This window comes from Saccostrea echinata, unplaced genomic scaffold (genome assembly GCF_033153115.1).
Source record: "Saccostrea echinata isolate AGI-Se365-2 ecotype Australia unplaced genomic scaffold, CSIRO_AGI_Sech_v1 ptg000034l, whole genome shotgun sequence".
Classification (NCBI taxonomy): Eukaryota; Metazoa; Mollusca; class Bivalvia; order Ostreida; family Ostreidae; genus Saccostrea; species Saccostrea echinata.
The window spans coordinates 4,449,205-4,593,383 of NW_026889783.1; the positions used below are offsets into that span (position 1 = coordinate 4,449,205).

Genomic DNA, 144,179 nt, shown 5'->3' on the forward strand with positions numbered 1-144,179 from the left:
TGTTCAGATAGTGGTTCAGGTTAGCCCAAAATATTGCATTTAAATATCTATAAATTTTTACTAGTATGAATATAATTTTATTCACATAAAAAGGGTATTTATCCCATGATGGTATAAATTCACCTGATCAAAATTTCCTCATACGCTCAATTACATCCGAGCTAATCATATTCTCCCGGAAGTCAAATACCGGATGTTGAAAATAACCATAACAACCTGTATACATTTTCTTTTTGAAATGCACAGTGCCCGAAGAAAAAGTTTTTTAAACAAGAATATAGTTGATATTTGCTTTAATTGAATGCTTTGGACGGAATGTCTTTACATATCATTCATCAATAATTTTGATTTTAGTTGTCAGCTTATGAAGTTGTTTAAACAAAAAGCTGTCAACACTGTGTCGGTAACTTCACAGTGAAATTTATTTTCTCCTGAACTGATATTTAAAGGCGGCAAAAATATACGGGTAAGATTTGTGAAATTTGTTATTTTACAGACTGTTTACACTTAATTAAAACTGCAGAGTAGGCTAATTACTAGAATTTGAAATGTAACTCTATCTTACGAGGAAATTCGAACTAATAAGTATTTACACCAAGTCTGAAGGATTCTGTGAGTTAACAGCTGGTGGAATGTAAAATAAGTTTGCTCGATCGGAAATGGATTGTTACGTCAGAGACCATGACTTCTTTCTTTTATTTGCCTGAGGATGGAACCCCCACCCCCATATGCATATGTGGTATTGTGATGCACTCATCTTCCTACTAGTTAACCCTTTTGCTAAATAGGTAGAAACTGGACTGATATGCCAGGGATGCCAGGTTTAATCGTAAGAAGAGGCACAAATCTGTCCTTACTTCATTTGGTGTTGTAGGCGTACTGTGTCCTGGAAGAGAGGTGGAGGACCTGCCAGTGGCTATAAAAGCACATGGGTTATACATGCCTTTGAGGGGGAAGACATTTTAAGATAGGAGAATATAATAGGCCATATATATCAGCCTGGATAACCCAGTGGCTAGAGCATCTGTTAGTAATGCATGAGTACTGCATGAGTCCTGCATTTGATTCCATGTCCAGCCATAAATTTTCCTCTCTCCTGTTCATTTGGCACGTTTATTGGGACCCAGGTTTATTTTTTTTCTGGCAGGTGAAAGTGATCATCCTTTGTACTTTATCCCACAGGTGTTGGCACTCTGTAAGAGATGAGGACATATCTTTTTATGAAGAGGGATATAAGTCCTGTCCTCAGGCACTTATGCGTCATTCCACAATTGAGACCTTATAACAACTCCATTTATAGCAGGAATATTAAGGTGTTATATGACAAAATACCATTTATTAAAATCATCAGGAGTAATTAACCTAAACATTGAGAGTAAATCTTAAAGTGTTTTTCAATGCACAGTTTTTTTTTTCCTTTTTAGCTGAAAAGAAAGTGAATCAAAATGAGTCGGTTATACGATACAGTGGAGCCAGCTGTTATAGATGAGGAAATGCTCAAGAAAGCTGTTGAAGAACAGGGACCAAAAGAAGAAGCAGGGAAGATTGCAAAACAAGAGGGAATTGACTTTGGAGATGTACTATCTCTGCGACTTGATTTTTTAAGTAAGCTTTTTTTTTTTCCAATTCATTTGAACACTGTTGAAACTATTAAAGTATATTAAAATCATTTTTTGATTAATGATGACTGTTGAATTAATTATTAATTAACTCATTCTGATTTTCATTTACAGATATTCTGAAAATTGATAATCTGTGGGAATTCACAAAGCTTACCAAATTACAGTTGGACAATAATATTATTGAAAAAATTGAAGGATTAGAGAGTTTGGTCAACTTAGTTTGGTTGGGTAAGTTATATGCCCATGATGATTTTTGGAATTCCAGTTTAGCATAAATAACAAACAAGAACATACATCAAATGATTTTTTTTCACCAAAAAGGAGCATATCATGAATTATTACAAATAAATATGATGTATTTCAGATTTGTCCTTCAACAACATAGAATGCATTGATAACCTGGAAACACTGACCAAACTGGAGGACCTGACCCTGTATAGTAACAGAATCTCCACGATAGACAACATGGACACCCTCCTAAACCTCCACGTCCTCTCCCTCGGCAGAAACCAACTCACAGATTTAGAAAATGTAAGCATAAGTATACTACATGGTTACATCTAAGACTTAATTTTCATGTTGATGTACAAACAATTTATTCACATTAAATTTTTGGAATTACTTTTACAGTTGAGGTATCTAAGAAGATTCAAAAACCTGAAGACACTGAATTTATCAGACAATCCTTTCTGCAAACAAGAGGAATACAAACAATATGTGATTGCATTTTTATCAAATCTGGAATTTTTGGATTACAGACTTATTGATCAGCAGTCAGTAAGTAGAATGTTTGGTAGACTTTTCAAACTCTGTTGCTCATAAAAATGATGAAGTCCTCAGAATATTACAGTAAGAAATGAAACACAAGGGGGATGCTGATAATTGCACTCACTCTCACAATGCTGATTTGCATTAATTTCTTATTCAGTCAATCTAGCTGTGCAGAAAGCATTTTAAATCACCATGTGCTTTTCAAACTAATATATATAGTTTTTTAAGAAAAAAACATTAGTTTTTCTCTTAAGATTATAATACCCAAGTTAAGGAAATGTACCATGTATAAAAATGACATAATTTGTAATGAATCACAGAGGGATGCTGCAATAGAAAAATACCAGGTCTCTAGAGATGAGATGCTTCATAATGAAAGACAGGCAGAAATGAAAAAAGAGGAGGAGGTTAAAAGACTACAGGAGCTGGAGAAACACAAGGTAGGAATGTGACCCTTCAGACTGGTGATAGCTGATTTTTCTTGATTCAATACTCATTCCAAGGTCAAACATATACAATTTTTAGCAGTCATATGTTCTGGTATGATTGTAGAATGCCTATGTAGAGCTGATGAATGGACCAGATCTATTTGAACAAATGTATGCCGAGGACAAGGAGGGACAGAAACTGAATGAGATGCCAGGCCTGGAGGATCAACTTCATAGATATCCTTTGTCATATTATATATATACTGAGAAAATTGACCATTTTGTTAAAGATGTTTGCTTGATTGAGTGATCCACTTCACAAGCTTTTATGTATTATATCTCTAAAAGTCTTTAATTGTGAAGTCTACAACACAACTCACGTATTTAAAATGACATTTGTTGACCTTAACATGTTTTACCTTCAAAGAGAAGTTTATGCAGTACTGTATGCAGATCTTTGAGTTTGGTATTGCTGAGCATGAGAAGCGGGAGGAAGAAGTGAAGAGTTTCTGGGAATGCGTGGAGGAGGCCAAACAGGACAACAAGAGGCTTGGGATGAAATACAACGTGGAATTCACTGAGATGAAGAAGAAGGTAGGCATCACTTCACATATATTATAGCACTGGTTAGGAAAATATTCAAATGTGTTAATGGAAAAGTAACCAGGCATGGTTAATATTTCAGATCCTGGCAAAGATTTATGTTTAACTTACTGAGAACTACATTTTCCATTTTGTTTCAGCTCTTGCAGGAGATGTCTCAGATGAGTGATCCAAAGATGTTAGAACAGTGTGTCAAAGATTACAACGACAGAATACAGGAACTCTGGGACAAGCTGATGGGATTAGAGCTACAGCTTGTTGACCAGTTAGAGGTATCAGACAAAATTTACAGGCTTGTTTACAGCTTGTAGACCAGTTAGAGGTATCAGACAAAATTTACAGGCTTGTTTACAGCTTGTAGACCAGTTAGAGGTATCAGACAAAATTTACAGGCCACCTACTGCATGTAGAACAGTTAGAGGTATCAGACAAAATTCACTGGCCACCTACAGCTTGTAGACCAGTTAGAGGTATCAGACAAAATTTACAGGCCACCTATACAGCATGTAGACAAGTTAGAGGTATCAGTCAAAATTTACAGACCATCAGTCTATGTATAATAAATTGGGTTAACTTTATACTGTACACCAACTTTTATACATGTACTAGAAATTTCTGTGAGATTTGTGAACCACTCAAGGTCATGGATATTTATTGCACAGTAAAGTCTTCAAAAGGTTTAAGAAACAAGCAACCTCAATCATGAATATTATTTGTTGTGAACCAGTTTTCAAATGGCAATTGATGAATTTAAAAATTTGCTTATAATTTGGTTTACAATATATGAAAGTCTCAAAACATTGCATATAATTTAAGAATAATTTTACTTTGCATTTCAGGAAGTAATTAAAGAATTTGAGAGAAACATGCAGGACATGGTAGGCTCATTTGTAGAGAATGTCCAAGCTCTTCTCTCTCAGTGCCGGGACCTGGAAAACAATCACCATGAAAAAATGATGGAAATTGCCATTGTCACTCTGGAAAAAGTCATCAAAAATGAACTGGATGATGAAATATCTGATGATTTAAAAATGGTACTTTCATACTCCTTTTTTAAATTAAAATATTTTCCCATGCTCTGTAGATTTCACTGAAGTAAATGCAAGAGTTATTGCCCTTTAAAAGCAGCACCTTGCTTTCTCAAGAAAAGCTAGTGTACCGAGTCATTGATTCATCTGATTATTTAGTCTATATGTACTGAATTATTGATTCGTCTGTTTATTTAATATTTAGTGTATATGTAGTGACTCATCTATTTATTAAGTATATATGTACTAAGTCTTTTATCTGTTTTTTAAGTGTATATCTGTTTATTTAGTGTATATGTACCGAGTCGTTTATCTGTTCATTAAGTGTATATGTACTGAGTCATTTATCTGTTTATTAAGTGTACATGTACCGAGACATTTATCTGTTTATTAAGTGTATATGTACTGAGTCATTTATCTGTTCATTAAGTGTATATGTACTGAGTCATTTATCTGTTTATTAAGTGTACATGTACTGAGTTGTTTATCTGTTTATTTTAGTTACTCGTGGACAAAGACACCATTATCAATGCTGTATCCTCCTCACATGATGTTCATCTGCTGAAAATTGACAATAAGGAGGATGACATGGTAACTCGCATCAACCAGTGGCTCAAGAACATGATTGAGCAGATTCACCAGGATGAGGAAATTACCCGTAATAGAATGCGTGTGTCAGAAATTAACAATCTTATTGATCACCTGCGGGAGGAAATGGACAATCTGGAGGTGATGCAAAACTAGGGAGTTTGATTCTAAAACATGTCAGAGAGCCTGAATTGAATGCCTTGTGATTGGAAAAAGATATCTTTTAGTTAATGGACTATATTATCAGACCTTTGAACTTCAGTTTACAAGTTCTTGAGGACTACATTAAATTGCTTTTGTGTAGCCTTTAACTGTTCTGTAAAAAAGGTACAAATGAGATGTGTGAAAAACTTATTAATTTCTGAAAATCTGTGATAAGGAAAAGTTATAAATAAATCAGTGATATCTTTAACTGTAAAGATGTTTAATGACAAATAAATACTACATACCATAATCTACTGAAAAATACTATATACCATAATCTACTGACAGAAAAATATCATACCATAATCTATTGACAGAAAAATACCATACCATAATATACACAGAGTTCAGCATTCTTCCGTGCTGTGTGTTTAGGTGTATTGAAACATGTTTTTATTTCCAAAAACCTCTATTCCCCCCCCCCCCCCCCCCCCAAAAAAATATTCACACACAAACAAAAAAAGTAATAAATTTTAGAAAAGTTTGCATGTCAGTATGGTTTTGAAAGAAAAAAGAAACTGTTTGACAAAGATGTATGATGGAAAAAAATAAGACTTTATCTCACATTTCATAAAATTTATTATTAGAATATATATAACAAAATGTCCCACTATGTTTGGTCACTGTAAGTTGTTTTATGAGTAGTTGCCATGTCATTGCTACACCAGTGTACAAAGAGTGCTGCGGCAGCTACAAGACACTGGAGCTGATAAATATCAGCATCATGATGCCACTCCACATTACCCCAAGTCTTTGTCTGCAAGATAACAAAATATGTACAATACCATAAAACAGGTTACTTTAGCAACCAGCATATTAAAAGATTTAACCCTAAAGCTGGGCACAGGATTTATTTTTTGTGATTTTAGGGATAACTCTTTTAATTTACTCAAACAATATTGCGTTTCAATTTTAGCAGTGCCAAGATCATTGCTAATATTAATGCTAAAATTCATTGAGATGTAAGTACATGTATACCAGTACCTATGTCAGGTTAATGTTTTTTTCCCTGTTTGCTTATTTGTTTTTTGAACCCTAATTTCCAAAAACAAACAAAAATATTTTTCTACCAAGAAATGTGGTATCTTGAACCTAATTATATGTAAAACTTTTAACCTAACCCAATGGTCCATGATTTGATCAAAGTTGAATCTACCTTACATGGGAATAACTGCATACCAATAGTCATTTCTGATTTTTTTTTCTTATATACTCGGACTCCCATGTCAAATTTTGACCCCCTTCCCGATTTTGGCCTCTAGCCCTGAGGCAATGTTTGAACAAACTTGAATCATTGCTGGCATATTAATATTACTTATTGAAACCCTTCTATTCTTTTTAATTTTTTTTTATATTCCATCGTTAAACTTTGTCTCCCTATTTTAACTTCACCCAACACTTGGGGCCATGATTTAGACAAACTTGAATTAAAAAGCTGGAATTTTGAATTGTTTTGCTTTTGTAAGCCCTAGGGGTTATGAACTGAAATAAATGTAAGTAAGGAAGCTTCAACATGCATGTACAGTGATGTGTTTTGTCTTCTCTGGAAAAGTGGTAATATTGAGAATTTTTTTTTTACTGTCCCTGTTTTCCAAATTCCTCAGTTACTAGTATCTCCCCTTGAAAAGGAGTAGCTGTTTCATTTGAATCAGTTTGAATTGGTTTCACCCTTGGATGCTTTGTAGCAAGATTGGTTGAAATTGGCCCAGTTGTTCTTAAGAAGAAATAAAAAATGTGAACAGTTTACAGATGACAGACTGATGGATAAAAAAATCAGAGATTTGGCTCATGTAAGCTTTAAAAAACATTTATTTTGACCAAAACTTCAAAAAAAATAATGCATTGGTTAACTAGAAGTTACCTGGTACACTGTTTCAAGTCTGGCAAGCTGCACGGCTTTTTCCACAGTTAAAAGTTTATCTGTTAATCCTAACATAAGTATGATAGACTTGAGGTTTTCCACTCCATATTGAAAACCTGGAAAAAAGAGCAAGAAAATTAAGAACATGACCTTTGAATATACACCACAGGACCAAGGATATTTTTACTTGTCTTCTTTCATAAATTAATCTTACAGTATTTTAGTACACATGTACAATGTATTCCATATGAAAAATCCAAAAAATAATGTAGAATTTACGTTTTATCAAAAATCATACCCGCAGTATCTAGTTTATTCTTACCACAGACTAGAATGAAAACTTAGGTACATACATATACCGTGCTGGATTAATAATTATATCATAATGTTTTGAAATTAAAACCAACACCTTGAAAGGCAATTTTTCTTAATTAATTTCCTGATAATGATTTTATATGAGATGGGTGTAAACAAGTACACTGTAATTAATCCTCGTATTTATTTTAAATTGAGCCCTTAAAAAAATATACAAACTGATTATTGTCAGATAAAGTCATTTTAATAGATGTACTCTTCACCATTTTTAGATAGTTTGAAGCTGAACATGATTCGTAAAAGCAATGTGTCCGCCATTTTTGTTCGGATTCTCGCTATATCTGAGGACCCCTATATAAAGGGCCTGACTTGGACACTGTTCAGTATAATCAGTGGACACCGGTGTAGACAGACGTATTCTATACAGCACTCGGTAGCGACAAAAATAACTGTAATACCTCGTCTAATGCAGTACAAAAGAAACTTACAATTATAGTTGTACAGGTCAGTGCAGTATACAAACGAACACAGATACACGTAACTACAATAAAATGTAAACAAAGGTAAAACAAGATAACCAGCACAAACACGGGTCGCCATTCCACGCCGATACCCGTGACAATAAAGCAGTCAGGTGTAACGAATGCGAAGAGTATACCCTGGTGTTGATGTATCGTAGATATAATATCGAAAATGGCGTATGCCTATTTACGAGTCGTGTTCAGCTTTAAGAAGAATTTCTCTTGTTTTAAAACATGTGCTTGATTCTATATCCGATTGAATTGCAAGATAGGATTTTATTACCAAGGTACAATACTGAGAGATCAGAGAACCCTCTCGATATACAACAATAGGTATTCACATGTTACAGAATTTCTGTTACTATTCCTCTTAAAGTATCATCAAACGTTTGATTTAGAGGGTATATCTTTTCATCTAAAGCAATCAATTTAAATGAAAAAAAAACTTTTCCAATTTAATATGCCAGAATTATCTCTCTTTGGTGTATCCTGGAAAAAAAAAAGAAATGAATTTTCAATCATAAATTCATATTCGAATATCAACTCATTGAATAAATATTCGAATATTCATTGACTTTCCGTGACATAACACTGACAGTGTCGTTTAGTATCTCTGGTAAACTACTGACCTACTAATGCCCAGTCATTCAATGAGTTGACTTTCCGTGAGATAATGTTGACCGTGTCGTTCGGTATCTCTGGTGGCATCAATGATGTGGTAGACTCAAGCTCCACCTGGTAGCTGTCAGAATCAAAAGAATTAATACTTCAAGTATACGGTAAATGAGACTTTTCATATGAGGTTACAAGACTGCAGGTGTAGATATGTATAATGATGAGTATTGCAAAGATAATATTATATAATGTCCATAATCATAGTAGATTGTATGTTTATATACAGAATTTTAAAAAGGCCATTTGAAATACTGATATGCATCAAAACTATTAACTGCAAGAATGGGTAATCATTAAATATACATTAACATAGCTTAATATGACACTTGTTTAGGATGTGTTCACTTAGTAGAAATCAATTCTGAAATATTCTCATGAGAAGTTATTAAAAATGATAACTGTTACACAATACCTGGACCTCAGCCACTCCATCACTGGGTCCCACTCTCTCCTCTGTAATTCTAAAAACTCGGGGGGTTCTGTTGTTCTGTATCTGGTTAAAAATAATTATTATAACTCCTTGACATGTCTGTATATGATGATAAATTTGGTTCTATCAAGGATAAATCTACTTGAAAGTAATTTAGTACATGGTATTCCCAAACATTAGATTAACAACATTGACTTTCTGTTTTTGTACATACAATATTGTGTCTGTCTCTAGAAAGTGAAGTCCCCCTCTAATGATGTCCTCTCGTGTTCTGTGCATGGGGTTGTCCAGTACAGTGTTGCTAAGGGTAGTCTGTAATGATAACAAATTGCAACAAAAGAAAAATCCAAAACCATCAGAGGTGCAGCAGTAATATTTTCTGTTTCAGAGGAGTTAAGTGCCAGTAGGGATAATACATTATCAAGGTTATGCATAGGAAAGCCCTACTATTTAAAAAAAAATCCCATAAACTATAGTCAACTCACATGTATTCACTTTGATTAAAATTAGATCCATTAATTTGCTCATGTAAAATATTTTCTTGTCAATGAGTGGATCAAAGGATTTGATTTTAATCTGACACATATTTTTTACCACTCTTCCTCAGTGATCCCCCCTTCAAAAAAAGAACATTCTTTTCCTCATGAAAAAAGAATGTAGGAAAATGGCATGTTAGGTCAATTCATCTGTATGAGTCCTGAGATACATTATTCCAAAGCATACCTTTGCATGAAATTTTATTACTATCTCCACAATCAAGCTGGGGAAATGCTATCTCTCCTCTCTCTCACACTTCACTCATATTTATTTTTTTTACCAAGTGCATAGATTGTCGCTTGATTGTGTCTTTCTGTGAGTTCCATTCAGTTGCAATTGCTAGGGCCAAGGGTTCACTGGGAACTTGAAATAGGTTTCCTGATGGGGTGCGTAATTTCCTTTGATCCAAATTTACCTCAAACCAACCTAAAAATAAAAAACAAACTTGAATGCCAAAAAGAGTAAAAATTTTCCAGATTTTACAATGACTTCAGAAAAACTCAGTGAAAATTTGGATAATAAATATGAGTATATGTTTTTGGATGAATACACAGAGAATCTTTTTTAAATAAATTGTACATGAAGTAAAATTATTGAATATTCATATATTTAGAATGTCTAGAAACAGGAAAATCATAGTGCTCTCTACACATAAATTTTCAATACCTTGATTCTGTACAATGGTGGCATTCTTAAAGAATTTCTTCAATTCTAAAATAAATCATTTTCATCATTATACAAATGATGCATAAAATAAAGCATAAAATGAGAAAAATGCATACTGGTAATTCTAAAATGACAGATTCCTTCAAAAATGAAGAAGTAATTATGAGAGAACAAAGTTTACACTTTTATACCAGAGCATAATTATTATGACATTACAAGGATAGGTTTAATTTAAAGAAATTTTACCAGTATTTTGATTCATTTAAAAATTTTAATCCCTTCACATTTCTTGTGAGCAGTTTATATCTTAGTCTCAACATTCAGATAAAATGGACCAAATGAGTAGAGATTAGTAAAGGTTAATTACGTCATTATTAAAGGTTTGGTCAGGTCATTCAGATTTCTGTCAAGTACCTTGACTGGTAATGTTGATTTGGACAAATTCCCATTTTGCTATACGGAAGTGAAGTTTGGGGTATTGAGTCGGTCATAAAAAATTCAGGCTCGGCATCTTATGAAAAGTTTCATATTAAATTTTTGAGGGAAATTTTAGTAGTTCATTGCAAAACTTCAAATAATGTTTGCTATTCTGAACTCGGAAGACTCCCAGTCAGATCAAAAATTATTATGTTTGCTATCAAATACCTTGATCATTTAATTTCATTTGAACATACATTGGCACATGATATTTTTATCAAAACTAAAGAAAATAACGCATGGTCTATGTATTTAAGGACTTGTCTTAATAACTTAGGGTTTTCTTATTTAACAAATTTTAATATGTCATTGAAACCAGTGCTTAGCATTGTTAAGCAACGTATTCATGATCAAATATTACAAGAACAAAATGCAAGTATTATGAACTCCTCAAAACTATCATTCTATCGAAACTTCTGTTTTAATAATAAATGTGCACATTATGTTGATAAACTAGAGTCACTGCATGATAGATCATTTTTAGCAAAAATTAGGTTAAGTGCACATAATTTAGAAATTGAAAAAGGTAGATATGTTGAAATTAATAAAAATGATAGGTTGTGTAAAGTTTGTCAAAACCTTGATATTGAGGATGAAAAACATTTCATTTTGCTCTGTCCGAAATATGAAGCACAGAGAAAAATATTCAAAACAAAATTATCTACTTTCCCTAATTTCAACCAAACAATCCATAATAATGACAATTTGTTAAAATCATTGATGAAAACCAGGTGTAAAAGGGTTCTTAAAATACTATCTTCATTTTTATGTCTGATATCTGATATTAGAAAAAATATTCTAGCTATAAATGAGTAACTACATTGTTATGAATCACCTAGTATCTGATGAGTACACTTCATTATTTCCTACACCAATTGTTTGTATTCTAGTTGTGTTCTACTGTATTATTATACTTATTAATGTGTTCTGTATGGGCCTTTACCAATTACTGTAATTGTGTTTGTGCCAATAAAATATTTGTATTTGTATTTGTACACTATTGCACAATAGACAACAATTATTTCATTTTTCACTCAGAACTCCCTTCACTGATGTTAATTCATAAATGGTATTTTCATAGCTTAGAGTCACTAAGAATGCTGGACAACTCGCCCCCAAGACAGGTCGCCCCCAAGACAACTCGCCCCCTATTCAGGACAACTCGCCCCAAATTCAGGACAACTCGCCCCCATTTAAGACAACTCGCCCCCAGTTTAAGAAACCAACACATATTAAATATATTATATAGATATTTGAATTTAAAAATGTTCCTATCAGTCAAGTTATGAAAATAATGCTTATGTTTTAAACCAAATATATAATAATTATTCCAGAATCAGTTTATTCTGTTTGATCATTTGGTGTTTTTTTGGGGGGTGGGGGAATGCTGGACAACTCGCCCCCAAGACAGGTCACCCCCAAGACAACTCGCCCCCTATTCAGGAACAACTCGCCCCCAATTCAGGACAACTCGCCCCCATTTAAGATAACTCGCCCCCAGTTTAAGAAACCAACACATATTAAATATATTATATAGATATTTGAATTTAAAAATGTTCCTAGAAAGTTAAAACAAACAACTGAAGATAAAATTTCTCAATTTTATTGAAAATAAAACACAACAAAAATAATTTAAACACTAATATCTATTGTCGGTACTGAGCACTTTTTTTGATATATCTTCACTAAATTCACACATTTGTTTACATTTTCATCACAAATAAAACTATATATGTAATTTTCAGAGCTTGTATGCTTTAATTCTTCATCACATTGAAGCTGCTTCGGAGCTTGGATATGGCACGCCAATTTTTTTAAACAACTAATTATACATAATTTTCGGAGCTTGCATGTTCTAATTTATAGTCGTCACTTTGAAGTATATATCAAAATTATTTGTGAGCTTGGGGGTTTCATTAAAACTTTTGTCTCATGTTTTCATTTAATTAGTAATAATCATTATCATAAGTTTCTTAAAGCCATCAGTTAAACGTTAATTTCGTCATTAAATAATTAAGATGTTTTAACACTGAGGATAATGTGCTCTTTTAAAATAGACATATTTTATAAATATGAATTCAAAAAATATGATAAATCAAAATGCATTTATTAACTCTATTTCACAAGAATAAAATTTAAGAAAGCATGGATATTATGATTAAATCTTTTATGCATACATTGTGTTTTTATACAAAATTATGATGTAAATGCATAAAAAAAAATAACCTAGCTATTACAATCGTAAATACATGTATTGATTATAATTTAAAATTTGCATAAAAAATATACACTATTGAATAACAGTTATTTTTTTCCCTTGCAATTCACAAGAAAAAATAATGGGGCGAGCTGTCTTTAAAAGTGTTGGGGGCGAGTTGTCCTGATTACGGTAGGGGGTGGGGTGGGGGGTTTAAATTTACAGGTCCCCACGGAAGTCACATGAGGTGGAAAAATAGTATATCCTAAATACTTCCGAATTGTATGGATATTGAACCCTCTTGTAGTTTTCGTTTTTTTTAATACATAAAAATGCGTTACTATATCTTTATCTATCAACTAAAAATAAAGTTTCAACCGAATAAGTAATTGGGTGTGAAAGACTTTTTTTTGAGTGTTGGTAAAATGGGTAGGCAAACCCGGGCCGGGGCAAATTAAAAACCGGGGTCATTCGAGATTTTTTAATTTTCTTTGCTAATATTCCAACAATTAATTTGAAATTTTCAGATTATGTTTCTTAAAGGTTCTTGAGTATTAATTGTCAATATCACCTTGAAATACACTGATTTTGGATTTTCTAGGCGATTGTTTATTTCCTAGTTGGTAAAATGGGTAGGCAAAATCAAGACGACATTTTACGGTATTTTTAACTTATGGGTCAATAAGTCAATATTCTTGTGTGTTCTTCCGGTAATGAACACGGCATATTAACTATCACTAATGAGTTTTACATCGCAAACTGCTATAACTATGCAAAATTTACGCATTTTCAGAAAAAAAAACGGGTCATTAAAACTGGATCCGATCACCCGGGGCAAACCCGAAAATTCCGAAATAATGATAGCGAATTGTTCATATTGGAGGACCTTAGTGACATTGCCCAGCTCTAACCTCATGGAGGTATCCTCACATTAATATTCATATAATTATGTGAACTTTCCTCAAATGATTTTTTATATCAATAAAAATGAAATAAAAGATGTCAACAAATAATTTGGATTAAGTTCTTTTTTTTTCAAGGACAAATAGTAATGTAACCGGTACAATTATTCCGGAATATTCAGATTTGTCCCGGGTGATTGGATTCGGTTTTAATGACCCGGTTTTTCTTAAAATGTGTAATTTTACGCAGCAATAACAATTACCAATGAAGAATTACTAATTTATAGTTAATATATAATCTTAAACATCACAATGATTCATAACTTTATTGACTTTTCGTCAAATATGTCAGAAAACGTAAAATGTTGACTTTGGTAACTGACTACCCATTTTACCAACTTGGAAATCAACAATCGCCAAGGAAATCTAAAATACTGAGTATTTCAAGGCAATTTTCATACCGAACACAAATAAACCTATAACAAACATAATCCGAAAATTTCAGCCGGATTCATAAAGTATTACGGCAGAAAATTAAAAAATCTCGAATAGCCCCGGTTTTTAATTTGCCCCGGCCCGGGTTTGCCTACCTATTTTACCAACACTCCTTTTTTTTTCAATGATAGGTACAAATACCATCTCACCTCCTGATTTGTAATTCCGTAATAAAATCAATTTATTTGCCTTTGATTTGTGAAAACTCGATAATATTTTATGAAATGGTTTACATGTTTTCATGGGCGCAGCCATCTTTAATCGAATTCCGAACATGATAAATGAAAACATTTTTCATTGGCTGTAGCTTTAATTTTTCAGCCAATCAACTTCACTGTTGTATTTTATCCAACTTCCGGTTGAATGGCTTCGGCTTTGGGGAGAGGATCGTAATAATAACTGGAGCCAAACGGTGTAAAAATGCCGGTAAAGCTTGATCCCCCACCTCCTGCCAATTCTAAACAACCAGGTGTTACAACCACTCTCCTGTATAACGGATCCAGATTCCAGGGGCACCAGAAAAGCAAAGGAAACTGTTATGATGTCGAAGTTATTTTGCAGGTAAAACTAAAACCAGGGACCTGACTACATGATAATAAATATTTAAATTAATATGTTGATGTATTCTCAGCGAGATTCGTCGAGCATATCATTTTGGACAGAGGTCTCTTCTGAATCTCAGACCAGTGCCACACAAAGTGACTTGGGAAATCTTGCCCGGACTTCAACCGCTTGTTTCGATCAATACAGGCTAAAATGAATTCCTTGCCCGCTTCAACTTTTCGCTTTGGACATCCTTTTAACTCCCTATCACAGGTGGGGCAAATGGCCCCACTGTTCGTAAAATGATGGGTCCATTTTGAAATTTAAGCGGCCGAGGGGAAATATATTGGGGCCATTCTAAAATAAATCATAGTATGATGCTATAGGATAATCCATATATCTCTGACAATAAAATTTAGGAAAATTATAAAGAAAAATGCGATATGAATTGACAAGTCATATGACATTGACTAGTACAAATGATTTTTCCGTCAATCGTCATCTAGATTCTAACCAACTAGTATTTAGAAAAATTGTATTTAAACCAAAAGCACCATTTTTTAACGATGCCGATTTAGAGATCACGGGACAGACTAAAAAAAGTGGACTTCGTTGAAAAGGTTTTTCATTGTAAGGTATATAAATTTTCCATGTGCGTGACTTTCGTAAAGCTGTGGTCACCATCGAAAACGACTTGACACTTACGAATTGAACAACATGAAAAAAAACTGTTTCTTTGCCAGTGGATGTCAATATGCCGAATGATGGTTCCGATTTTATTATATAATATATCGCAGATTCCATCTAACTTCGATGAAGAATACGGATAGCTCGGACTGCAATAAACTTACAAAGTAATAAAACATGCAAACCCGCATTTTGCGGGGTGCGCCGCATGGCTCTGCGCACCATTATTTCATTGCGCCATTTTTCGACAGTATGCGCATATGGCGCATGGCGCGGCCCCTTCCCAGGCCCTGTAAAAGGTTTAAATCCAACCAAAGTCAAGTATTTATTTTTTTTCATAGCAGTGACATATTCATTTAAACCTCTGTCGTTGAAGAGTTCCAGCAATAGTCTGCTTCAAATACTTCATTCTACAATGATTTCCTATAGAAATGAACCATAGTACAAAGTGAATGAAGCAGACTATTGCTGGAACTCTTCGGCGAAAAGTTGAAACAGGCAGGGAATTCATTTCATCCCGTATTGATTGAAACAAGTTGTCGAATCCAGGCAAAATTTCCTGGGTCACTTTTTGTGGCAATGGTCTGAGATTTGCAAGAGACCTCCAGGGCTCTCACACCACTTTTTGGGACTGGGGCCAGGGCCGTTCAAATTGGGAATTTTTCGTCATTTTGGGGAAAATTGGGAAAACCTGGTTCCTTATCGAAGCCGAACCATTTTATGAATATACCTTGGAATGCACTTATTTATGCAGTCCAACACAGAACTAGTATGTTTCACTTTCACTTGTTGCCGATTAAGTTTCATTGATTAAGACTTTTTTAAAAAAATATTTTGCTATAAAAAATTTGGAAATTTACACTTTGCTTTTGGGAAAAAAGGTACCTTTTTTTGGATTGGGAATGGGGCCGCAATTATATAGAATCGAGAGCCCTGACCTCTGTCGAAAATTTGTAAGTCTTGACGAATCTCCAGGGGTTGAAATATTCCTGGAAAACCCACTAGCCCAGGGGCTTCTGATCAGTAAAAAATTACGAACCCAAATCTGTAACTAGCCCAACAATTTTTTTATGCAAAATGAAAAAAGTTTCAAATGCTTTGGTGACAGAAACAAATTAAACTAGCTCTCAGTCAAAAGAAACCAATCTACATAGAAAAGCAAAAGTAAACTGACAATTTCTTTTCTGTTCTGCTAGTCTGACGGACCATCGTTACATTTGAATTAGCAAGCCAGAGTCTTAAAATGATTAACCGCGGGTGTCAGGCTACAGTATATTTCAACCCCTGATCTCGTTGAGATTAATGTTAATGGTGTCACATTGGTGTGACTGTTGGGGCGAGCACAGTTGTGTAGTACTGTGACAGGGTGAAATTTGTAATTATTTTTATCAATTTTATGATGAATTAATTTATTATTTTCATTATTTACGAAATTATTTGCAAAACAAGAGTTCAATGAATTTGAATATATTTATTATAGTTAGGGCTGAAACGATACGCCCCCTCCACGATACGGTACGTATTGCGATACTTGTGTCACAATTCAATTTTTTCAATACGATACATTTAAAAAAAGAAACAAATCATAAGGTTAAAGAAAACATGTATTCCGATTTCAAAAGGCAAGTAAAAGATGGTGATACAATAAAGAGCACTACTTGTGCTTCTGTAGATTAAAAGAGCACTTTGTTCGTGTCAATACTAGCAGTGGCAGCCTGCTCTGAAACTTTCTCCGCCACAATTTTCTCCCTCGTATGTGTCAAACTATTAAAATGAGGTTGAACCCGATCTATTTCAAGGAGTAACCAAACCTGATTATAAAAAAATGTACCGAACCGAAAATCGAGATAGTGAATCGAACATTGAACCGAGCAGTAATATTGTAACACTATCGATATTTCGGTGAATCATTTCAGTCCTAATTATAGTACTGTTAGTTACTTTCCAAATAACTAGGCCTGAGTATCGCAAGCTACCTAACAATACGATACATATAACAATATGGTTATGCGATACAACATGTATCATGATACAGCTGTCAACAATTGAATTAACCGTTATCTTAACATATTATTTTTTGCTAACCTCCACAGTTATAGAAAATATAAAAAGAATATCTTAATACCCCTGACCAAAGTTAATAAAAGGTGGATTTATAGTCTTGACATTGTATTTTTTCTTTGCTACCTTTTTTTCAGCCATTTTAAAACATTAAAATTTGTTAGGTTGTATGTAGAAGTTTTTAAGGTAGTATGGGATACCTCCACGTTATGACGTATTTCCGTTTGAAGTATTGTTTTGATTTGCATGAGTGCTTATTTTCGGGTCAAAATTTGTAGATACACCGTTGAAAAGAACACTCTGAAGCCTATTTCAATGCAAGTTCTCACAAGTCGGCATTTTAAGCAAAAACAGACAAAAAAAATCGCAACTATATAAATTTACTTATAATTGTACAACGGACATTTAAAAAAGCAAACCCCTGTAAAAGGTAGTTTCAACATTGCTGCTTTTGAACACTTTTAAGCAAAAGCTGTATTTCAATTGTTTGCGTAACTGTACAGCACCTTGTGTGCGGTGAGGCATGGGTAAGTGCGATTACTTCACATTGTGCTGAATTATCACCAATCAATTATCACGTTAACCAGAGCTGGACTTTTTTGTTATTTAATTCAAGAAGTAACTATTTGGTCACAAATCAGCTAGCTGTTGTATATAGTCCCAAAACGTTCAGATGAATGCAATTGCTCTGAACAAGACACGTCCTGGAAAGCGATTGTCCATGCATTGTTTTCAAAACCGCTCAAAGTTGAAAACTACAAAGTGCGATTTTTTTATGGTTGGGAAAAAATGCTCATCATTTCTAAAATAGCACCCAGGTTTTTTCAACCCTTGGAAAATAAAGAAGGATAACTCTTCCGCTCGGATCTTTTAATTCAAAAAATTTTAAATGCATTTTATATTTTCCATTTGTATATATATATATTCAATTTGTTTATTTCACTTTGCTAACATATCAAGATACATTCTTATTGTAGACTTTCATGAAATGTTATCCGTCTGTTTTCAAGAAATAAAGTTTTCCCAGTTTTTTACGCTTATTTTTTGTTGAAAATTAAAAAAATACTAAGACATATTTCTTGTCATATTTGTTTTTATAAACACTTTATATTAGCAAACGCCTGCCTATAATATTAAGCTTATGAAAAAAGAATTATGCAAGAAAAAAAATCGTTTTTGTATTTCTCATTAAAATAATAAAAAAATTATTAAAATTACACTTTAATATACTGAAAGGTGGGGGTATTTCAAATCCTTCTAATTTGGGTACATAAATATGTAGGAGAAGTTTCGTTTGGTATCCCATACCACCTTAAGCATTTTAAGTAAAAAAAAAAAATCTTTGACATTGTGTATTTCATTTGTATGTGTCAAATAACCAGAAAGAGAAAATTGTATGCAATTGTATAGTACCTTTTAAAAAGGAAAATTATTAATAGTAAGTTTGTTCATTTCATTAAATAATTTTTTTTATAATCTCAACTCTGGATCTATTTAAGGTTCAATTAAGCAGGGAGAATACCCCCCCCCTTTCAATCTCTGTATCATGATGTATGATTTAAAGAAAAATGGTCGGTCTGGTAAGTAAATGCTAGGTCTGGTAAAGTATGTATTTTTACCTGACCGTATGTCCTGTAAAAATTTCAGACTTTGGCATAAACTGATTGTGGAGGGAATTTTTCTATTGCGTTATGAAGTTCCTGTGCTGCGGTCTTTGTTGAAAGTGTCAGTCAGTATTTTTGAAATTTTTGTGCTTTGGAACTCTCTACAACTCAAGTGAGGGTCATATTCTCACCTGAACAACTTTGAATACATCAATTGATCAATCCAAATAAATGATGTTAACTTTATACTTGAAGTCGTTCCTACTAGTCTAGACCACCCAAAGACTTTCTTTATACCGCAGTGTAGTCCAGAGTTCTTGAAATCTTTTTTCCGCTGTCAGTCATTTGGACTGACTGCAATGTGAAGTTTGTCAGTCCAGACAGATTTCTATGAGTCAAAAAAAAAAAAAATCAATAAAAAGATGAAAACTGTATTTGAATTTTATAATCAATACATTTTGCACCCTGCATCAATACACACTGTACATTTCATGCCGATTTGATTGTCATATAACAATTTTTATTGAATTTTTGTGGGGGTCGATTTTCTTCATAAGTTCAATTTTCTCACCTGGCTTAGCCTCGTCAACAAACTTGTTTTAACAGTTTATCAATCATAGTTTGGCACTTGTGTTCATCGAAGAAGCCATTATGAGATACAGAAAAGCGTTTAACAGAATACAATCAGTCGGTTATAGGGAATTTGTACGAAATTTAGTCAGATTTTCGCAAGTTGCTCTGTCAACATCTACTGGTCATTTGGACTGACACAGAACCTCAAGTAATCAGTCCTTGGTTGTTTTTATTGGTCTTGCCGACAGGACCGAAAGATTTCAAGAACTCTGGTAGTCAGAAAATTGCAGAATCGCTCTGAAACGATTTTGGACAAGTCAAATGAAGATGCAGTGAAAATAACCATCAAATCAATCACAACAAATCTTTCTTAGTTTGTGGATACCTTTCTCCTAAAAAAATAATCCATATAATAGAAGAATTCAATACTTCTTCTCAACGTTTTAACTTGCTTCAAATTTACACGCTATGTTGAAATTTTGAACTCTCCCATTTGTTCAAAGTAGATGCACTGAGTGAGAGTTATCACCCATGTTTGTTTTGCTACATTGCCAATACATGGAATGCATTCTATTGTTAAACTGGGTCTGTAGGACATTATCATTTTAACGATAGAATAATCATTTAATTTCTATAAAATAATTGATTCTGATTGGATAAAAAATTCTTTTGATAACTGCATCAATAGAATCTGGAGTTCACTTGCACTTGACAGTCGGAACTACTTTGGCTAACTTGACACGTATATTTCAGCTTCCATATTACTTTGTGAAAGAAAAATGAAATAATTTTACTCTCTTTTCCTGAATTTCAAAATTTGTCCGTTACGTTCCTGAGTTATTTTCTACTTTCGTTTCTTTTCGAATTATCGCCCTTTGCTAAACAAATCAAGATCGTCTGCAAATGACAACAATGCAGTTGCGGGAAAAAAGGAAAGAAATCATCATACATATGTTATTTGTTTGTCTTTGAGATAACTGGTATGAACAATAGAACTGTGAAGAAATGTTTTTATGCTACCAAAGCGGGGAAATGCCGTCAATCTGATAATTCTTAGGAAACGAATGCATGAGAAAAACGACGCTGAGCGAGGACGGGTATTCTTTCAAAGTTAAACAGTCGGCAACAGACTCTTCCGGATTTTGAAGCATGTTGTTTTATACATGGACATATTGTGATACGTATATATATGTTCGATTTGAAATTCAGATGATTCCAGAAGAGATGCGCATATGAAACCGAAAATTTCTGTGAACTAGAAAGAGTTCTTAAGGTTATATTTGAGTAGCTTCCCTTTACATTTATGAATCTAAAGATATCAGCTTACTGGAGGAACATAGCAAAAATTAATAACACAACAAGTAAGTTTTTGTGTTAAAACTGTTTTTTTGTTAGAAAAAGTTAGTAATGACACGACAATATTTGAAAATGTTGTTTGTTCGTAATACTCTGCGTCTGAAAATTTAGGCAACTAAGCTAGGCCTATATGTTGGACAGTCATTCGATCGTTCTAAAGTTAAATCTCATCATTGAAAGATAAATATCAAATGATAGGAAATAAATCTTATAATTTTTTCTTTCGTCGATGTATCATAGAAAGCTTGGACGTAAAATTTCATCAATCCAATGCGCGTAGATCTGTACATTCAGTCATTTTGAATTTCAGCAGCGTTGTTGTGATGTATTCCTACGCACCGTCTTCGATGCTTAAATTAAATATTAAAGTGAAAGAAAGTTTCATTTTATTATTTTTAAATCATAATTAAATGATAAGAAATGAAAGTAATATTTTTTTCTTTGACCGAAGTATCAAACAAAAATTTGGACGGAAAACGTCATCAATGCGCGTAGCGCATTGATGAAAACGTTTTCAGTCCAAATTTTTGTTTGATACTTCGGTCAAAGAAAAAAATATTACATTCATTTCTTAATTCTGTCAAGTGTATTATTGGATACCTTTATTCATTCTAACTTAGATCCACCTCTTAAAACCACACAAGACATTTGGACCATCTAGATTGTAATGTCACATGACGTCGTATGTTAGATAGTATACACCTATTTACTGGCTATGAGGACAATAGCAAGTTTATCGTTCCCCAAGACAGCAACTATTTCCCGAGGCGCAGCCGAGGGAAATAGTTGCTGTCGAGGGGAAAGATAAACTTGCTATTGTCCGAATAGTCAGTAAATAAGTGTTCTATTATACCGAAGCAGTCTTTACTTGTGTTACATCACAATCTGTATAAAACCAGAAGAGTTCCGAGATGAAAAGCGAGGGAAACAGAATGCTGCCGGTGAATAGTTTAATGACTATTTCACCATGGGCAAATAGCACAAAAACTATTCCACGGTAGGGGCTGTTTGGAAAAAATAGCATGTTTATTCGTAATATTTTTATATAGAGAAAATTCACAGAGGTATAATAAAACATTTTATTATACCTCTACTGTTATTACTCTATATAAAATTGATACCATAAAACTGTCTATTTCCGCGAGAAGATACTATTTCCCTCATCGGAGGACTACTCCCTGAAAAATCGGAGCTACTCCCTGGGACTACTCCCTCATGAATATTTATTAATAATTTTAACCAATTAAAATGAACAGTGGGCGGAGCGTTCAAGGAATCTCGAGTCTGTGACATAATGTTATTAGCAATATGTAACTATGACGTCAAAACATTTCGACATTCGATGTCAAAATCATACTGGAATTCTAGCAAAATGAAGACAACGATAATCCTTCAAAGTGTCAGTGAAATTATTATATATTTTTTAATAATTTTATTTTCCTCGGTATCGATGCATTAGTTATCTTACAATATTTTTAATCACATGCATTTGTGATTATTTAAATGCCTCTATATTTTTTTTCAAAAATGTCTGAGTCTCTAGTTTAATAAATCTCCCATGATTGTTTCGGTATAATAAAACAGTTATGAAATGGGTATGAGGGAAATATCAAATTTATGGTTCCCCTCGGCAGGAAACTATTTCCCTCGGTGGCTTCGTCGCCTCGGGAAATAGTTTCCTCCCTTGGGGAATCATAAATTTGCTATTTCCCTCATACCCATTCCATAACTGTATACTATTTGAAATGATATTGTCCTATGGACCTGTTTCAATGACAGAATATGTTCTGTATATTGGCAATGTAGCAAAATGAACACTGGTGATAACTCGAAATCAGTGAATTTACTATGAACAATCCAGAGAGTTCCGAATGTCAACATGGTGTTTAAATTCGAAGGGAGAAGAAACTTATATGAATGTGTCGAACCCCATATTTCACTTTGTCCAAGCATTTTTGTAATGTGAGCGTGCTTTGTGCAGCTTGCTGTTCTGGCTATAAATGAATGACCTGATTTATTCTTTTCTTCAACTTGATTTTTGCAGAATATTCTGTAAACATATCATGTTTGACGGTGTATTCTATTTAGCGCCTTTGGTGGAAAACATTTCTGCTTAATCAAGACCATCACTACATGTTATAATATGTATATTTACCCGGTATATACTTATTTCTAGCATGATTAGAAAGCACTAAATCAAATCTTTGTTATTTTCTTGTCAAATCAATTTCAGCTAAAGTACATGCTTAATATTGTACATTTACAGTATAAGCAGGGACCTAAAATACTAACAAATACTACTACTTTATACTAAATTTATAGTTAGTATATACAGTAGTTGACCATAAATGAGTTTGCAAAATGGCGCTGTCGTTGATGTAAACAAACTTTGTCGGCTCAATAAAAACATGGTTTTTGTGATGATAATACGAATGATGCCATTTTATGAACTCATTCATGACCAGTTTGATATGAGGAAGTGGTGAAGATTGTCATTTGAAAAAAAAAACACAATTTTTTTTCAGAATGTAGATTTAGAAAATTCATATCTGTGTGGATACCTGAAGATTAAAGGTTTAACAGAGGAGTACCCAACACTGACAACATTTTTTGATGGTGAAATTATCAGCAAAAAACATCCATTTCTGACGAGAAAATGGGAGGCTGACGAAGATGTCGATAGAAAGCACTGGGTACACATGTACTTGTTATGAATTACTGAATGATCAGTACACATGTACTTGTTAATGAATGAACAGTACACATGTACTTGTTAATGAATTGTTGAATGAACAGACATACAAATGTACTTGTAAATGAATGATCATACAGATGTACTTGTTTATGATTTATGAATTATTTAGGACACCAAAAATATTATACATGTACAGTAGATAATCAATAAGTAAATTGTAATGAGTGAATATTAAGAACAAAATTTCGTCCTCTTTAAATTTTTTTTTTGTCTGTAAAGTGTCTACAAATTATACCGTGATATAGTAAGACATATTGCATTTTATAAATGAATTTTATTTGTTTTTTTTTTCTTTTCTAGGGAAAGTTTTTGTCCTTTTTCCAGTTTGCTAAAACCTTTAATTCTGACAGCTTTGACTATGATAACCTGACTAATGCAGACTTTGTGTTTATGAGGTGGAAGGTAAGAGGACAGCGTATTGGTTTCTGACCAAACAATATAAACACATAGCGATCACTTTGGTTCACTGCCTTTTTGTAAGAAGAAACATTGTTTCAAAAAGACAGGAACTCATCAAATCATTGTTTGGAATATGCATCAATATTAGATGCAGGAAGGGATCTAAAAGATTAATTAGGGCCCCGCAAGGATTTGCAGGTGCCCTATAGTAATCACTCTGTCTGTCTGTCCGTCTGTCTGTCTGTCCGTGTGTCATTCTTCCGTCCACAAATTTTCTATTTTTTTCTAATAACTTTTTTTAGGGTTGACCAATTAAGTTCAAATTTGGTATGTTGGTTGAATAGGCAGTAAGACATATTTTCATGCTAAGTTTGGTTCTCCATGTCATCCGGTTTGGAGCTGGGGTGGTGGGGTATATTCCTTAACTTTATATAAGAATGAATGGGCAAAGAGAGATAACTGCTGAGAATGTTCCTATTGTAAACTATGAAAGGCTGCAATGAGTCTCTTGGGATTAATTAACTTTACTCTTGAAGAAAATCCAAAGCATTTATCTTCATCTGCCACATTGAGATTAATTAACACCTCTGTCTGCAAATGAAGTTTGTTTTGAAGTTAAGGTCAATTCTGAATGATGTTTACATTCTCTGAAATGTGGATTTAAATAATGTTCATACTTTATTTTGTTAAAATACACAATGAGTTATGATTTTATTGAATTCTAAAAACAAGATATAGATAAAGATATCGTTTTTTTTAATTAGGTATTTTTTTTTCTTTTTTTCTGCCTTATGTAAATTCAAGAATACTAATTATTTTAACAGGTATTCAGATAATAACCTCATTCTATCATTGCTGAAAAAGTTCTTATTGTAAACTTAGAAGAAAAGGTTGAGAGAGCAGTATAATTAATCTTGTGGGTTTGATTATCTTGCTGGTTTGCAGAATATTTTAGAGGGTTATCTTTCTGTCACTTTACGATTAATTAACACATTTGTCTGCAACTGATATTTGTTTTGAAGTTAAGGTCAAGCCTGGGTGATATTTGCATTCACTGAAGGCTTGCATTTTAGAAAACACATGCTTCATTCATTTTTAAATATACATTTAATTGAGTTATTATAGATATGATGTTTTTTACTGCCTTATGTAAATACAAGGATACTATTTACAGATTGTTGGATATTTTGCAGTTGCTGTTACTTTATAATTCTTTGTATATTTTGAAATTTTTTGGAATCAAGTAAAATTCTCATCCCCTAATCTGCACCCTTATATTTCTACCCCTCGGCGGGGCCCTTGCTTACTGGTCAGATTTCTAGTTGAATTCAAGGTCAAATTTTAAGACAATAAAACGGCAAGATAATCTCACAATTCTTGAATCTCGCTAGTTTGTAAATATACAATTCACTTCTTAAAGACAAGGCATGAGAAATACATATATAATTTTTAAAAACCTAAAATAATTATTTTAACAATTTGTTTACCTTTAGGAACATTTTCTTGTACCAGATCATACAATAAAGAACATAAATGGTGCATCATTTGCTGGGTTTTACTACATCTGCTTCCAGAAATCCACCACCACCATTGAAGGTTATTACTACCACAGAACCTCAGAATGGTGAGGCTCACTTTACACTCTAGTCTTTATTTGATTGATAACAAAGTGAAAGTTAAAAGAAATGTGGTAGAACTTAAACAAATGAGAATGTTTTGAATTTTTTTTTAGAGACTCTTCATTTACAATGTTAAATAAGTCAACATTTTGTAAGTCATCAATCCTTTTCAGAGTGAACCAAAAAGTAATCAGAAATGTAAGAAAATAATATGTTTAATTTTCAGGTTTCAGTCCCTGAATTTGTCGCATGTTCCAGATCACAGTATACCTGTCTACCAGTTCCGGTAGCAGAATTTAACATACAGTTTACCAGTCAACTAGTTCAGGTAGCAGGACTTTACACGTTGTTTACCAGTCTACCAGTTCAGATAACAGGACTTTACACACAGTATACCTGTCTACCAGTTCTGATAACGGGACTTTCAAATAGTATATCTGTCTACCAGTTCAGATAGCAGGACTTTACACATAGTATACCTGTCTACCAGTTCAGATAGCAATACTTTACACACAGTATACCTGTCTATAAGTTCAAGTAACAGGACTTTACACATTGTATACCTGTCTACCAGTTCAGATAACAGGACTTGGTACACATAGTATACCTGTCTACCAGTTCAGATAGCAGGACTTTACACACAGTATACCTGTCTACCAGTTCAGATGCAATACTTTACACACAGTATATCTGTCTACCAGTTCAGATAGCAGGACTTTACACACAGTATACCTGTCTACCAGTTCATATAGCAGGACTTTATACACAGTATACCTGTCTACCAGTTCAGATAGCAGGACTTTACACACAGTATACCTGTCTACCAGTTCAGATAGCAGGACTTTACACTCAGTACACCTGTCTACCAGTTCATATAGCAAGACTTTACACACAGTATACCTGTCTACCAGTTCAGATAGCAGGACTTTACATGCAGAATACATAGAAGGACTTTACACATAGTATACCTGTCTATCTGTTCACGTAGCAATACTTTACACACAGTATACCCATCTACCAGTTCAGATAGTAGGACTTTACACACAGTATACCTGTCTACCAGTTCAGATAGTAGGACTTTTCACACAGTATACCTGTCTACCAGTTCAGATACCTGTCTACCAGTTCAGATAGCAGGACTTTACACACATTATACCTGTCTACCAGTTCTGGTAGCAGGACTTTACACACAGTATACCTGTCTACCAGTTCAGATAGCAGGACTTTACATGCAGAATACATAGAAGGACTTTGCACATAGTATACCTGTCTATCTGTTCACATAGCAATACTTTACACACAGTATACCCATCTACCAGTTCAGATAGTAGGACTTTACACACAGTATACCTGTCTACCAGTTCAGATAGCAGGACTTTTCACACAGTATACCTGTCTACCAGTTCAGATAGGAGGACTTTACACACAGTATACCCGTCTACCAGTTCTGGTAGCAGGACTTTACACTCAGTATACCTAGCAGGACTTTACACAAAGTATACCTAGCAGGACTTTCCACTCAGTATCCCTCGCAGGACTTTACACTGGGTATACCTGTCTACCTGTTCAGATAGCAGGAATTTACACTCAGTATACCTAGCAGGACTTTACACTCAGTATACCAGTCTGTCTGTTCAGGTAGCAGGACTTTACATATGGTATAGCAGTCTACCAGTTTAGATAACAGGACTTTACAGGGCCTGCTCTTATTTCATTTCAAGATATTTTTGAATGTGTGATAAACTTTAAGGGTCCTCCACAACCCATGACTTTTGGTGTGTTACTTTTATTTCCAGTTTTGTATAATTTGGTCACTGACAGTTTGCCTGGGACGGCTTTTGGGCTATTCATACAGAGTCTCACTTTAGAGGTGACAGTTTGTCAATGGAAAATAGTGTAGTTAACTGATAGCGACACTATTGTTTGTACACAACGTTGAAAGAGGGTGCGGCTGAGAAAAAAAGTGTCTTTCAATTAAAGAAGAGCAAGCCTTTAAGTTTTTTTAGCATAATGATTTTTTATAACAGTTACATGTATATTAAGGAGAAAATGTTTTTGTTTATATATTTTTTCATGCTGTCATGATATTGTCAATAAAATCTGTTATGAAAGCAGTTATTTTTGCAGACTGATTTATGCATTTCATTAATGAATATACCATTCAGAAATCTTGATAAAATTTGCATTTTTAGTTTTGCTTATTGATATCTGCATGTCCAGTCCAGTTGCCAGTAATAAATACAAAGATGAGTATGATGACATATGCATTATCCAACCTGTGTTTTGGAGTCCTAGGTAACAGGAAAGTTAACTCTCAATTGAAAGAGGAACTTTGAAACTAAGGATTTTGCAAATTATTTTTCTATATCAATGGATCTGATTTCAATTCAATTTCTTGTTGTAATCTAATTCATTAAATATTTCTCCTAAACAATCAGTAGTTTTTCCTAAATTTTCATCCACAGATTTGAGAGGAAATTACTTACTTTTTTTATTATCTATTAATTTGATAAAAAATGTATTATGTCTGCTTAAATTAAATTTTTGTGGTTGTTTTGTGAGCTTAAAAGCATATGCTGGGAAGAAACAAATTTGATGTGTATACTTGTCAAAACTTGATGTGGAATTTTTTTTTTTAAATTTCCACATTGAGTTTTGACAAGTTTGAAAATAAATTTTTAGATAATTAATATAAATAATATTTTGATATCTATTTTTTTCATGGTGGATATGCTTGTTTAAAGTAATGCTGAATAAAAGTAGAAGTTAAAGTCACATACACGTATGCATGGCATATTTTTGATAAGTTAAGACTAACTAAAATTAAAAAGATCTTTCTATTTGTTTTATTACTTTATATATATAAAGATAGGCCTTTTCTGTAAATTACACAATTTAAATCAATCGCGTTTCATAGATATTCAAGCCCGTAGGAAGCAACTTCAGTTTGGGGGGGGGGGGGGCACAGCTACATTGTCAGTTGAGGGGGCACTATCAACTACCAAAAATTCCTTGACAAGCAAAAAAAAAAAAAAAAAGGTCATCAGACTTTTTTTTTTTTGAGGGGGGACAAGCAAATAACAGCTATGTTTTCTATAGTAAACTATATATCGTCAAAATTAAAAATTATTGGGGGGCACCCCCCCCCCCCAGTTCCTACGGCCATGATATTAGAAATTTAAAACGATAACAGATTTATTTACCGACTCCGCATTTAAATGTCAGACACAGTTTAAAGTCAATTTAACAATAGAAACGTGGGGGTATTCAAGTTCAAAATCGGGGAAAATTTTAATTTGAACGTATATAACAAATATGTTCATCTACACTCAATCTTATTTTAAAATTTATTTTATAGCTCAGATATGCCATATATAGCTTTAAGCTAAAGGTATGTGGAGGACCCTTTATTGTATGATTTTTTTTTCATATACTACATGTATGTACTTAATAATTGTTAATATTTGTTGTCTGAAGAATTTGATTTAACATTTTTTTTACTTTGATGGTTAATTGTCATATACTCAGCATACATTGTTTGTAAAATGTATTATTTATATGTTGTTGTGAAAATAAAGAGCTTTTTAGGAAGTGTTACTTAAAAAAATCATGCTTGGTATGGTTATTAATTTTTATACATCCTTTTATTCAAACAGTACTCTATTTATTGTTTTGTATGTATATGCAACTATAACACATACTAGAATGCAATATTTTATTGAGAACAGTGTAAGAATGAAATAGGAAAAGAGAAAGTCTGAAACCATTGGAAAAAATATTCTACAGAAATTTGACATCAATGAATTTGTTATTAGGCAATTTATGCAGAGTAAAACCTGTTTTTTCCTTGAAATTCTCTTTACAGCTTTAAAGTAGGTTGAAAATACTGTAAACCAACTTTTATTTGCGTGCGAGAAATATTCGCGAGTTTCCCGACCTACCTTAACTTGCGAATATTAATCGCTGCGAACCAATTATTTTGCTTTGTATTTTTAGATAATGTTTCCTGAATCGTGAAAATTAATTGTCGCTGATTGATTTCAAACTGACGATTCACGAATAAAAGATGACTCAAAGAATACTTGGCCTACAGTATCCATGAATAAGTTATTAACTATGCAATTTTTGCAGAGCAAAACCCATTTGTTCTTTGAAATTCTCTTTACAATGACACATAGTAATGGGGGGGTTTACCCCTCCCCCCTTTTTTTTCGAAACATTACCTTTTGAAAATGTTCAAAAAAGAGCAGTTGGTCCTCTACTTTTTGTTGCAGTATAGGCAAATCATCCTGTCAGTGAACATTTTTTTTTGGGGGGGGGGGGGCTTGTCAAAGATTTTTCAGGTAAATTTTCAAATATTTTTTCTGGCTCCCCCCAACTTTAATACTTTCAAAAATGATACTACATACCTGTGTCACTTTTTAAAAGGTTAACTGCATGTGTCAGTGATGATTTCCATGACTTTGACGAGCTATTGTTCCCCATGTTTTCCATGAAAATGAAAAATAATTTGGAGAAATGCTTAATTGATCATAATTATGTATGTTTTTGCTTTTATACTTCTTGACATTTCAAAAAAAGCAGTGATTACATGATTATGAATGGTCTGGGCTGTGGATATCGGTTTGGGTAGCTCAGTTGGTAGAGCACCTGACTAGACTAGTGAACAAGGGTTCCTGCATGGGTTTGATTCCCTGTCCAGCCATACTTTTTCTCCTTTCCTGTTACAATTATAATGGACAATGCCTGATCCCCCTATCAAAAATAAAATAGCTATTCCCACCCTTTGGAACCAGGATTATAAAGCTAAGTTATTCTTACATAGGAAATTTTAAAACTTGTGGATTGCATGCATGCAAAGAACAAGACAAATTGATATTCAGGTGACCATCAAGGCCCATGGGCCTAGTTCAGTGATCACTATGAATTGAATAGTGGCAAAAATAAAAGGTTTTTAGATAAGCAGCGATTCTTTTGAAGTACTGGAATACTTGTGAATTGTCAGAGTGAAACAGGAAATACTCTTTCATTCAGGCGTGAAGCTGCGAATGACTTTGCAGGCTAGCTGAAATTGGAATAGTCTAAAGTACGACTTATCTAGCTGAAACAAAAAAACTGGTATCATCAGGAGATATGGTACCAGTTTAGAAAACAAAGACAAGATGGCGATGGATTTCCAAATTGATGTGGAGGTACTCAAAAAATGGTATGCCCATCTACAATAACTGAGTTATATTCAACATTTTTATAGCTAGCGGGGAATTGGTGAAATTAAAATATTGTTTCCATTTTGTAACTACTGTGACATGGTTTGTATCAGGTACCTGATTTTTTTTTTTTGTCTAAAATATACATTGAACACCCAATTCTCATGATATCGCGGGACCGTTGTATCGCAGTATTTCCCAAATATTAGGATATATAGCACATATTCTTTATGTTAATGGACTGTCTTTCTGTTGTCTGATTGCCTGGAACACACGGGGGTGGGGTGGGGTGTTACTTTCATTTCCCCAGAGTTTCGCTCTTGTGTAAATTATAAGAAGTAAGTAAGATTAGAATGAGTGCATATTGTTGATGATACGATGAACATAAATTATAAAAAGATTTATGACACCTTTGCATAATTACCAGTATCTGCTACAAAGACGGCGGCTTAGAGAGACGTGTAGAATTTGGAACACGTGTTGGTGATGTGATGCAGGGAAATAAACAATAAATAGCACATAACTTGTTTTGTAACAATGCATATATATCTACTATTGACCCTTGGTGTTTTTCTACTTTGTTCCGATTTATTTATTCTCGCTTGCACTCGATAGATTACCATATTTTTACATAATCAGTTTTGTTTACTGGACCGACATTTAGTAAAGCCACACTTCTGGTGCAGAAGTCACCTAAGTATATGACGTCTATTTGGGTACTACATCATGATTTACATTGGTAACATTGGGTATCCGGTGAAAATAGTATATATATATATATATATATATATATATATATATATATATATATATATATATATACATGTATATATATATATATATATATATATATATATATATATATATATATATATATATATATACATGTATATATATATATACATATATATACCAAGATTTACCAGTTGGAGACGGGGGATGAGTTGTGGTTACACACATACTTGAGGGATCGGAAATTTGAAACCAGAAAATAAGTTTGGGCAACAGTTCCATCAGACACCAAACATAACAAAAACTTAACAGTAATAAACAGTCTGTTGGGTGCCATTCATTTTAAGCCACCCTTTTCCTTCTGTTAAGTTCGTCTTCCATAATCATAAATGAACCAACTAAGATTAATTGGGTATTAAAATATATTTCATACTGTACCAATCTCAATAATTCTCTCAAATAAATTTATTGAAACTTGTAAAAATATTATTTTATTGACAACAGTATTTTTACATTGAAAGTCTCGGGTATGCTACACCTGTTTAAGACCCTCTAGACTATTGAGTAAATTTGAAATCAAATGTTGAATATAAATTATGGATGGATGCTGAATATGAATTAATTTTCTAGATTGTTAAGACAGGCCATTAGAGCCATCAAATGATAAACTGTAAAAAAAAAAAAAATAAAAAAAAAAAATTAAGTTGATTGTGTTTTTGACAAAGTAGATTGTGTGTAATGGCAAATAAAGCCAATGACAGTTTGAGGTCCCTGATGAAAGTAACAATTCTTGACAATACACAAAATCAGAGTTAGTTACCTAGTAGCTGTTTTACTAACTTACATCATTCAACATTTAACCAGGTACTATTGACAACACTAGCATACACACAATGCAAGTAAACATTTTTATAGTGACAATGTGCCAGAAATCATTTAATGGTGAATCTTTTTTTCAGTATGGGAGGTGATTCCTTATACAAAGAGGCAATAGAGCACACAGCCAGCTTGAACATGAGGATGGGGATAGAGCGGAAACTGAGACTGCCATTCCTGGACTCTCAGACGGGGGTAGCACAGAGTCATACCTCCCTGTGGCATCCATACAAAGATAGACTACCAGGTCTGTAATAAAAGCATGTAACACAGGTTAGCTGATCACACTCAGGGGAAGTTACTCTAGATAGTTGCATTAAAACATATTTTATAATCTAGAGATTATCTGTGTTTAATTTTGAAAATTGTAAATTTTGACAAAAACTTTCCACAGGAGGAATAATAAACATTTTAAAAAGTTTTGTAGGAGTAATTTTCATATCAAATGAAAAAAAAACAAATTAGCACAATTTTTAAACAGGTTTTCTGTTGGAAAAATCCAGTTATTGAAATGGTGAAAATAGTGGGCAGCTGCCAACTGGGTACATCATTTGTCTGGATAACTCCTTCTAGTTTTCAAGATTGGAAGTTTTTATTTTGCAGAACAATTAGACATATATCAGGGATGTGCATGGTACTTGGATTTTGGAAAAAAAAAAACAAAAAAAAACACCCCCTCCCCCTAAATTGACCAAAAAGTGAGGGGGCCAACTTCCCAAATTAATCTGACAAGCAAAAAAAAAAAAAAATCAACGGTCAAAATCCTGGAATTTGCCAGTGCTCGACCTTACTGCAACAAAAAGTGGGGATGCCAACCAGCATATAAAGGAAAATTTACTATAGCAGAATACTATACTGAGAAAAAGTAGGGGGCAGAGCCCTCCCACATTCTATGGGCCTGGTCACTTTGACAGCTTTGCCCTTGTTAATGGAAGTTGTCTGTAAATTTTTGTCCATAATATGTACACTATGAAAGATTTTAAAAAAAATGAGAATGTAAAAATTGTTTGAAAAATGTTTCAAATTATCTGTATTTTTAATCTAGCTAGTCAGTTTCTTTGTGCAGGTCAGTCATATGGACAGCTTTATTCATACCCAGCCAACAGATGGAAAAAGAAGAAACGACTAGCGTTCATGAATACAGAGAGTCGCACAAACAAGGCCAGTGATATTGAGACTGGAGAGTCAGGTACATATTTATGATTGGTAGCTGAGTTTTTAAAAACTACATTTGACGTTTATTCAATTGTAGGTCATAAAATGTATATTCTTGTAAAATACTTTCACTGTAAATAATGGGGGGGGATAAACTTTTCCATGGACATATCTTTGGGGGGTATAATTTAATATACACATACCATCATATTTGACATAACTTTATCATGAATGATGTGATACACTTTTCATTTTTTCTTCAACTCTCTCTTTGTGTGTTATACACCTAGTAGATATGCATCAGATAAACACAGTGGAGAACCCAGCAATATGTAAGGAAGAGGAAGGAGAAAAATTCAGTGAAACCAGCAAAGACCGATGGTACGATGATTTTGACAACCTAAGTGAGCCTCCAGATGCAGGAGAAATGGTGGATGATCAATCTGACATCAGCGACTATGAAGAGACCTACATCAAAAGGAAGAAAAAGAAGGTCCGTCTTGAGATTTCTGTAACTACATACATTTGTATTATAAATCATGTTGATATAAGTTGATGTTAATGCATTTAAATGTGGTTAAAATCATTGATTTAAAGTACAATGTGAAAAAGAAATTGTCTTGATGTTACTGATATACATACATGTATATAGTTTACATCCCCCCCCCCCTTTTTAACCTAAGAGTGGTAAGGGGGCTGTGCATTATCAGGACACATGTCTAATCAATGGATTAGCAGACCAGTTGATTTCTAATCCTTATTTGTAATGATAGGGTACAGGACGTGGCAGGAAGAAGAATACGGAGAAGGAGCCGCCTCAGATTACAGAGGATAAAGACAAGCCATACTCTTGTGAAGGTCAGAATCAAAGTCACAGATTACTCCTTATCAGGAGTTTGCTATTTGCTTTCAATCTGTTTGTAGAGATTCAGTTCTTTTATTTTTGCTTGACTTTTCCATTTAGACATTTTGTTAAATGACACTCTTAGACTGTGTCTTGAATTTACACATCATGTTTATAAGCTCACCAGAGACGAAGGCTCAAGTGAGCTTTTCTGATCGAAATTTGTCTGTCGTCATTTTCGTAAACTTTTCACATTTTCATCTTCTTCTCAAGAACCACTGGGCTAATTTCAACCAAACTTGCCACAAAGTATCCGTGGGTAACGGGATTCAAGTTTGTTCAAATGAAGGACCATGCCTTCTTCCAAGGGGAGATAATTATGAATTTGTGAAAAATTAATGGCATCATTTAAAAATGTTCTTCTCAAGAACCACAGTTCTTGAAAAAATGAAACTGATATGGAACCATCTTCAGGTAGTGTAGATTCAAATTTGTTCAAATCATGACACCTTGGGGTAGGGTGGGGCCACAATGGGTGATCAAAGTTTTACATAGGAATATATAAGAAAATTCTTAAAAAGTCCTTTCAAGAACAGCAAAGCCATGATAGATCATATTTATATGGAAGCATCCTCAGGTAGTGTAGATTCAAATTTGTTCAAATCATGACCCTCAGGGGTAGGGTGGGGCCACAATGGGTGATCAAAATTTTACATAGGAATACATTGGAAAAAATTTTACATAGGAATACATAGGAAAAATATTTAAAAATCTTCTCAAGAACAGCAAAGCCATGATTGGTCATATTTATATGGAAGCATCCTCAGGTAGTGTAGATTCAAGTTTCTTAAAATCATGACCCCTCAGGGGTAGGGTGGGGCCACAATGGGCGATCAAAGTTTTACATAGGAATACATAGTAAAATTTTTAAAAATCTTCTTCTCAAGAACAGCAAAGCCATGATTAGTCATATTTAAATGGAACCATGCTCAGGTTGTGTAGATTCAAATTTGTTCAAATCATGAGAATAGAGGGGCCATAATAGGGGATCATAGTTATACAAAGGAATACAAAGGATATATCATTAAAAATGTTCTTCTTAAGAACAGCAAGGCCATTATTTGTCATATTAATTCAAAAGCATCCCTATGAAGTATAGATTCAAGTTAGCTCAAATCAACCCCCTCCCCCCCCCCCCCCCCCCCCCCCCCCCTTCAACCACTTTTATATTTAAACTTTTCAAGAACTGATTTCTGCTTTTTCCTAGACAGAGTGCTGAGGTGAGCGATGTGGCCCCTGGGCCTCAAGTTTTTATGTACAGCTGTATTCAGAAAAAAAAACCCTGGTATATTCTTGTTTGACAAGTATGGTTTAGAATGTGAATATTCTCTTAAAGATATACACGCTATATAAACGCGGTTTTTTATGTGAAACAAAATGATTAAAGATTTGAGAAACATGTAGTGTAATAAAAAATAATTACTTTCCACAAAGTTTTACTAAGTAAGTCATTGTAATTACAAAACAATTAAGCAAGATCTGCAATTAAGAATTCATCCTATTCATATGAATACCAGGTATTGATGAAGGAAGTGCTTAAACAGTATATAGACATGCATGTCCGCGGGAAATCATAGACAACGAGGTACGTTGCATTTTGTCTACAATTTTGAATAAAAGTTAATATCTGTCATTACAGACTAGATGGTTAATACTGGTTGTTTTCAAAGATAAGTATCTTTAAGCATAAAACATTTGCCATCCATGTCAAAAGTTATTTTGTATACCAAACGGCCTACCTCATTTTCTTTACGCCATTTTTGTTTATCAATCTAAAAGTAGCGACGGTGTCACATGATGCATGAATTTAAATAGAGGCATTACTTTCCTAGTAGGATAATAAATAATTATAATTTGAGATTTTTATAATGAGTTCATTTCAGATTTTGTAATCTACAATATTTTCGTAACTTCATTTGGTAAACAAAATAAATAAATTTCCCACTTTATTTTTAACCGACGCAAGTTATAGTGTGTATATCTTTAAGTTTATCTTGAAGAATTACTCTAAAAGATGGCTAAGAAAAAAAATTGTTCTTGAAACATGGATTTCATTAATCAGTCTTACCTTAAGAGACTTAGACAAATCTTAACAGTCATCAAATTTTTAGTAATACATACCCATGTAATATTGTAAAATGGCTACTTGATTAGTACATGTCTGTTAAGATTGAACTTCTTTAATATAGCATGTTATGACTTTTCTACTATAACTCTGAGTTAATTGCATTTCACCCATTTATCCAACAACTGAAGACCTGAGCATGGAGAACTACAAACTGATTATACAGCGTCATTACGATGTCTATCTTAACTTCCTCCTCTTACACACTGCACAAACAGCTGACTGGTTTTTCAGACTTTTTGCACAGATTGATTTGCACATTGAAAAAATGATTTGTAATTCCTACAACACACAGAAAATAACATAAAGTAATTATTTAAAACACTGTGGGTCCATGATGAAATGTGATGAGGTGATTAATTGCTAATGGGCATGTGTTGTACAGTAAGATATAAGCCCATTGAACAGGTAAGAAGTAAAAGACAGGCTGTCAGGTGTAACTATAATACCTTGTTACAGGACGGACAAAGTCATGGAAAGGTGATGACTGCATGGAGATTTTTGTGCTTTTTTGTTTTATACTGCACACAGTTAATCACCTTTGTACTGGAGAGTGGGTCGTGCAGACAGATGCATGCCAATACTGAGACTGTAACAGTTCCCTGTGTCCAACTTTAATCTGCTAGTCTGGCATCTTCCTAAGGAATGACTGCGTAGTTTAACATGCTTCTCTGTCAGATAATCTAGCAGAGTGAAAAAACTTTAAACATTAAGAATGGGTTTCCAGACCATGAATATTATTTTATTATTCTCTTCTTGGTCATAATTGACCATAAAGAGCCTCAGTATTTCTTTTGAAACATAATTGAATGATACTTACACTTAAGTTTGGAGCAAAATGCCATTTAAAACTACATGATAATACCTTGAAAGGAAAAGTATTGGTGAAATGTATATGCATGGAACTTTCACTGCAGCAAAAATCTGTCTAAAATACTGGCAGAAACTTAACACACACTTAAAAAAAAGTTGCTGGCTTTTTATGATTGCTAAAGAATAATTTCTGTAAAACATTTATTAATTGAAATTGCACACTCTTTGCAAATTTTCTTGCAAGCACATACTACGTACATGTATCTAAAACATTTTTTTTCTGTATTTGACATTTGTGTAAATCTGCTTTTCATATTTAATACTTTGTGTTTTGTTGTACATTCTGAGCTTTTCATAAGCTTCTTGATAGTTCAGGAGAACAGCTAGGCAACATGGAGCTTGCTTCCAAAAAAAAATTGCTTACAGTGGAGATATATTTTGTATTCAAATCATACAATATCCCCATTATAATTGTGCATTAAATGTGTTTTATATAACATCGAAGGAAAAGAGTAGATTTTTCTTCAAAAAATATTAAGGGTATGGTAATTTGTTTTTGTTTCTTTTTGTACATTTCTGTATGCTGTACTTTTTTAAAAAAAAAAATCGTTTTTAGGGTGAAAAAATTATATAATTTTTTTCTCTTTAATTCATTTGCCAAATTAGGTATAAAACACTTAGGATTGATTGAAAGTCTACAGAAATCAACAAGTTAAAGTGTAATAAATAGTACAAGAGTAGATGCATTGAGTACTGTATGTAATGACCTGTTGTTGACTAGCTGTTCTATTTCTGATGGACAGCTTGTGGGGCTAGATACAAGACAAGACCAGGTCTACAGTACCATTACAATCATTTCCATAACGGCATGATCGACGATGAAACGGTTCCCTCACCTAAGCCCCCCGCCCGGGCCTCCGGTCGGAATGCCGGTTTGTATTTCTAAACACTGTCATGTTATGTGGCATGCACAATCACACTAATTCCATGTCATTAGGCAACTAGTTTTTTTTATGCATCAGTTCTATATAAATAACAAAGGTGTTCACTAAGGGGTAAGGGAGGAAGGATCATAAAAAGGGATTAATACGATGTAAATATATCTGTAGATATGAAAGTACACGTAATACAATGTACGCATGTCTGTAGATATGAAAGGCCATGAAAAATTCTTCACTACTTATATTTTTATGTAAATTAACCTGTTGTATTAACAATTTATAAGTTTGTGGGAAAGCATATGTGTTTATTAATTTCAACAGTACAGATAATGAGAAATAAAACTGATGTATAAACAACTAGTTCCATCCATTTTATTGTGTTAGCTTAAACTGCTTCATATCCCAATAACAGACAACCTTAATGCTTACTCATTCTAGGAACGGGAAATAATTCTTTTTTAAGATATGTGTATATACACTTTACGTAGGATTATAAAATTAATATTTTGTGAAACATTTTATTTACAAAAGTTAAGGTAAACTAACAGCACATGGCTTTGAAAATTGTGATATGTATCCATAGCTCTTTTTCTGTACAATTTTTAATGTACTTTTCCCCCCATCATTGTCTTTTATAGTAATATGCATGCTTCAATATACAGAAATTGACACAATTTTGCAATATTGTATACTCTGTTGAGTACATGTATTTTGTATATCCTATTTTTGTGGTTTATGTCTGGTCATTTTGCATGCCGTTTTGTGTGTAACAATTTGAGACCGTTTTAGATGTAGACGATTAATTCGGCGTTTTTGTTTCAGTCATTAAGTCCCTGGTTGCTTCATCATCTGGTACCGCGTCAGGTATTTGTAAGGCTGGCTATGGTTGTAGCGTTTTCTAAAATTACTCACATTATAAACAGCATCTTGATTGTCCTTTGTAAATCAGATCATACAGAACACATTATACTGCACCGTAACCCACACAGATATTTCCTATTTAACAACTACTAGATAGGCACTCTGACAGAAAATTCCAACTTCTATAGATGATGTAAGGGCTCAATCAGGCAGTATTTCTTTAACAAGAACTTTACATTTTTTCACTCACCGTTACTCAGCATCAGAAGTTTGATATCGACTCCATTCTGTTATCATTGTATAATCATCACCGTTACTTTACATGTAAAAGAAAGTTAACTATGTAGTATAATTGTGTATTATAATGACACGTGTACCAAACAGAAATTCCAGCACTATGACTTGCTATTAACATCATATGCTCTACAAAAATTAAAATGATGAAAAAAATGAGGTTTGAATAATATTTACTGGTTTTTAGCTACACTAGTTAAGACCAGCAGAGGTGACGTGTTTGTCGTCTGTCTGTCTGTAAAGAAAGTTTTTCTACAGTTTTGGTCTCTTTTAAATGAAATTTGTTACATGCATGAAGATACATAATTCAGTATATTTTGTTTTGATATGTACTGTTGCCATGGTTACAAGAATACAATTTTGTATAAAATTCTTTCAAAATGCTACTCTTCCTAAAGTTTTGGTTAGATTTCAATAAAATCTTGGTGCGCCAAATAAACTATATCTAGACTCAGAATTCTTTTCATTTTTTTCAATTTTTTTTTAATTTCGATAAATAAATGTTTCCATGGTTACTTAGTACGAGGTTAGAAAACATCAGGACACTGTCTCACAGATTTAATTCTGGGAATGTATAAAATAAAAAGTGTGTCAAGTTCAAATGCAACTTTTGTACGAATATAAGTACAAAGCAGTATAGAGCTACAGTTTCATCAGAAACTTTTATTTTAATTGTTTAATCCATTAAATTAAATATTTACAGTGTATGTGTGCATTTTGTTTGATGAATTCTAACAGGAAAGAAATTTACACTTGCCAACAACACATTTTGAATTTGAACATTTTATTCAAGACAAGGAATTCTGTAAATATATTCAAATACTTAATGAAAACAACAGTTTTTGTACATTTACGATTTATACTAATAATACTATACAGTTATGGACTCACTTGGTGGTTAATATGGTTTGATATTCCCCAGAAAATATCAATATTGACCTTGGCCATTATTATATGTTTCTTAGACTAGTGAATATCAAACCATATTCACCACCAAAAGAGTCCATAATTGTTTTATTATAGTCAGAATTTGAAAAATAAGACAATAAGGCTGCATGACAACAACATTTTCATAAACAAACTTGTCGCAGAAAGATTTAAAAATGTCCAGATTACAAGTTATAACTTCTGTGTTTTCTTTTCGTAGTATGTAAGACATCATTTCTCGGTGAAATGTTTTGATATTAATCTTGGGATAGGCTTGCCTAATGTTTTTCCTGCATAAATAAACAGCTGGCTCCAGCTGTTTCAGCAATTATTTACATGACTTAGGTGTTGATTGTGATGCCACAATTGCAGCTGCACACACGTTGACCCTCCAGTGAATACGGCCTCAAATCCAGTGAATATGTAGTGTTATGAACCGTTTGAGTTTGTATAGATTATATGTTACGAACTATAAATCGAATATATAATAAACCAGTATACGTAACGAGGAATTATATTTCATGAAAAAGCATGGATATAGTGCATGTAAAGAGTTGTCAAAGTAGAATTCGATGTCCTACATTGTAAACTGTGGCAGTATGTAGGTTAATTAGCTTATTGGGCTTGGAGAAAAGTGAAAATTTTGTTTGAAATATGACAGAAAGTTATCATGCTTGAACATATAATGTATACAAAAACTTATTAATAAGATAAAAAAATATATGATTATGCTTTTAGTTGTCAGAAGTCCCATGTGGATTTTTCTAAAAATCATGCAATGCAGCTTTGTGAATGCTAGAGAAATGTGCATTGAAAGAAGGCAAACTGCTTTTATTTTTCACAATGCAATACAAACAAAAAATACTTATTTTGTATGAAATAGAAATCCCTGGGTTTCTTGTACATAATACTAGACAATGCATTTCAAAATGGACCCAGTTATAAAATCATTTTAAGATAAATCTTGTGTGTGACTGTTAATTTTTGTGAACAATCCAGCGTGTTGTTGGGGTTCTGTGTGTGTTGTGGGGAGTGGTATTACTTAATTTCTCATTAGATGTAGTCCAGGTTTTTGTTAATCAATAGTTGATATTAATAGCAAATCCTTCTTTTAATTTTTCAATTTTTGCATGTTAATTTCTATCATTATGATTTTCAATTTTACAACTTAATTGCAGAGTTTAGTTTTGTTTACCCTCTTTGTTTACAAATATATATATCTAAGCAGGATAATGACCAAGAGGTATTTTATAGAAAAAGGTGGGCGTTCTGGAATGGAAAAGCGAGACATCTCAGCCAACAATTACTGTGATTTCTGTCTTGGAGATTCTGAGGAAAATAAGAAATCAAATCAGCCAGAGGAATTAGTGTCCTGCAGTGATTGTGGAAGATCAGGTATGATACATACAAAATCAAAGCTGCATGCTCAAGGTCTGACAACTTGTTCCTCTAATATATCTGTTTTGTATCTTATCGTATTATGTCATTAACTTTTGATTGATTGATTTATGTTGTTTTGCATCCCATTCAAGAATTTTTCGTTTGTATAGAGACCTCAACATAAACTGGTCAAATTTAGATCTATACTCGGCACTCGAGGCCATTGAGCAGTGAGGGTTCTTTGTCGTGCCAATGCATATCGTGACACAGGACCTTGGTTTTTAAGGTCTCATCCAAAAAACCCTTGACTTTCAATTCTAATGCCAGGCGCTTGGCGAAGGAAGAGTAACTAGCTATGTTTACATCTTGGGTTTGATGCAGTGAGGCAAACGAGAATCGAACTCGGGCATGACCTGATCATGACATTAACTTTTGATTTCTAAACTAGCTGTTTTCAAAATGTCTTAAATATAAATACACCAAAATTGTGATATTGACTATTCAAGCAATTTCCAGAAGGATTATATGGGAAACACCATACTCTGGTATCTTGCACAAATGCCTGGTAAGGTACCTCAATTTTTTTGTGAGGAAACTTGTTGAAGTAGCAATATTCAATGACAAATTGTTGGGAAGAATTATATATCATTGAGGAATGTGTCATCTGACCTTAATTCAGTTTTAAAGGCAGAGATTTTAAGCACCGCCTTCAAAAATACCTGGTCTGTGTACCCCTGTCAATCAAGTACGTTAAGGTACATCATTGGGTGCTAGAACTTGATTGACATTTACTTACTAGTCCCTGTGTATACCCTGTACACCTTGTTTGACACTCCTGGTGTCCATCAAATTAACTTTTGATTCTTTAAAATATTGTGCGATATTTACCACACATGGTATAAACAATGGAGAAGCTGTATTACACTGTACTATGAAATTTTTAGCTTGATAATATATATACATACACACCTTTAATATTTGAAATAATTATGATTTTCTTTACGATAATATATATCAAAATTTGGTATAACTTTTTTTTTCATAGCTCAACAAATACTTTGAATAATAATATTTTTTAATGGGCGGGGATACTTTGACACATATTCAATTACAAATTAATAAAAATTATTGAGATTAAAATTTATTTACACATTTTTATTTCTATTTTAAAATCATCTCAAAATCCCAACACAGGTAAAGTTTGACTTCTTGGGTACTCTGCTGTGTATTAAATCACTTCCTGTGTATAGGGATTAGGAGACAAACGACCACAGGTAGACTGCTGGCCCTCAGGGCATTCACACCTGTACAAAATAAGCCCCTCCCTCACCTGGAATTTACCACCCAGTAAAAAATCTCTGCCTTTAAGTGGAAATATCCCTGATCTTCAAATAATTTTCAATTGGCTATGGGGGCATGGCAAAATTTTTGTACCAACACATATAGTAATACGGATTTTTATCAGATCTTTGGATCAAAAGGTCAACATACTATTGGAATCATCTGTATTTTTTTACAGGCCATCCAACCTGCCTGCAGTTTACAGCCAACATGATAATCTCTGTGAAGAAGTATCCCTGGCAGTGTATTGAGTGCAAGTCATGTGGACTCTGTGGAACTTCAGATAATGATGTAAGACTCTTAAATTTAAGATCACAGTAAAATAAACGTTGTGAATTTTTTTTTCAAGCTGAAATTTGTTTATCCTTCTATGAATAAAATTTTGTATTAAATGACTTTAAAGATTAGGCATCTCTAAATAAAAAAAATTAGAGATCACATTGTTAAATGATTAAAATCTCTGAGGAAAAAGTCTTCAAATAAAAGGTAATAATCATGGAATTCCTTACTATTTATATCTAGGACCAGCTGTTATTTTGTTACTTATATCTAGGACCAGCTGCTATTTTGTGATTTATATTTAGGACCAGCTGTTATTTTATTATATCTAGAACCAGTTGTTATTTTATGATTGATATTTAGAACCCGCTGTTATTTAATATTTAGGACCAGCTGTTATTTTGTGATGACTGTGACAGGGGTTACCACATGTACTGTCTGAATCCCCCTCTCTCAGAACCTCCAGAAGGTATGGACAACATCATAACTTGGATACTAATTATTACATTCTAAACTTAAAGACATAAAACAGATCACCAACACTTCGTATGATTGCAGCTGTAAATTTATTTAGCTGATCGGTTTCGACCAGAGACAGTTGTCATTGATCTGATGACGACCGTCTCTGGTTGAAACCGGTCAACTAAATAAATTTACAGCTGCATTCATAAGAAGTGTTGGTGATCTGTTTTATGTCTTTAAGTTTATAACTTCAGATACAGACCCTATTGAATACCGTTTGGTATCCACATGTGGGAATCTTCCGCAAATTTAACCTCAAGGTGTTGGTTTCAAGTTTTTTCTTTGTTTTGTATAACATTCTAAGAGTAATTACTACAATGTGGTTACCATTGTTAAATTGCTGTTGAATATGAAAAGGAAGGCAATACCCAGTACAATTGCTGGAATTCTAATATTTAAATTGACTTAAACAGATGGAAATTTAAAAAAAAAATATAAAGTCAAGTTTAGAATTATGTAATTTACATGCCATAGCAAATTAATTTTGTGGACCAAGTTTATAAAATGGCACCCTACGAACACTAAGATTCACTTTATGGTTTTTAGAAAAGGGTTGCTAACATGGTGATTTTTTATATACATGTACATTTAATTGAAGCATTTGTCTATTTTCAGGTAATTGGAGTTGCCATTTGTGTATTGAGGAATTTCATGGTGGGAAAAAGCCACAGGGAATGCAATAGAGTGAAGGAATGCATTCTTGTACACAATACTTACACTGCCCGTCATTTATAATCATTCAATCACTCTCCTGTTAAAATTACCATCAACACAGAATAAAGTTGATAACTATAGAGTTTTTGAAACATATGTATATTGTACATCATGTATTAAAGACTGTGACTGGAAAGTACTTGTAAAACGCCATGGTTTATTACAAAATACATAAAATGACTATACATAACATTGTCTTAATGTAGTGCTGTTGTCTGAATAAGTCTTTGTGTTTGTATAAATGTGAAATTAATAAGAAACCTACCGGTATACTGTTTAAATTTCATGTGTAGTAAATAAGCATATTGTGGAAACATTCTTCATGGAAGACAAATGGTCTGGAATTTTGTGGGTCTCTTGTATACAGATTTCATCCCCATGAACAAGAACTTTGTCAACATATTACAATGTTCTTCTTTGAATCTTCTGTATATAGATATAAATTAACCAAAAATCGTATGCCCAGGAATCAGTTAAATTTTGGTGGCTCTCCAAAAATAAAATGATTCTACATTGTATGTACTACCAAAACTTAAGGGCTGGGCTATACTTTCATAATCATTGATAAAGAAATTGAAGAGAGTGGACATAATATTTACTATTTAGGTGGAGAATGCTTTGGGGGGAAAACTCTGTAAATTTGGGAACCACTTTATCAATGGCCATGGCATAGGGCCAATATAAAATTGAAGACACATACGAAATGGATTAGAATACATCTCTTGACTAAAGTTCAAGGTCAAAGAGTCTTGTCTAATGAAGTTGCCATTACAGATACTAACATGTTATGCAGGACAGTAACTGGTATTTTTGTAAACTGAAGAGAACATCTTTGTACATAGGTGAACAATGATAGAGGAAGGCACCAATAAATTCCGAGACCTTCATTCAATGGTCAAGGTCAAAATGGTTTATTTTTACTGGAACACTCTAGAGGCCCATGGGCCACATTGCTCACCTGAGCACAGCACAAATCAGTTCAGTATTGAAAAGATTGCAGGGGGGGGGGGGGGGGGGGGGGTGGGCTTGAATCTTAAACTACTTGATGCTTCCGTGTTTATATAACAAATGGGTTTGTTGTACTTGAGAAGATTAAAAAAAAAAATCCTATATATTCCTTTGTAAAAATTTGATCCACCATTGTGGCTGCTCCCTATCCCAGGGGTCATCATTTGAACAAACTTGAATCTACATTACCTGAGGATGGTTCCATATCAATACGACTATACATAGATTTTCTGTTCTTGAGAAGAAAAATTTTTATGCCCCCGGATCGAAAGTTCCCGGGGGTATGTTGTTTTTATCCTGACTGTCTGTCTGTCTGTTGTCAACTTTAACCTAGCCATAACTATTGCACTGTCAAGGTTAAGGCTTTAATATTTGACATGAGTGTTCATTATGACAAGACCTTTCCTTGGGTATCACCATATATGACCTTTTGACCTTGACCTTGGAGTTTGATCCAGTTTTGCAAAATTTTACCAAACTTTAACGTTGGCCATAACTTTTGAACAGTTGGTGTTAGGGCTTTCATACTTCACGTGTAATCCTTGTGACAAGACCTTTCTTTGGATACCACAACTTTGACCCTTTGACCTTGGAGTTTGACCTACTTTTGGAAAATTTTAACCTTTGCGATAACTTTTGAACGGTTGGTGCTAGGGCTTTCATGTTTCACATGTGTAATCCTTGTGACAAGACCTTCCTTTGGATACCAACAACTTTGACCCTTTAACCTTGGAGTTTGACCTACTTTTGGAAAACTTTAACGTTGGCCATAACTTTTGAACGGTTGGTTCTAGGGCTTTCATACTTCACATATGTAATCATTGTGACAAGACCTTTCTTTGGATACCAACAGCTTTGACCCTTTGACTTTGGAGATTGACCTACTTTTGGAAAACTTTAACCTTGGCCATAACTTTTGAACAAATTGGTGCTAGGGCTTTCATATTTCACCTGTGTATTTCTTGGTAGAAGGCCTTTCCTTTGGCACCATTAATTTTGACCATTTGACCTTGATGTTTGGCATACTTTTGAAAAAAAAACTTTTCCATATCTATTCAATGTTTGCTGCTAGGCCTTTCATATTTCACAGGTTTATTCCTCAAGACAAGACCTTACTTTGGGTATCAACATATTTGATTTGCATTTGAGAAAGTTTAACCTTTGCTATAAGTTGCCATACAGGGGCATCAGTGTTTCACAAACACATCTTGTTCCTATATGTTCCTTTGTAAAACTTTGATCCCATTGTGGCCCCACTCTACACCCGGGGGTCATCATTTGAACAAAATTGAATCTACACTACCTGAGGATGCTTCCATATCAAAATAACTAAACATGATTTTCTGTTCTTGAGAAGAAGATATTTTCTTCTATGTTCCTATGTAAAATTTTCCATCCCCCATTGTGGCCCCACCCTATCTCCTGGGGTCATCATTTTTACAAACTTGAATCTACACTACCTGAGGATGCTTCCTTATCAAAATGACTGATCATGGCTTTGCAGTTCTTGAGAAGAAGATATTTTCCTATATAAGATTTGATCCCCCATTGTGACCTCACCCTACCCCTGGGGGTCATGATTTGAACAAAATAGAATCTATACTACCTGAGGATGCTTCTACGTAAATATGACCAATCATGGCTCTGCTGTTCTTGAGAAGAAGATTTGCAAAGATTTTTCCTATATATTTGTATGTAAAACTTTGATCCTCCATTGTGGCCCCACCCTACCCCCAGGGTCATGATTTGAACAAACATGAGTCTTCACTACCTGAGAATGCTTCCATATAAATATGAACAATCATGGCTTTGCTGTTCCTGAGAAGAAGATTTTTAAAGATTTTTCCTATATGTTTGTATGTAAGACTTTGATCCTCCATTGTGGCCCCACCCTACCCCTAGGGGTCATGATTTGAACAAATTTGAATCTTCACTACCTGAGGATGCTTCCATATAAATATGACCAATCAGGGCTTTGCTGTTCCTGAGAAGATTTTTAAAGATTTTTTTTTTAATCTATGTAAAACTTTGATCCTCCATTGTCGCCCTGCCCTACCCCTGGGGGTCATGATTTGAACAAACTTGAATCTACACTACCTAAGGATGTTTCCACATGAGTTTCATCTTTCCTGGCCCTGTGGTTCTTGAGAAGCAGATTTTTAAAAGATGCCATTAATTTTTCACTAATCTTTAATTATCTCCCCTTGGAAGAGGGTGTGGCCCTTCATTTGAACAAACTTGAATCCCCTTCACCCAAGGATGCTTTGTGGCAAGTTTGGTTGAAATTGGCCCAGTGGTTCTTGAGAAGATGTTGAAAATGTGAAAAGTTTACAGACGGACGGACGGCGGACAAAATGTGATCAGAAAAGCTCACTTGATCCTTCGGCTCAGGTGAGCTAAAAATTACTCTCTGTCAACATGCAGACTTCACTACAAGCTAAAAAGAGATATCTAAAGATTTTGAGGCCTCTAGTACTTCTTCAAGGGTCAAAAAGTTGGTATTATTAGCAAATGTAAAAGTATATTGCAGTGCACCATGTAGGACAAAACATTAACTCGCTTTAACTTCAATGTTAAAGTCTTAAACAGTGAAAAAACAAGAAGTCACCAGTAGTGTTACATTTTGTAAAATGAGACAAAACAGTTAATCTATACTTCAACAATTTATTTGGTAATTTACAAAATTTATTTGCATGTAAAGCATGAACACAATAATGAAATTCTGTATAAAAACGTAAAACATGTCACTTTACAACCTTTAACAGACCTGCCAACAGTAAATGTAAATTTCATATCCACTAGCTTTGAATGAGTACTAGTACACATGTACTTTATGTATAACGAATGCGAAAACAGCTTTTTACTAAAGACTACAAATAATAATTTTTACAGTTCAGAAGTGACTCCTGAACTCGCCCTTTCTTGTATATGGGAATTCTGTTTACCTCTCCTCACTGAATTTGTCTCTGTATGAAATCTTTTATTTCAGTGATATGGATTTTCTCCTGAAAAATATATTAGTAGTTGTGTAATCAAGCATTTGAAGTAACAACGTTTGTTCAGTAAACTCCCTCTGTCTTACCTTCAGTGTGCTGTCACGGTGCCTTACACCAATACAGGCCATGTCTATTGTAGTATCATCTATCACTACACTGAAGGGGATCCCTAATTCATCATTCCTATTCATGAAAAATATATAAACTAGAAGGGCAGTGAGACAGAAAAATCAGTAAACTGTTCATTGGTAAACTACAGTAAATGTACCTAATAAACTGGTGCTCTAGGGAGTCAGTACTGGAACTGACATCCAGAGAGAGGATGTTGGCATCGTGGATCTCCTTGGTGATGTGTTTTATGACCTGTTTAAGAACTGGGTTACCATTCTCTGTCACAGCAATGGACAAGTTGTATGGGGCAAAAGCAGGATGAAGCTGCAGAACCTATGAATAATGCAAAATGTTTGGTAATAAGTTAACATAAATCTAATTGTCAATAGGAGGTGAGTTTCCCACTATTTGCAAAATCTTACTAATTTTGTACAAAATGTAAACAAGAGGGCCATTGTTGGGCCACAACAATCACATGAGTCATTATGGCCCTACTGTTTTTCATCAGCATAATTATTCCCTATATATTCCTTTGTAAAACTGAGATCGTCTATTGTGGCCCCACCCTATCCTAAGGGCCATGATTTGAACAGTTTGAAAATACACTACCCGAGGATGCTTCAATATCAGTATGACCAATCATGCCTTTGCTGATGTAAAACTTTGATCCCCCATTGTGGCCCCACCCTAGGCTGGGGGTCATGATTTGAACAAATTTGAATCTACAAAATCTGAGGATGCTACCATATCAATATGATTAATCATGCCTTTGCTGTTCTTTAAAAGTAGATTTTTTTTTCTATTATTCCTATGTAAAATTATGTCATCCATTGTGGACCCACCCTACCCCAGATTACCATGATTTGAACAAATGTGAATCCACATTACCTGAGGATGCTTTCACTTCAATATGACTAATCATGCCTTTGCTGTTCTTGAAAAGAAGATTTTTAAAGATTTTTTCCTACTTGTCTTTGATCATCCATTGTGGCCTCACCCTACTTACAGAGCTCATGATTTGAACAAACTTGAATCTACACTACCTGCAGATGCTTCCAAATCAATATGACTTATCATTCCTTTGATGTTCTTGAGAAGAAGGTTTTTAAAGATGGTTTCCTATATATTCCTATGCAAAACTTTGATTCCACTCTACCCCCCAGGGACATGATTAGAATAAACTTATATCTACACTATGTAATGAAGCCTTCAGAAAAGTTTCATCTTTTCTGGCCCAGTGGATCTTGAGAAGATTTTTGAAAGATGCCATTTACTTTTCACTTATTCTTAATTATTTCCCTTGAGTAATTTTGAATCCTCTTCACCCAAGAATGCTTTGTTGCAAGTTTGGTTAAAATTGGCCAATTGGCTCTAGAGAAGATGGAAATGTGAAAAGTTTACAACAATGTCAATGATATGAACAGAAAATGGAAAAATTTCATTCAGAAAGGCTCACTTGAGCCTATGGCTTTGGTGAGCAAAAAAAGCTGAAATATTTGATTTAAACAAACAGAGCAAATATAAACATCCCAATCCATCCAAACAGACCAGAAATCTGCCTTTGAAGAAGCCATGACCTTTGTCCATATGACTCCAACAATCCCAGCAAAGCTTTTTTTCATCTTCCAGGGATAGACATTAACTTTCAGATTCACTTGCCCTTCGGGCAAGTTATCTCAAACTTTGACATGTCCGAATGCAAAACTTTGTTGCCCAGGATTAGGAAAGAACTTTTGAAAAGAAGAAAATTATTAATTACTGTAAATATATGTTATGATAAGAAAAAATGTGACCAAATACACTACTGTCAATTTGGCAAGTTGAGCTACCTGAAAAAATTTTGATGCTGCATCTGTACATAAATATATACCACTGTGCTTGTGAATTTAACCTTTTAACACAATTTCATGCAGCAATAACCTTCCGTTTCCTTTTTATAAAATTCATTAAAAAAATTATTTTCGGTAGGATCCTTTTGTGAATTGTGACTTTCGGAGATAACTTGTGAAGCAACGCTAAAGGAAGATAGTTTCTACGAAACATACATCTTATCTTGATCAGGATACATCGTGTTACACTTTACTTATATTCTGTGTGTAAATAAATAATCTAATTTCCTAATAAGAAGTTAACAAAATTTTGTTAGACGTAGAGTGTATATTTACTATGAAAGAAAATAACGAACCCGATTTTTAAATGAACGGTATATAACCCAGAAACGCTACCAAGGAATTTTGAATGCAAAAACATTGTCAGTCAGGTGCGTGTGGATATCAAGTGTTCAATTTATTGTGTTATTTATAAATTAATGTAAACTAAATAAATATGTACATTTGTATGAGAAAAATTCACTTGCCCGATCGGACAAGTACGTCGACAATTTCATTTGCCCAAACTGAGAATTCACTTGTCCCGGGCAATCGGACAACCGTTAATGTCGATCCCTGACTTCAAGTAATTGCATGTAGAACAAAAATTCTCTTTAACATGTAACTTTACCAAAAAAGTTGAAATGAGATTACATGTATATATTCATCATGTCTGTCTTTGCAAAATATTTAAAATGTAGGGCACACTGGGAGGACAAAGAATTAAAACTTTAACGTGGGTCAACCTAATGTCAAGTGTGATGGTGTTTTTTTTCCACCCCCTTTTGGGGAGGGGGACTTTCAACAACTGCTAGCAATATGTTTCTTTCAAATTTATCCAAAGATTCTGATGACACTGGAAATCTGCCCTAGGGAAGGAAGAATCATAAAGATTTACAGGAACATCCCAAAATAAATTCCAGATTTTTTTTTGGGAGAAGGGGAGGGGGAGGGCAGAGATTTTGTAATTAATTTGGTTTACACCACACTTTAAAATGAAAAGAGCTACAAATCCATTATATACTTAAGATTCTGGGTATATGTGCTGTGCAAGTGCTCTCAGAACACAGGAACCACATCCTTTGACCCTACGACCCCCCAAACAATCCCTGCAATCTTACCGTTCTTGTTCCCTTGCCTTCATGTTCAGTGTCCAGGGAGAAAGTCTTTTTCTCTGTGTAAGCATCTAATATGTAAGCCAGCATGCCTCCCTCCAGGAACATATTGCTCTCGATCACTGAAGGCACACAGCTCTCCTGTCCATAAGAAGGCTGGAAAAAAAAACACAAAATACTGAATACATATACACAGTATACATGTACAGAGTATACATGCACCAAATATACATGTACAAAATATACATGTACAGAATATACATTTACAGAGTATACATGTACAGAAAAAAATGTACAGAAAACACATGCAGAGTATACATGTACAGAATACTGTACATGTACAGAATATACATGTACAGTGTATTCATGTACATTGTGTACAGATTATACATGTATAGAGAATACATGTACAAAATATACTTGTATAACTATACATTTACAGAGTAAACATTTACAGAGAATACATGTACAGAATATACATAAACCATGTATTAATGTACATAGTGTACAGAGTATACATGTACACAGTATTACACAGTGTACATGTAGAGTATATAGGTACAGAGTATATATGAACAGAGTATATACATGTATGTACATAGAATACATGTACTGAGGATATATGTAAAGAGTATTCATGTATAGAGTATACCTGTACAGATTATACATGTACAGAGAATACATGTACAGAAAATACATGTACAGAATATTACATAGTATACATGTACAAAGTATACATGTACAGAGTATTCATGTATAGAATACAGTAAAACTCGTTTAGTACGAACACGGATATAACAAATTCATCCCCGGCAAAATTCTTAATTCCTTGTAAAATATTACAGATATAACGAACTCGGATATAATGAATTTATGGTTATAGCAAACTGATTCTGTGTCCCCTAGAAGTTAAAAATAACGAAATTTACATCTTTTATAGCGAATTTTTAAAGAATTTAGTTTTTAAAATATTGAACTGACATTTACTTTGTAAGTATATATATTAGAACACTATTCATCCGAACATATTTGAACTCCAAGGTAAATTTTATATTTTATACTTCCTAAATACATTTGGTAGTCATACTTCAAGGAAAAAAAAAATCTATATTGCAAAGTCGCTATGTATACTTTAACGAATTTGTTATACAGATATTACGGATATAGTGAAGTAAATTCTCAGGTCCCCAGAACTTCGCTATAACCAAGTTTTACTGTATACAGGTACAGATTATTACAATAGTTTATGTACAGATTATGCATGTACAGAGTATTTCATAATGTACATATTCAGAGTATATATGTACAGAGTATTACATAGTATACAGAGTACAAGTACAGAGTAATATGTACAGCATATTCGTGTTCAGAGTATACAGCTTACTCCACTTATATTGAAATCGCTTATTTTGAAATTCCGCTTATTTTCAAATAAAAATGAATCCCCAGTTTTAGCCTCTCATTTTCTTTGCATTAAAATAATGGGTATAATGAAATTGGCTATTTTGAAATATCCATTATATTGAAGCCACCGCTCGGTCCCCAGAGGTGATAATGAGTTGTTTTCATAACGGTTATATTGAAGTACTCCCTGGCGGCTGTCATTACGGTTGGTGACAGTAATTATGCCTGACTGACCACTTGATATACAAGTGTGTGAATTAATAAGTTCTCACCTTATGTGTTTTTATACTGCTTTTACAAAATAAAATTTATTCACTGTTGAATTCTTTGTTTTCACGTATACGGATGTATTGAGGCTAGACGTAATATGGGAACCCCACAGAAAAGAAAAACTGTCTTAAGACACTAAATACGAACTAGTTATGGCTATCGGTAAGAAGACAAAGCCTAAATCCGAAATAGTTAAGGATTTTGGGATTAACCCGAGTACAATTATGATGATATACAAGCAGTAATTGAAGCGTTTAAATCTGGTGATTTTTCTCCAAAACGTAAAAGAATGCATTCGGGGAATTATAATGAGGTTGAAGATTGTCTTTTCAAATGGATCACAAATGCAAGATCCTCAAACATAGCCATCAAACACAGTATTCCATGCAATCTATTCACTGTAATAGATAACCAAATTAATTTGTTTGGGTTTATTCTTCTTTATTTTAGATCGGGATTGAACTTTTAAAAATGGCCGCTTCATTTCAGTCGATTTCATATATATTGAATTACGGATATATTGAAATAATTTGCATGGTCCTCTGAATTTCAATATATCCGTAGTAGGATGTACATGTACAGAGAGTAAATGTACAGAATATACATGTACAGATTATACATGTAATGACAAGAAAATAGTTTGTTTTTTTAAATTAAATTAAATTTAGCATAAATGATTGCCTATTTCAATTACTTTTAGAATTTGGTTAGATGACATCAATTCCTTGATATCTGGATGGGAAGAGGATTCAAGAAAATTTCTCCCATGATTCTTTATGACCTCCACTGAATCAGGTCCCCAAGGAAACTCGTACTGTATATGTATGACATTCTCCTCATCTTTTGACACTTTCTCTGTAAAACTGGAGGGACTTCCTGCAAACTGACAGAGGTGACTGAGTGTTATATGTGAGGTGTTAACATTACAGTTTATTTATCTCCAGCTCTTTTATTGTTTTACATGAAATCCTCAATCAACAAATAACCTTCTATTAAAACGTATTAAAATTTCAAGTGTTTACAGAAGTCATAAAGTTTTTGAAGTAAGATGCTATAAACTGTAACAAATTAATCTCCCTCAGACATTATCATAAATACTAGAGTCTGTCCATGACTTACCTTACACCACCACATAAATACTACAGTTTGTCCATGTCTTACCTTACACCACCACATAAATACTAGAGTCTGTGCATGTCTTACCTTATACCACCACATAAATACTAGAGTCTGTGCATGTTTTACCTTACACCACCACATAAATACTAGAGTCTGTGCATGACTTATCTTACACCACCACATAAATACTAGAGTCTGTGCATGTCTTACCTTACACCACCACATATATACTAGAGTGTGTGCATGACTTACCTTACACCACCACATAAATACTAGAGTCTGTCCATGTCTTACCTTACACCACCACATAAATACTAGAGTCTGTGCATGTCTTACCTTACACCACCACATAAATACTAGAGTCTGTGCATGACTTACCTTACACCACCACATAAACACTAGAGTCTGTCCATGTCTTACCTTACACCACCACATAAATACTAGAGTCTGTCCATGATTTACCTTATGCCACCACATAAATACTAGACTCTGTGCATGTCTTACCTTACACCACCACATAAATATTACAGTATGTCCATGTCTTACCTTACACCACCACATAAATACTAGAGTCTGTGCATGTTTTACCTTACACCACCACATAAATACTAGAGTCTGTGCATGTTTTACCTTACACCACCACATAAATACTAGAGTCTGTGCATGACTTACCTTACACCACCACATAAATACTAGAGAATGTCCATGTCTTACCTTACACCACCACATAAATACTAGAGTCTGTCCATGTCTTAACTAACACCATCACATAAATAAAATAGTCTTTCCATGTCTTACCTTACGCCACCACATAAGACGAGAGGTCACCAGCTGGTCAAACTGTTTGACTGAGGACTGAGGTCTACAGAAACTGAAGGTCACCAGACTGGTCAGCTCTCTGGAACTGTAAAGATTTACTAGTATTATGGAGTATCAGGTACATTTATATGAAAACAAGATGTGCTTGTGAAACACTGATGCCCCCTGTATGGCAACTTATAGTGAAGGTTAAACTTTCTCAAATGCAAATCAAATATGTTGGTACCCAAAGTAAGGTCTTGTCTCGAGAAATATTGAGGAATATACCTCTGAAATATGAAAGCCCTAGCAACAATCATTGAATGGATATGGAAAAAGTTAAAGTTTTTCAAAAGTAAGTAAAACATCAGGGTCAAGGTCACATGGTAAATATTAATGGTGCCCAAGGAAAGGCCTTCTCAAAAGAAATACACATGTGAAATATGAAAGCTTTAGCACCAACCATAACAAAGTTATGGCCAATGTTAAGTTTTTCAAGAGTAGTCAAACTCCAAGGTCAAGGTCAATGGATTACAATTGTTGGTATGCAAAGGAAGGTCTTGTTACAAAGAATAAACACATGTTAAATGTGAAAGCCCTAGCACTAACTGTTCAAAAGTTATGGCCAATGTTAAAGTTTTCGAAAAGTAGGTCAAACTCCAATGTCAAGGTCAATAGGTCAAAGTTGTTGGTATCCAAAGGAAGTCTTGACACAAGGATTACATATGTGAAGTATGAAAGCCCTAGCACCGACCGTTCAAAAGTTATTGCCAAGGTTGAAGTTTTTTCAAAAGTAGGTCAAACTCCTAGGTCAAGGTCAAAAGGTCAAAGTTATTGTATCCAAAGAAAGGTCTTGTCATAAGGATTACATATGTGAAGTATGAAAGCCCTAGCTTTACTTCATATAAAGATAGGACTTTTCACACAATCTAAATCAATCACGTTTCAAAGATATTAGAAATTTAAAACAATAACCGATTTATTTACTGACTCCGCAATTACACTGTAAATAACTGACACAGTTTAAAGTCAAATTGACTACGGAAACATGAGGTATTTAAGTTCAAAATTGGTGAAAATTTTAATTTAAACGTAAATAACATATATCATGGTTATCTACACTCAATCTCGTGTTATTATTTTTTAGCTCAGATATGCCATATATAGCTTTAAAATATAACAATACTCAAAAATACAATCTATATAAAAAACTTAATATGTAACAATACTGATAAGTACAATGTATATAAAAAATACTTTTAAAATACATAACAACACTACTCACTCTAAGAGGAAATATAAACAAGAGGCCCATGGGCCACATCGCTCACCTGAGCACAGTGGATAGGCAAAAGCACAAATCAGTTCAGTATTGAAAAGATTCCGGGGGAGGGGGGGGGGGGGGGCTTGAATTTTAAACTACCTGATGATGCTTCCATGTCAAAATAACAAATGGCTTTGTTGTACTTGAGAAGATTTTAAAAATATTTTCCGATATATTCCTTTGTAAAAATTTGATCCCCCCCTTGTGGCTCCTCCCTATCCCAGGGGTCATCATTTGAACAAACTGGAATCTACACTACCTGAGGATGATTCCATATCAATATGACTAAACATAGCTTTTCTGTTCTTGAGAAGAAATATTTTTTCTATATGTTCTTATGTTACATTCGATCCTCCATTGTGGCCCCGTCCTACTCTCGGGGGTCATCATTTGAACAAACTTGAATCTACACTACCTGAAGATGCTTCCATATCAATATGACTAAACATAACTTTTCTGTTCTTGAGAAGAAACATTTTTTCTATGTGTTCTTATGTAAAATTTTCTATCCCCCTATTGGGCCCCACCCTACCCTTGGGGGTCATCATTTGAACAAAATTGAATTTACACTACCTGATGATGCTTCCATATCAAAATGACTAATCATGGCTTTGCAGTTCTTCATCAGAAGAAATCTTCCTATATATTTCTATTTCAGACTTTGATCCTCCATTGTGGCCCCACCCAACCCCAGGGGGGCAACATTTGAACAAACTTGAATCTACACTACCTGAGTATACTTCCACATTTAATATGATCAATCAGGGCTTTGCTGTTCTTGAGAAGAAGATTTTTAAAGATTTTCCTATATATCTCTATGTAAAACTTTTATCCTCCTTTGGGGCCCCACCCTACCCCCGGGGGTCATGATTTGGACATACTTAAATCTATACTACCTTAGGATGCTTCCATATCAATATGATTATTTAGGGCTTTGCTGTTATTAAGAAGAAGATTTTTAAAGATTTTTCCTATATATTTCTATGTAAAACTTTGATCCTCCATTGTGGCCCCGTCCTACCCCCGGGGGTCATGATTTGAACAAACTTGAATCTACACTACCTGAGGATGCTTCCATATAAATATGACCATTCATGGCTTTGCTGTTCTTGAGAAGAAGATTTTTAAAGGTTTTTCCCATATATTTCTATGTAAAACTTTGATCCTCCTTTGGGGCCCCGCCCTACCCCCAGGGGTCATGATTTGAACAAACTTGAATCTACACTACCTGAGGATGCTTCCATATAAATATGACTCATCATGGCTTTGCTGTTCTTGAGGAGAAGATTTTTAAAGATTTTTCCAATATATTTCTATGTAAAACTTTGATCCTCCATTGTAGCCCGCCCTACCCCCGGGGGTCATGATTTGAACAAACTTGAATTTACACTACCTGAGGATGCTTCCATATAAATATGACTCATCATGGGTTTGCTGTTCTTGAGGAGAAGATTTTTAAAGGTTTTTCCCATATATTTCTATGTAAAACGTTGATCCTCCATTGTGGCCCCGCCCTACCCCCGGGGGTCATGATTTGAACAAACTTGAATTTACACTACCTGAGGATGATTCCATTTAAATATGACTCATCATGGCTTTGCTGTTCTTGAGAAGAAGATTTTTAAAGGTTTTTCCCATATATTTCTATGTAAAACTTTGATCCTCCATTGTGGCCCCGCCCTACCCCCGGGGGTCATGATTTGAACAAACTTTAATCTACACTACCTGAGGATGCTTCCATATAAATATGACTCATCATGGCTTTGCTGTTCTTGAGAAGAAGATTTTTAAAGGTTTTTCCCATATATTTCTATGTAAAACTTTGATCCTCCATTGTGGCCCGGCCCTACCCCCGGGGGTCATGATTTGAACAAACTTGAATCTACACTACCTGAGGATGCTTCCACATGAGTTTCATCTTCCCTGGCTTTGTGGTTCTTGAGAAGAAGATTTTTAAAAGATGCTATTAATTTTTCACTAATTCTTTATTATCTCCCCTTGAAAGAGGGCGTGGCCCTTCATTTGAACAAACTTGAAACCCCTTCACCCAAGGATACTTTGTGGCAAGTTTGGTTGAAATTGGCCCAGTGGTTCTTGAGAAGAAGTCGAAAATGTGAAAAGTTTACAGACAGACGGACGGACAGACGGACAGACGGACTACAGACAAAATGTGATCAGAAAAGCTCACTTGAGCCTTCGGCTCAGGTGAGCTAAAAATACTTATAAAATACATAACAATACTCACTCGAAGAGGAAATGATGAGGTTCTTTTACTGAGTGTTTGAAGCAGACTCCAGTGTGAGCCAGAGAGAAAGGGAGAGCACTGTTAAACATCTTGTGAATGTCCCCAAAATGATCCAAACACTCTGTCATAATACATAATAAACATCACTAGCCTGAAATGAGCTTTCTACCCTTGAAAATGTAGATCTTGGGATTATCTTATACAGTCTTACCTTCTTGAAAACTTTCTCTCAGAGAATTACTTGACCTGATTAAAAAACAATAGTGGTGGTTAAAACCATGGAGAATGTAGTAATATTTTCATTTGCTATTAACAACAAACAAAACACCTGGAAAAATTTTGACCTTACTTGTCCGTTTTCAGAATTCCTCCCTCCACTGGGAAAACCCTCCAATCTTGTCTAATCACCACCCAGTCCCACCTATAACAGAATGGCCATGTTTATAAGTAAAGATTATTATACTCTAGCAGAAATATATGTGGAAATATTCATTTACATTTAACAGATTACAGAACAAGAGGCTCACGGGCCACAACGCTTACTCTTCAAAACATCAGTCCCATCCTAGTGCCAGGGGTGATAATTTGAACAAGCTTGAATCTAAACAACCTGAGGATACTTCCAATATTTTACTATGATTAAGATTCTCTCAAAGATTTTTCTTTGTTTTTCTTTTGTGGCCCCAGCAGTCAAAAAGTTGCATCTACAGGACCTGACAATGTTTGCATATTTAATTACATGTATATCACTAATCAAGGACCTGATCATGAATTAAATTTTTTTTAAAGTTTTTAATATATATATAAATCCCACGTAAAACTTTGATATCCTTTTTGTGGGCCCATCCTATTTGATGCAGCAATGTTTTAAACAAAGTAAAATCTGCACTTACTGAGGATGCTAGCATATTATTATCACTAATCATGGACCTGCTACACTTGAGAGGAAAATTTTTAAACACATTTTTCTAATATCCCAGTAGGGATAAAAGTTTCAAATGGGTCCAATCCTTCCCTGGAAGGTCATGATTTGAAATAAACTTGAACCAAGGTATAAATCATACACTCTGTACTAACATTAGTATTTTTGTTAGCTTACCATAAAAGGTAGCATTGTTACTCAACATACCATGTTTGTCTAATATTTCTCTTCAGTAAAGTCCCTGCTGGTCCAAATTTATAGCTGCTTCCACTGTGGTCTGCCGACTTCTGAGTAACAAACCCACGGAGTTGTAGAAGGTGTTTCAGTTTTGGCCACTGTTCTGCCGTAACCTTGCCCATTTGGTTACCTCATGTATTATGATAGCACTAGTGTATATCATTATCTATAGGAGAATATGCAGTATTATGATTTAAACAAACTGTGGATTAACTTCTAAAATTAGTTAATATAACCCACATACACTTAGCCTGCAATAACATAACACATCATAAAATTTGTCAATACCTGGTACTTTGATATGCGTTAAACTTGATCTGAAATATACACAATTTTTGACAATTGTAATTCACTTTCTCCCATTATCAACTTTTTCATCACTCCCACGTGGTTGTTCTTTTTTTGTGTTCATAACTTGTTATGACACACCTAGGTCTACTCTGATTATACCTAAGTACAACAATTCTAATTGGCTATTTTTTCCAGGATCTACTCTCAAAGATCATGCCTATGATGGCATATGACATGGGTACAGTGCATATTTGTAAACATCTATCATTAAATTTTTTATTCTTTTATCTTTTCCCTTGTATATTTCTTTTCGACAGACTGTCGAGGTATATTACCCAGGATGCACACATTATCAGGATCTGGCAAACTCTTCAGTGCCATGTTTATTTCACCCAAACACACAGGTTGTAATACGAAAAAAACAGGTCAATCATAGAACTTAGAAAAACAGGTCCCATGACCAATGCTCATTAGTTAACTGTTTTCTCAAACTCAGTCTCGTTCCTTAATTTTTTGATTTTCAAGAGACACTCAGCTAGCCTTGTGTCTCCTGAAAATTAAAAAAAAAAATAAAGAATGAGAGTCTGAGAAAAACTGTTTACTATAACGAGCATTGGTTATGCATGGGACCCATAATTTCTCAGTTCTATGATTGATTCTCCCCCTATGTGACATGACAGCCATCACACTCTCTGTCAATCTGATAACTCTCCTAGTCTGGCCTCTTGATACTGATGTTTGAGAGAGGGATCTGGTGGCATACACAATGAAATACAGGGAATCCCCTTGTACCAACCAGTAGAGGTCTTTTTCTTCACAAATTCTTATAATCTGCCATGCCAAGTCACACACAGATTTGTAAATAATAACAAACAACATTGTCTTTCTGCACCCAATATATACAGCATCTCCATGATCTCAGTGCAAAATAAAAATGAATGGATAAGAATAAATTTTAACTACATGCAGCTAGGTTAATTTTAATAAGGCATGTGCTCTGACTCTTTAATGCACTATCCCTATGAACAGATACAAGCCAGAGTTGGAGGAATTCTGCATCAATTCACAGTGAATTAATGCAGTGAATCAAAATTTGTTAACTTTTAAATTAATTCACAAAAAAATATTGTATTGTTGAAGCTAGGGATGTTATGTGGGTTAAATATTGTAAGTTAGTTAATGAGTAGATCTAAATTAACTTATCCAGTGGCATAACTAGGTGAAAATAATGTGGATGCTTTTCAGGGCAACTGGGGCGAGGCTTACAGGAGACTAGGACAGGGCAAGTGGGGAGGGGGGGGGGCGGAGTGATGGGACCAAAGCTCTTTGGAAATTGATAAATTAAGAGTTTGTTCAAATGAAAACCAATATTTTCCTTGATTTAAAGGTATCAAAGTTGTTTATCACTGTCTTGAAAATTCATGTCAATGAGTTTCTCTACTTACACATGTTATAACTATAAGATGCAGGATCGGCGATGCAATCGTACAAGCACGTGCTTCCGGTGGCAAGGGAGGTAAACGCATTGTTGTCAAATAGTAGTGTCAAACGAACGACGATGTAATATCACAGAACTGCAAGATGCCTGGACTGATTGCCTTTAACAGAAGATGGGGAATAGGGTCAGATGATTTCGTCTTCCCAGAACTCCTCGAGTTATGTTTGCGTGTAATTTGGTAAATTATTTTCATAATTGATGATCATACACCAATGCGTCATATCAAGACCAAGTATATTGTAGCCTATTATTCCGAGATTCCTCTGACTCTAACCCCTGCTTTTATATTGTGACATGTCTCCCCTGCACATGTCACAATATAAAAGCAGGGGTTAGAGTCAGAGGAATCTCGGATGAGTAGCCTATATATGTAGCTCGTATGAAATATAAAGTTTAACATGATAAATCTGCTCTTCTCTTTAGTGTAAATGCTATGCCATAATTTATATGCAGTTCATGAGTAAAAACAAAACTAGAGGATATTAAATCTAAGTCTCCTAAACACTTCTTTTATTGAAGACGCATATATACCAGAAACAAATTAGGAAGCTATTATCTCATTTTGTCCTCCCAATATGCACTAAAACATTTTACACGGAGAGGAGAAAATGCAACAGACCAGACCAGGATTCAAACCCTGGCCTCCTGATTAACTACTCAGTAATTAGGTTCTCTACCAACTGAGCTATCTGGCCGTCTCACTGCCACGTTCCTCGATCCTCCGTAAACGTCTTCACTCCTGAGAACACCTGTCACTTTCAGGGAATGGTCATGACACCAAATGTAGTCGGAGAGGAAAAAATGCTGCTAACCAGGCCAGGATTTGAAACCTGGTCTGGTCCATGGCATTTTTCTGCTCTCCGGTTACTGAAAAAATATCTGATCTGAATTACCAGTCAGGTACTCTACCAACTGAGCTACCTCAGGCCACCAGCAATTGAACCCATCTGACTGCCAAATTTCTACCAATATGAAGTTAAGCATCAATTTTTAATTAATATGTAAATCATATAGATTAGTGATATTCTCTGCGATTCATATCCTCCTTAATTCACATCAGTATTGTCCTAGCTATTACTGTGTTACACTGTAACAGAAATGGAGAAAACTCTAAGTAAGACCCAGGATTTAATCTAGGGGGCACTAGAACTTGACCTGCTATCTGGCCACTGCTGAACAAACATGCCTGAATGACCAACACATTCCACTCTACTTAAATGTCTTCCCTCCCCCCTCCCCCTTTTCCAACACCACCTAAAGATGTGTAACCAACCCAGACTCTTTCTTATCTGGTCTTTCACCTAGCTGTCAGTTCCAGGGCATGGCACCAAATGAAACAAGGGAGAAAATGTGATGGACCAGAATTCTAACCTGGTCCCCCTAGGCAAGTGCTCTACCAAATGATCTGGTCAGGCTACACTGGCAAACAAACCTACCTGACCTCCACACCTGTACATAATTCTTAATTAAGCTGAAATGAACCTGGAACTGAGATGAATCATATTGAGTACATGTATATTCTTAAATATGTTTTGCAGGTTAACAGTGATTGCGATTGTATATAGTGTGCACAGTGAATCCATATATCAATGCAAAGATGGAAATCTGTTGAAGATCTACTACATTGGTTTCATGGCTCTGCTAAGTGTGGCAATTATAATATGCGCATGTATAGTGTATGTGAGTAGCCGAGGCACTATCATGATAACTGGCCCCAGAAAAAAGCTTGCCAAATTACTGTATTTAAAACTAGTCATCACAGTTCCAGAAATTGTCTGGAACATTCTAGGAACATACTGGTCATTTTTACGTTCCAGTAACTGCCAGGTTTTTGTTGTTAAGACCGTCCAGGGGGCAGTCCTCACAGGATGGATTTTAGGAGTGTTGGTCATTATAGGGATAATAGTAGTGTTTGATCCACTTGGAAAATTAAATAAGATAAAACCTAGGATTTCTGGTGAATTACAAAGCAAAGAATCAACACAGTTTTTAGAAGGTGCTATGAGTGCTGCCAAAAAGGCCTGGGAAAAAAGGTAAGGTTCACTTTTAGATTTGATAATTTACACACAATGTGCACACATGCATTTACATTTTACAAAAGGGTAAGAAAGATCAGGAAATACTTAATTTAAGTTAACGTAACACTGTCTCTTTGTTACTCAAATTTCCTGTTCACATGCATATAGTTTCCATTGAAAGAATGTGTTCAATTGATATCCTAGATTAAGACTTTTTTTTCTACATGTGTAGTTGGTATATATAAACTTAAGTTTTGAAATGAATATATTTCAAGCTAGTAAGCTTTTATGTTCTCTTCTTTCCAATACATTTTTACTGTAAATGATACGAATTAATTAAGGAAAAGATTTAGTAGATTACATGGATTACTTGATTATAAGGGAGTCAATGGGATCACCAATTTTACTTCCTTTAATATAACCAAGATTTTTTTTATCCGTATAAGGAACATAGTGTAGCCTTCTATGGGATTCACAAAAAATTCATTATAACCAGGATTTCCTTCTAAGCAAGTTCTTTTTAATTGATTTTACTGTAACAGTATATACATGTATAAATTTAAATCTCTTTTTGGCTTACAAAATGAACTAAATAAATACATATTACTACACAAGTGTGATAAAGTTTTTGCAAATAGCTAATAAAAACATGAGATGTTTTTTTCTACTACTTGAAGAAATAAAAAACATCAACAAAACAGCATTGATATAAGGGCATATCCTATTTAATTTTACAGGAGCAGTTTTAATAAGGAGTAAAATATTCCAAAGATTTGGAGTATTCAGTTATACAAATGTTGTTAATTAAATTGTTAAGTTACTTATTGTAGAGTTTTCAGCTGAAACTTGGTTAAAATGTATAGCCCAGCCTGAAGTTTTATTAAATTCTCAATAAAAGAGATAATGCATAGGTTTTATGCAGTAGTTCCGTCAATCTTTAGAATATTCTTCTTATTATATCATATGTATATAAAAAATAAAATGTTATGTCATTGTGCTAAAGCTGTATTGTTGATGTTCTTTATAACATCTACATTTGAACTTCTGTATCTCGAACATGGATATCTTGAATATCATGGATATGTGGAAGTGACTGGGAAGTCCTTACCATGTATTTCTTAAGTATTTTACCCTCAATATCTCGAACCCCTTGGATATATTGAAGTTTTTTCCTCGGTCCCATTGAGTTTGAGATAACAAGGTTTGACTGTGGTAGTAAAAAACAATGACATACTATGATAGTGTACTGACTATAGCTTGTCATTGGTACTAAGAATGTATTAGAAATAGAGTCTAAACCTTCTTCATGTAAAAGGTATACCTCTTATGTGTTTTGTTTGGCTCATTTGCATAGAAACACCCATATGTAGCCTTAACTCACCTGTGTATAGAAACGTTATGTAACAAGCCTCTTTTCCAGATGTAGACTTTTATGTACCATTAGTCTCTTTTCGAGATGTAGACTTTTATGTAACATTAGTCTCTTTTCCTGATGTAGACTTTTATGTACCATTAGTCTCTTTTCGAGATGTAGACTTTTATGTAACTAGCCTCTTTTCCAGATGTAGACTTTTATGTAACATTAGCCTCTTTTCGAGATGTAGACTTTTATGTAACAAGCCTCTTTTCCAGATGTAGACTTTTATGTAACATTAGCCTCTTTTCGAGATGTAGACTTTTATGTACCATTAGTCTCTTTTCGAGATGTAGACTTTTATGTACCATTAGTCTCTTTTCCAGATGTAGACTTTTATGTACCATTAGTCTCTTTTCGAGATGTAGACTTTTATGTACCATTAGTCTCTTTTCGAGATGTAGACTTTTATGTAACAAGCCTCTTTTCCAGATGTAGACTTTTATGTACCATTAGCCTCTTTTCGAGATGTAGACTTTTATGTAACAAGCCTCTTTTCCAGATGTAGACTTTTATGTACCATTAGTCTCTTTTCGAGATGTAGACTTTTATGTAACAAGCCTCTTTTCCAGATGTAGACTTTTATGCTGTTGTGTACTGGGGGATGAACAGAGCAAGGATGCTTTTGATGAAATCAGTCAACTTCTAGCAGATTTCTTCCAGGTACAATATTATTGATTAACTCTAAATTAATATTTAGTCAACTTCTAGCAGATTTCTTCCAGGTACAATATTATTGATTAACTCTAAATTAATATTTAGTCAACTTCTAGCAGATTTCTTCCAGGTACAATACTATTGATTAACTCTGAATTAATATTAGAGTCAACTTCCAGCAGATTTCTTCCAGGTACAATCTCACTGGTTACTTAAATACCTGGTAACTCTAAATTAATTTTTAGTCAACGTGAAGCAGATTTATTCCAGGTACAATCTCTTTGATCAACTTCAAGTTTATTTCTGAATCACTGTACCTCTTGTGGTTAGCTGGAATTATGAATAAGTTTGATTGAACATGGTTTGAGTGAGTAAGGTTGTATAGTTGTTTTCCATTTCAAACAATATGAAACTTTTAAATTACATGCACACTTGTTTTATATATATTTATAGTCCTCAAACTTTTGAAAGTTGAGAACTACTTTGATGTCTTATTTTCAGGACCTGGACTTGGTGCCTACTGATATTGCAGCTGGTCTAATCTTAGTACAAAGGGATCAGGAAAAACTCTTCAACAGTGGTGGCAAGTCTTACAACACGTTTGCAGAGCTTCAAACAAGGTCAGATTCAAATAATTCAACACTTCTTCTAAAATATAGCAACAAGCTATTCTTCTTACTGGCAGAAAATGCAGTGATGCACTTTGAAACTATAATAAACTTGAGTAGGGCATTTGTTTAAACATAATTTATGTCATTGTTGTAAGCCACAGGTTTTTATACGCCCATCTTTAGACGGGACTTATTATGTTTTGGCATTCATGTCCGTCTGTCTGTCTGTTAGCTTTTCTCGTGTCTGGCTCAGAACTTTAATACTATTAGGCCTAGGATTATCAAACTTTGTCAGCTGATACTTCTTGGGTAGAAGGTGTGTCGCGCATTAAAAGTAGGTCGCTCTGACCTTTAATTAAGATGCTATGGCCAAATATGGAAAAATCCTGTCCGGCTCATAACTAGAAAACTATTAGCATCAAACTTGGCCAATTTATGCATCTTAGGTAGAGGTGTGTCGCGACCTATTTCAAAGTCACTGTGACCTTTAATTTAAGTGAAATTTAAAAATAAAACTGTCTTTTTATTATTTGATTACACAATCCCAAAAAATGCAAGAGTGTTGCAGTATCCTTATTAAAAATATGTTAAATCAAGAAAATACTTATTTTTTCATTATATACTTTACAGCAATCTATAACAAATGTAATGTTGCAAGAGAAATTCCACCTCTCCCATGGGTGTAATTATCAAGCACTGGTCAAGGAGAATTTGATAACAGAAAATTGCATGTCAAATTAGAGAGAAATTAATGTGTTGAGTGTGTGGAGCTAACTGGTAGAGCATCTCTGATCAAGCAGGTGTTATCTATATCTCCTGGGAACTGGGTAAAAAGAATCGGCCCTGTTGGATTAAATAGTTGGCTAGTCTAACTTTGAAAATGAATTTGTTGAAAAGTAATTGAAACTTATTTGATATTGTATAATAAATTAAATTGATATTGTATAATAAAATAATTGATATTGTATAATATAATTAAAACTAATTATACTTTGGGGGGGGGGGGGGGGGTGTATTGGAATCAGCATGTCCGTTGTCTGTATGAATTGCAGCTTAAAACCAGTCTGACATTAAATCTAAAAATAATCAAGTATTTTTAAAAAAATGTTTTAATTATGGTAGATAGTCCCTACAAATCTAAGAGTAATGCAGGAAACTTATTAAAAATATTGCATCAAGATTACACATTTTTTTTTCTTTTTATAAATGTTTGTAACAAATAAAAAAAAAATCTTTGTTTTCAAATTTAATATCAGAATGACATAAATATGCAGTTTTATTGCACTACAAAGTAGATAGTATCCAATATAGATCTATTTATCCGTTGGGAGTAATGAGTGGACATGCATCCAGATAAAGATTAATTAATGAGTTCAGTGTAGGAAGGCTAGCTGTCTCAATCATTCTGTTAGAGGATCTCTGATCAAGCAGCTCTTATATGTATCCTTTGGGAATTAGACAGAAGAACTGCTTGTCAGTTTATAGCATATGTCATTTGATGGCCAGCCTTTTATTTTTGATATTAATTTGATATAGATTAAGTTGTTAAGACTAAATTGATATTGTTTAATATGATATTTTAATTATTTTTTTGAAAATATCAATCAACAAATTCAGAGCATCATGTCTCACAAATCTGAAAGCTGGAGGGGGGGGGGGGGGCTGCAGATGGGCATTTGTCAAGCACTAACACAACCAGTAGAAGATCTATAATGTAATATTTGTTATAATTAATGCCTACACCACAGGAGATGTATAAACAAATATTATGAGGAATGCAAAAATCACTGAAATCCTTGTATCAAGGTTGACATGGTTTTTTTGCACTCTAAACTGTTTATGACAATTGAACAATATTTGACGGGCGTATCATGCTGTGGCGAGGCACTTTATGTGTATTCTATTTCTACAAACAAGCCATGGGTTTTATGTCCATTCGAATGGATGCAAAACCTTTGGTTTGCGACCTTTGTAGAAATAGAATGGACACAAAACCTGTGACTTACGATGATGAATTTATGTTAGCAGATATTTGTCATGTTGTTTAGTGTAAAAGCACCTGTTGGCAGCAGCAATGATACCCCCATAGGCCCTACCCCCTGGATGACTTCCACAAACATGCATCACTACATGAAGTATGCAGCAGGCAGTTATGGGTGGCCTATGTATATGTTTACTCATCTAGCAACTGGGCTCTGTCGACTTTGTGGGGCATGTAGGTAAGGGGGTACAGTATATTAGGATACACAATGTATACTGTAAACCAACTATTATTTGCGTCATCTTTTATTCGCGATTCGTCAGTTTAAAATCAATCCGAGACGATTAATTTTCGCGACTGAAGAAACATTCTATACAAATACAAAGCAAAATAAATAGTTTGCGGCAATTATTATTCGCGACTTAAAGTATGTCGCAAAACTCGCGGATATTTTTCGCATGCGAATAAAAGTTGGTTTACAGTATTTTGATATGAGACCGATTACTGGGCTCTCTTGACTTTGTGGGGCATGTAGGTAAAGAAAGAATGAACAAATACAGTATGATGCAATGTTCAATGTTCTGACATGATGACCCATTTAATACTGGGCTCTCTTGACTTAATTACCAATTTTGTTTTACACTAAGATGCCACACTTGTTACCATGGAGGTGAAGTCATAGATGACAACTGTTGTCAATGTCACACGGCGGCCATTAGGCGACAGACAAACATAGCAGATCAAGACCTCCCCTATGTCACCTTCCATAACAAGGCAAGTGATTTAGCTTTGGTGAACTCTAAATCATAAGAAACAATGGACCCCACCCACTATGCATCATGTATTTTAAAACCTGCTGAATTTTAGTGTAAGCGGTACAAAGGGGTATTTTCCTATGTCTTTTTATAAACACACAGGAATGATTCCAAGAACTGTTGATGTCTATTGTGCAGTGATGTAAAATCTGAGGGTTAAGATGCATTGCTTCACCATACTTCTGTTACATTCCATGTTATAAGACAATCTGTTGGTTTGTAGATTTTTCAGATCCCATTCTATGTAGCAATAGACAGAGCTCACCAGACAGTGGTCGTGTCCGTCAGAGGAACTTTATCACTGAAGGTAAACACAACCTGTTCTGATCAGAATTCTTATTAAGATCATTTGTGACACATTTGTTTGTTAATTTATGAAATTTGAAACTATATCTAAATGATGGCTTATATACATATACCCTTTTCATAATTTGGTAGATAATTTAAAATTGATTTTGTGCTTAAAGATACTTGACCCAAAGGGCATATGCCCTCTACAATGTACTAGCCCAGATTAAAAATTCACTGGCCCCAGACCAGTGGGACATCAATTATTTTGGGCCCTGTAATTCATAATTTACAGCCATATACAAGTACTTTTTTTTATGAAGATATGAGTATTACCATCACCTTTTCCGATATAATAGGTTATATACAGTAAAAACTGTCTTATCCGACACCTGTACAATCTGTTCCACTGTGAATTCTGACCTTTATTTTCATTCCCATTTTACTATCTTGAGTGGTTTTTACACTGTGTAATCTGACATCTGTCTATTCCACCGTAAAATTTGTCTCCCATAGACAGGTTTCACTGTATATCCAAAGTTAATAGCCCTGAGAAGATTCCCATAACTGGCATTGGTCTTGAAAGCTTGTGCACAGAAATCATTGCCAAATATGGATTCACATCCAGTTTCCTTTAATTTTTTCATTGTTTAAGATTGTGTTGTATGTGTTTTTTTTGACACAGGACGCTGTGACAGATATGTCTGCAGAATGTGACCCTCTTGAAATGTTAGAGGATGCGAAGGCACACCGAGGCATGCTCCAGGCAGCTAAATACATCCAGGAACAACTGCAGTCTAAAAGCATTCTAGATGCAGCATTTCAACAAGTTCAGGTGAGAATGTACTGTATATCAACAACTGCTGACTAAAGCTATTCTAGACACAGCATTCAAATGATTTCTGCTGAGAGTATACATGTAAATCAACCTAACATATGACACTAAACTCTCATTGTTATCTAGAATAAACTCTTCATTAATATCCTGTGGAAATATTTCTAACCAAGGTCTGGGATTACATTGATATATATATATATTACAGGGTGCTGGACTGATGATTTGTGGTCATAGTTTAGGAGCTGGTGTAGCCTCATTATTAGCTCTGTTACTGAAGTCTGATTATCCAGATGTGCGGTGCTTTGCTTATTCTCCACCTGGAGGTCTTTTGAGGTAGGCTTAAAAGTCATTTCTTATAAAGGGGCTTAGGCACAGATTTGAAGTTAATATTATTTTTCAAAACTTTTTGATGTAATATCATGACTTACATGTTTCTAAAGCATTTCAGACCAATATATTGTAAAAGTGCATTTGCAAACTTCATAAATATGAAAATTTTGAAAACAACAAATTTCAGGATACATTTGATTGACACACCCCCCCCACACTTTCAGGAAGTATAATTTATTCTTAATGTTTAAGAAAATTAGAAAATTTGTTGTGTGGTTATGAAAAATATTAAAACTATTATCCAGAAAATTCAAAGTAGAAATGTTAGAAAGCAAAACCAACACACAAGCATTGTCAGTTTGTGTTCATTGATGTGTGCTGAGTTAACAAATTGAACACACCTGGTAAAATGTAAACATAAACAATAAGAGATCTTGTGCCCATGTATACAAAGACAGATGTTTGACCTAATTTTTTGAAGAATGTCATTGTCATTGATCAATGTTTTAAGAATGTGCAGATAAGTTCAATTCATTAAACTGAAGTTATTTTTGGGAAAAAAAAGAAAATTAAAATTGTAAACCAAATGACAATACAGCTGTGTCCAGGCCCCTTTAAGGTATGATTAGAGATCACTATCAGAGATTTTAGAGGTAGAATATTAGGTAATTTCTCTAAGAGTTAAAGGTACAACCCATTTTTGTAAAGGAGAAATTCTAGTAAGTAATCTCTCAAGATGTTTGAATTCAAGATACTTTCTCCTTTGGACTTTAGGATTTTAGTCTATTTTTAGGTATGAAACGACAAGTTTAGTACAGGTGTCTTTAGCAAAAAAAAATCACAACAGAACTATAGTTGCTTACATTTATAGGAAAATATTCTGATGTACTATAAAGTCTCATTTTTCCACATCAGGGCCACTGGAAGCTCTGGTAGGACCACAGTATGGGTTCACATTATAAACAGGGATATATAGAATTAGATACCTTAAAAATTATCTTGTAGAGAAAGTACAATTAAGACAAGATCCCCTTGTAATTCAGATTCACATTCGTTAAGAGTTGTTGTCCAGGACTGTAATGAGCTATCAGTCCAGAATTATATAACCTGTCTCCTAGCTTGGCTAATGGAAAAGGCAGACTGAGGAAAAGTTCCTCTTATACTGAAAGTAAAATTTATCATTTACATTTTCTTTACTCCCTGACATCCAGCAGTCATACTGTCAGCTTGACTGTGATGAACACTGCCAAAAACTGTTAAATTACTCACTGTTGAGTGTAGAGATCAAGTTCTAGGGTGGGGCTTTTGAAAATACATTAGACATATACATGTAAAATTGTTTGCATGCTTATACCAAGAAAAGAGCTAGAAATTTTAGGACAAATCAGACACTTAATTGGATATTATTATAAATATTGAATCTTTTTCCATGTCCTGTTGTTTGTTCCAGTTACAATGCTAGTGTTTTCTGTCGAGACTTTATTTGTTCTGTGATTCTGGGAAAGGACTTCATTCCAAGATTAGGTCTTGTTTCCATGGAGGATTTAAAAGCAAAGACATTACAATGCATAGCTAATTCCAAAATACCAAAGGTAAATCATTTCATTACATATCTACCAAAAAATTGATTAATTAACACTTTTGTAATTTTTTCATAAACTATGCTACTTCTCTAATTGTCTGTTGGGTTCAAAATTAACTTTTATTACCATGAGAAAACTTTAGCTACTTGCAAAATTATTTACTCGCAAAATCGAAAATTCACTAATAATTTTAAGAAGTTATTCAATAATGGTATATTTAAGCTTGAGTTCAATGTAAAAGTTACTGCACTAAGGGCACTTTATGGGAGCTAGGGCTCAAAGGATTGAGAATTTCACGGTCAATTGTGTTTTAATTAACTTATTTGCATATGAGTAGAAACACCCATACCTAGCCTTAACTCACTTGCATATTCTTGTGATGTCCATTTAGTACACAGTTATCAGTGATTATTGTAATATTATTCTGTACCAACTTATTTGGATAAACTTTGCCATTAATTTTTATTCACTTCTAACATTGTATGATGTTTTGTGAAATACTATTTTATTTCTTTCAATAGTACAACACTTTCATGTATGGTGAGTGCTAGCTACTCTGTTATTGGTAGTCGGAGTTGTTCTGTAATCGGTAAATTCTGTTACTGAAAGTGGAAGTTGTTATGTTATAGAAAGTGGTAGTTCTTATGTTATTGTTCTGTTAAAGTCCCCACTGGTGAAACTGGAGGGGACCTTGCCTGTCCATCTGTCTGTCCCACTTTGTTTTTCCACACTTTTTTCCTACACATTTGCAGTATTAAGCTGATTTTGGTTTTTGAGACTTCTTTGCTGAGTTACAGATCGAAGTTTGCATTTCGTTTTGCTTGGATGATTTTTTATGGAATTAAAGCCTTCTTAATTTTTTAAAGGAAACAATATTACACCTGGCCTTAGGGGACTAGTATTTCCTATGCATTGCTCTCAAAAGTAGTGTTTGCTGTTCTGTTACTGATATTATTAGCTTTTCTGTTATTGGTAATTATAGCTATTCTGTTATTGGTAGTATTCATTCATCTTTTATTTCCTCTATTACAGAGATTTTTTAACATGGCAATTGTATCTTAAATAAGTTATAAATTAATCATAGTGTGAGAAGAAAAATAAGAAAGAATACATATTGTAAGTAATGAAAAAAAATTAAAAAGAGGGGAAAAAAAAAACACAACACATTCTAGCCATTCCGTACCTGGAAGTGTTAGCTATTCCATTACTGGAAGTGTTAGCTATTCTGTTACTGGTAGTGTTAGCTTTTTATACGCCTGTCTTTAGACGGGACGTATTATGTTATGGCGTTCATGTCCGTCCATCTGTCTGTCTGTTAGCTTTTCTCGTGTCCGGCTCATAACTTTAATACTATTAGGCCTAGGATTATCAAAGTTTGTCAGCTGATACTTCTTGGGTAGAAGGTGTGTCGCGCACAAAAAGGAGGTCGTTCTGACCTTTAATTAAGATGCTATGGCCAAATATGGAAAAATCCTGTCCGGCTCATAACTAGAAAACTATTAGACTTAGAATCATCAAACTTGGCCAGTTTATGCATCTTAGGTAGAAGGTGTGTTGCGACCTATTTCAAGGTCACTGTGACCTTTAATTTAAGTGAAATTTAAAAAAAAAAAACTGTCTTTTTACTGTTATATTACACAATCCCAAAAAATGTATAAGTGTTGCAGTATCCTTATTAAAAAAATGTTAAAATTAAGAAAATACTTATTTTTTTCATTATATACTTTACAGCAATCTATAACAAATATAATGTTACAAGAGAAATTCCACCTCTCCCATGGGTGTAATTATCAAGCACTGGTCAAGGAGAATTTTGATAACAGAAAATTGCATGTCAAATTAGAGAGAAATTAATGAGTTTAGTGTGAGGAGCTAACTGGTAGAGCATCTCTGATCATGCAGGTGTTATCTATATCTCTTGGGAATTGGGCAGGGGAATCAGCCATGTTGGATTACGTAGTTTTTGTGGGCTAGCCGAACTTTTAAAATGAATTTGGTGAAAAGTAATTAAAACTAATTTGATATTGTATAATAAACTTATTTGATATCTTATATTAAACTAATTAATTAAAACTAATTATACTCGGAGGGGGGGGGGTGATATTGGAATTAGCATGCGGGTTGTCCATATGAATTGCAGCTTAAAACCAGTCCGACATTGAGTCTAAAAAAAAAAATCAAGTATTTCAAAAAAAGTTTTAATTATGGTAGATAGTCCCTACAAATCTAAGAGTCAAGCAGAAACCTTATTAAAAATGTTGCATCAAGATTACAATTTTTTTTTCTTTTTATAAATCTTTGTAACAAATTGAAAAAAAAAATCTTTGTTTTCAAATTTAATTTCAGTATGACATAAATATACATTTTATTTGCACTGCAAAGCAGATAGTGCAGATCCATTCATCCCTTGGGAGTAATGAGTGGACATGCATCCAGTTAAAGATTAATTAATGAGTTCAGTGTAGGAAGGCTAGCTGTCTCAATCATTTCTGTTAGAGCATATCTGATCAAGCAGTTCTTATCTGCATCCTTTGGGAATTAAACAGAAGAACTGCTGGTCAGTTTATAGCAATTATTTCATTTGATGGCCAGTCTTTTATTTTGAAATTAATTTGGTATAGATTAAGTTGTTAAGACTAAATTCATATTGTTTAATATGATATTTTTATTTAATTTTTTGAAAATATCAACTAACAAATTTCAGAGTATCATGTTTCACAAATATGAAAGATGTGTGTGTCACTGTTGTGTGTGTGTGTGTGTGTGTGGGGGGGGGGGGGGGGGGGGGAGGGGGGCATTTGTCAAGCTCTAACACAACCAGTTGAGGATGAGGATCTATAATGTAATATTTGTTATAATTCATGCCTACACCACAAGAAATGTATCAACAAATGTTATAAGGAATGGAAAAATCATGGAAATCCTTGTATCAAGGTTGACTTGATTTTCTTGCACTCTAAACTGTTTGTGATAATTGAACAATATTTGACGGGCGTATCATGCTGTGGCGAGGCACTTTTTTTGTTACTGGTAGTGTTAGCTGTCCTATTATTGGTAGTGTTAGCTATTCTGTTATTGGTATTGTTAGCTATTCTGTTACTGGTATGTAAGCTTTTCCGTTACTGGTATTGTTAGCTGTTCTGTTGTTGAATTAGCTATTCTGTTATTGGTATTGTTAGCTATTCTGTTACTGGTAGTGTAAGCTTTTCCGTTACTGGTATTGTTAGCTGTTCTGTTGTTGATAATATTAGCTATTCTGTTATTGGTATTGTTAGCTATTCTGTTACTGGTAGTGTAAGCTTTTCTGTTACTGGTATTGTTAGCTGTTCTGTGGTTGATAATATTAGCTATTCTGTTATTGGTATTGTTAGCTATTCTGTTATTGGTATTGTTAGTTATTCCGTACTGGAAGTGTTAGCTATTCTGTTATTGGTAGTGTTAGCTTATTCTTTATTGGTACTGTTAGCTATTCTGTTATTGGTAGTGTAAGCTATTCTGTTACTGGAAGTGTTAGCCATCCTGTTACTGGTAGTGTAAGCTGTTCTATTATTGGTAGTGTTAGCTATTCTGTTACTGGTAGTGTAAGCTATTCTGTTATTGGTAGTGTTAGCCATTCTGTTACTGGTAGTGTAAGCTGTTCTATTATTGGTAGTGTTAGCTATTCTGTTACTGGTAGTGTAAGCTAGTCTGTTATTGGTAGTGTTAGCCATTCTGTTACTGGTAGTGTAAGCTATTCTGTTACTGGAAGTGTTAGCCATCCTGTTACTGGTAGTGTAAGCTATTCTGTTATTGGTAGTGTTAGCCATTCTGTTACTGGTAGTGTAAGCTATTCTATTATTGGTAGTGTTAGCTATTCTGTTACTGGAAATGTTAGCTATTCTGTTATTGGTATTGTTAGTTATTTCGTACTGGAAGTGTTCGCTATTCTGTTATTGGTAGTGTTAGCTATTCTTTATTGGCACTGTTAGCTATTCTGTTATTGGTAGTGTAAGCTATTCTGTTATTGGTAGTGTTAGCTATTCTGTTATTGGTAGTGTTAGCTATTCTGTTATTGGTAGTGAAAGCTATTCTGTTACTGGAAATGTAAGCTATTCTGTTATTGGTAGTGTTAGCTATTCTTTATTGGTAGTGAAAGCTATTCTGTTACTGGGAATGTAAGCTATTCTGTTATTGGTAGTGTTAGCTATTCTGTTATTGTTAGTGTAAGCTATTCAGTTACTGGTAGTTTTAGCTGTTCTATTATTGGTAGTGGTAGCTATTCTGTTATTGGTAGTGTTAGCTATTCTATTATTGCAAGAGGTAGTTTGACTGTTGTTGATGTTAGCTGTTCTGTTATTGATATGGTAGTTGTTATGTTATTAATAGTTATCTGTTATTTATAATTGTATCTGTCCTGTTATTGATAGTTGTTCTTTATTGACATTGTTCATGTTACACTACAGATCATGTCACATACATTATATAATGCAGTGGTAGCTGTTCTGTTATTGACCCTGTGGGATTTTTGTTACAGTACAGGATTTTAGTGGCCGGGGTATGGGAGCTGTATTGTAGCTTTAAGAATGAATTATAATGGTAATTGTTCAGTTGTTGTATGTAACCTGTACTCTATTAACAGGTCTAGGCGGCCTCTGTTTTTGGAGGATAGATTTTATCCTCTGAAAACAGAGGATAGCGGTCTTGCCACCTACCGGAATTTTCAAAACTAAGGGCAGTTAACTCTTAACCAAACAAATAACAGCAGCTCTTGCATATATGAACCGTACAATGATTTCGAAATCAAAACAAATAAAAGGTACAATTTCCTATGATGATGGATAATTCAGATATGAAATCAATATAACTATATTTTTGTAATTGCCGTCAATCAGTTATTCAGTATACAGCTTGGAAAACAAATATTGCACTTACTTACCTGCGACTGAGGTCAATTTATAACCACGCTGATTTTCCAGTACCGTAATTATGTGATAAGCAGTTTAGAAATTTTGATGAACATTTTTTTTTGAAAAATTAAGTTTAGTCATGTATTATTTCTTTCATTTAATAATTCTTTAGCACATCACTTTGTAATATTTTATTTGTTTATGTATACACATGGCTGTATGAATATATGTTAATTTCTTAGTAAACATGTCAAATTATTTATTTTATTTACTTATGCTATTCATATTATTTATTTATTTTTATAATTATTCATTCAATCCATTTATACTTTTATTTGCTTAAATTATAAGGCAGAGTATATTTTGCATTTTAAATACGCTTAAAATGTGTTTCATTTTGTGTTTCCTTTTTTTGAATTAAAAGAAAATATAACAGAAATATTAAAGTCCTTTTTTATTTGTCTAAATAGGGAAAAAGCATAAAAAATAAAACAAATTAACAAGAAATATTCAGTAATAATGGAGCGCAAAAAGTGCTAACTTTGAAAATAAATTGCAAAATATCTAGACACAGGATCTCAAATCGCCACATACAATCGATAGTTCAATGTTTGAACTTTTATTTGCATGTACTCTGGTGCTTGCACTTTTTGATTAAAGGTAGGCACGGGGTGTTTGAAAATTACCTGTGTTATCCTCTGAAATCGGAGGATAAACTATCCCACAATGCAATGGGGTTTCCATATATAGTAAAAATTTTGGCTGCCATATTGAATTTAGCTATCCTCCAAAAACAGAGGCCGCCTAGACCTGATAAATGACCCTGTGGGATTTTTGTTACAGTACAGGATTTTAGCGGCTGGGGTATGGGAGCTGTGTTGTAGCTGTAAGGATGACATTATAGTGGTAATTGTTCAGTTATTGTATGTAACCTGTACTCTGTTAATGACCCTGTGGGATTTTTGTTACAGTACAGGATTTTAGTGGCCGGGGTATGGGAGCTGTGTTGTAGCTTTAAGAATGAATTATAATGGTAATTGTTCAGTTGTTGTATGTAACCTGTACTCTGTTAATGACCCTGTGGGATTTTTGTTACAGTACAGGATTTTAGTGGCCGGGGTATGGGAGCTGTGTTGTAGCTTTAAGAATGAATTATAATGGTAATTGTTCAGTTGTTGTATGTAACCTGTACTCTGTTAATGACCCTGTGGGATTTTTGTTACAGTACAGGATTTTAGCGGCTGGGGTATGGGAGCTGTGTTGTAGCTGTAAGGATGACATTATAGCATTAATTGTTCTGTTATTGTATGTAACCTGTACTCTGTTATTGACTCTGTGGGATTTTTGTTACAGTACAGGATTTTAGCGGCTGGGGTATGGGAGCTGTGTTGTAGCTGTAAGGATGACATTATAGCATTAATTGTTCTGTTATTGTATGTAACCTGTACTCTGTTATTGACTCTGTGGGATTTTTGTTACAGTACAGGATTTTAGTGGCCGGGGTATGGGAGCTGTGTTGTAGCTTTAAGAATGAATTATAATGGTAATTGTTCAGTTGTTGTATGTAACCTGTACTCTATTAACAGGTCTAGGCGAACTCTGTTTTTGGAGGATAGATTTTATCTCCTGAAAACAGAGGATAGCGGTCTTGCCACCTACCGGAATTTTCAAAACTAAGGGCAGTTAACTCTTAACCAAACAAATAACAGCAGCTCTTGCATATATGAACCGTACAATGATTTCGAAATCAAAACAAATAAAAGGTACAATTTCCTATGATGATGGATAATTCAGATATGAAATCAATATAACTATATTTTTGTAATTGCCGTCAATCAGTTATTCAGTATACAGCTTGGAAAACAAATATTGCACTTACTTACCTGCGACTGAGGTCAATTTATAACCACGCTGATTTTCCAGTACCGTAATTATGTGATAAGCAGTTTAGAAATTTTGATGAACATTTTTTTTTGAAAAATTAAGTTTAGTCATGTATTATTTCTTTCATTTAATAATTCTTTAGCACATCACTTTGTAATATTTTATTTGTTTATGTATACACATGGCTGTATGAATATATGTTAATTTCTTAGTAAACATGTCAAATTATTTATTTTATTTACTTATGCTATTCATATTATTTATTTATTTTTATAATTATTCATTCAATCCATTTATACTTTTATTTGCTTAAATTATAAGGCAGAGTATATTTTGCATTTTAAATACGCTTAAAATGCGTTTCATTTTGTGTTTCCTTTTTTTGAATTAAAAGAAAATATAACAGAAATATTAAAGTCCTTTTTTATTTGTCTAAATAGGGAAAAAGCATAAAAAATAAAACAAATTAACAAGAAATATTCAGTAATAATGGAGCGCAAAAAGTGCTAACTTTGAAAATAAATTGCAAAATATCTAGACATAGGATCTCAAATCGCCACATACAATCGATAGTTCAATGTTTGAACTTTTATTTGCATGTACTCTGGTGCTTGCACTTTTTGATTAAAGGTAGGCACGGGGTGTTTGAAAATTACCTGTGTTATCCTCTGAAATCGGAGGATAAACTATCCCACAATGCAATGGGGTTTCCATATATAGTAAAAATTTTGGCTGCCATATTGAATTTAGCTATCCTCCAAAAACAGAGGCCGCCCAGACCTGATGAATGACCCTGTGGGATTTTTGTTACAGTACAGGATTTTAGCGGCTGGGGTATGGGAGCTGTGTTGTAGCTGTAAGGATGACATTATAGTGGTAATTGTTCAGTTATTGTATGTAACCTGTACTCTGTTAATGACCCTGTGGGATTTTTGTTACAGTACAGGATTTTAGTGGCCGGGGTATGGGAGCTGTGTTGTAGCTTTAAGAATGAATTATAATGGTAATTGTTCAGTTGTTGTATGTAACCTGTACTCTGTTAATGACCCTGTGGGATTTTTGTTACAGTACAGGATTTTAGTGGCCGTGGTATGGGAGCTGTGTTGTAGCTTTAAGAATGAATTATAATGGTAATTGTTCAGTTGTTGTATGTAACCTGTACTCTGTTAATGACCCTGTGGGATTTTTGTTACAGTACAGGATTTTAGCGGCTGGGGTATGGGAGCTGTGTTGTAGCTGTAAGGATGACATTATAGCATTAATTGTTCTGTTATTGTATGTAACCTGTACTCTGTTATTGACTCTGTGGGATTTTTGTTACAGTACAGGATTTTAGTGGCCGGGGTATGGGAGCTGTGTTGTAGCTGTAAGGATGACAGTTCAATCTCGGATCTGGAGGACACGGCAAATCTTGTTGAGGAGAACAGGACAAATTCCTCCAAGAAATCAATAGAGGTAATCTGAGTTCTGATGGTATAAGAAAAATAATCTGTTAAATCTTAATGTTAAATCTGTTAGATAAAATAGCTTGAAAGTCCAATATAAACTACTGATGACATTATTTTCATTTAGGGAATGAATTTAATAGCTTCTCAAGTAATACTTTATAACCTGGGTTGGGGCAGTATTCACTTTTTAAACCACAGAATGGTTTATAGAAAGTGTAAATTGTCCCAACCCATGTTATACATGTACATGTATAACTTTGGTAGATATTAAGTTTATTTCTTAAAAATGATTTCATATATATATATATATATATATATATAACCTAATTTCTAACCATGCAGATAGATTGTGCATTACAAGCAGAATGGATTTTTAAATTTTATATAAATTTATTTATAGAAATTTTATATGTTTATTCCAAATTTTATTGTCTGGATTGAAGATGTCTGATTCTGAAATTTAGGTTATACAAACAGGTAAAATAACAAAAATGTATTTCCACCAATGAGCTTTTGTGTTTAACAAAATACGGTTCATTTTATATATTCTCCTTATTATAAGAACAAACTTGTGATAGTAATTTCAAAAATGTGAGTCAATTTATTCAATCATTCATTCTTATTAGATCTAACAACAACTTGCAGTATATAACAGTTTATAAAGTTAAATTCTTAAGTTTTGACTTCATAAGGGTATCAGAACTATTGAATGACTTGTACAATCTAGATCAGGATACTCTAGATATAAAAAAAAATAATCTGCTTACTACAGTAAAACAAGGTTACAAGGAACATTCTTATAATGAATTCACCCTTATAGCTGTGATTTTCATTCCCAGTAGTATGAACTAGTGGATCTAATGAATTATAATTATAATGAATCAAATTTATTCATCTGTGGCATTTGGTTATAAGCTTGTTTTACTTACATGTATTTGTAATCGATTTATTTACAGCAAGCAATCCAAAACACAATACAGGCACGTGAAGAGTACAAGATAACACACACACCTATGTACCCCCCGGGACAGGTCCTACACATACAGGAAGTGGATACAGAAAGGTAAACAGTGGGTCACTTAAATAAATAGATAACACACACACCTATGTACCCCCTGGGACAGGTCCTACACATACAGGAAGCGGATACAGACAAGTAAACAGTGGGTCACTTATATAAATAGATAACACACACACACCTATGTACCCCCTGGGACAGGTCCTACACATACAGGAAGCGGATACAGACAAGTAAACAGTGGGTCACTTATATAAATAGATAACACACACACCTATATACCCCCAGGGACAGGTCCTACACATACAGGAAGTGGATACAGACAGGTAAACAGTGGGTCACTTATATAAATAGATAACACACACACACCTATGTAACCCCCCCCCCCCCCCCCCCCCCCCCGGACAGGTCCTACACACACAGGAAGTGGATACAGACAGGTAAACAGTGGGTCGTGATGGAGGCATTTCATTTATAGATAATTTAAATAGATAACACAAACACCTATGTATCTGACAGGTAAATAGTGGGGCATAATGGAGGTGTGACACTTATAGAAAACATTCATTATCCTTCTCCATGCCTTCTGTTTAGATTGGAAAAATTTATTTTCTGAATGATGCAAAGGGCTTTTCTAGGAAAAATAAACAGAGAAGGGTTGTTTTCCTTGTCACTGTAAATATTGGCATGAAAAAGAGCCTCATAGCTCAATGGCCAAAAGTGTTGAGTGCATGCACTGTCTAAATCTGGATCCTTCCACTGGCAAATGTGACATCCCAATACTCTGGTTTCATTAATTCTTAGGGATTAAAAAGAAAGTAATTGTTGAAATGTGAATTTAAGGACCGCTACCACATCCTATTCTATCATTTGTGAAATTTGAAGATTTTTGATCTCCATGATCTGACTCGACCACAAAAAACAACAAAAATAAATATTGTAGATATTGATAATGTTGCACTGGGATAATTTCATTGATTTGTTATCAAAAGTGAAATTGTTAACAATGAAATAAATGAAATTTAATCCCTAATGAATATTTCTGCCTTTACAATATTCAAAGAGAAATGATTTAGTGCACAGTATGAGTAAAACATTGTCCAGTGCAAACAATAACAAAGGATTCTTTTTCAGGAAATGTTTTGAAGATCCCTCTTACTTTGCTGAGTGGAAAGATCCCAAGGATTTCACAGAGATTTTAGTTTGTCCAGAAATGGTGTATGATCACTTCCCTGATAAAGTACTGAAAGCACTGGAGCAGCTCAGTCAGAAAAACTTCACCCCTAGATCCAAATTCAAGAGCCAATCTGCGGATACAAATGTCTAACCATTGTCATTTGTTGAGTTTATTTTAGTTATGAATAATGCTTGTGTATTATTCATCAACAATAGTTATCCTGATAACCGTAGAAATAATCCCCATGTTTATGGTTTTTCTACTTTTTGTAATTAGCATACTTAACTGAGTGAATATCCACATTAACAGTATACATAATTTTATGACGCCAAGAGCATGCAGGACATTCTCAAATGGTTATAAAATTTCTTTTTTTATTTGCAATTTTATTCTGTTTGTTTTATTCATATTTCATAATGAATTGGTGCTTTATAAAAGGTATATACATATGTATTATTAAACCATAATTAATTAATCGTTGGATTGTTTTGTGTAACAAACATTGTGAAATGACATTTCGTCTTCCACATACAGTTCAAATCTTAGAGTAAACTATAGTCCCTAAGTTTAAAAGTCAATCAGTACCATATCTTGATGCCTAAAAAAATATTTGTTGCAAGTGGTAGATTTAGAAAAAGTCTGGAAGATGAATATGGATATAGTTTTAAATTTAATTGTTATATATTTTTAACCTCTTAGTGAACCAAATATTTGCATGTATATTTGCTTTTTTAATTTCTAAATGACCTCATGTATCCTGAAGTATATATTTTTATATATGTAGAAGGAATGACAATTTGTTGTACATTTTAAGGCTCCATTTCTTTATCCTCAGTTTTTATTCATTATGCCTCCTTTCTACATGATAGTAGGGAGTTAGAATATAGAATCTGTCTGCTTGTTCATCTGTGTAATTGTGTCTTGGAATATAAATATGTTTCTTTTTGTGAGCTGTTCAATGGAATCTGTACTTGATTTAATGTTTGGATTTCCTAATTAATGTAAAAAAAAATGTGCTGAAGATCAATATAAGAACATTTCAAACTTGGTATATTATATTATAAAGCAGACATATCACTAAATTTTGACTATCTTTATTTCAAAATCGAGATTGAACAACTGGACATCATATCTTTAATAATACATGTATATCACAACTTAACATATTTTTTGCATTTAAGGACATACGCAACGTACCTTACCTACTGATAATTTTTCAAGATATTCTTAATTTAAGATTATAATGCCATCAGATGTTCATAGACAAAAAATCAGCATGCATTACCAGGGGTTTTGAAAAGATATCATTTGATGAAAATTCTTGTATAATTTAAAGAAAAATATACAAAAATTACTAAACATATATTCTAGATGTTTTGTTTATCAAAACTTGTTTAAGAAGAAGTGTATAACAGCATATAAAGACATTAAAATGTAGCAGACAGTTCCTTTAAGTATTGGAACTCTTCAACTCCAGAGAAAAATACAATAAAGTTCAAACTACGTTGCGTATGTCCTTAATGATCACCATTTCTATTTTTTTTTTTTTTAGACCTTATTGATAGATGACTGATTGATATACTTATTCAATTTGTATAAAGAAATGAAGATATAATCACATGCGTGCACAATATCAATGTCACAGTCATGATGTGATAAATGCTCACTTGATAAAATGTACTTCCAGTTTGTAAGGAACTGTAAGACAGTTCTATTTGAGAAATAAAATTGTTGATGATTTATTTTTTTCTTTGTAATATTCAATGATAACATGATACAGTGTATTTCCTTCTAAATGACATGTTTAGCCCACTTTAGCCTTCAGCTCAAGTGAGCTTTATGGATCAAAATTTGTTGTCTGTCATCGTCGTCATGAATTTCCACAATTTCATCCTCTCGTGCAGAACCACTTGGCCAATTTCATCCAAAATTACCACAAAGCATCCTTGGGTGAAGGAGATTCAAGTTTTTTTCCTAATGAGGGCATACCTTCTTTCAAGGGGAGATAATTAAGAATTAGTGAAACTGTAATGGCATATCTTTCAAAAATCTTTTTCACAAGAACTTCTGGGTCAGTAAAGTTAAAACTTATTTGAAAGCTTCATTACATAGTGTAGATTCAAGTTTGTTTTTTTTTAATAGCGATTCTCTGTAACCACTTAAACTTCTGCCACGCATGGTCACCGATTTTGATGAAACTTTGCCCATTATTACGACTTGACATCAGAAACATATATCAAATAAAATTTCGTTGCTATGTGTCTTGGTTGCCATGGTAACAGCCAGAAAAGTTGGAAAAATTGAGATTTTCAGCTACCTTGAATCTTTATTAAGCCTTAACAAAGACTAAGAATAACAAACAAACCATTCTCACAAAAATCTGACACCTTGTTGCCACTTATGCTATAAAGAAACTATTTAGAATTTATCTCGAAATAAGTGGTAACCATGGGTACATTCGGAATACATTTTAGATGCTGAAAAATGCAGAAAAACGCTCAATATTCACTAATGATAGGTGTTAAATGATCAAACTCAATCAACAACCTAAGAAAAAACAATAAAAATATTTGACCTTAAGTAATTAGGTATTGGCAATATTATTCTAAAAATAACTTTCATGGTTGCCATGGTAACACAGTGTTAGCATGCAAAATGTGTTGCTAAGATTGGGTTAATGCTACTATCTTCAGGAAAAACAATAAATTTCATGACTGGCACATATGCATCCTTAGGACCTTGCAACACCAACAATATAAGAAAAATTGGGATTAATTGTTACTTTGCAGTGTAACCATGGAAACAATGAACCAGTTGTTTAAAGTGATATGTTTTTGCTGCCTTAGGAATTTACTTACCTATCATTCAAGAAACATATTATTTGACTCACCTTGAATAGTACTTATCTGGTAGAACTAAAGTTGAATATCATATATTGATAACGTTTGTTGAAAAATACAACACTGTTGCTATGGTAACCAAGAAGGGAATATGTTCGATTTTGTTAATTTTATATCAATATTAAACCCTATGTGCCAGCTTTTTGCATCCAGTTAGAGATTGGGTGGCAGTCAAAATTGAAAGTCAGGTTAGTTGTTCATAATTATCAATCATAAAAGTTTTGGGAATCCACATACAAGGGTACGTATCCAAGGAAACAGAATATTTTTTCAGATTTTTATGCATATTTTTTCGGCTTATTTCCATAGCAACGCTCTATTTTAAGAATTGAATTTGAATTTTTTGAAATGTGAAAATTAGGGCCACATGAACATCTTTAAAAATTGATCATTAGTTATATAGAAATATGCTTTTTAAAAAGATAGGATTAGATTTAAACACTAAGAGAGTAAATTTAAAATCCCTTCTTGGTATTAAAACCATGGCAACCATTGTCAACCTATAAGAAATATCATATTTCTTCCTTGGTATATGTTACAAGGATCTTTTGTCTATTATTTGCTTGCATTTCAACCTATAATTTTTTTTATTCTTAAGTGTGTGATTTTATAAATTGAAATGAGCAAAATTATTACTTTTGAATACTTTGTTTCCATAGTAACGTATGTAATAGTTGATTTACCAAACATGTTTATCATGCATTTAAGATATCAGGCCTTCAACTTTCAGAAACAATCATTGACACTTGTTTGCTTTTCTGCAAACGTTAACTGTGAGACTCTGAACATGTTGAAAAATTCCATTTTTCAAACTTTAGGACATGTTGCCATGGTAACCATGACACGTAGCAACCAATTTCTGCCTGATTTAAGTTTACTGTATCAAAGACTTTTATCATAGAGAGTTTGGAGAAATTCTGAGACTATGCGTGCCACAGCTCCTATATAAAAGTTGTTACAGAGAATGACTCTTAACTCATGACACCTTGGGGTACGTAGGATGGGCAACAACTAGAGCTGGGTATCGGTTGGGAATTTCGCATTGCGATATTTTTAATTGTACAATATGTATTGCAATATTTTTAATAAGAGTTGAAATGCTCTTCTTATTTTATTAGCCTCCATATATAAGCAGAGTGTATAAAACTTTTATAAATACGTTGTAACAAAAAAGTTCTAGGTGATTTCATTACAGTTTGGCAATGAAATACAACCATACAACAGAAACCTTTACCGTTTGGTACTGTTTGGCACAATTTAAAACATTTCTGACATCTTAAATTACGTGTTTTACTTCATAAATCTAAAGCCAAAGCATTTTGCCGGTATATCAGTACTGGAAAAACGTATCGCAATACGATATTTTTTGTTAACGAATTGCAATATACCGCAATATCGATATTGAGCCCTAGCAACAACGATAAGGGCCAACCAACTACTAAGTTTTACGTAGGAATATATAGAAAAATTGTTTTTAAAATTTTCTTCTCAAGACAGCAAAGGCATGATATGTTATTTATATGGAAGTATGCTCAGGTAGTGTAGATTAATTTGTTCAAATACCAAGGCGGTAGGGTGGGCTACAATAGGTGATCAAATTTTTCGTAGGGATATGTAGAAAAACATCTTTTAAGAACAGCAAAGGCATATTTAGCCATATTGATATGGACCACAATAGGCAATCAAAGTTCTACATAGGAATATACATATATAGGGAAAAATCTTCCACTGAAGAACAGGGCCATAGTGACTCGGGTGAGCATCGAGCTTCATTTTTGGTCATCTTTTGAATGTCACTTCATGAAAACTTGTACATGCTTACAATGCCAGGGAAAATAAGCACTTTTCAGACATTCATCCCCCATACATGTAACATTCTACTCTCTGTTTTCATCTTTTGCCATGCATTGTGTGTTTCTGCATTTTAACTATACTGTTCAAAGACCAGAAGAGCTTATGCAATATTAAAATGTCCTTCGTCTATCCGTTTGTACCTGTTCGTCTGTCTGTAAATAGTGTATCCTTCATCTATCATTTGTATACATGTCTAACTGTCTGTAAATAATAAATTATCTTACATTCATACAGACGAGGGATACATTGTGCAAAACAGGATGGAATTACTTTTGGTAGTTGTCTATAGTGAGATGCATATGTTCAAATGATTTTTTTATACATTCTGCAATTTTATCACAGAGTGAGGTGAATTTCAGTAGGGGATTCCTCATGTCCATAAACCTACTATAGACAAGTCCCATAGCATGTCTGAAAATCCTCGGGGTTAGGTCTATTTTTAGTTTTTTTTTAATCTCGCACAGTCGTCTCAAGCATCCCACTGCGGGACTTGGAAACGGGCCTTGGGATGAGACCGTATAAACCGAGGCCCCGTGTCGCAGTAGGTGATGTCACGAGAAAGATTCCTGGCCTCACTGCTCAATTGCTCTGAGTGCCAAGTATAGCTCTTAATTTGCAGCCCTCCACTGTGGTTGCGTCTCCATATGAGTGAAAATTCTCGAGAGGGTCGTTAAACAAAAAAACAAACAAATCGTATCAAGCACAAATAAACCATGTTATTGAGAGTTTAAATCCATAAAACAAAAAAAACCCCTTGAATTCTGGAAAAATATACGCACATTTTACCTCACAGTGTACCTCTGGTAAGAACATATCCGTTTGTGTGCCTATCTAATTGTCCGTAAATAATAAGGAGCCCTTCCTTTATCCGTTTGTTACGTCACACTGGCCTTTCTAGGTCTTTGAAGAACTTTTAATGTACGAAAATAAGGTATTTTTGTTTCATTTTTATTATCTATTATTTAGAAGTCTACCTGACCATTACAAAGTATGAAAGTATTGTATTATACATTAAAAATTCTTGTACAATTCTTTTTTTCAATTGACCTATGACCAATTGGGCTATCACATTTTTTACAGTGATTAATTATCATAGATGAATGACGAAGGGGGATATCTTCTATCAGTTGAATACAAATTTCACTATAAGATCAATAGAGCCCTGCCCAGCACCAGAATACTTGACCCAGTGGTCCAGAATTTCACAAATCTCGTGAAAATACCCTTGCCCATTACAACTTCGTACTCTTTACCTCCTAGATGCCCAAGAGCATGGAAGAGGATTTTTGAAACATTTATGCATTTTAGCTATAAAACCAGTCCCACCCTAACACCAGGACCCCTGACCCAGGGACCATGAATTTTACAATTTTGGAAGAGGAACCCTTGCTCATCATGACTGTGCACATACTAGCAGTTTATCTGCTAAATATATGTACATAGGAGCAAAGGAATATTTTCAAAGAATTAATGCATTTTCACTATATAAACAGAACCGTGTCCTAACACCAGAGCCCCTGACCCAGAGGTCATGAAATTCACAAGCAAGATGACTATAGCTTCAAATGTATAAAAGTCTTATCCAATTTTTGAATTTAGTACACAAAGAGTAAAGTTCTTATAATTGAAAGGTATGAAATTATGACAAACAAAACTTTTCTGCGGAAAATTCTTTCGGCAAAAATCACTCTGATTTTTTTAAGTGGTATTCTTGGGACAGAGAAGAAGATTTATAAAGAAATGATGCATTTCACTATATAATCAATAAAGCTCCTCCGTACATGTAACACCAGAAACCGCACCCCTGTGCCATGAATTTCACAATTTGAGAAAAGGCACCCTTTCTCATAACTATGCAACCACTTATTTTATCTGCTAAATACTAAGGAGCGGAGAAGATTTTAAAGCATTAATACATTTTCACTATATAATCTATAGAGCCCCGACCTTACACCAACATTCCTAACCCAGGGGCCATCATTTTCACAATTTTGGAAGAGGCAACTTTGCTCATCATAATCATGCACTTCATGTGCTAAATATACCGGGGGAGAGAAGAAAGTTTTCTAAGAATCAATCAGGTCCTCCAACAAATTGTGCTCTTTATTTGCCGACCTGTTTTTATATTCCTGTGAAGTAGAATTTATTCAAAAACTTCTATGTGAGAAGAAATTAAAACACTTGCTGTGGCCAATTTGACATTCAGATATATCAATTAACAATACCATGTAATTACTTCCATTCATATGTCAACTCGAGTTATCCCAGTGAACTCAAAATAAAAGATATCACAGAGTCTGCTACATCTGTTTCATATTTAGATGTTTTACTGACTATAGACGATAAGGGCAAACTAACTACTAAATTGTATGACAAACGAGATGACTTCAACCTTTCCATCGTCAACTTTCCTTATTTATGTAGTAATATCCCGCAATCACCTGCATATGGTGTTTTTGTTTCCTAACTTATTTGATACTCAAGCATCAATTTTTAAACCGAAGCAGGCTACTAACAGAAAAGTTGATGTTACAATGATTTCAACAGCCTCGTTTAAAGTCTGCTTTTTGTATGGTTGTTACATGTATAACTTTGTATGACATGTAAACATGTATGACTTTTTAGCAAATATCACCTAAAACTGAGACGTATTTTTGGTGATGTTTTTCCATTCCAATTGTTAAGCCTTTATTTTTATATTAATTTTGACTACGGAATATTCCGTCTACCTGATCGATACATGGGGCTCATGACGGGTGTGACCGCCTGACAGGGGATGCTTACTCCTCCTGGCATTTAATCTTACTTCTATTATTTTCGAGGGTCTGTGTTTTATGTCATGTTTACATATTTCCGTTATTATTATTTTAGATCGATCACTGTTTGTTATCTTCACCTTTTTCATTCAGTGGCATTCTGGTATCTGGTGAGGGTATGATGAATGTTTTAATTCATTTACCCCCCCCCCCCCCCCAAAAAAAAGGATGTGTTCTCTCCAAAGTCTGACAAGTTTACACACATAAAAGATCTCTGGCTACTTTATATTATTATCGGAGGCCACTTTTACTCAATGATCATCCAGCGATAATATTCCACTTTATTCTTCCGCCTTTTATTACAATAATACACCAGTTATGAAAATCTTATGTATCCCCGAAGTATTTAGTATTATTGAGTATTTAATAATAACGATAAGAAAATAGAGAGAGGGGAAAAAAAATCAAAAACATGTACATGTATTTGGATAAGAACCTGTAGAAGATGTGTCCAAGCTCGAGGATTCATCGGTATAGATAGCAATGATTTGTATTTGAAAATGCAATTCAAAGCGGAATGACGTTACGTCCTGTTACTTATATAAAGGAAATTGTATTAGTATACAGCGGAAATTCTCGTGAATTTTACGTACATTCAGTCTAGCGATGTAAATATTGCTATCATGGACATGGAGGAAGGTGAAAACTGGCCCACTGGTACGTAAAAGTAAGCAGATTTCAGCCATTTGTGTCTTTCTGTTGCTTTGACAGGGTAAATCGTGTTCCAATACAGAGATGCTTTTTTTCTTGGATTTCGAAATACTAGTATTGTGTCTTATTTCAGTACGACTATGGAGGAAGAGAGTGCTATAGGGGAGAACTGCCTGGAGTCGTGCTATAAACGATGCTTTGGCTACGGTCAGCATGATCTACAAACTAAAGATTCAAAGCGCGACAGATTTGCCAGTGGCTGTGAGCAATGTTGTGTTCGGACCTTTTCTTGTATCTGCTGTTTGCCTTGTTACGATGCTGTATGTGAACGCTGTTTGAAACACAATTTCTGCTACCAGTGTCTGCACTGCTCTTGTTTCTATAGCGAGGAGAAGGTCTTGCCTGACTGTGATACCACCCCAGGGCTAGTACGTCAAACCTCCACCAAGAGCTTGCAGGATAAATACGTTAGTCCCTGTGCCGCCTCCAATTTCAGTATTCTAGAACAACCAGGGGCAAGCAATGCAATGGCGAACAAGGACTCAGCCTTTGTGAACCCTGCATTTAAAACAAGTGCTCTACAGAAGTCCCAAAGCGACGGAAAATTAATCGTAAAAGCTGTCACCCACCAACCTCCCAGGCTTTCCTTACTCATCTCCAAAAAGAATCCGTATCAACAAATGCGCGACAGCATGCGTGACAGCACTGAAAGGATTACGGAGGGAAAAGAGTCCGAAGCTCCGGAGAAAGAGGACAAGGGAGAGCCTGATGAGGATGAAGAGGGAACTGAGGCGGAGGAGGTAGAGATACACGTGACCCTGGGAGATACAGGGGAAGAAGAAGTGAATACAGCGAAAATAGAACCGGGACCGTCAGATCTCAACACGAACGTCTTCATTAAGGACTTCCGGCAGACAACCGTCTGATGAGGGGCCATTCTAGGCTGTCTTGTTTATGTATTGTATTTGTAGTTGTCTGAGAGTAAGCATAATGGAACGTTTATTTATTTGCTGTTCGATGAGGCTTTATTGAGGCATGTATTACTAGGAATTCTTTTTTGAGCAGACATTTTTAATTTTAAAAATTCTGATTTTTCAAAGAGGAAGTTTACACAGATTGTGTCAATTAATTTTAAGACTCTGTAAATTATACAAAATCTTATTTCTGACTTCAGGAAGTTAAGTATGAGAATTTTTATTATTAGACAACACTATTGTTAACTCAGATAAAGGACCACAAGACACGTAAGAGGACAGAAAATAGTGAATTTAAACTAAGCCAATAGATTTCTGTTCAAGTGACCCAAATAGTTGTGATCATAAGGAAACACAAGCTAAAAAGAGGAAGATTTTTTTAGCGCTAGATCTACACGGATATTATTTGACAATTTTAATAAGCGAAGTGTGATATCTATAATGCTTTTGTTCATAAATGTATGTATAGGATTTCGTTTCAAGTTTGCTTTCATGAACTAGTATTCATCAGTTTGAATCAAAACGAAATCTATGTGCATGATGATTATCCAATCGAATCATTGTTTCCTTCTTTCTCTAACATCAATATCCAAAATTTATTAGGAAGAACCTAGCTGTAAAATGCACGGGTGCTTGGGGACGGGACCCTCCCTCCTCTGCCTCCTACCACCAAGGGTTCTTTGACTTTTTAAATAGAATATTATTCTATGACATACGAAGGGTTATCAAAAAGTTCGTGGGCTGATGTGATAGAATTAGTACTATGCAGCGGGTGCTGATGAAATTTATGAGAAACATAAAACAACAAAAGTTTATGAAGTGTTGAAATTTTCAGCTTGATACGTTAATAATTTGCCTAATTATCAAAATACAAAAAACGCCATATGATCACCTGGCGCTGTCACCGTTGAGTTTCGTATCATCCGACAACGTCATTGTTTCTCAATGTCCACTCGCTCTGCCTCAATTCACCTTTTTATGACATTCCCTGGAGTTAAGTAAAGATTTAAACCTGTCTTGTTTATACGACTTTATAATGTTCTGAACAAGTAATTTCAATGTATAATATTGTAAAAGGGTGTATACATAGGTGATGATACTCGCTTGATTATGCCATAATTTACTTGTCGGAGTTCCATGTCAAACGCACATGAGTAGCGTCACTTTTCGACATGACTGGCGGCACCCAAGATACAAATCGACAATTAATTGTTCTTCTCTCCTCTCTCTGAATCTTTTTCGGCATTTTAAAAACAGGTACATTTTATTTCTCTGTAGCCTGTTTAAACATTTCAGAGGTCTATGCCAGTTTTTCCAGGGGTAAAACGTTATAGAATGTACATCCCACCCCTCTTCTGACGTCATTTTAACCCCTTAATTGTTTGGACATTTCATAAAAAAAATTACCGATAAGATTTCATTAAACTTTAAAAGATCATTTTACAGAACAATTGTTTCATACCACATGATTGCTGGACTATTCAAAATAAAACAATTTTTCTCCTTTAGACTCGAGTAGAAATTACGTCGTATTTTGAGGTTGCACCGCCTGGTCATGCCATTACTTACTAAACCATACATGATTTGTTAGAAAATAAGACTTATGATATTTAATTTATCTTATAGATAGAAAAGATGATGTTTACTGAATGTATCAAAATTCATAGATGTACCTAAAGCGGGTTTAATTTTATAGCGCTAGTCCACGAACTTTTTGATAACCCCTCGTACATTAAAATAATTGAAAAACCCCAAATATGTAGCCTTAAACTAACCTTTTATAAAAATTCACACTCACTGATGTTAAAAGAGAAGTTCTCTTGTAGAAACATCAGATTATAATAGTATTGAAAAGATGTTTATACGCGCACATTGTTTATTGAAACTTTATTTATCCCCCCTCCCCCAGAAGGTTGGAGGTTAATAGATGTTTTGTTCCATCGGTCCTACTTTTATGAATATGTAAGCGCGGTTGTTTTGCAACCCAGCCGGGTTCTGGATAGCGGCGGCGTGTCAAGCCTATGACTCTTGACAAATTCGATATTTTCAATGAAAAACAACTTTCTGTCCAGCACCATTAATACAATCCCATATAATTTCATAAAGGGTATATTCAGGAATTTCACAAATACATCTTGTTTTGAACAGTTGGTAACACTACATGTACGTACTTAATGTTTTGTAGTTTTATGTCACTTTGTAAGGGTATTGGTTAAAATCATATCATTTTTAACTCACCTCAACAAAGTTTGGGGAGCTTATGTTATATACCCTCGGCGTCCCAGGTTAAAGTTTTTGGAGCAGATTTCTTTTCGAGTACTTCTATGCCCTGTATTAATCAGAGATGCATGGAGGATTCTTCTAGTATATTTCATTGTACCAGTCAAGGTTTCAGATGCTGCAATTTCAGCTGAAGAATGATCAGGTTATTGTTGTTGTTTTTTTAGGAGCAGGTTAAAGTTCTTGGAGCAGATTAAAGTTCTTTGAGCAGGTTAAAGTTTTTGGAGCAGGTCTCATTTCCAAGTAACAATAAGCCCTATATTGACCAAACTTGCATGGATGATACATCTAAAGATGCACAGATGCACACTACTGCATTTGCTTTGGATGCTGGATCTGACTTACATTTTCCGGTTGAGTGACCAGGTTAAAGTTTTTAGAGCAGGTCTCATTTCCAATTAACTTTAAGCCATATGTTGACCAAACTTGCATGGATGATACATCTAAAGATGCACGCTAGCAGGCTTGCTTCGGATGCTGTATCTGACTGACATTTTCCAGATGAGTGACCAGGTTAAAGTAAACTATAAGGGCTATCTGAACCAAACTTGCATGGATGATGCATCACAGGATGAACACTCTCAAACTTGCTTCAGATGCTGGATATGACTTACATTTTCTGGATGAGTTTTAGGTAAGTCCATTCCCAAGTAACTGCAAGCCTTATCGGACCAAAACTGCATGAATCTTACATCTAGGGATGCACAATACTAGATTATTAGTATGGGACTTTGCTTTACTTAAAGACAACATTTGTTGAGGTGGCTCTGTAATCTCTGATTATCTATGTTTATTACACAGATTGGAATTACTTTATGTGACCTTATAGAGATAATAAGGTTGTACGTAAAAGTAACCGGTTATTTCACTTTACCGACAGACAAGCGTCTTCATCTATTCAAGTGTAAATACAAGAGGTTGCTTATTCAATATAAGTCATGTCCTTTATCCGGCCACCATAGTGGTAATGACTAATATGCAACAATTAAGGCGTTTTAAAACATGTTACATTAAAGTTTTGCAATTAAAAAAATAAATTCAAAACTATAACAATCCTTGTTCCAGTCAGATCCCCCGTGAAAGCGAGTAGCTCGGTAGCCACAGAGCTGATCCCCAGAGTTTCACCTTATATAGGTTTAAATTTTAAACCCACCCTGATCTTTGATCGTTTGATGCGTGTTACATTTCTTACCATTGGTAAAAAATACTATTATTAAACTCTTTGTGTTATTTTGCTTTAATGAAAAATTGGCACTAAATAAATCAAACAACTTTAAAAAATACAAGCAAGGGGTTCCACTCACACCCACAACTATTCCATGCGCTTTGATGGTGGAGTTTGGGAGAGATTCTACTATATTATGGATAAGTGACTTTATTAACAGGTAAATGTACATGCTTTTAAAACCATTTTACCTCTCCTGAAAAGAGATTTGAGATATTCTATGGGTTCATACCTTGTAAATTTGACCAAAGAAGAAGGCTAATTAAAAGGGAGCAGCCACCCCATTGGATCCTCCTATGAATCTTGCAGAGCGTAACAGGTAATAAAGTTTGATACCTGTCACTGCGATTTTTTAAATGCTTTTTCTTTAAATAAATAAAATTTTGTTTCAGTTTTTAACAGGTAATACAAGCGAGATAATTACGTGTGTTGACTGATTCACAAATTTGTAACGATATATTACGAAAGAAACCAAACACTTGCAGGCACTACGGCAAGGACAAGCTATAGGTAACCTGTACAGTCCGATGTACATTTACATTGCAGTCCATTTCCAGAACAATTTCTCCCTCCTCCTTCTTCTAAGACCTTGGAAAGACTTTACGGTCTTATTAAATTACCTTTTCTTATGCCATCATTGCATTAATGATATAATTGTGGAAACAATTCATTCATGCGTAGCTGTGACGATATATGGCTAATTTCGCCCTGGTTTCGTGTATCGTTTTTGTCTCAGATTTCGCACGGATACAGGATGTTTAATTAAAACAGAACTTGGATTGTTTGTAACACCCGGTGTAGGACTATATGGTCATCATTACTTGGTCCGGAGAGCTATGGAGACTTATTTATGGTCCGTCCTTTTTCTTCTTATTTACCTTGTTAGAGGTACGTGCGGTTTATCTTTGTCTCTTAAACTTTAAATATGAATATTGACTGACATACTATCGAGCCACGCCTTTAAAGAGGAAGAGACATTGTACTTTTTAACCACCAATCTCTAAATGTTAAATGTGCACTTTTTAAGAATATAATAATCAAATAATGTACAAAGAAGTTATAAATTTGACTTAATATGCAACTAATAATTTTTCTTAACCGTAAACTGAGTTTCTAAACATTATACAATTTTTTTTTATTGACTTAAAAACATTTGAACAAGTTTTTTGTGGTATATCGATGATTTAATACTCATACTCAGAAATCGAATTACAGCTCTAAATTTAAGGCATATGCGATCAAATTATATATTTTGTTTGGATCAGCTGTTGCATAATCAATTGAAGGTTTGTTTCTTGTTAAGACAATATACACACACGTGTTTCTGTGTATTAATTAATGACTACTTCAAGTGTCAAGTGGTCCAGGCTTGTGTAGTGGAAGGTTGGTATAGACAAAGTCAGTCAAGGAAGTAATTAGCAGGTAATGGTCAAAAATACAAGCTATAATTACACGAATAAGGTGTAGAGGTCTACACCGCCGTAAATGTGTTACAACCAGACAAAATTTACATCGAAGACAATACACTTTTTATATTTAATTTTAGAAATATGTTAGAACAATTATGTGATTGTAAAAATTATTATTAAAACATTATGACTAAATTTTTTATATTAATTCAACCAGACAATATAAACTTCACAATTTTATGGTTATAAAAATGATACATTTGGACTATATTCTCTATATTAATTCGACCAGACAATATAAACTTCACAATGAACCGTATTAAATTTCAAACAGACTGTTCTTTAAAGGATTTCTCATGACCCCCGACAATTTTCATGGCGGTTCGTGTTTTCTTATAAAACACGTCACTAAACAAAACTTCAGAAATGTAAAGAAACCAAACACTACGAAAAAGAGAAAAAAAAACCATTAATCCTTTATGCCTAGAGCTATAGGGTCCCGAATAAATAGGAATGAATTTTTATATTGATTAATTTCCCGTAGAAAACATATGTTGGTACGCATTGACCAGTAATTTAAGTGTCTGTCGGTGCTTGGGGTTTTCCAGTATTTTTTTTTTTATTTACTTAAGTAAATGTTTTATATATTGATTGACCTATGTATAGCTGTTAACTACTAGACTCAGTCTGCAACACGTAGACTACAGGTACTTGGTATAAACAAGTTACATGTAAATGTTAATCACTCAATATAATAACAATTTTATTCATGGTTTTCAAAAAAGACCTGTTAATTTTAAAGTGTGGTTATGTATAACTAACAATTCTCAAGACTATCACAATGACCTTGTTCTTAATAATACTTTTTTATTCATTTTCTCCGTATGTAAATGACATTGTAGGTAATGATATTTTAGTTCATTTTTTGCTCATTTTCTCCTAACTTAAGGAGGCTGGGGGTCAACAAATTAACCATCGGATAAAACTTAATTTTTTAGGTATGATATCTTAAGTTGTCAACTTTCATTTGGCAAAGAAAAATTTCATAAATTTTAGTTTTAAAATTTGATCATTTTTGTATATCTTGATGTGGAGCTCTTCTTCTAAAGGAGATCAATATAGTCTGAAAATGGCCACAACCACCCAGCCTTCTTAATGGCATACGACTATATAATACAGGCCCGAAGGAAGCAATTTCAGTTTTTTTTGGGGGGGAGGGGGGGCACAGTCATACATTTTCAGTTGAGGTGGCACTACCAAAAATTTCCCAACAATCAAAAAAAACAAAAAACAAAAAAAAAAAACAAAAAAAAAAAAAACAGGTCATCAACCACCAAAAATTCCTAAAATTCCTTGACAAGCAAAAAAAAAAGGTCATCAGGCGATTTTATTGAGGGGGCACAAGCATATAGTATCTATGTTTACTATAGTTATCTATATATCGGCAAAATTATTGGGGGAGGGGGGCCGCCCCCCCCGTGCCCCCCCTCCCCCGGTTCTTACGGCCATGTAATATACAAATGTTTGTATTTTTTTTTCAGAGCAGACTAATGAACTTTTATATAATGTTTCTTTTTTGGGGATAAGAGCTAAATAAATAAAAAGCTCTTGTGTCACAATATACATTTGAAATGTTTAGATTCTTAAAGAGGCAGGGGGGTCAACAAATTAACCATCGGATATAACTTAATTTTTTAGGTATGATACGAGGGGCTTTTGAAAAGTTCTGAGAACTGCTTGCTAAAATATTAACCATTTCGCGGAAGTTAATAAGTTTGATGCCATTTAAAAGAGCTGGAAAATTTGCGCTTATATCAACGTCATTTTCTTATATTTATGACGTAATAACTCCAAAAATGACGTCAGAATCTCGAATGTTTAGCATACTGAAAAGTCGCGTTTTTTGTCCGCATGAGAACATCGAATATTTTTTGTCAAAGGCTTCTTTGAAAAGATATTTTAAAGAAAATTTGCATGGCTGTAGCAATGGTACGGTAAATCAGCAATTCAATATTTTATTTTTTTTGCTTGGTTAATAAGCACGGTAATGTTATCTTAGGCATCCACAAAAGATTTTTATTTATATGATATAGCTGGATTTTCGATCTATTATATAGCTCTCCACTATATTAAATAAAGATATTCTATATAAAACCGAAGTGTAACAATGCAGTTTTCCACAAATGTATCTTGAGTATCAAGACTCTTGCTGTTTACGAATTAGACGCACGAAAGTCTTCCCCCGGACTTGTTTCTGTGCGCATTTTTTCACATTATTTCAACTTCGGCGATCCAAAACTCACTATTGCTTTTGACTTTCGACTCAAAAATATAAATCTGAGTTTCATTGCCATATACAATCTTATTTATTTTCCATGATTTAAAATTTTCGAACATATCGAGTTACGGTGGGGTTAGAACTACACCGGCGCCATTTTGGTTTTTACGAGAAAATATAGGACGCCTTAGCTTAACCTCTCTTGATTTTTAATCGTTCCCGCAAAATTGGTTAAAACATCTGACGAATTAATGCCAGCAAATTCTGTAACACCGTCCACTATTCTCCTGTGATTGTAAACTTTGTCATTTACATACAGCAGCGTCTTTTTTACCAAATATTTTGCGCGAGATTCGATAATAACATGCTATGTTTGACACACGCTTAAACCACCTTAGAACTATAGGAGCTCCTGAATATAACTCCATATAATAGACTGTAGTCTATGTAAACATTTTTCCAACTGTCAGTTGTGTCCGTTAGCGTGCATCCGAGTAATGAACAAAAGTTGACTTTAAAATTTTACTTCATTGAAATTGAGTCTCTTGTTACGTCATTTTTATGGTCATTATGCTAGACATTCGAGATTCTGACGTCATTTTCGGAGTTATTACGTAATAAAAATTACAAAGTGATGTCACCGTATGTGTATATTTTTGTGATCTGTCCAATGATATCATATTCAGTAATTTCTGTTAAACGGTTAAATTTTTATCAAACAGTTCTCAGAACTTTTCAAATGCCCCTCGTATCTTAAGTTGTCAACTTTCATTTGGCAAAGAAAAATTTCATAAATTTTAGTTTTAAAATTTGATCATTTTTGTATATCTCGATATGGAGCTCTTCTTCTAAAGGAGATCAATATAGTCTGAAAATGGCCACAACCACCCAGCCTTCTTAAGGTTTCCTGCATCCTTAATGTTCATAATTTCGGAGTATTTGCATTTTGACAAAAATATTGTCTGCCTGGTGTGATTATTTATTTTTATAACATAATACTGGGACAACACTCATACTCTACTTTTTTTAATCGTGTCCCCTATCAGAATGCCATGGAGATTCCTATACAGTGACGGGACTCGTGGTTTCCTCAGTATGCGCAGTGGCACTGTTTATCGTCGTCATTATCGTCGCTATCTTATTCACCGTATGGTAAGTGTTCAAGCTTATCGTCGCTATCTTCTTCACCGTGTGGTAAGTGTTCAGGCTTATCGTCGCTATCTTCTTCACCGTGTGGTAAGTGTTCAGGCTTATCGTCGCTATCTTCTTCACTGTGAAGTAAGTGTTCAGACTTATCGTTGCTATCTTCTTCCCCGTGTGGTAAGTGTTCAGGCTTATCGTCGCTATCTTCTTCACTGTGTAGTAAGTGTTCAGGCGTATCGTCGCTATCTTCTTCCCCGTGTGGTAAGTGTTCAGGCTTATCGTCGCTATCTTCTTCACTGTGTAGTAAGTGTTCAGACGTATCGTCGCTATCTTCTTCCCCGTGTGGTAAGTTTTAAGGCTTATCGTCGCTATCTTCATCACTGTGTAGTAAGTGTTCAGGCTTATCGTAGCTATCTTCTTCACTATGTACTAAGTATTCAGGCTTATCGTCGCTATCTTTTTCACCGTGTGGTAAGTGTGCAGTCTTGTACGTTTTCATTAACCAGATTAAGTACTGTGGATATATCAAAATAAAACAAAAAAAAAATAAAAAATAAAATTTATGCAAACCGATTGTGATGACATAAGTAACACACTTACTGCATATTAAGCATCTGTCTTCCAAACATCAATTCATCTTTGTTACGAATCTCCAGATTTCGTTTTTTTTTTTTCATTCACTTGTTGATTAGATTAATTAACATATAAAAAGAAAATTTTCTGTCTCCCTGGAAATTGCATAATTTTTTTAAAATCCATTTCCATATCCTTGCCGACATGCTCCTGATTTGTTACCATAATGTAGTCATTTTGAATTAATTTACAGTTGCTGTTTATAATCTTAAAGTGTATTTCCAAAAGTAGAATTTTTTTTCCTTTGTAACCCTAATGATTAGAACATGCTGAAACAGACCATTTTAATGCAATATGTACGCCCTTTAAGCCAGCTGTGAGCCTGGTTTTCAAGTATAATGAGCAGATTCTTTGGCAGAAGTATTTTGATTCATTCAAATACATGTAGAATTTTCTTACTAACACATATCCAAAATAATAGTTTGTCTTGTCTTTATAATCGACCACGTAAAATATCAGTAACTTTTATCTGATGTGTTGTTTTATTTTAGAATGTATTTGTTTTTAAATTCTAAACAGATGTAAATAATCGAGTGTTCATTTTCAATCCTCCAAAATCTAAATAACTCAACGAAAAATGTAAAATGTTCAGTCTAAAAAAAATGCGCATACAAAAGCAAAATGTAGAATATTTAATAATTTCAGGGCTGATTTCTTGAGAAAATACTATAAAAAGCGAGGAATTGATAAGTCTCCAAGAATAACGTACATAAAGCAGCGCCCCCACAGCATTAAAGGCACCATGTCTAAAGAACAGGAAAAACAGATGCAGCTGCAAGCCCAACAGAAACTCCGACCCAAACTCCCCAACACCTGGAGGGGTAAGTATCCAAAGGCCAGCTTTTCAAATAAAAGTAAATTCAGCAAGGGTTGTCTTTCCTTTTCCAGTTGCTCGCTAAATGTTGCTTCTCCTTCCTGGTTTTGTAGCTGCAACAGAACAGCAACCACCGCAACAGCAAAACGGGTGAGCAAAATCAACTTATGTTTTTTCCCTGTACTTATCTATATACCTTAACATAATCAAAATTTATAATATCAACCATTTTTTTCTTTTCAGAAATTTGGACGGACATTTTGGAACTTACACGGTATGTTTGCGTCAAGTTTCATTTGGAATAAAAAGATCTTGCACTTCGTAATCCAGACCCACGCTTTTCAAATGAAAGTAGAAAGTAACCACGTTTAAAATTGCAAATTAATACATGATGAACAAATATATTCCCTTCTTTGATGCCTATATTCACTTTCTGAAATGGGTCATTTCCCATTTAGTTTTATATAGTGCTTTTCATATATTTACAAGCAGACTCGTAGCAACGTTTTTCAAAAAGGAAGGAAAGGGGGAGGGCAAGCCTCCAAAAGAATTGGACAAGAAAATGACGAAATTCAAAAATCCTATTTTGGTGGGTAGGGGTAGTGATGGGACATAGAACTTTCTCTAACATTTCCGTTATTTTTTTATGCTAAAATTTACCAGACTACGACCTTACTTCAACCCAAAAAAGGGGGGGGGGCAAACAGCCTTTAAAAAAAATTCATATTCAAACTACATAGAAAAGCCCCCCCCCCCCTCTTCCAGTTCTACAGACCTGAAATGACTCTCATTACTAGTATTTTCTTACGCATTTGTGACATTGGTTAGGCAATAACTTAAAAGTTGACAGAATTTAATTATAGAATTGTTTTTTTCCGTTTGTGATTGTGATAATTCCTCTTACCCGCAGACGACAGGGGATTTCCATTTTGGTACTGAGGATTTCGTGGAGGATCAGTACGCTACGGTACAAAAATCTGCGGTTGTCATGGAGATGAAAGAGGACTTGGGACCGCATTCTGTCCGTAACTACGAAAGTGTCATGGATTTACCCGAGGAAACTCCCGAAAGGCCAACCAATCGGACAAGCCAACACAGCCACTTAGAGCTTATAAACCCTTCTGAGATGGTCGAAATCCCTCTGCACAAAGAAGAGAAATGTAAATTATTGTTATTTCTTCTCTCTCTAGACAAGTTTTACATAGATATTAGCAAAGCGTAAATTGTTCTTTATTTCCGCCTAAAGCTACAATGGATCTGGCAAAATATTACAACCTTAATACATTTTATAAAATACTTGGACTACAGTCAGAACAAGCTACCACATTTTACTTGTAAAGGCTTTTGAAACCTTTTATTGTTCTGCTTTAAAGATTGAAAATGGAAATTTTTAGACCGACGATTGTTTCCGATAAATGAACTACAGTAAAACCACTTGTTTCCAGGAATAAATTCAGAAGCGACAAGTACACAAAACATTCAGTGATCTAATTGCATGTATTTTGAAATCAAATAATCTTGTTATAGAAGTTTTCACACAACATATATATCATATTGTTTGCATGTTCATCATTCGCTATTGCAATAATCACCACATAAGAGTCAATTTATAACGCTTTTCCTGCAGATGTACAGAATGATAATATACAATTCATTGACACTGTGTCATCCGTTGACAATATCCTAGTATCATCAGACCGCCATTTGTTCGTCTGTAACGCTAAATTACTTTTTTTTTGCAGCCACTCATTTCTGATAAGATCCGTCAGTGTCCAGGCCGGCGGCTGGGGGTGACGAATCCATGTTCGCTGGGCCAGTGACTTGTGTCAAACAACATCATTACATGCCTAGTATTGCCATAATGTCATCCAGGGACTATGTTCGTGTATATCTAATCTGTTTGTTCATACATTTTATTGTGAATATCGGCAACCCGAGTAAAACGAGGGGCTATATTTTATACTCTTTGTTGACTAACGGAAATTATGGACAACAATGGGTCGCTGTGGTGTTTTTTCGCCATTTATATATATCTTTTCATTCCTGATCTATCAGTGATCTTTAAGTGCAGAATGTTGTCAATGTTTTGATATGCTTGTTGTATACTGCCTCCCTGGTTTAATAATTCAGACATTTATATGTCTTCTGATGAAGTAAAAATTCATTTGAAAAACAAATACGATTTTTTTGTTGTTGCTTCAAAAAGGTATGAAGTTCATATAGAAACTGAAACAAAATAAAACACTGCATCAAGTTCGTAATTTTTTAAGCCATATCAAATCAAAAGGTGCATGAATGAATAGCAAATTTTTACTCTTACTGCTGTCCTGCGGTTCATTAACGCTTCCTACTGAGGATTCTGGGATATCCGGATATACATTTGAAACAACTTATGGGTATTTACCTAATACACAGTTCAACCTTTCATATAAATTCACAAAAGAGGAAAACAAAATAAATTTGATTAATTTAATCTGCAAAACAATTCAGAAAAAACAAGATGTGTTTGTGAAACACTGATGCCCCCGTATGGCAACCTATAGCAAAGGTTAAACTTTCTCAAATGCAAATCATATATGTTGGTACCCAAAGTAAGGTCTTGTCTCGAGGAATATACCTGTGAAATATGAAAACCCTAGAAGCAAGCATTGAATAGATATGGAAAAGGTTAACTTTTTTTTTTTAAAGTATGTCAAACATCAAGGTCAAATGGTCAAAATTAATGGTGCCCAATGAAAGGCCTTCTCCCAAGAAATACACAGGTGAAATATGAAAGCCGCAGCACCAATCATACAAAAGTTATGACCAAGGTTAAAGTTTTTCAAAAGTAGGTCAAACTCCAAGGTCAAAGGGTCAAAGATGTTGGTATCCAAAGGAAGGTTTTGTCACAAGGATTACACATGTGAAGTATGAAAGCCCTAGCACCAACCGTTGAAAAGTTATGACCAAGGTTAAAGTTTTTTCAAAAGTAGGTCAAACTCCAAGGTCAAAGGGTCAAAGATGTTGGTATCCAAAGGAAGGTTTTGTCACAAGGATTACACATGTGAAGTATGAAAGCCCTAGCACCAACCGTTGAAAAGTTATGACCAAGGTTAAAGTTTTTCAAAAGTAGGTCAAACTCCAAGGTCAAAGGGTCAAAGATGTTGGTATCCAAAGGAAGGTTTTGTCACAAGGATTACACATGTGAAGTATGAAAGCCCTAGCACCAACCGTTGAAAAGTTATGGCCAAGGTTAAAATTTGGTAAAATTTTGCAAAACTGGGTCAAACTCCAAGGTCAAGGTCAAAAGGTCAAATATGGTGGTACTCCAAGAAAGGTCTTGTTACAAGGAATATACAACTGAAATATGAAAGCCATAGCTCCAAACAATCAAAAGTTATAGGCAAGGTTAAAGTTTTTGCGGACAAACAGACAAAAAGACAGACTGACGGACGGACAGGGCAAAAACTATATATCCCCAAATCTTCGATACGGGGGGCATAAAAACAATTTTCATGCAAAAGAAAACCATAATAACATTATGAATAACTCCTTTTTTATCTTAAAGCTGAACATGATTCGTAAAAGCAATGTGTCCGCCATTTTTGTTCGGATTCTCGCTATATCTGAGGACCCCTATATAAAGGGCCTGACTTGGACACTGTTCAGTATAATAAGTCGACACCGGTGTAGACGGACGTATGCTATACAGCACTCGGTAGTGACAAAAATAACTGTAATACCTCGTCTAATGCAGGAAAGTAGATACAAAAGAAACTTACAATTAAAGTTGTACAGGTCAGTGCATTATACAAACAAACACAGGTACATGTAACAATAAAATGTAAACAAAGGTAATGCAAGATAACCAGCACGAACACGGGTCGCCATTCCACGCCGATTCCTGTGACAATAAAGCAGTCAGGTGTAACGAATGCGAAGAGTATACCCTGGTGTTGATGTATCGTAGATATAATATTGAAAATGGCGTATGCCTATTTACGAGTCGTGTTCAGCTTTAAGCCACAAAAGATATTCTATAATTTACATAAAATATGTATATATTTATCAAATTGAGCATGAAATGTACAGATGAGCAAATGATCATTGGCCTCTTATGTTAGTACACATGTATTTCGAATAATAAATTCCAGTCTAAGATTAAAGAATTTAATGAAGTAAATTCTGAATTTAAAAGAGGGAGTTTAAAAAATGTTTTCTGTCCAAAAAAAAAAAAAAAAAAAAAAAAAAAAAAAAGAAAGAAAGAAAAAAAGACGTCGGTTCAAAATGGGACTTGAAAACATTTTTTTCGACCCCAATTCGGCTCAAGAGTGAAAATTAAAATTCCAAAACCTTATTGCACATCTGCAGGACACCTCCAATCATCTTGCAAAAAATGATATGGCTACTGTGTAAAATGTATGAAGAGTTCTGGGAACCAGGTTTTTGTAAAATGATAAAAAAAAAAATAATTTTACAACCCCCGTTTGACCCCTAAGGTGAAAACGAAAATTCCGAAACCTTGTTGCACATTTACAGGACATCACAAATCATCTTTCAAAAGATGATCTGGCTACTGCGTAAAACGTATGAGAACCAGGTTTTTGTAGGAAAAAATGTAATTATTGACCCCCATTCGGCCCACAAGGTAAAACTGAAAATTTAGAAATCTTATTGCACTTTTACATGACACCATCTATCGTATTCCAAAAGATTAATTGGTTATGCTTAAAATACAAGAGGAGTTTGAGAAAGAAGATAGTGTGAATGGAATTGTATAGATCTTCCTTAAGTATGTATGGAATGCCTGGACTGTCGTATCATGGTAAAATAAAACTTATCACTATGTGATGTACTTTTAAAATTACATGATGTGCTTTTGTCATTATGTAATGTGCTTTTGTCATTATGTACCATGCTTTTATCATTATGTGGTGTGCTTTTGTCATTTTGTGGTGTGCTTTTGCCATTGTGTGGTGTGCATTTATCATTATGTGCTTTTTTATTATGTGGTGTGCTTTTGTCATTATGTGGTGTGCATTTATCACTATATGATGTGCTTTTATCATAATGTGGTGTGCTTTTTTCATTACGTGTTGTGCTTTTATCATTATGTGATGTGCTTTTGTCATTATGTGAAGTGCTTTTGTCATTATATGATGTGCTTTTGTCATTATGTGGCGTGCTTTTGTCATTAATGTGGTGTGCTTTATGTGACTATGTGGTGTACTTTTGTCATTATGTGATATGTTTTTATCATTATGTGACTATGTGGTGTGCTTTTATCATTATGTGACTATGTGGTGGTCTTTTGTCATTATGTGATGTGTTTTTTATTATTATGTGACTTTGTGGTGTACTTTTGTCATTCTTTGATGTGTTTTTATAATTATCTGACTATGTGGTGTACTTTTGTCATTATGTGATGTGTTTTTGTCATTATGTGGTGTGCTTTTATCATTATGCGGTGTGCTTTTGTCATTATGTGACTATGTGGTGTACTTTTGTCATTATGTGATGTGCTTTTGTCATTATGTAGTGTGCTTTTGTCATTATGTGGTGTGCTTTTATCATTATGTGACTATGTGGTGTACTTTTGTCATTCTGTGATGTGTTTTTATCATTATGATATGTATAGGTAATGGCTATTGAAATACATGATCTAATGAAATATGCACATCAAATAATAAAGATTGATTGATTGTATGTTGTTTTACGTCCCATTCGAGAATTTTTCACTTAGGGTGAATTCACCATGCATCGGACACCCTTGCACTTCAGCAAGTTCTAGCGATATCGCTACCGACCGAACATTATCAAAATGGAGCTAACATGTAGTATGTGGTTAAAATATAAATTTTTGACACAATCGTGCCCTATTTATTGAGAAAATATAATTAAAAAACGATTTTTTCGAAATAAGTCAGAATTCACCATGGATCGGACAATATTCACCATGCATCGGACATACGATATTTAAACCAGAAAAATATCATACCTTGATCTCGGTGCTTTAAAATTAGTGATATCGAAACATTTTTATCTTTTATTTAAAAATTAATCTTCTAATTGAATTTGAATGACTATTTCGATCCACAAATATGAAGAGATTTTAGTTGCATCACATCGCCTTAGAAAGGCTTTACAATGCTAGTAATATGGAACTCGCGCCTTTGTCTCGTGGGTTATAATCAGCTAGTTGAAAGAAATAAATTGAGTCTACTTCTAGTCGTCATATATCGATAATTTGTATTTTCACTGAAAATTTAGAGTTTCTATTTTCTATTTCCGTAAAAAACAGCTGTCATTTGGGTTTTACATGAAAATAGAAGTGATTACCCATGCATCGGAAAGTGTCCGATGCATGGTTAATTTGTGTCCAACGTACGGTGAAATAAATATACTAGTTAAAAACAACTCTAAAATATATTATACAAACATTGAAGTAAAATTTTTGAAAAATTTCTGTAATATTATCAATCATTGGCAAATTTTACCAAGGTCCGACCCGTTCCGTTGACGTCTATTTAAAAGAACGACAACTCTAAAAATTGCAACATCGTAAAAATCTGGTTACACCCCTTTGATGATGCAAAATATGACGTAATTTCAAGGCCATTCTTGTGGTATTTTTATCACAACATGAAAATAAAAATCGACATCATTAAAAAGTTTAATTCTTCACCTTCAAGACAGAAACAAGTAAAAACACGGAGAGACTCAGGTTCAATGAAAGTTTATTGCTTAAAGTTGTTCGAAGCAAGGTATGTGGCTCTAAATTCGCTCTTGAGTACATCTTGACCTATGATTTTAACAAGAGGAATATAAAATAAATTATTTAAAAAATTGAAATAAGAAATGTTTTATATTGAAAAGTATATTGCAAATATATAAAAAAGATAAAATAAGCAGATTTTTTCATCAACTTACTTTTTTTTCTTGAAATGAATTTCATAATTCCACTAGAATGTGTAGGGGGACATTTTCAACCATGTAAAAATAAAAGTCAAATATACGGCGATAATACCTTGTACACAGAATATCTTCATTCACTACTGTTTAGGAAGGATAAAATTAACATACAAAAGTATTTTAATGCACATTATGTCTAAAATAGAAGAAAAATAGGAATTTATTTCTTCTCATATTTTGAACGTAACGTCTGTCAGACTCAATACACCGGGTACATTGTTATAAAATGGGCCATTGTTTATGCAAACTATTTTATCTTTCTTGTCTACTGATAGAAAATTTACCTGTTTATCAATTAAGTGATCGCAGATTCAACAGAGAAGCACGTGTGCTTAGAAATTAACAAATCTGTGGGATGCTTCCTGTGTCTGTCATGGCAAGTGGACGTTACGTTCTATTTTAAGAATGGAGCTCGGAGATGCTTCTTCTTATACATTTGACTTAAAGGTTATAAATATTTAAATTTTCTCCAGTGTTCTATGCAAATGTGTTTACATTTCGATAAGAAGAGCTACAGAGAGAGCCCGAGAAGCCACGAACGTTTGTCTGTCAAGTGTTACGTTACACAAAGTATGTTACGTTCATGAAAATATAAGTTGTCTTTATCCTAGATTTTAAACACATATCATCAAATATTGTCAGCTGGTAGGTGTATTTTGGATTTTTTTTTAAATATGAACTTGCACGCTCTTCATCACTACATAAACACTTAAAATTTGACATTTCTTACATAACGCACCAATTGACAGACATTGCCTGAATACTATCGTAACGGTGACGGACAAAACGATAATAATGTCTTGTGTATTATAATTTCCAAGAATAAAAGATAAGCTTTGAATGATAAATTTTATTGGCTCATTTCAAACAAGTATTGCTCAAGAAATATCGTAACATGACAGACATGGTGGAAATTTTGTATGTTACAAAGCGTATAGCAGAGATTTATTCTTTAAAAATTCAAATTTAAAATCTATAAGGAATCAAAATTTGAATAATGTCCATTTCTTACGGCAACATTATCTTTTTGATAAAATTATGAAAGTTTATGGTTTATTTGGCTGGCTAAGTAAAGGAGTCTGTCAGTGTTACGATCATCAGTTTGTGCATCAAAAGTAGCTTAAAAATCTTTTTTCTTCTACGTAAGAATGAAAATTGTTTTTGCATTGTTTAAGGAATTGTTTAATTTTATTTTTTACAGATTATTTGTATTGTTAAGCATCAGAAATGTAATTTAATCATGTCAAGTTTTATCATACGTCTGTCATGTTACGTTATATGTCTGTCATGTGTTACGTGACACATATTTCAAACATTAATAAAATATTTATTTTTGACTTGATTATCTATTCAAACATTTTTTTGTCCTATTTAGAGTCATAACCTCAAATACACATGAAGAAATCTAAGAAAAAAACGTGTCTACAGAATTCTTTATTTGTCCTCCCAGATGTACTCAAGAGCGAATTTAGAGCCATGTGTCCGATGCATGGTTAACTCACCCTATATAGAGACGTCACCATTTACCGGTGAACTGGGCTTCAAATTTTGACCTTTACCCGGCACTCAGGGCCATTAAGCAGTGAGGGATCTTTATCGTGCCAACGCCTGCCGTGACACGGGACCTAGGTTTTTAAGGTCTCATCCGAAGGACCGCAACTTTCACTTCAAAGTGCCGAGCGCATGGCAAAGCTACCCATCTTTGATCGACTTAGGTCAGTCGCGGCCGCGATTTGAACCCACGACCTCCGGATCACGGGGCGAGCACTCTACCGACTGAGCTACCGTGAACGGTCAAATAATGAAGAAAGAACACTTCAGACATCAAATGCACTCCGCATAATTAAGAAATAAACAACAATGTTAAAAAGTTCTCTGGGAAATGAACTTGGTTGGTCACGTGATCAAATCCTGTGAAGCCCGAAGGGCTTCTCAGAAGATTTGATCACGTACCAACCAAGTTCATTTCCCAGTGAACTTTTTAACATTGTTGTTTATTACTTTTATTTACATTTGAGACGAAAATTCTGAAAAGAACTGCATTTATTACACGAACGGCCCGCCGTATTGCTATGTTGTGACGCGCAATGACCTAGAAGCTGTTTGGTCGTGAGAGTTCGCCTCGCTCCAAGATTTGAATACTTACATTGATGTTCAGCAGTCCAGTTCAGGAAATATCTGTTCATAATGAAAAAAACCATGATCGCTACTGAGAATAATCTTACTTTTATTGTATGAGTTCTAAATATATGAAGTCAAAAGCGGTGGTATCGTCTTCAGTTTACATACCTTCAGAGGAATTCGGGTTAAAAAGGTAAGCGTGATTTTTTACTAATTAAACACATTCTTCACACCGAAGAAAGAACTAATGATCATTTGTTGAACGAAAAAAACATATATGTTTCAATAATTTTATCTTTTTCATCGCTTTAACGGCTTAGAACTAGAAGTTCCGAAACCAGTGTCACCGTGACAGAAATATGTAGACAAGATATTATCTCGCTGTGTGATTCGGTCACGCCATGACCTCTGACCCCCTAATAAGTTCATACAGAATTGAACATATTTTCTTTTCAATAGGTTCATCTAAGAAAAATATTTGCAAATGTAAATAATGACAAATGAACATAACATAATGATAAAAGCACATCACATAATGACAAATGCACACCACATAATGATAAATGCAAAATCGTTGGGGGGGGGGGGGTGGGGGGGGGCAAGGCCCTGTGACCAAGAGGGTGGATGGTAACATTAGTGGTTTGTGGTAAGGTCAGTCCTTCGTTAATAGCTATTTCGATCATTACTATAGTGGTACGATACATCGATACCATCCTTAATAAGTCCAGCTAATTGAATACTCGACTAACTGTTTGACCAAAAACTAGAAATAATTGATTGAAAATCTAATTTTCTTTAGTTGTTCGTTTAAAAGTGTAAAATTAGGTGGGAATCTATAGGGGTTGATATAGGGGTTGATAATACCTACGTCTTCACATCACCCAATAGTGATCTTTTACGAGTAGTATAAACATCTTTTCTCAGAAAGTTCCTTACCTTAATTTTAACCAGTTTTGCTTATTAGCATCTCTGGTACGAAGAAACGAAGATTTCAAACTTCATGGCTGCCACCCCATTATGCATTGAAAACGTGCTATCAATTAATTCAAATTAATAACACCATGTCATTGACTGAGGGGTGTGATAGATTATATAAACCTTGGATGTGTTCCATTATTTGGACCACAGTTATATATACATCATATGATAACGGGTCTTTCTGTAAGTAAGTGCCAAAATAAATCAGTCTACGTACAACTGAGATAAGAAAGGATGACTGGATACGAGGAATTATACAGACACAGACCTTAAAAGTCTGTATCCTGGGCAAATCGGACAATGATGGATGAAGCCTTGCATAATCTTATAACACTAACTAGCCTGAGGAGTAAGAGAAATATCATTCACTCTCTCTAATTCGGTTTTCATGACGGCATTTTAGCGGACCGACTCGGTAATAAGAGTTTATCTCAAACGAGGCATCTGATGAAGAAAAGCCCGCGCGATCAATTAAATTATTCCTTCACATGTCATAGTGGCTTCTGTAATAATGCGATTTAAATTTGTGTTCTTCGTGAATCTCGAATATAAACGAGTCCCATAAGTACAGCGCTGTTTCTGATGATTGGGGTGAGGGGCTTAGGGATAGGTAGAGATTCATGCCGCAGTAATATTGTCTCCATAACCTTACATCTCTATTAGCAGTAGAATAAGTCATAATTAAAGCCCTGCTACACGCGATAAAGAACCCAACTGGGAACACGTTGAACAGGGCATGACAACAGTTTCAAAAATTTCATTGAAAAATCAGAGAACAGATGTATTTATTGAATTACCAGTGAGTAATAATTTGAGATTAAAAGATTTGAGCGAATTTTAAAATTTTCTTCTGTAATAATTGATAGCGTGGATACCATTGAAACTTCGAAAGAGCTACATGTATTAAACACCATTGATGTACACAGCATTAAGAAGAAAAAAGTATAGGTAAAAAATCGCAAAATTATCAATCTGCTTCTCGATAAGTTAATTTGTATTTTAAAAAAGATTCACTTTCACTTTCATGTTTTATATTAATTTTACTTATTAACCCTTCACCCTTTGGTAGATAAAACAGTAAAGATTACACTCAAATGGCCATTGTGACATGAAAACTAAAATGACATGCAATTACCAAAGGTTTATTTCATTTTATTCAACCAAAGTTCAACTTAATTGACAAAGTGAGGCACGTTTTTATTTTTTGCCCAAATCAGATTTTGTACTATTTTCGAAAGGTATCTAGGCCAAACCAAAGATATCTAACTTTTATGGATGAAATCTGACCCTGGAGTATTTAAGCATATTGCATATAAATTGTAGAAAAAAAAAACCAGTCACTGAGAGCTTCAGATTTTGGAACTATGAACTTGACACTGACAGCTGCGGCACGCTTAGTCACACGTTCTTGAGAGATATCACATTTTGATTGCGTGTTTTTCACTATATTTTTAGTTTCAATTTCAGTTTTTTGATATGTAGAAAACAAAACATTTTATACAATGAAAAGATAAGATACAATTATGGTTTGGCAACTGAAAAGTTCTATTTTTACTTACAGAAAATGTACTATCTCTTATGCTTGCCAGTCGCATCAGTTATATCAGAAAAGGTTATTGCGTACTATGGCATTCATGTTTTACATGTATATACGATATGATTCAAATGTTATCTTGTACTATGTTGTATTACATATAAACAACTATTTGCAGTCACAAATGTTCAAATTAGAAATAGGACTTTTCATTAAATAATGTTCGGCGAGACTTTTTTCATTGACTGTTTTCAATTGGAAATTAAAGAAAATGGTTAATTATTGACTTGGATATTAGAATAATGAATACGGTTAATTATGGAATGTGAATATAAGAATAACGAATTCGGTAAATTATCGACTAGAATATTAGAATAACAAGCAAATTCAAAGAAGTGTGGTCCCCCGCTTTCGGTGTCTTGGATGGGATGCTACTATTTATGGCATATTGTAACTGTTTTCTTTGTCACAGGTAATTGACATGTGAAATATAAAAGCCCTATCTTTTCTCATTCAAAAGTTATGGCCAAGGTTAAATTTTTGTGATAGACAGACTGACAGACGAATGAGATTTAATATCCCCTCTCTTTCGCGAAGCGGGGGACAACAAGTATGGTTAATTATCTACTAAAAAATCAAGGCTAATTATTGAATGAAATATCAGAATAATGAGAACATTTCATTATCGACTGGAATATAAGAAGAAGGAGTTTAGTAAATTATACACTGGAATATTAGACTAAAGAGTATGGTTAGTATGGAATATTTGAATAAAGAGTACGGCATGTAATCGACTGATATATCAAAATAACGAGAACGATTATTTATCGATTATCATAACGAATATTAGATAAACCAGTACAGTCAATTGTCGACTGGAATGTTAGAATAGCAGCATAGTTAATTATAGAGTGAAATATTCGAATAACGAGTACGGTGTATTATCGACTGAAATATCAGATTACTGAATATAGTAAGTTATCAACCGAAATTTAGAATAACGAATATGATTAACTATAGACCGGAACATTAGAATAGAATAGAATTAGAATATGTTTATTTATAACTGGAATATTAGAATAACGAGTGTGTTTGATTATACACTAGAATATTGGAATAATGAGTAAGGTAACTATCGCGATCGATGGGAATATTCGATTACAGTAACGAGAATGTTTCATTATCGAGTGGAATATGAGAATAATGAGAAGGGTTTATTATAGACTCAAATATTGGATAGCTAGTAAATTTGCTAGAAAATTAGAACAAAATAGTTTTAATTGAAGTATCAAATAATTCTAAAAATTCTCTTCTGAAAAACCTACAAATATTTTAGCTATTATTTATTTTGATAAGACTTTATTTACTATGCACTATAAACCGGTCGTAATAATAATGACAGCATAATTCCTTTGCAAAATCAAGGTAGTGAATGCTATCTATATTACTTAATTTGGCATATTCTAGGAAAAAAATGACAAAATTCAAAAAGTTTCATAAAAGGACTTCTGATTCTGAGTGCTTTCTGTGATCTGGGTGTGAAAAAAACCAATTGCAAGGCACATGCAGACGCTAGAAATAGAAAACTTGGAATGACCCAAGGCAAACATGAGGAAGAAACGGTTGAAAGAGAAAGCTACTCGAAAGAGACTGCAAGTCAGTGTTCAAAGTTACAAAAAAAGACAGATAGGGAATTCAAAGATATGCCTGAGGATAACTGAGATCCTCTGAATTGAATGCCTTTAATTGTTAATTCCTTACTATAAATCTTAATATTGATTGATTAAATTTATTTTAATAAATTTTATATTACCAGTAGAAGATTTAAACATCGAATTTTTTGTGACTTGATTTTTTTCTGTTTTGATAAAATTAAAATTATGAATAAAGTAAAATAAATAACGTTTAAAACGTCAAAATAACGTTATGGCTTCAATATCATTATTTTAACATTAATGTGAACCAACACCGTGCACAGCCTCTAAATTATCGTCTGGGATATTAGAATAACGAAAAAGATAGATCATCGACTGGAATACTAGAATTACAAGTATAGTTAATTATTAATAAAATTATTAGAATAATGAGTTTGGTTATTTATCGACTGGTATATTTGAATAACGAGAACAGTTAAAATTGACTATATATTTGAATAACGAGAACGGTTAAAATCGACTGAATGAAAAATAAGGTGATAACGAACAGTATTTAAGCTCAAAAGTCCATTTAAACAAAACAAATCAGGAGCAGAGCAAACACAGACCTCTTAAACATCAGAGGTGGGATCAGGTGCCATGGAGGAGTGAACATCCCCAGCCGAACGGCCACACCCACCGTGTGCTCCTTGTCATGATCGGGTAAACGTAAAAATTTGTCGAAATTTCAGTGTGTAAATTATGGCCTAGCTAACAATTAGTATGAAAACTCAGTCAACATTTTACTTAATATAAGATTGTATTTGATTTTGTAAGATTTTAAAATTGATCGTACGTAGAGCATGCTTTGTGTATCGAACAAACTGGGAGGCATAAACCCCATATGCAGGTGATAAGGGCATATTGCTACATACGTATGGGAAGATGATGATAGAAAAGATGAAGTCATCACGTATATCATAAAGTTTTGCTGTTAAGTTACCATTAAGGTCTTTTTCTAGAAAATATCCAAATATGAAACAGATGTGTCAGACTTTGTGGTGTCTCTTATGTCAAGTTCCCTGGGATATATCGAATTGGCATATGAATGGAAGTAACTTATTAATTAATAATGCGTCGTCGATACATCTAAATGAGGTTTTCTTCTTCTCATGTAGACGTTTTTGAATAAATTCTGCTTCATATGAATACAAAAATAGGTCTGCAAATAACAGGGCGCAATTGGTTCCCATGGGAGTTCCAACAGATTGTTGGAAGACCTGGTCTTAAAGAACCATATAGATATTGTCAATCAGAAACTCAAGCATCTTTTTAATATCAACTTCAGAGTACTTGTGTGTATAGTCAGAATGTTTAAAAACAGAATAATTTTGCGAAAGACAAATGAAAAGGTAAGTAAATTTACTAGTTCCATTTTTATTGAAAAGCAGCTGTAAGTTATTAAAAAAGCCTGGATTTTAATTTATCGTGGGTAATAGTTGCATATAGAGTTGAAAAGTCGTAAGATTTAATGTTATTGGTTTTGGTAAAATTTTGTGATAATAAATTTTCTAAAAGTTCCTTGGAGTATTTAAGTATCCACATCTGAATTACACCACATCTCGAATATATTGTTGCACAGTACTCCTGAAGTTTCTCTTCACTGCCCTTAATATTTTAGTGAGGAAATTGGTAAAACATTTACTGGAGCCCGCTATGTATCTTTATTTGTGAGGATTTTTATAAAGTTTCAGAATCCATGTGCAATATAGTTATGGTAATTCAAATTCATTTTGGCTGTTGGGAATATTAAAAATATTTAAAAATATCAACAACAAAAAAAAAAAAAAAAAAAAAAAAAAAAGATTAAGGTTAATATCTCTATTGAATTATTTTCCCTCAGTTATTATCTTTACATGTATATTCCTATTGTTCGGAATGCATTTTTATTTGATTCCCCATCCGAGAGGCTAACCCCGACTAAGGTGTTTCATGAATAATTGGGTATAACTGATATACATTTTTTTTGTAGGAATTCACATCCTATAACCTTTTTTCTATTTTTAAGAGAATAAAAAGGCATACCTAGTTAATTGCATGTACGTTCGACCTCATCACCTTATGTAAATCCTTTTGACGGAAATCCCCCGTGACTTTTACTCGCAGGAAGCGAGGAACCTAATTCGTCAATGATTGTTCTACCTCATTACGGTGTCGTGTGATTTCTCATAAAACTTATGAATCTTTGAGTGACCAATCAAGAAGTTGGCGATTCCTGGTATGGGTGTTTGTAATGTTGAAGATTACCTCGGAGGCGATTACTTTTACAAAGAATTTTTTTCTTTCATATGCATGTATTTTATCAACAAAGACTCGACTGTTGATAATTTGGTCAAACATCGTGCAAACAGTCTCAATACTGAATGTGACAAATTTTTTGCTTTTTCAATGGGGAATTCCCATTGTTCTGAAAAATTGCCTCTTTGAAACAGAATTAAATTTATATGAACATTAATAACCTGGAATTTTCTTCAAAACTTTTGTTTAATATAAGTGATATTCTTAATCACAAAAGGATCCAGTCTTGTATTCGACCATATTTCAAGTTGAAGTCCACACCTTGCATTTCTTACAAATATACATCGACATCATCCCCACAATGTCAAGGTTTTGTGATTTCGGAACTCCACACAAACCCTTGACATAAGTCGCTATTTAAAAGTTGGGTTTGTGGTTACACATGACGTAGTGGGTAATTATAAACTAACCAATGAGAATATATTTTTCAAATCCGTCGTTTTCAAATGGCCCAACTCCAGAGCATATCATTTGAGGTTGTTAGGAGGGCGATATTCCAAAAAGTAATCCCCGATGTTTCATTTAATGTAACTAGTCATAAATCTTACAATATCGTGTCATATTTGTTTACAAAACTTACCTACAATAAAAGCTGTTTTCTGATTGGTTCCAGTCCTAGACCAGGGCCAAATGAAATAGTAGCTTTCTAGCCCAACTTTTAAATAGCGACTTATGTCAAGGGTTTGTGTGGAGTTCCGAAATCACAAAACCTTGACATTGTGAGGATGCATCGACAATTGCTTCCAAACTTTTTAATTAAAAAAAAACTCTACAGTGTTTAGAAATCGAACATCTGATACATAATCCTCCAATGTGTTCAAGACTATAGTCCTGCTGGACACGTCATTACTGGTGACGTTAATATAGTTAATAATGAGGACTTTTAATCACTTAAAATAAAAGGGCCAAAATTTAGGGAACCCCGTTCTTTCAACTGGTGCCATATTTTCATAAATAGTATGAATTCTCTGAAGATTACATCAGACGATTGGCCAAATATGAAAAGGAAGGAAGACCTTGACACTTTGTCAGAATGGATTACAAGTATCAGATAGAAATCTGTCATAAAGCGATTTAGGAGTAATATGAAAACCATCTATATCCTTCTGTCTTCAATAATTCAGAAGTGAAACAAGAATTAGAAAGATTACATGATCAGTACGTACTGGTCCCAGGTCACAAAGAAGGTAACAAGATTGTCTTTGTTTGTAAGGCTCATAATTTAAAATGGTATTTTAGAGGAAATAGGATTTAATTCTGCAAGTGGTAATCCCACTTATACCGATAACTCCCTTTCTGAAGAGGAAATTTTTCAAAATCATACGTCAGTTTTAAATATTTTTAATATTCCCAACAATCAAAATGAATTTGAATTACAATACCTATACTGGATTCAAAAACTCCATTAAATCCCTTGCAAATAAAGATACTCCTCACTAAAATATTAACGGAAGTGAAGAAGAAACCTCGGGAGTACTGTACAACAACATATTCGAGAAGTGGTAAATCAGATGTGGATTCTTAAAAACTCCAAGGAACTTTTAGAAAAATTGAAATCACAAAATTTTTTACCAATATCAAAAGCATGTACTCTGAAGTTGATGTTAAAAAGACGATTTGGTTTCCGAGTGACAATATCTATGTATTTTTGGAGATCAGCTCTTCCAACAATCTGTCGGAATGTCCATGAGTTTCCAATTGCGCTCTTTTATTAGCAGACCTATTTTTTTACTCCTGTGAAGCAGAATTTATTCAAAAACTTATACACGAGAAGAAAAAAAGCATTTGCTGTGGTCTACAACTTACACCACACACACACACTTTTTGTTGCTGTAAGATCGAGCACTAGCAATTTCCTGAATTTGGACAGTTTAAATTTCTAAAAAAAAAAAAAAATTAATTAATTATATAATTACATATTTCATCATTTATTTATTTACTACAACTTGTCAGATTTTTTGGCGAGGTAGCCCGCCCCCCCCCCCCCCCCGCCCACTTTTGAAACTGAAGATGAAGTGGTTAAATGAGCAAGAAAGTGAGCGCGAGAGAGTGGGGGAGCCGTTTGGGGAACATCTGTAAGGGTTCCCGTTACAATTTAGCACTAGTTCAATTTGAACTGCAAACTTAACAAGTATTCTGAACGCTTAATATCACCTGACTTCTTCGATCATTTTACATTCAATTCTTTTCTTAATATTTGATGATGTCTAAGAGAAAGATCTTTTTCAGTTTCGCCATAAAAAAACCATGTCTTTGTGCAAAAATAATTATGCATCAAAATAAATTGCTTCTTGAGACAGATGATTTTTACAAAATCCTTGAAAACGAAGGAATTTTTTATCATTTTCTGTCGTTCGCTTTATTATTAAGTGCTTATATAAATGCGAGACATTTCTTCAGGCTAATTATACTGATCGTTTTTCATTGCTCGTTTGGACGGACTTGAAACGTGGATCAGCTGCTTTCTTCGAATTGTTCCAGCATTATATTTCATTTAATTTCAAGTTGTTTTCCGAAAGTAATTTAGACTTAATTTTTTCGAATTAAAAGCAATTTCAACAAAACTACTTGCTTCAGCAATTTATTATGTTCTTTTATAATGTTCAATCTCTGCCCACGTATCAGTCCAGTATAATTTGATTCATTTGTCATTATATTATCTGCCCACCGTATACGGTCTCTGTAAGTCAAAGCAAGGAAGCTAGAAACAGTAAGAAACAATTTAGATTTGGAATTTGACATGAAAAAAATTAAATAGTAAAGAAAATGTACTATTGTATGTTTAAAAATTAAACGTTGTACATTTGGCCATGATGGGTCACAACTGATATAAAACAAAAACAAATATTTTGACAGAACTCCATACTCTTGTAACATAAGACAGTACTTATCCAAGGGAATCTTCTCAGCATGTATGTCTCTTTGATCCAAACTTATGACTTGAGAGAGTGCCCTAGTTGAATAATTACCCCACTTTCCAAAAGGTATAGATCAACCTTTGACAAAGTATTAACCTTAAAGATTTGATTTCACATTTCTTATTGGGGTTTGGATCGTATACAGTCAGCTTTAAAAGCTAGTTGAACAAAAACTCCTTTAAAGAGCACCTGCATGACTCGGGCATTAATGGAGTAACTAAAAAAAAAACAGCCTGTTGCACTGGGCTCAAAAATATAAAATTCATTTAGAATGTAGATTTTAAGGACTGCAAGACCATAGTCTGATTTCTACACCGTGAAAAATATCGTCCTTGCCATTGCATGGGTATAGATTGCCTAAAAGTAAGAGGAAATGATTTGTCTTCTGTCTTCAGAACCTGAAAATTAAAGATCGTAAACAGGATATCGCCATTAACTCTATCTCTATTTGGAGCTTACAGAATTTATTGAGTACAAGCCATCTTGCCACGTGCTTCATGCTTTTCATTTGATAATCGGATGCAGATATAGGTAAAAAGCTCACATCTACTGATCTGCAATCCAGATAATTTCTATCTCATTTAATCTTGGTTTTATTCTCACTTTGAATACAAGCTGTGTTCGGGTTATAATTTATAAAATGTTATATAATCAGTATTTCAAAGATCAAAAATATGCTCCTGTATATGTGTGTGTGGTCATAATACATAGTTAAAAGATATTTATTGTAAAATAAATTTGTTTTATTACTACATTGACGTGTTAGTGCTGTTTTTCATAAATCACATTTTATAGAGAGTTAACAAGAAATATTATTTAAAAGCCGTGAAAAAATTAAATATAGTGATTTTTAATTCAATTAATGTAGGCAACAAGTGAATACTTCGTGATCTCGGTCAAATATTGCCATTATGACGAAAGTACATCACAATTATCCGGCATATGTTTCTTTAATTTAATCATTGAAGGTTCCCAATCTCCATAGATCATGATAAGACACCGTTTAATTTGGCACACACCATATGAATTTGGCAAAAAAAAGTATTTGCCTGTTCAGCCTTTATCGAAACAACTAATTGCCGTGATAATTGAAACAAACTTTCCTTGATATAAATCTATAGTCTTTTTAGCACGCGTACGTACCGATCCACCTCCGATTAAGCACAAGTGTGAGGAGGGGGTTTGTACTGCTGTTGTCTGGAGTCCATGGTACGACCCATCACAACCACTCCAAGAATGTCACAGACAATTACTCCCAGTTGTTTAAAAAAAAAATCAGATTTTATTTAAAATAAATTTTTTTTGCATTTTTAAAATAAGGTGTTGAAATTTAATTGTTATATAGATTTTTAGAGGCGTCGTAAATTCATCGATGTATATCGGTTTCTGTAACACAGGAGATCTGGCTTGATTTTCCTGTACTTGTAAATAGCCGATAAAACATGAGCTAAAATTCTAAACTATGTTTGAAGCTACAGTATGTAAGCTGGTTTAAAAGAAGGAAACACAGTTAAATTCTCAAAGACCCATCCAAGAAAAACTCTTACGTTGCAGCAAATCTTAAAACAAATCTATAAAAACAGTAAAGATTGCCAGAGAGTAGACATCGATTATCCTACTTCATTCAACTAGATAAATGGTCGTCCGATTTTTGGAAAACAAGTTTATATGATTCTGTTCAATTTTTAGTGATGGTCGTTCAGTAAATGTTTTAAAATATGTTGATTGCAGAAATTCGATTGAGCCTCAAGGCGTTCTGAAAGTACATAAAAAATATTATTTTATCTACTATTTGAAATTGGGAGTTATTTGAGGATTGCGTTTTAGAAACTGGATCATTAGCTAGATATAAGTTTATGACATCCATTAAGTCTTATCAGAGTCGGGTTCGACAGCCGTGCGACAGAACTCTCTACGATTTATAAACTTCTTCAGCTCGCCATTAACGTGTCGTATAGGACACGGCGAGGTTCTCTTTATTGCCTCACTATCCCAAGTTTTTCTTGATTATCAATGTATATAAAGCCAAAAGAGGAAATCTCTGACAAAACTTTACATCCAATATTGCTTCCTTCCAATTTATATCTGAAATAAAATCAACACCGCGGAATGATATTGAAAAGCCTGCTCACAGTACTTCCTCACACCTACGCAAACCATGCAATGGCAGATGAATTTGTTATTATTATCAATGAAATCTTGAGTGAAAGATTAAAATAGTGATATTCTTCACGATAAACAAGTGATACATACTACCAAAATTTGAATTCTAATTTAGACGTGCAGCGCAAAATCGCAATTAGGTAAAAACATATCAATATTAAAAGTAAATAAATTAAGATATTTGAAAAATGCGCATTATCTATACAAAGATACAGTTACATGTGCATGGCTTGCTCGCACTGAAGTAGGGAACTTTCGTGATTTCTGGCCATTCCTGGAACTTTCAATCACTGAGAACCTTTATTTGATTGTCTTTTCCACATGGCACCATTTATCTTCATTTCTTCGCCCATTTCTTTAATGGCCAGGAATGGTGCCTTAAGAAATTTTAATATAACTCTTTTTTGCATATATATCAAGACAGATTTTTGTAAAGCTTCGTTTCCTTAAGTAAATATGACATCTTTTCCTCTAAGACATTTTTCACAATATGACAAAATAGTGATCCTTGGTGTGAACAACATTCGAATCTGAACAAAAACCCCATGTAAGTATCTCCAGGTTTACCGCTTGTATATTTGTCTAGTTGTCTGCATGTCTACTTCAATTTATTTTTTCTTCATCGACTTCTTTTGCATCAACTAAGAGACTTGTTTCATATAAAATTAGTGAACCATTTGTAAGATAATTTAAGAAATAAAAAAAATATGTTAATTTTAAAGCGAGTGTGATGAAACAATCTGGTTAAAATTGGTCAATCAGGAAATGTGAACATAACGAACACTAATCAATCTCACCCCCCCCCCCCCAAAAAAAAAAAAAGAAAAAAAAGAAAAACATGGGAAATCTTGAGTATTCAAGATTTCCCATGTTTCAAGAGTATTAAAGATTTCCCATGTTTCAAGAGTATTCAAAATTTCCCATGTTTAAAGAGTATTCAAGATTTCCCATGTTTCAAGAGTATTCAAGATTTCCTATGTTTCAAGACTGCTCTAGATCTCAGTCTGACATTTGTCAGACTGAGATCTAGAGCAAAGCAAACACAAACCCTTGAAATCATCATAGATGGATTCAGGTGCCATGGAGGAATAAGCATCCCCTGTTGCCCGGTCACACTTGCCGTGACTCCTTTGTCTTGATTGGGTAAGTGCAGTTAGTTAACTATATAAGTTACTTAGATTCTTCAACTGCAGAATACAAACTAGAGTTTGTGATTATGGATGTTGCCCAGCACAGACTTTTTAAGCCACCATGTGTGCCGGAAGATAATTCTGACTCATCCTCTTTGTTCTTTAAACTTAAATTTGCCAACAAAGGAATAGATACTGTAAGCATTAGTAACATTCTTAATCATAAAAAAAGTTCAGTCTTGCATTCCACCATATTTCAAGATGGTATCTACAACTTGAAATTTCCTAAAGATGCTTCCAAACTTATCAGTTATGAACAATCCTTACAATGCCCTAGATATGAACATCTTAAACGCAATCCTCTTAAGTGGGACACATCATTACCGGTGATGTTAATAAAAAGCAATCATCTTGAAAGGTCCTAAATACAGAGAGCCCCGATCTTTCAATAGGCCACAGAACTTCATTTCTTTTATGAATTCTCTCGAAGATTACTCCTGACTTTGGGCTAAATATGAAAGAGAAGACCTGAACACTTTGTCAGAACGGATAGAGTGTTTTAGAATGAGACATGGAGATAATAAACAGTATTCAAGTTCACAAAATTCAAACATTCAAACAAAACAAATCAGGAGTAGAACAAACACGGACCTCTAAAACATCAGAGGTGGGATCAGGTGCCATGGAGGAGTAAGCATCCCCTGCCAACCAGTCACACCCACCTAATGCTCCTAATCATGATCGGGGGAAAAACCGGAAAAATCCGTAGACAATTCAGTGTGTAAATAATGGCCTAACAATTGGTATGAAAAACATCATTCAGCATTTGACTTAATGATAAATTGTGTTTGCTGACATGGTCATTGTATCGACCATAAAACTTGCCAAATGATGATTTTAAATGAGACTGATGATATTTTTGTTTCATCAACTTGTTTGTTAATAGCTTACCTCATTTTAGAAAGTGTTCGTACGTAGAGCATGCTCTTGCGTATCGAATCACCTGAGAGACCCCATATGCAGGTGATAAGGGTATATTGCTACATAAGTAAGGGGAGTTGACGATAGAAAAGTTGAAGACATCACGTTTATCTTAAAGCTTTATTGTCTTATTCTAGTAAAATATCCAAATATGAAACAGATCTATCAGACTCTGTGATATATTTTATTTTAAGCTCACTGGGATATATCAAGTAGGCATATGATTGGAATGAAATATGGAGATAACGAACAGTATTCATGCTCAAAGTCGATTTAAACAACACAAATTGAAAGCACAGCAAACACGGTCCTCCAAAAACAACAAAGATGGGATCATGTGCCATGGATGATACCTTGAAGTAAAAACCGAGGTCCCGTGTCACGGTGGGCGTTGGCACGATAAAGAACCCTCACTGCTCAATGTCCCTGAGTGCCGAGTAAAGTCTAAATTTGGAGCCCTTCACCGGTACATGTATATGGTGACATCTCTACATGAGTGAAAAATTCTCGAACGGGACGTAAAACAACATACAGTCAATCAATCAATCTTCTCAAGTAGAAGTTTTTGAATAAATTCTGCTTCATATGAATACAAAAATAGGTCTGTTCATCAGAGGCGCAATTGGTAATTCAGACAGATTGTTGGAAGGCCTTGTCTCCAAAAACTACTTAGATATTGTCAATCAAAAACTCAAGCATCTTTTTAATATCCACTTCAGAGTACTTTATCTTCACCTTTTTCTTTTTTGATTAATAACAATGTTAAATATGTTGAAGTACATTTATATTGTGTAAATGTAGAGGCCTTCCATACCTCGATACTTTCTAAAATATACATTTATATAGTAATTTATATAGTAACATGAGTGCAACTCATTCATAATTTCCTGCTTAAATAACATTTTGTTAGTTATTTTGCTGTTCCTTTCATATACCCCATTTGTGGTCTTTGTTTTAAATGAAAACTTGGTTACAATGTATTTTAAGATCAAAAGAACACTGGCATATTTTTTTTTTCAAATATGCTGGCGAAAATATGACAATATGGGTGAAATAACATCGTTTTTTTTCGTCATGTTGGCGTCTATATTTTGTTACTTGCCATCTACAGAAATATAGCAGGTACGTGACGTCCGCTATACAATAGAAGAATATCGCTCTATTCCGAGTCAAACCAAAAACACCATATGCAGGTTATTATTGTATATATTATTACACAAATAAGAAAAGTTGACGATAGAAAGTTTAATTGTTAGTTTGCCATTAATGTCTTTATCTGGTAAAACATACAAATATAAAACAAGGGAATAAATGTTGTTATTAATAAAACGTCGTCGATTTATACAAATATTGAATTGAAGGTCATAATGATAGACTTCTTTTCATAAAGAAGTTATATTTATTTTTAAAAAAAAAAGAATACAAAAACATATCGGCTTATAAAGGAACGCAATTAGTACCCATGGGAATTCCAATAAATTAAATTTTTTTTACATAGCCTACTCTACATAGCGGCACCATGGGAATCACTTCTCTAGAATCTACCTGTCTATCCGTCACCTGAGGTTAACATCTTAATTAGGAGGGGCATAGAGTTATGAGATTTAGAAGGTGTTACTGATTTTGAAGATTACGAAGTTTACTGATTTCAGGATCTTGAATTTAGTCTTCTTTTAAGAGTATGTTATATTGCCAATATGAATTACATGTACCAAATTTTTCGAAGTAAGTCATGATAACAAGTATGCAAACTGCGTGTCACCAGATCTTCGCATGGTTACCAGCCTTGCAAGTTTGAATTTTACCCTTTCTTATCTTGTGTGGAAGATACGTCCATAACAAAATACAGGAATCCAAAATCTTTTAAATTTTGCATTTTTTTTTCTAAAAAATTTAGTCTGTTTCTATGAATTTCGCATCAAAATATTCAGTTTAAAAAAGGGCTATTTCGAACATTCACAATGCCATTTTTTCACAGCATTATCATTAAAAAAGAACAAACAACTATCGACTTGCATTAAGACACGATGACCTTGCTTGGATACTGAATTTGTAGAAATCCATTTATCCTGGTCTCAAATTTATACATGGTACTTACTTCCCTAGTGTTTTATGTGTTCATATTTTGTGAAAAAAAAAACATATCTTAATAAACAGGTGCGAAGGAAGAAACAGGGCTAGCACTGAAATTTGTAGAACTGATGAAATGATTGCTCTATTGATTACATGCATTACCTTGGCTTAACGTAAACCTACATTATGTATTTTATCTATTACGGTGTAGGTCTTGATCACTCCGTTTTCTGATTTAACCCATTGAAATAAATTGTGCAAAACAAAATAATAACGATTATCGCTGATCGCGTTGGAGGAATGTTCTTCACTATCAAAATAAATGGATCATGTTATTGGAACTTTTAAAAACATTTTTTTATATATAAACAAATGTCTGCCTATATTGTTGAAAGAATTCTGACATAATTTTAATTTCATCATAAAATTTAAGGAATTACTTCGAATACCTTTTTTATCATTAAATAAACAGTGCAGTTATAAGAGAGTTTTTGCAAATAAAATCACACTGAGAGTTGAATATGTTTAGCTTGAATTTCCTCTGCCTCTATCTACGTATCGATGTTCAGAAAAAGAAAAAAACATACTGTGTGAACACGGTGATTACTTCTAGTCATTTTAAACAAACAAGCTCTTTATATGGTTTAACTACAGAATATAAATTGCGACGATTCCCTATTTACACTTTTTCCCTTCTTTACAAAAGAAAGGATATACATGTACTTTTAATATCTTACACATCATGAAAGTTCTAATGCTTACTAAATAAAGCTTAAAAATCATTGGTAATGGTATTGTGTTATTCTTCGTATTTCTATGGCATTGCTCTTTGAAGAACATATGCACTTATTTCAAATTTGATTCAACATGAACTTTGGATGTATAATTTTCAATGCAAACGCCTCTGGTTACTATTAACTTAAAGGTTTGTATTTTACTCCAATCTTGAAAACATCTTTTTCATATTGCAGAATCTTGCTTCAATTCCATTAACTCTCTTAGTCAAATATGACAATGAGTTATATTTGCAGAATAAAAAATATGAAAGTACCTTGTGCCAGAGGATATCCGCTAAAGTACCATGATTTTGTATCTTGATGGCATTAAATTATGTTCGCACTTTTTTAAAAAAAAGATGGGCTATATTTTCAACGTTAACTGTGTCAGTCGATCCATCAAATCAAACAAAAACTAATATATTGTACAAATAAAGCAAACAAACCAAATGAATAAAAAATGAATAAAAAAAAAAGAAACAAAACAATTCAAGTAGGGTTACGACATTCTGTTTTGGTTGTGGATGTGCAGAGATCTTGGGTTTTGCTTTACTTTCTGGACAACTGATCAAAAATTTGAAGCATGGCCTGTCAAATCTAAATTTTGAAACATGCCTTGTTTATTCTAAATTTTGAAGCATGCCCTGTCCATTCTTAATTTTGAAGCATGCCCGCCCATTCTAAATTTTGATTGATTGATTGTATGTTGTTTTACGTCCCGTTCGAGAATTTTTCACTCATATACAGACGTCACCATATACCGGTGAAGGGATTCAAATTTAGACCTTTATTCGGCACTCAAGGCCATTGAGCAGTGAGGGATCTTTATCCTGCCAACGCCTACCATGACACGGGCCTCAGTTGTTAAGGTTTCATTCAAAGTGCCGAGCGCTTGGCGAAGGAACAGTTGCTACCTTTTTTTTATCGGCTTCGCGGGTATGTTAAGGTCAAGATCTAGTAAATGAAAGGAGCCTACAGATTTCTCAAATTTGAGAAATAAATTCCTTTAATGATGCTTTATAACTATAGCTTGGTCAAATAAGGTGTATCGGGGCATAATTTGTAGATAAACAAGACGAAAAATCATATTTTAAACTGTCATTTTCAATAAAAAATTAAGAAAACCATTCACGAACATGGGAGTTTTTTTTCCAAATCAGACAAATGAAAGGTATCCAGATTGCCCACAGTCTCTCAGAAAACGGTAATTTGTATGTTCTTGGCCTCTTCTTTAAAATAAAATCAAATTGAATATAGGTATCGGAATTAATTTTCACATGATTTCAAATTAAATTCCATGAAAGTAATTATTTCCTACATAATTCTATTAGAGCCGTAAAGTACGGGAAAAATAAAGTTTAAATTGATTATGACGTCATAATGAATCTAGCACCAAAAAGACAGTCTAAAGTTATTTGCTAGATCTTGACCTTAAGGTATGTCACTCGTGAAATTTGTTATATCAAGGATTTTTTGAGAAGTATATTTTGGATAAGTACTCATATAGTATGACTCAAAATCGCAGAGAAAATTGGGGGTCAGTGTGCATCTAACTGAGCTACGGTACAATTAAGTTGACCTTTTTGCACTTAAATTGTAACTCTTTGGTTAATCACTTTAACCGTTATCATATTTTATAAGATGTAATCATGGCAATAAACATAATCTTATTTTACGTAAAATAGTAGGAATAATATTTATCATTGAACAAATCATGCAAATTAATGCGCATAAATTATTGTGTGACCTTTTTGCACTAAAAAAGTCTCATATTTGGGGTATTGAAAATCTAAATAGGCAATAGAATATTTTCTTGTATCAAACTTTTTACCACTTAAGTGCTGATCGGTCAAAAGTATCGAGTAGTTTAAAATAATGAAAGAAAATGTTGGGGTCAGTGATGTAAATTTTGAAATATTGGTCAAAATATGCGATTTTCAGGCAAAAAAACTGTGTAAATTTTATCTAGACTTCCTCAATATATCTTCATTTCTTGGCAATGTTTGTTGAGCGAAGGTGTAAATTTTGATATAAAAATATAAATTGAGACATATATTTAATATTCCAGGCATATCATAACGGAAAATATTCTCTGAGTAAAAGTATGTGAGGCTAAAGTTCCAAGATATTAAATTTAATAAATGTGTAGATTTGCAGAATTTTCTGCTAAATATCCTTCCGCCACAAGAAATAGTCCCTTATAAATCTTGCTTCTTTGTGAATTTTTGAGCATTTTTTTAATTGAATGTTGAACATTTTACATTGTTTAATTTAAATATGTTATAAAGATTGAATTGTAATAAATAGTTTTTAAGTAAGAGGTTCTGACTGAAATTTTCTAAAAGGCTGACGAGTGACATACCTTAAGGCTACACCCAGAGATATCCTACTTGCCTTTATAATGTGACGTCATAGTAAGCCGTATGACGTGAACTTTAGAAATAATGATTTCTTAATATCTATATTTCAAGTTTAATTTCAGGTTAAAGAAATGAATGGAATCATTCAAAACATAATATAAACTAAATCTTGTCGTTTTTGGGTGATATAAATAGCTAAGTATTTAGCACGGGGGTTAAATACCAAACCCATGACGTCATAACTATTGATCAAATATTTGCCGAGTGAAGTTAAACGTGACGAGAATTCATCTAAACAAATAGATGAAATAGGAGTTTTAAAGCATATACATGTACCGTGAATGTTATGTGTGATTCATAAGGAATTAAAGATTAAAAATCAGGTACGCTGATATATTCTTATCATGTTTTCTTAAAACGAACACAGGCAGTGCTTTGAAAGTCCGATCAGCCTTTCCTCTGTCGTTTTATAACAACAAAGATGCAAAAGTTCAACACTATGCCGCATACTTTGAAACAAATTTTTTGTTTGTATCGAAAGCTTGTATTCTATAGTACTTGGAAAGTGCTTCTAGAATCGTGTGGTTAACATGAATTTATAACAATTCCTTGATCGTATGTATAAAATGTAAAAATTTTGGTAAGGTTTCATGTGAAACTTTGGAATATTTTTTTCTGTGTCGGGAGAGTAGGATTCTAGCAGCACTTTTCATGGCCCAGTGATGTTTTTACATAATAATTTTCACTAAAAGAAATGAATTAGCTCCGGGGTAGTGTTGAACTTTTCACTTTTTCATTAAGGCAGTTTTTCTATTTATAGACGTCACGTGATGCCGTCGTAGTGGAGTGCTTCTTTTAGCCTAAGACTCAGTGACGTCTATACAAGGGATAATAATAGTAAATGTTTTATCTATGACTTTTCCGATTTATCAATGTTACATTTTACGAAAAAAGTCTAAATTCGCCGAAATATGATCTGGGTAAGAACTGCCTTAACATACCTGCGTTAGGTCAGTCGCGGCCGAGATTCCAACTCACGACCTTCCGATCACGAAGCGAGCGCTCTTAATTTTGAAGTAATGTGTATTTTATTTTGATATCTTTAAAACATTGCATTTCTGTCCAGCCAAGTGGTTCTAAAACAAATCACCCTTGAAGTAACAAAGCAGAGCAGATTTAGCCGATCATCTATTTGTGATTAGAGCAAACGCAGTTTACCTGTGTATCGTTGCAACATTTCAAATTTTATTAGCCCTCTTTTGGAAAAAAAATAACATTGCAATGTTCAGAAAGCTAGTTACGTAACGTATGTAATTTGAGTTCTTTTGAACATTATATTTAATTCAATTGCATGAAATTTTGATGTATGATTTTGTTTTTAATGTTTGTAGTACCAGTTGGCAACTTCCACCATTATTGTATTATGTAGAGAAAGCACGCATATTTCTGCGTTTAGCAAGCAATTTTTACTTAATGTTAAGAGGTTTAAAAGCTCTTGTAATATTTTTATATAAAATGTTTCCCTAAAAATATAAGGAAATGTAGTCACAAATTAGTTAATGTTTTCCAAGAATTCTACAGATTGAAATTGATCGTTATCAACGTACAATTTTGTCAATGAAGCCTTAATTATGCTTTTCGGGAGTAAAATTTATTATGAAAAGTACACTTCTTATTAAACATGCAAACATGCAAAGTAATCACAAAGCACTGGCTTTATGGTATTAAACGTGGTTTTCCCTTGCAGGGACTAGTAAAACATTATTCTTGTTAGCTCATCTGAGCCGAAGGCTCAAATGAGCATTTCTGATCACATTTTGTCTGTAGTCCATCTGTCCGTCTGTAAACTTTTCACATTTTCGACTTCTTCTCCAGAACCACTGGGCCAATTTCAACAAAACTTGCCACAAAGTATCCTTGGGTAAAGGGGATTCAAATTTGTTCAAATGAAGGGCCACGCCTTCTTCCAAGGGTAGATAATTAAGAATTCGTGAAAAATGAATGGCATCATTAAAAAATCTTCTTCTCAAGAACCACTGTGCTTGAAAATATGAAACTTATGTGGAAGCATCCTCAGGTAGTGCAGATTCAAGTTTGTTCAAATCATGACCCCCGGGGGTCGGGTGGGGCTACAATGGGTGATCAAAGTTTTACATAGGAATATATAGGAAAAATCTGTAAAAATCTTCTTCTCAAGAACAGCAAATCCATGATTGGTCATATTTATATTGTAGCATCCTCAGGTAGTGTAGATTCAAGTTTGTTCAAATCATGACCCCCGGAGGTCGGGTGGGGCCACAATGGGCGATCAAAGTTTTACATAGGAATGTATAGGAAAAATCTTTAAAAATCTTCTACTCAAGAATAGCAAAGCCATGATTGGTCATATTTAAATAGAAACATCCTCAGATAATGTAGATTCAAATTTGTTCAATTCATGACCCCCCCCCCTCCCGAACCACTTTTATATTTAAACTTTTCAACCTTTCAAGACTGAACTGATTTCTGCTTTTTCCTAGCCATAGTGCTCAGGTGAGCGATGTGGCCCCTGGGCCTCTTGTTTTTATACTTAATTTGACTACAGAACATTCCGTCCACTTGATTAATACAGAGGGCTCACGGCGGGTGTGACCGGTCAACAGGAGATGCTTACTCCTCCTAGACACCTGATCCCACCTCTGGAATTCAAGAGGTCCGTGTTTATGCCCTGTTCACAGATTTGTTTTGTTTGAAATTTTTATGAGATTGATCACTGTTCGTCATTTTCGCCCTTTTTCATCTTAGCCATAATTTCAGACATGACTTCAGCTGGCCCAAATTAACTGTAGGTATTAGACTGGTAAATGTCCATTCAGAATGAACTAAGTAAATAATGTGTGTGTGAGAGAGAGAGGGTGAGGGTCAGGGGCAGGGTGTGTGTGTGTGTGAAATTTTTCCTCTCTCTCTATTTTTTTTACGAGTTTGGTATCTGTGGTTAAGATATTTTTTGTAACGTGAAGCGTTTCTTAATACTATATTCCAGGTATTGGTGGCCATTTATGGAGGTGACAACAATTGTAAACACTTACGTTTGAAAGTGTTTTTGCATACTAGTATTTTAAGAAATCGGGAAATTATCGAGTACATGTATTTTTTATTCTCCTTCATCATATACTAGTATGTAGTAAAAATATAACATATGATACTTCCAGTATCTTTTCAAGAACTAAATAATGAAATATGGAGATAACGAACAGTATTCAAGCTTAAAAGTCCATTTAAACAATACAATTCAGGAGCAGAGCAAACACATACCTCTAAAGCATCAGGGTTGGGATGAGGTGCCATGGAGCAGTGCGCATCTCCAACCGACCGGTCACACCCGCCGTGTGCTCCTTGTCAAGATCGGAGAAAAAACGGAAAAATCCGTTGACAATTCAGTTTTTGAATAAGGGCGTTACAATGAGTAAGGAAAACGTCAGTCGACATTTGTCATGACGAGAGATTTTATTTGCTGACATGGTCATAGTATCGAAAAAAGAACTCTGGAAATGATGACTGTAAACGAAACTGTTGATATTCTTCTTTCATAAACTTATTTGTTTATAGCTTGCCTCGATTAAGAAATTGTACTCTTGCGTATCGACTCAACTGAGAGACATAAACCCAAAATGCAGATAATAAGGGTTTACTGCTACATAAATAAGGGAAGATGACGACTGAAAATTCGAAGTTATCACGTTTATAAAAAAAGCTTGATGGTTAGAATACCATTAACGTCTTTTTTTTCTAGGAAAATATCCAGATATGAAACGGATGTTTCAGACTCTGTGGTATCTTATATTTCGTGGGGAATGGTTGAATATAGAGTTGAAAGGTCGTAGGTTTTGGTGTTTCTGATTTTGGTAAAAGTTTGTGATTTCAAATTTTCTAAAAGTTCCTTGGATTTTTTAAGTATCCACATCTGATTTACACCACTTCGCGAATATATTGTTGTACAGTACTCCGGAAGTTTCTCTTTCACTGCTGTTCATATTTTAGTGAGGAGTAAAGAAAGAGGCTTGGTAGAACATTTACCGGAACCCACTATGTATCTTTGTTTGTAATGATTTTTATGAAGTTTAGGAATCCAATATAAGTATGGTAACTCATATTCATTTTGATTGTTCAAATATTAAAAATATTTAAAACTGACATATGATTTTGAAGAATTTCCTCCTCAGAAATGGAGATATGGGTATAAGTTGGATCACCTCATGTAGAATTAAAACCCTCAGCAGTCTCGTTTAAAGTTATCATTTCGTAAGTTCTATGGTCGATACAATGACCTTGTCAGCAAATACAATTTATTCTCACATATAATTGTCCTGTCGTATTTGAAATAAAATTCGGAGCAAAACAAAGCTGCGGTGAGCTGCTTGTATTAGGAAATAGTGAGAGACATAAATACAATTTATCATTCAGTCAAATGCTGACTGACGTTTTTCATACTAATTGTAAGGCCATGTTTTACACTCTGGATTGTCGACGGATTTTTCCCGATCATGACAAGAAGCACACGGCGGGTGTGACCGGTCGGCAGGGGATGCTCACTCCTCCATGGCACCTGATCCCACCTCTGATGTTTTGGAGGTCCGTGTTTGCTCTGCTCCTATTTTGTATTGTTTAATGGACTTTTGAGCTTGAATACTGTTCGTTATCTCCATGTATTTCATGTACAAATACTACCAAATGTTTTTCGATAACTTCCATACAAAGTCCCCCTCACTGATTCATTTACTGAGATTGGGGCAAATGACTACATTGACGTGAAATCGAGTGAAATGACTTCGGCTTTCTTTATTTATGAAGTAATATTCCGACTTTATTCATGAAGTAATATTCCCCTATCACCTTCATATGGTGTTTATGTCTCTCATTTTATTCAATACTCAAGAGCATGCTCTGAGTATGATCATTTTTAAACTGAGGCAAGCTATCGACAGATAAGTTGATGTTACAGGGATATCAACAACCTCATTTAAAATCAGCATTTTGTAAATTTTATGGCCATTATAATGACCTTATAATGATCGTATGCTGACTGACATATTTCATACCAATTCTTACCAATCAAAACAATAGTTTTGTTTAATACTTAATTTGACTACAGAATATTCCCTCTAAATGGTCAATACGTAGGGCTCATGGCGGGTGTGTTCAGTCAATAGGATATCTTACTCCTCCCAGGCACCTGTTCACACCTCAGGGATCCGTGTTTTATAACCTGTTCACAGATTTGTATTGTTTTAAAGTGTTTTTCCCCCCAGATCGATCACTTTTCGCTATCTTCACATTTTTCATTCTAGAGCTGCAAGACAATCGTAACCTAAGATAATGTTTTATTAAAATAGTTTGTAATTGGCATGCGCAAATGTTTGTTATCAAGTACATGTAAATGGTGCCAAGGCGTATATACGATCCAGAATCATATAAACTTGCATGACCTCAGAAAAGAAATGGAGTGCCCTCACAATAGAATATATTGTTGACAAGAGTTTGGGATTTTTTTTTCTATTTACACTGCCTCGATATCAAGTGATGAAAATACTGATTAAAACAACGTTCTAAGACGGAAGATTTCCACTTTGAACAGCCGTTGCTAAACAAATTTAATCTACAATTTACTTTATGACTGAACTGAATTCTCTAATTCTTGATAAAGATTTTCATCATTATCTCAAACTTAATGAGACATAATCTTTTTTTTTGTAAAGTATAACTTTCTGAGTCACCCATACAGCTAGAAATTCATGTACTTAATAGTCCTAAGAAAAGCAGGGGTCTGAAATGAGCAGAATGTAATGTTCCATGTCCAAACAACATAGATCATTGAGTAAACAGGGCATTTGTAAAGTCATTTTTCTTAATATTGTTGGTGTTTACATATCACGGAGTTCAAACAATTTACAACCATTAAGGAAATAAGCAGAACGCAGAAATATTGCGTGTACAGGGCTCAGTAGAGGTGACCCATCTACCAGCTGACCGAGAACTAGTCACCAGTCATTCCTGCTATTATTGCCAATGTAAATGCTCCCCTTCTTCCTTGACATCAAAATTTGATATGACAGTTGCCGGCCCGGTGCCTGTTTATGGCAGTTCCAGAGCTCAGTTTTCCCCATCCTTCCGCAATATTGTACCGGATTCTGTGGGTCGTGGTTACTGTATGGAACGATTTTACGTTGAGTCTACTTGGTCTATTGATTCTTAAGAATTGTTCTACAAGTTCCTATCGGATGCATTCACACACGGAAATGCTTGATAATCACTCCTAAACGACGAATGATTGCGATCAGAACAATTTCGAATTAAGTGGTGCTTAGTGAAGGTGCACAGCTTTGATGACGTGACAGAGAGTCATAATTTAATAAAGAATTCTGAGTTTGGGGATTTAAGGGTAAAAGCCAATTTACTGTTAATTCTTTCTATTTTTTCTCACTGACCAGTCAGCTACTGAGAAGGAATAACACACAATAAAAGAACATTTATATGCATGGAACTTTAAAACAGTTGGGCGAGCTTAACTGCGATAAATTCGTGAAAAATGTATAAAGCTTAAATTGTTACTGATCTTGCATCGTATTTAAGGATTAGCTACTTAATCTATAGGTGAAATGACGCTACTACACTACTCCCTACGTCATTAGCTGGAGTCCCCAAGGCCGTGAATGAATATCAAAAAGCTTACAGGTTTATCTGGTCTGTGACGTCATACAAGGTTTTACAGGATTTGCTACTCCTCCTTAATTTTTAGTGAAATGGCGATAGGACATTACCCTTAAGCCATTAACCTAGACTGATTGACTTCAGACAGTGACTAAGGCAAATAGTTACAAGTTATTTTTCTCGGAACGTCTTTCTGATTTTGGACTTTTTCTACGTCATAGAAAAAACAATTCAGAAAAGTATTGCAGGAGACTGTAGGAAAACTGAAGCATAGTTAACACAATTAAGGAGGGGTATATGCTATTTTTTTCGAATTCCATTACATATGATATTTTGTGTAAGTGAGTTATTTATTAATTTTGCAACTGCGTTATGTTAGTCATTTACGTAGAACATAAATGCCAAAGATCAAACTTAAATAAGCACCAGCAACCAATTAAATACTCCCCCATTTCTGACCATCATCAGTGATGCATGAATCGGGATAATAAATAAAAATATTTACTTGATTTTGTGTATCATTTACGTATTTGATTCAAAACATTGTTGACTTATTTGTTCTCCATGCACAACAACCCAGCAAATTCTCTGCAAGGGTTGTTTGTTAGCACTTCCGCCCGGAAGTGACGAAATTAAGATAATTCAGCTTTTATTACTTTCTACAAACGTTTGAAGTTAGTAAAACTAAATTCGTTACTAATGTCATTTGTTAACAAATTTGTATTGTCCGTGGACGTTTTATTTTTCACTTCATAAAGTTATTAAGTATCGACCACTGATGCGGCCTATCTCTTTGTGATCGTGCTGGAAATTAAACATTTTTTTTCATTGATTCCATAGAATAATTTCTGATTGAATGATATCATATATAAAGTTATGAATAAGCCAAAAAACTGCTTAGTACTAAGTCTGAATTGTTGTTATTAAGTTTCAATTGTTTTTCATTTCTTATCTACTCATAAGATATTTTTATGATTTTTATAAAAAGTTGTTACAAGAAGACTGGAGAGGTGTTCCCCAATATTGGAGAGCATACGATTTAAACACATATTGTAATGGGTCTCTGGATATTAATTAATTACACTGCCAAAACGGATAAAGAAAAGACGTTAATGGTAACCTAACAAGAAAGCTTTATGATAACGTGATGACTTCAACTTTTCAATTGTCAACTTCCCTTACTTATGTAGCAATATACCCTTATCACCGGCATATGGGGTTTATGTCTCTCAGTTGATTCGATATACAAGACCATGCTCTACGTACGAACATTTTCTAAAACGAGACAAGCTATTGACAAAAAGTTGACGAAACAAGGATATCAACAGTCTCGTTTAAAGTCTCTTTTTGCAAGTTTTACGGTCGATACAATGACCTTGTCAGCACATACAACCTATCATTAAGTCAAATGCTGACTAACGTTTTTCATACTAATTATTAGGCCTTTATTTATTCACTGAACTACGGATTTTTCGGGTTTTTCCCTATCATGACAAGTAGCACACGGCGGGAGTGACCGGTCGACAGGGGATGCTCACTCCTCCATGGCACCTGATCCCACCTCTAAATGTTGAGGTCCGTGTTTGCTCTGCTCCAAATTTGTATCGTTTCATTGGACTTTCGAGGTTGAATACTGTTCGTTATCTTCATATTTCATTGAAAAGTTTGAGAGGTACTTTTTGTTTTGAATACATTACGGCTGCAAATGACATTACGATATTTTTTTCTGACATTACAACACTAAATCTGCTGAAAATACCATCATCATTATGTGACATAGACCCAGGGTATCAGCACGTGAAATGTTTACGACCTTTTGATCAGAGATCATTGAGATAATTTTGGGTGTATGTTATATTTGTCTTCTTCATTCTGTAACAAATATTTTGATGATAAATTCCTTCCCTCCTCCTTTTTTCATATCCATGGTTTAACTTTTTGATAAACATTTAATAAATTTACTGAAAATTAAAGTAAAAAAAGGAAAAGTGTAAGTTTTACAATAAAATGTTTAAAATACTTTTTCTACTTTGAAATAAAAAGATCTCTGTGTTTTCTTTGTACGGAAGCCCGTTGAGGCCAGTTCAGAGAAAGAAATATTTTTATTGCGTTTAAGCGCAATAATTATTGCGTTTAAACGCAAATCATTGCGTTTAATCGCAATAATCATTGCGTTTTAACGCAAAAGATTGCAATTAATCGCAATGTATATTGCGTTTAAACGCAAAACACTTCTTTGCAATTAAACGCATTACTTTTGCGATTAAACGCAATACTTTTGCGATTAAACGCAATAATTTTTGCGTTTAAACGCAATACTTTTGCGTTTAAACGCAATAATCTTTGAGTTCAAAGGAAATAATCTTTGTGTTTAAAGGCAGTCATTTGTATTATTTGGATCTTTAGACTTTTTTGCGACAATACTAAAAGGCTATTTTTTTTTATTTTTGAAAATTTTTATATTTTTTTTTTCGGACGATTTGATGCTTTGCATCAATTTTAACTTATCTATTCAAGATAATCTATGATTATTTTAAAAATAATGTTCCCAACTTATCCAATACAATGTAATATTTTTTCAGCGGCGCCAACCTCAACAAAAGTGCTTGAGCTAGGTATAGAAACCGTTTTGATTGAACGTACGTCATATAATATACAAAATGAGAGTTTTATTTTATTCGTCCCCTACTTGTGGGAATTGTGTTTCCTGTCCGTCCTTCTGTCTGTTCCCGTCTTTCAGTTAGTCTGTCTCGATTTTTTTCGAACTTTTTCCTGGACCCTTGCATATAATTTATTGGGCTGATTTTTGGTATGAGTTTATAAGTTACTTTAAGTTCATTTTACTCTGGTTCGATGATTTATGATGAAACCATCAAAGGGGGGCTTAATACTGTATATGCAATACTCTCAGAATGTTTGTTTGCTTAAAAATATATTTTGTTATTTTTAGAGTAATATTTTCAAAAAAAAACAAACAAACAAAAAAACAATTATGACTTCAGACAATTTTATCAAAGCATCCTTTAGTCATAATAATTATACCTTGTCCTTACCTCTCCCAGAACTCTACTGGGTCACTTTACCCCCTGGACTTTACGTCTATTTATCTACTTTTGTTGTGGCTAGATAGTTTTACAAGGTATAACATTTGGTATAAACAAAGGTTTACATCATCTGAAATTAGTATCACCAAAGTAATTTTTATGAACATAGGAATTATAGCATGGTACGAAAGCCCTCGAAATTACGAGAGAATTTTCTCGTAATATTACAAGATAGTGGTGAGTATTTTTTTATTTGATACTAAAAGGCTTTCTTAGCTTGGGAATAAACCATTTTAAAGATTTTAATTTGATATCTCATCCAGAATATTTGGGTCGCTTACAACCTTATTGCAAATCTATCACTTTCCCGTAACAGAATTAATTTCTTGCATCCCTATAGATGTTTTTATGACAAATTTGTAGAAGCACACATGCATGTACACTTTTAAGTCTTGGGGAACCCAGAGACAAAGTTCAAATTTTCGATACCTTTTTTATTGCTCATCTACATAACATGGGCAATCATAGGCATGAAGTGTTTTAGCTAACTCTTAAATTGTATGTGGAGTGCAGTTGGCAAGCTTAATTGATTCGAAAGAGTTGTGGACTAAAATACCTGAATAATAGTGATGTAGTAGGCCTATATTTCCGGAGAATAGAGGAAAATTCTCCAAAACCACAATATGAAACAATTCTATTTCTTATTATTTTAAATCAAATGCAATCAGTTTTACTTCTGCAAGATATTTTTCCGGATGATGGGGGTTAAAGTCTTTTTGGGTTAAATATTTTATTAGTTTCTTCTTGTTGCTTCTACACGTACTGCATAAGATTAATTGCCGTGTATTTTTTTTCAAAAGGAGTTAAAAGATAACGGGTGTTGTATACATAGAAAATATTATTATACATACTAAAATCCATATGTCATATCAGCCCGAGTGGCCCCATGTCTGCCCTCGGATTTCAGTATGTAGTCTTCTTTTTATCATATATTTAAAATACTTAATATTTGAGTTCACGGTCGTTTAAGAATGTTTAGTGCATATTTATGACCCTTTTCTTTAAAATCTAATAGAGCCAGTTTAGGTCTTTGAAAAAAAAATAAAGTCCACAGATTTGAGGAAAGAATTAAATTGCCTGTAGTTTTAAATAAATAAAAGTTAATTAACTTTTAAACTTTATATAAATGTTACTTCTGGCTGGATTCCTAATATAGTTTCAGAGTTATTCCCCTTAGATAACGTTAGCTCTCCCACCCTAAGAAAGGCAAACATGGATTTTTGCACGCCAGTCAATAGTGTCCCGATACGGCCATTTGCAGAAGTGTAACACCGCGTTAGTAACAACGCGCTAGCGCGAAGTGACAACGGTCTAGCCGTTGTTCACAACGCGATGGCGCGTTGACACTTGCAAAAGTGCAACAAAAGTGCGCCGCGCTAGCGCGTTGTTCACATGCAACTCGTGGGCGCGTTGTTACTAATGCATTTTTGCACTTTGCAATGACAACGCTCTAGCGCAAAGTGACGAAGCACCGGCGCGTTGTATACAACACGCCGTTGCGCTAACAAAACAACACGCCGTCATGCTAACAGTGCGTTAGGAACAACGCGCTAGCGCGAAGTGACAACGCACTGTTGCGCTAACACACAATACGCCGTCTCGTAACACAACTTCACACAATGAATTGTGTGTTGGCGCAACGGCGTGTTGTGTAAAGTTGCGTTAGCGTGAGGGCGTGTTGTGTGTTAGTGCAACGGTGTCTTGTTAACAACTTGGTAGTGGATCGTCACTTTGCGCTGGCGCGTTGTTCCTAACGCGATGTTACACTTTTGCAAATGGCCTTATCGAAACCGGTCCTTGATATGGGGTATTCTGACGTCACCCGTATCGCACAGTATGGAATCGGTATACATTTACTACTAAGTATATGATAAACAAGCCTTTTGCCTAGACAAGGAAGGTTAAATATATACAGAGCAAAGAATGAGGACGCATTTGATGAAATATATTCGGCAGGAATCTAGGCGCACACTAAAAAGTGAAAATCTCATTGGTTCGTCACATGATATTTCAGCATTCTATTGATATATTGTGTTCCTGTGATATAGGAAGGGGAATTGTGTTCTGATTTGCTAAAGTATGTTGTAAAGTGTTGCTAGATAAATCATTTGGTACAAAATGTTACAATTTTAAACACGTTTTTTCTATGAATTTGCTATCTCTAGGTCTAAGAAACGAGCAACACTTTTGTATAAAAATGGAGAGAAGACCCAAAGATCATAAGAAATGAAATTTTTCAAAAAGAAAATCACATTTTGTAAATGCACTGCTTCTTTTTATTTCTAAATTATCTTTTTCATCAAATACCAAGAGATAAATGTTTTAAAAATGCCGATAAAACTGAGTAAAATTATCTCCTTAATCTATATATAAATAGTGTTTTATGTGAAATAGGGGTATATAGATAGAATTGACCGACAAATTTTTACACAAGTGTTCGTAAAAGATATTGGATGCATGCTTACGTGTGTAAATAATTATGATGCACTCACAACATGCAAGTACAATAGACTCTTTGGGTAAAAGTTATAGATTTCTGTCTCTCTACAAAAATCGAGTTGAAAATTTAATCTAAATCGATTGCTAAGGCATAGGGAAGTTTTCTACGCCGAATAAATTCTATATAAAAACATATTCTCATACGGTTGATATTTTCTATTTAGGGAAACTTCGATGGGGGATTTTCTACGGGGAAAGGTTTACTATATGATACCGATATTTCCAAAAGCCACCTTTAATTCACGATGAAAATCAGTCTGATGTTTGTAAAACATTCTATTGCATTCTTTTCTACATGCGACATGTGAAACTTATAGCCATACAATAATGAAAAGATAATCAGAGCAATGTACACAAAGAATTCGTCTCTGTAGTGTAGTTTGTATATTTAACAACATATGTTTCTGTGGAATTTCTTAATTTTGCTCAATACGTTCACGATCTGTGGTAACTAGATTCTTACTTGATGTCTTCGTCTGGTTATTAAGGGCACCTGCTTCACTCTTTAAAGAAGATGTAAGATTTGTAGGGTTACAAATTACAACAACATTTTGTAAATTTCAATGGGGTGCAATATCAAACAGAGGCACGGCGTCGTGTTCGATTGAACTTCTCTGCATGATCTCAACAAGACATTCAACATCTCTTCCTCCATGAACTCTTATGATACAGAAAACAAGATTTTATTAATATTAAGAGCCATCTAGAAAAAACAAGTTACCTACTACAAACAAATGAAGGTGCAGATTTTGCGAGTTTACTAATTACCGTAAGTTGTCTATTTGTGAAGGCGTTCAGAACGTCTAGCTACCTCAGTATCTATGGTGCCCTTCCTTCTTACAGCTATTCTTCTTTGAAGAATTCACTACTTGGATATTAATTCTTTGTTATCACAACACTGATTAGTTTTAGAAAACAATATCATGCCCTCGAACTTTCGCTAAAATATGATATTTCTTCAATGCAAATTTCATTTTAAAACCTTATGTGGGTTTAATATCATCAAAGATTTAGAGCCGACATTTTAAAAATCTTTTTATGAAAAGAATACTTTTTCCAGTTGATAGTTTATGAATGCTTAATTCTCTGCATAGAATAACATACTAATACTAGTAGTTTCTCAAATATCTGTTCTCACCATTATATTGAGTTATTGGAGAACAAAGTCCATAGTTTCTGAGATAAAAATATACTGTCTTCGTATTAAATAATAAGCTTGCAAAGCTTATTCAAAACTAGTATTTATGAATTTACAGTGCTTAAGTCCATTTTGATCTCTTTTTCCAAATATGATTTCTTTTTTTTTTCTTTTTTGGTCTCACTTATTGCTGAGATGTTTTCATAATTAAGATATTCGATCATAATAGATGGATTTATAGTTGCTAGTTTCAGTATATATTCTACTTAAAAATAATGCTTATATTAGCAATTCATAATAACGACTTAAAGAATATGTTACAAGTTGGATCAATTTTGTTAAGCAGACACTTTTGTCACGTATATATTAAAAAACATTGAGTAGACGCAGATAATCCTCACATTGTTTATGCATTGAATCTGGCAGATATGAGCGAAAATGTCCTGCAAGTGAACGAAAATGTATATTATGTACATCAAACGAAATAGAAGACGAATACCATTATGTTTTAATTTGTAATTTCTTAATTCCGACTCGGAAATTATACTTTAAAAACTTGAGAAATATGTGTTTGCATGTTTTAGAAAGAAGAAAAATTCTACTCTCAAGCAAGATTAATAATAATCCTTTATGAGTTCTTTTTTCATTTTTTTTT

General features: G+C 34.0%; 8 protein-coding genes across 17 annotated transcripts; 6 read left to right on the plus strand and 2 right to left on the minus strand.

Moving 5' to 3' along the window:
* Window positions 1-306: 306 nt before the first annotated feature.
* LOC133199406 (dynein regulatory complex subunit 3-like) lies at window positions 307-5,470 on the plus strand. Its single transcript, XM_061335207.1, has 11 exons — window positions 307-466; window positions 1,425-1,605; window positions 1,734-1,850; window positions 1,987-2,153; window positions 2,253-2,399; window positions 2,714-2,833; window positions 2,946-3,058; window positions 3,241-3,415; window positions 3,565-3,696; window positions 4,264-4,458; window positions 4,954-5,470. The coding sequence occupies exons 2-11, from the start codon at window positions 1,446-1,448 to the stop codon at window positions 5,194-5,196; spliced, it is 1,569 nt and encodes a 522-aa protein (XP_061191191.1). The 5' UTR covers window positions 307-466; window positions 1,425-1,445; the 3' UTR covers window positions 5,197-5,470.
* Window positions 5,471-5,812: 342 nt separating this feature from the next.
* Window positions 5,813-14,588, minus strand: LOC133199407 (ATP synthase mitochondrial F1 complex assembly factor 2-like). The gene is made up of 8 exons (XM_061335208.1): window positions 14,470-14,588; window positions 10,250-10,294; window positions 9,864-10,009; window positions 9,261-9,358; window positions 9,029-9,109; window positions 8,571-8,683; window positions 7,106-7,221; window positions 5,813-6,001 (listed from the first exon to the last, which is right to left on the minus strand). Exons 1-8 carry the CDS (start codon window positions 14,573-14,575, stop codon window positions 5,855-5,857), a joined length of 852 nt encoding a protein of 283 aa, XP_061191192.1. The 5' UTR covers window positions 14,576-14,588; the 3' UTR covers window positions 5,813-5,854.
* A 108-nt stretch (window positions 14,589-14,696) lies between these two features.
* Window positions 14,697-28,031, plus strand: LOC133199603 (glucose-induced degradation protein 4 homolog). The gene is made up of 6 exons (XM_061335445.1): window positions 14,697-14,881; window positions 23,670-23,837; window positions 24,200-24,301; window positions 25,792-25,922; window positions 26,144-26,245; window positions 27,714-28,031. Exons 1-5 carry the CDS (start codon window positions 14,741-14,743, stop codon window positions 26,205-26,207), a joined length of 606 nt encoding a protein of 201 aa, XP_061191429.1. The 5' UTR covers window positions 14,697-14,740; the 3' UTR covers window positions 26,208-26,245; window positions 27,714-28,031.
* Window positions 28,032-31,039: 3,008 nt separating this feature from the next.
* LOC133199408 (zinc finger protein ubi-d4-like) lies at window positions 31,040-45,225 on the plus strand. Of its 7 annotated transcripts, none has more exons than XM_061335209.1 (12): window positions 31,040-31,123; window positions 32,816-32,979; window positions 33,799-33,921; window positions 34,178-34,380; window positions 34,661-34,745; window positions 37,376-37,396; window positions 38,533-38,661; window positions 39,493-39,534; window positions 42,007-42,147; window positions 43,652-43,764; window positions 44,140-44,221; window positions 44,890-45,225. In XM_061335209.1, the coding sequence occupies exons 1-12, from the start codon at window positions 31,080-31,082 to the stop codon at window positions 44,955-44,957; spliced, it is 1,215 nt and encodes a 404-aa protein (XP_061191193.1). In that variant the 5' UTR covers window positions 31,040-31,079; the 3' UTR covers window positions 44,958-45,225. The 7 variants fall into 7 exon arrangements, with proteins under 7 accessions (XP_061191193.1, XP_061191194.1, XP_061191197.1 ...); XM_061335210.1 differs by having other exon boundaries at window positions 34,181-34,380; window positions 44,890-45,224; XM_061335213.1 differs by lacking the exon at window positions 39,493-39,534.
* A 3,467-nt stretch (window positions 45,226-48,692) lies between these two features.
* LOC133199410 (DNA polymerase subunit gamma-2, mitochondrial-like) lies at window positions 48,693-60,582 on the minus strand. The gene is made up of 10 exons (XM_061335216.1): window positions 60,376-60,582; window positions 59,596-59,667; window positions 59,458-59,492; window positions 59,247-59,367; window positions 55,678-55,783; window positions 54,455-54,643; window positions 52,093-52,242; window positions 49,261-49,436; window positions 49,079-49,175; window positions 48,693-49,001 (listed from the first exon to the last, which is right to left on the minus strand). Exons 1-10 carry the CDS (start codon window positions 60,525-60,527, stop codon window positions 48,948-48,950), a joined length of 1,152 nt encoding a protein of 383 aa, XP_061191200.1. The 5' UTR covers window positions 60,528-60,582; the 3' UTR covers window positions 48,693-48,947.
* Window positions 60,583-62,277: 1,695 nt separating this feature from the next.
* LOC133199599 (diacylglycerol lipase-beta-like) lies at window positions 62,278-83,327 on the plus strand. Of its 2 annotated transcripts, XM_061335435.1 has the most exons (14): window positions 62,278-62,372; window positions 63,733-64,227; window positions 66,199-66,289; window positions 66,785-66,903; window positions 68,943-69,113; window positions 69,523-69,649; window positions 69,914-69,997; window positions 70,664-70,813; window positions 71,022-71,149; window positions 72,597-72,738; window positions 80,823-80,954; window positions 81,904-81,978; window positions 82,374-82,405; window positions 83,100-83,327. In XM_061335435.1, exons 1-14 carry the CDS (start codon window positions 62,278-62,280, stop codon window positions 83,290-83,292), a joined length of 2,034 nt encoding a protein of 677 aa, XP_061191419.1. In that variant the 3' UTR covers window positions 83,293-83,327. The 2 variants fall into 2 exon arrangements, with proteins under 2 accessions (XP_061191419.1, XP_061191420.1); XM_061335436.1 differs by lacking the exon at window positions 82,374-82,405 and having other exon boundaries at window positions 81,904-82,010.
* A 7,870-nt stretch (window positions 83,328-91,197) lies between these two features.
* LOC133199411 (uncharacterized) lies at window positions 91,198-92,430 on the plus strand. 2 transcript variants are annotated; one of them, XM_061335218.1, is made up of 2 exons: window positions 91,198-91,369; window positions 91,497-92,430. In XM_061335218.1, exon 2 carries the CDS (start codon window positions 91,504-91,506, stop codon window positions 92,287-92,289), a length of 786 nt encoding a protein of 261 aa, XP_061191202.1. In that variant the 5' UTR covers window positions 91,198-91,369; window positions 91,497-91,503; the 3' UTR covers window positions 92,290-92,430. The 2 variants fall into 2 exon arrangements, with proteins under 2 accessions (XP_061191202.1, XP_061191201.1); XM_061335217.1 differs by having other exon boundaries at window positions 91,200-91,379; window positions 91,497-92,429.
* A 4,244-nt stretch (window positions 92,431-96,674) lies between these two features.
* LOC133199413 (uncharacterized) lies at window positions 96,675-104,023 on the plus strand. Of its 2 annotated transcripts, XM_061335219.1 has the most exons (7): window positions 96,675-96,730; window positions 100,576-100,681; window positions 101,951-102,126; window positions 102,233-102,269; window positions 102,363-102,393; window positions 103,030-103,279; window positions 103,862-104,023. In XM_061335219.1, exons 1-7 carry the CDS (start codon window positions 96,679-96,681, stop codon window positions 103,873-103,875), a joined length of 666 nt encoding a protein of 221 aa, XP_061191203.1. In that variant the 5' UTR covers window positions 96,675-96,678; the 3' UTR covers window positions 103,876-104,023. The 2 variants fall into 2 exon arrangements, with proteins under 2 accessions (XP_061191203.1, XP_061191204.1); XM_061335220.1 differs by lacking the exons at window positions 96,675-96,730; window positions 100,576-100,681 and adding an exon at window positions 100,948-100,975.
* Window positions 104,024-144,179: the final 40,156 nt, after the last annotated feature.

Excerpts from the sequence above, each read along its gene's own strand:
- LOC133199406 (XM_061335207.1), top strand. The coding sequence starts at position 1,446 with ATGAGTCGGTTATACGATACAGTGGAGCCAGCTGTTATAGATGAGGAA. Across the intron at positions 2,834-2,945 it reads AGGAGCTGGAGAAACACAAG|AATGCCTATGTAGAGCTGAT; the intron begins GTAGGAATGTGA and ends GTATGATTGTAG. Across the intron at positions 3,059-3,240 it reads CTGGAGGATCAACTTCATAG|CTTCAAAGAGAAGTTTATGC; the intron begins ATATCCTTTGTC and ends AACATGTTTTAC.
- LOC133199407 (XM_061335208.1), bottom strand. The coding sequence starts at position 14,575 with ATGGCTGCGCCCATGAAAACATGTAAACCATTTCATAAAATATTATCG. Across the intron at positions 10,295-14,469 it reads ACGGAATTACAAATCAGGAG|AATTGAAGAAATTCTTTAAG; the intron begins GTGAGATGGTAT and ends GATTTATTTTAG. Across the intron at positions 8,684-9,028 it reads ATGGAGTGGCTGAGGTCCAG|CTACCAGGTGGAGCTTGAGT; the intron begins GTATTGTGTAAC and ends TGATTCTGACAG.
- LOC133199603 (XM_061335445.1), top strand. The coding sequence starts at position 14,741 with ATGCCGGTAAAGCTTGATCCCCCACCTCCTGCCAATTCTAAACAACCA. Across the intron at positions 14,882-23,669 it reads ATGTCGAAGTTATTTTGCAG|AATGTAGATTTAGAAAATTC; the intron begins GTAAAACTAAAA and ends ATTTTTTTTCAG. Across the intron at positions 24,302-25,791 it reads TTGTGTTTATGAGGTGGAAG|GAACATTTTCTTGTACCAGA; the intron begins GTAAGAGGACAG and ends GTTTACCTTTAG.
- LOC133199408 (XM_061335209.1), top strand. The coding sequence starts at position 31,080 with ATGGCGATGGATTTCCAAATTGATGTGGAGGTACTCAAAAAATG. Across the intron at positions 32,980-33,798 it reads ATACAAAGATAGACTACCAG|GTCAGTCATATGGACAGCTT; the intron begins GTCTGTAATAAA and ends TTCTTTGTGCAG. Across the intron at positions 33,922-34,177 it reads TATTGAGACTGGAGAGTCAG|TAGATATGCATCAGATAAAC; the intron begins GTACATATTTAT and ends TTATACACCTAG.
- LOC133199410 (XM_061335216.1), bottom strand. The coding sequence starts at position 60,527 with ATGGGCAAGGTTACGGCAGAACAGTGGCCAAAACTGAAACACCTTCTA. Across the intron at positions 59,668-60,375 it reads AGAAATATTAGACAAACATG|GTGGGACTGGGTGGTGATTA; the intron begins GTATGTTGAGTA and ends ATTCTGTTATAG. Across the intron at positions 49,437-52,092 it reads AAGGCAAGGGAACAAGAACG|GTTCTGCAGCTTCATCCTGC; the intron begins GTAAGATTGCAG and ends CATTATTCATAG.
- LOC133199599 (XM_061335436.1), top strand. The coding sequence starts at position 62,278 with ATGCCTGGACTGATTGCCTTTAACAGAAGATGGGGAATAGGGTCAGAT. Across the intron at positions 62,373-63,732 it reads TTATGTTTGCGTGTAATTTG|GTTAACAGTGATTGCGATTG; the intron begins GTAAATTATTTT and ends TATGTTTTGCAG. Across the intron at positions 71,150-72,596 it reads CCACCTGGAGGTCTTTTGAG|TTACAATGCTAGTGTTTTCT; the intron begins GTAGGCTTAAAA and ends TGTTTGTTCCAG.
- LOC133199411 (XM_061335218.1), top strand. The coding sequence starts at position 91,504 with ATGGAGGAAGAGAGTGCTATAGGGGAGAACTGCCTGGAGTCGTGCTAT.
- LOC133199413 (XM_061335219.1), top strand. The coding sequence starts at position 96,679 with ATGGAGACTTATTTATGGTCCGTCCTTTTTCTTCTTATTTACCTTGTT. Across the intron at positions 96,731-100,575 it reads TCTTATTTACCTTGTTAGAG|AATGCCATGGAGATTCCTAT; the intron begins GTACGTGCGGTT and ends GTCCCCTATCAG. Across the intron at positions 102,394-103,029 it reads GACATTTTGGAACTTACACG|ACGACAGGGGATTTCCATTT; the intron begins GTATGTTTGCGT and ends TCTTACCCGCAG.